A 112,753-nucleotide genomic window follows, 5' to 3' on the forward strand; every position below is an offset into this window, starting at 1 on the left:
CATCTTCAAAAAATACTCTGCACATCATTTGAACACCTTCACAAAACACCATCAAACACCTCCGAATACTCCCAAAACACTACTGATTACTACCAAATCACCACTGAATACTACCAAAACACTGTCAAAATCACCAGAATCTAAGTTTAGCATCACCAGCTAACATCCATTTTATAGAAATTCCCTCAAATCACTATAACCAAGAACTCCCTCCCCATGGGCGCAAAAAAAAAAAAGAAAAACTTGGACACAAACCTGATACGCAAACACTTAGTATATGATCACCATCAACTGAAAACATATCTTGTACACACATAAATCTAAGACAACCACCAACAACAATCACCCATGTTCATTTACCTCAAAAATCACTAATATCACAGAAAACTCTCATTTTTTATAAACATTCACACAAAAAATCATATTTGACAATATCTAAGGGCACTCACCTCACTACCACCAACACACGATGTCACACCTCACAGGACCAGCGAGGTCACCTCCAGTGACGTCACACTCCCATCTGTGTTTACTTGGTGGTTAGTAACATCACACCCAACCCACCTCGTTTCAACCTGTTGTACCCTACATTATCTAAGAACACTATAACCAAGACGATTACCAGATTTTATGACCCCACCACTAATATCACAGAAATCACTCATTTTTATAATTATTCACACAAAAATCACGATCACCAATTCCATATCATGTTTACCATCATCTATCAACACTCATCACCAAGATCACCAAAAATCTAAGATCATGCATCTCAAAACTACTATGATCACTGAAAACACTTATTTTTTAAACATTCGCACAAAAATAAGATATACACAAAAATACCACGACACTTCCACCAACATCTATAACATAACATGAGCACTATAACATATCACCATCACAAAAAAAAAAATAATAATACACAGACACCCACAACTTATACATTTCAATCGCAAATTTAAGACATGAGACATACACACCAAATCTAAGTCATTCACCTCCAACTAAGACATACACATTTTAACTCAGAGATATACAGATGAATAAGGAAGGATGTTTTAGGGATGATGTGGATGAGGAATGTGATATGCAACATAGGTGAGAAATGATAAATGCGGTATGAATATTCATATCGCAATATGTCAAGTATAGGTTTTGGTGTATGTCTTAGTTAAGATGTGTATGTCTTAGTTGGAGGTGAATGACTTAGATTTGGTGTGTATGTCTCATGTCTTAAATTTGTGATTGAAATGTATAAGTTGTGGGTGTCTGTGTATTATTTTTTTTTTTTTTGTGATGGTGATATGTTATAATGCTCATTTTATGTTGTAGATGTTGGTGGAAGTGTCGTGGTATTTTTGTGTATGTCTTATTTTTGTGCGAATGTTTAAAAAATAAGTGTTTTCAGTGATCATAGTAGTTTTGAGATACATGATCTTAGATTTTTGGTGATCTTGGTGATGAGTGTTGATAGATGATGGTAAACATGATATGGAATTGGTGATCGTGATTTTTGTGTGAATAATTATAAAAATGAGTGATTTCTGTGATATTAGTGGTGGGGTCATAAAATCTGGTAATCGTCTTGGTTATAGTGTTCTTAGATATGTAGGGTACAACAGGTTGAAACGAGGTGGGTTGGGTGTGATGTTACTAACCACCAAGTAAACACAGATGGGAGTGTGACGTCACTGGAGGTGACCTCGCCGGTCCTGTGAGGTGTGACATCGTGTGTTGGTGGTAGTGAGGTGAGTGCGCTTAGATATTGTCAAATATGATTTTTTGTGTGAATGTTTATAAAAAATGAGAGTTTTCTGTGATATTAGTGATTTTTGAGGTAAGTGAACATGGGTGATTGTTGTTGGTGGTTGTCTTAGATTTATGTGTGTGCAAGATATGTTTTCAGTTGATGGTGATCATATACTAAGTGTTTGCGTATTAGGTTTGTGATCAAGTTTTTCTTTTTTTTTTTGCGCCCATGGGGAGGGAGTTCTTGGTTATAGTGATTTGAGGGAATTTTTATAAATGGATGTTAGCTGGTGATGCTAAACTTAGATTCTGGTGATTTTGACGGTGTTTTGGTAGTATTCAGTGGCGATTTGGTAGTAATCAGTAGTGTTTTGGGAGTATTCGGAGGTGTTTGATGGTGTTTTTTGAAGGTGTTCAAATGATGTGCAGAGTATTTTTTGAAGATGATCAGTGGTGTTTTGGTGATGTTCAGAATTGGTTCAAAGTTAGTCAGTGTGTTAGTTAAGATAAGATAAGATTTCGTTCGGATTTTTAACCCCGGAGGGTTAGCCACCCAGGATAACCCAAGAAAGTCAGTGCGTCATCGAGGACTGTCTAACTTATTTCCATTGGGGTCCTCAATCTTGTCCCCCAGGATGCGACCCACACCAGTCGACTAACACCCAGGTACCTATTTGCTGCTAGGTGAACAGGACAACAGGTGTAAGGAAACGTGTCGAAATGTTTCCACCCTCCGGGAATCGAACCCGGGCCCTCCGTGTGTGAAGCGGGAGCTTTAGCCACCAGGCCACCGGGCCAGTTATGGTAATGTCTCATGTCATAAGTGTATGAGTTAGTTTTTTTTTGTGCTAATGTTGTAAAGTCTGGAGAATGAGGGAGGAGTTTGGTGGATGATATGTAATTTCGGTTAATGAAATGTGTAAGTGTGAATGAGAATGTAAATTGGTGGGTGAGTTAGAGAAGATAAAACGTTATGTGATCTTAGTAAAAGTATAGACAGTTTTAGTGATCATCGTTATGATGATGTTTTAAGAGAATGTGTACAAAAATGTGTGATCTTAGTGGAGGGGTTATAGAATTTGGTAAACGTCTTGATTGTGGTGATCTTAGATATTGGAGATATAACAGGTTGAAACAAGTAACTTCCTCTCGTTAAGTTAAATGAAGTAAAAGTGGGGTGTGACATCGCTGATCGCCAAGTAAACGCAGGATGGAGTGTGATGTCATGGGAGGTATCCCTATCTGTGCTGGTATGTGTAGGTGGTAGTGAGAGGAGTGTATTAGATATTGTATGGAGTTGGTGATTGTGATTTTTTGTGTGAATGTTTATAAAAATGAGTGGTCATTGATGATAGTTGATGAATGTCATAGTTTTTTTGTTTTTTTTTTTTTGTTTTGTGTGTGTGTGTGTGTGTACTCACCTAGTTGTACTCACCTAGTTGAGGTGTCGGGGGTCGAGTCCGAGCTCCTAGCCCCGCCTCTTCACTGATCGCTACTAGGTCACTCTCCCTGAGCCGTGAGCTTTATCATACCTCTGCTTAAAGCTATGTATGGATCCTGCCTCCACTACATCACTTCCCAAACTATTCCACTTATTGACTACTCTGTGGCTGAAGAAGTACTTCCTAACATCCCTGTAATTCATCTGTGTCTTCAGCTTCCAACTGTGTCCCCTTGTTACTGTGTCCAATCTCTGGAACATCCTGTCTTTGTCCACCTTGTCAATTCCTCTCAGTATTTTGTATGTCGTTATCATGTCCCCCCTATCTCTCCTGTCCTCCAGTGTCGTCAGGTTGATTTCCCTTAAACTCTCCTCGTAGGACATACCTCTTAGCTCTGGGACTAGTCTTGTTGCAAACCTTTGCACTTTCTCTAGTTTCTTTACGTGCTTGGCTAGGTGTGGGTTCCAAACTGGTGCCGCATACTCCAATATGGGCCTAACGTACACGGTGTACAGGGTCCTGAATGATTCCTTATTAAGATGTCGGAATGCTGTTCTGAGGTTTGCTAGGCGCCCATATGCTGCAGCAGTTATTTGGTTGATGTGCGCTTCAGGAGATGTGCCTGGTGTTATACTCACCCCAAGATCTTTTTCCTTGAGTGAGGTTTGTAGTCTCTGGCCCCCTAGACTGTACTCCGTCTGCGGTCTTCTTTGCCCTTTCCCATTCTTCATGACTTTGCACTTGGTGGGATTGAACTCCAGGAGCCAATTGCTGGACCAGGTCTGCAGCCTGTCCAGATCCCTTTGTAGTTCTGCCTGGTCTTCGATCGAGTGAATTCTTCTCATCAACTTCACGTCATCTGCAAACAGGGACACCTCAGAGTCTATTCCTTCCGTCATGTCGTTCACAAATACCAGAAACAGCACTGGTCCTAGGACTGACCCCTGTGGGACCCCGCTGGTCACAGGTGCCCACTCTGACACCTCGCCACGTACCATGACTCGCTGCTGTCTTCCTGTCAAGTATTCCCTGATCCATTGTAGTGCCTTCCCTGTTATCCCTGCTTGGTCCTCCAGTTTTTGTACCAATCTCTTGTGTGGAACTGTGTCAAACGCCTTCTTGCAGTCCAAGAAAATGCAATCCACCCACCCCTCTCTCTCTTGTCTTACTGCTGTCACCATGTCATAGAACTCCAGTAGGTTTGTGACACAGGATTTCCCGTCCCTGAAACCATGTTGGCTGCTGTTGATGAGATCGTTCCTTTCTAGGTGTTCCACCACTCTTCTCCTGATAATCTTCTCCATGATTTTGCATACTATACATGTCAGTGACACTGGTCTGTAGTTTAATGCTTCATGTCTGTCTCCTTTTTTAAAGATTGGGACTACATTTGCTGTCTTCCATGCATCAGGCAATCTCCCTGTTTCGATAGATGTATTGAATATTGTTGTTAGGGGTACACATAGTGTCTCTGCTCCCTCTCTCAATACCCATGGGGAGATGTTATCTGGCCCCATTGCCTTTGAGGTATCTAGCTCACTCAGAAGCCTCTTCACTTCTTCCTCGGTTGTGTGCACTGTGTCCAGCACATGGTGGTGTGCCCCACCTCTCCGTCTTTCTGGAGCCCCTTCTGTCTCCTCTGTGAACACTTCTTTGAATCTCTTGTTGAGTTCCTCACATACTTCACGGTCATTTCTTGTTGTCTCTCCTCCTTCCTTCCTTAGCCTGATTACCTGGTCCTTGACTGTTGTTTTCCTCCTGATGTGGCTGTACAACAGTTTCGGGTCAGATTTGGCTTTCGCTGCTACGTCATTTTCATATTGTCTTTGGGCCTCCCTTCTTATCTGTGCATATTCGTTTCTGGCTCTACGACTGCTCTCCTTATTCTCCTGAGTCCTTTGCCTTCTATATTTCTTCCATTCCCTTGCACACTTGGTTTTTGCCTCCCTGCACCTTTGGGTAAACCATGGGCTCATCCTAGCTTTTTCATTATTCCTGTTACCCTTGGGTACAAACCTCTCCTCAGCCTCCTTGCATTTTGTTGCTACATATTCCATCATCTCATTAACTGGCTTCCCTGCCAGTTCTCTGTCCCACTGAACCCCGTTCAGGAAGTTCCTCATTCCTATGTAGTCCCCTTTCTTGTAGTTTGGCTTCATTCGTCCTGGCCTTCCTGCTTCTCCCTCCACTTGTAGCTCTACTGTGTATTCGAAGCTTAAAACCACATGGTCACTGGCCCCAAGGGGTCTTTCATATGTGATGTCCTCGATATCTGCACTACTGAAGGTGAATACTAAGTCCAGCCTTGCTGGTTCATCCTCTCCTCTCTCTCTTGTAGTGTCCCTTACGTGTTGGTACATGAAGTTTTCCAGTACCACCTCCATCATCTTAGCCCTCCATGTATCTTGGCCCCCATGTGGGTCCAAGTTCTCCCAATCGATCTCCTTGTGGTTAAAGTCACCCATGATCAGGAGCTTTGCCCTGCATGCATGAGCTCTTCTAGCCACTCTAGCCAGTGTGTCAACCATCGCTCTATTGCTCTCGTCGTACTCTTGCCTTGGCCTCCTGCTGTTCTGCGGTGGGTTATACATCACTGCTATTACCACCTTGGGACCTCCAGGGTGAAGCGTTCCCGCTATGTAATCACTTTCTTCTCCACTGTCTCCTCTCTCCAGCTCATCAAAATTCCAGCGATTTTTGATCAGCAATGCCACTCCTCCACCCCCCCCCTGTTCCCTCTGTCTTTCCTCAGGATTTGGTATCCCGTTGGAAAGATGGCATCTGTTATCATACCTGTAAGCTTGGTTTCTGTGAGAGCTATGATGTCCGGTGATGCTTCTTTGACTCTTTCATGCCACTCCTCCCACTTATTTGTTATTCCATCAGCGTTTGTGTACCATACCTTCAGTTTCCTTGCCAACACTGTGGTTTGGGGGGCCTGTGAGGGTGGGAGACCTGGTGGCATACTGTGGGATTCTATAGCTCGGTGTTGGGTGGAGGCTGTGGGTATGGACTGTAGTGTGTGTTGGGATGGTGTGATAGGTTGTATGGTTCTGAGAATAGTTGTGTGTGTGCTTGCCCTTGCTGTTCTGTTCTGCTCTGACTGACCTCTGCTGGTTCCATCCTTGTCTCTTTTCCTAGCTCCTTTCGCTTTTTTGTCCTCTCCCTCAGCTGCTGTCGTTCTGATTTCGTTCTGTCTCTGTCTAGGAACACCGTCTTGTACTCTTCCGAGTATTTCAATCGTGGTTTCTCTTGGAGGATCCTGTTCCGCACTGTTTCCGTCCTGAGAATCAGCTTGATTGGTCGGTTTCTCCCCTTCGAGTACCCCCCTATTCTCTGAAAATTTACAATCTCGTCCATCTCTTCACCTATTTCCGTGATTATTTTCTCAATCTCCTTTCTTTCTACCTGCTGCCTTTCAGTGTGTGTCCTTTCCTCTCTCTCCTGAAGCCCATGGATAAACACTGATTTTGCCCTTTCCTCCTCCCATTGCCTCACCCTCTGTGACTCTGGATCCTGCCTGTATGTGGTCAGTTTCTCCCTTGATTTTTCCAGTGGCTCTTGATAGCATGGTTGTGCCTCAGCATTCGTCCTATCACCCTCTCCATTTGTGTGTGTGTGTGTGTGTGTGTGTGTACATGTTATGTTTTCAGTTGGTGGTGATCCTGTTGTAAGTGTTTTCGGTGTTGTTTGGAAATGTTCAAAGGTGGTTTTTTTTGTGAGTATTCAAATGATTTATGAGTGTTTTTTTTTGCGCTCATGTTATATAATAGTCTGAGGTGAGTGGGATCGTCTTGGTTATAGTGATTTAAGGGGATTTCTATAAAATGGGTGTTAGTTGGTGGTGATGATCTTAGTTTCTGGTGATTTTTAGTGTTGTTTGGGCAGTATTCGGTGGTGTTTCGGTAGTATTCAGTGGTGTTTTGGGAGTATTCAAAGGAGTTTGATGATGTTTTTGAATGTGTTCAAATGATGTTTTTGGAGTAATCAAACGTAATTGATGTTGTTTTTGGTGTTGTACAAAGTAAAGTGTGGTGTGTGTGGGTGTGTTTGTGTTAGTTTTGGTAAAATGTCTCATGTCATAAGTGTATGAGTTAGTTTTTGTGATAATGTTGTAAAGTCTGGAGACTGAGGGAGTAGTATGGTGGATGAGTTGTAATTTCAGTTAATGAAATGTGTAAGTGTAGATAAATTAGAGATGATAAATCTTATTTGGGAGTATTCAAAATGATATTTTGGAAGTGCTTCAGTGATGTTTGGAAATGTTCAAAGGTGTTTATGTGAGTATTCAAATGATTTATGAGAGTATTCGAAGTAATCTTGGGGTTGTTCTGTAGTGAGATGATAAAGGTTGTGGATGAGAGAATATTTCTTAAGAGATATTGAGAAAAGGTGGTCTCAAATGATGTATGAGAGTGTTTTGAAGGTGTTCAAATTAAAGTGAGGTGTGTGTGTGTGTGTGTGTGTGTGTGTGTGTGTGTGTGTGTGTGTGTGTGTGTGTGTGTGTGTGTGTGTGTGTGTGTGTGTGTGTGTGTGTGTGTGTGTGTTTGTGTGTGTGTGTGTTTGTGTGTGTGTGTGTGTGTGTGTGTGTGTGTGTGTTAGGTGGCCATAGAGTTTTGTGAATATCTTGGATACAGTGAGTTTAGTGGATTTGAGATGGGTGATGAGATGCATTTGTGGATCTGAAATGTAATTTTTGTGTGTGTTCAGAAGAGGTGTGTTGGGAGATGGGTGAGTGGATGTGAAGAAATGTGGGTGAGATGGGGAGGGGTATGGGTAGGGTTGTATTAAAAATTTAATGAAATATGGGGGGATTTTACTGAAAATAAAGGTAATGTGTGAATATTTTAAAAGAAATTATAGAATTGAAAAGTTATGATATATTGGAAAAGAATGGAGAGTGTTGAAACATGTCGCAGTAGTTGGGTAGTGAGACGATTAGATGTTGTGAGTATAATATCAATTTATGTGGATACAAGGAGATGGGTATGGAGAGGATTTTATTAGAATTTTAGTAATGTAAGGAGGAATGTGTATTACATTTAAAATTCAGTAAAAAGAAGGGGAAAAATTTGTATCGAATAAATTGTGAATAAATTGGTAAGTGATGAGGGTTGTGGGTAATGTAGTCGAACTAGAGATACCAAAAAAAAAAGTGGTTATAAGTTGTGGGTTGTTGATGTGACTTTTTCTCATGAAATTAGTTAAAACGAGAAAAAATTGTGGGTTGTGGGTGTTGTGGGTTGTGGGTGTTGTTGTCGAACTAGAGATACCGAAAAGACGTTATAAGTGTGTTGATGTTGTGGGTGATGTGGGTTGTGGGTTGTGGGTGTTGTGGGTTGTGGGTATTGTTGACGAACTAGAGATACCCAAAAAGATGTTATAAGTGGGTTGCTGTTGTGGGTGTTGTGGGTTGTGAGTGTTGTGGGTTGTGGGTGTTGTGGGTTATGAGTGATGTGGGTTGTGGGTGTTGTTGTCGAACTAGAGATGCTGAAAAAGTGGTTATAAGTTGTGGGTTGTTGTTGTGGGTGTTGTGGGGTGTGGGTGATGTGGGTTGTGGGTGTTGTGGGATGTGGGTGTTGTGGGTTGTGGGTGTTGTTGTCGAACTAGAGATACCGAAAAGATGTTATAAGTGGGTTGTTGTTGTGGGTGATGTGGGGTGTGGGTGAAGTGGGTTGTGGGTGTTGTGGGATGTGGGTGTTGTGGGTTTTATGTGTTGTCGAACTAGAGATACCGAAAAGATGTTATAAGTGGGTTGTTGTTGTGGGTGATGTGGGTTGTGGGTGTTGAGGGTTGTGGGTGTTGTGGGTTGTGGGTGTTGTGGGTTGTGGGTGTTGTGGGTTGGGTGTGTTGTTGTCGAACTAGAGTTGCTGAAAAGTGATTATAAGTTGTGGGTTGTTGTTGTGGGTGATGTGGGGTGTGGGTGATGTGGGTTGTGGGTGTTGTGGGATGTGGGTGTTGTTGGTTGTGGGCGTTGTTGTCGAACTAGAGATACCGAGAAAAGATGTTATAAGTGGGTTGTTGTTGTGGGTGATGTGGGTTGTGGGTGCTGTGGGTTGTGGGTGTTGTGGATTGTGGGTGTTGTGGGTTGTGGGTGTTGTTGTCGAACTAGAGATGCTGAAAAGTGTTTATAAGTTGTGGGTTGTTGTTGTGACTTTTTCTGATGAAATTAGTTAAAACGAGAAAAAATTGTGGGGTGTGGGTGACGTGGGTTGTGGGTGTTGTGGGATGTGGGTGTTGTGGGTTGTGGGTGTTGTTGTCGAACTAGAGATATCGAAAAAAGAGTTGATTCTGTTGTAAGTGTTCGTGTGTTTTTGGTTTGTGTTCATGTTTTTTTTGCGTTCATGTTATATCTTAGTTTGAGGAGAGTGTACTCATAGAAATTGGTAATCGTCTTGGTTATAGTGATTTGAGGGGATTTGTGTGAAAATGGGTGATAGTCTGTTATGTTGATCTTAGTTTATGGTGATTTTGGTGGTGTTTTGACTGTACTCAGTGGTGTTTTAGTAGTATTCAGTGGAGTATTTGGGAGTGCTCAAAATGATATTTTGGAAGTGTTTCAGTGTTGTTTGGAAATGTTCAAAGGTATTTTTGTGAGTATTCAAATGATTTATGAGAGTGTTTTGAAGGTGTTCAAAGTAAAGTGAGGTATGTGTGCGTATTAACTTCGTAATATGTAATATTGTGACTAGTGAATTTATCGAAAAGTGGTTATAAGTTGTAAGTGTTTTGGCGACTTTTTCTGATGAAATAGTTAAAACGAGAAAAATGTCTAGACTTGTGTTGCATTTTGTAAAGAAATTGTTGATTGATGTGGGTATTAACGAAAAAAATGTGAAATTATTTGGGTTATCCTGGGTTAAGGGTGAAAAATGTGTAGGGGGAAGTCGACAAGATTCAGCCTGTGTGTGGGGGGTCATCACGTGACGTCACTGACATAGGGGGAAGTCGACAAGATTCAGCCTGTATGTGTGAGGTCATCATGTGACGTCACTGACCGCCGAGTAAACACAGGTGGGGTGACGTCACACTTGTTTAGACCTGTAGTAAGAGAAAGTACCATGCTCCATAGGAGGGGTTTATTTGAATGCTTACCCCCAGAGGGGAGAATTCAAAAACTTGATCCAAGGAGATGGAGTCTTGGTATTGTTGATATCGAGAAAAACTTGATCCAAGGAGATGGAGTCTTTGTATTATCGAAAAAAACTTGATCCAAGGAGATGGAGACTTGGTATTATTGATTTTGAGAAAAATTTGATCAGAGGAATTGGAGCAGGGAATTTGGGATTGGGGTGGTGTGGGGGGAAAATCTTTGTATTAATGATATCGAAAAAACTTGATCCGAGGAGATGGAGTCTTGATATTGTTGATATCGAGAAAAACTTGATCCAAGGAGATGGAGTCTTTGATTTCGAGAAAAACTTGACCCGAGGAATTGGAGTCTTTGTATTATCGAGAAAACCTTGATCCAAGGAGATCATAAGAAAATGAAATTCAAAAAAAAATCGAAAAAAATTGGGATGGGGTGAAAGTGGGAGGGGGAACCTCAAAAATTTGATCCGAGGAGATGGAGAGCACAAGAAAATTAAATTAAAAAAAAATTCGAAAAAAATCGGAAAAAAATTCGGAGAGTGGAGGCGATCCGGACGATGCTGCAGAAGGCGCTGGCGGGCGCGAGGGCGGGCGCGTGGGCAGGGCGCTGGTTGGGCAGGAGTGGGTGGGGGTTGAGGGTGAGGTGGTCGAGGGTGGGGATCGTGGGTGGGGGCCATGGTTGGGGTTCATGGGTGGGGGTCATGGGTGGGGTCATGGGTGGGGGTCGTGGGTGGGGGTCGTGGGTGGGGGTCGTGGGTGGGGGTCGTGGGTGGGGGTTATGTGTGGGGGTCGTGGGTGGGGGTCGTGGGCGGTGGTCGTGGGTGGGGGTCGTGGGTGGGGGTTGTGGGTGGGGGTTGAGGGCGAGGTCAAGGTCATTAGCATATAGGTGTGAAAAGGAGTCTGCTCAGGAAAGAGAGCCACTCAGGAAAAGGAGCCACTCAGCCGCAGACCTTTTCAGGAGGAGCCACTCAGCCGCAGGAGCCACTCAGCCGCCTTCAGCACTACTGATGCAATCTGCCTTAGGTAACTAGACAAGAAAGGGGTCCCATAACTCGATCGCTAGCGCACTCAGCTTAAACACTGAGGTCCGGGGTTTGAATTTTCTCTGGTATGACTGGAAAACATTAGGGATGTGTTTCCATAAGACACCTACTATCCCTGTCCCTGTTCACTCATCAGTAAAATGGGTGCCCGGGTGTTAGTTGACTGGTGAGGGTCGCATCCTGGGACTAAACTGACCTAATTTCCTATAAATGTTCAGCATAAAAAGCGGCTTTCTATAAAGTATTATGTTATTGTGGCATGCAAAGAGTACGTCCCCTTTATTCGGTGCATGTACACACCCTCACTGAAAGGCTGTCTCCCCCAACCAGCGAACCAGGTGCTAAGGGTTGACGATGGGGCCCCATCTTTCGATCAGTACCCAGTTTCCAGCCAATGAGAAGATGGTTTTGGCAATCGCAAAGGTGCTCTGGGTACCACGGTACCACACACCTGTCTGCCCTTGTCATTCCCATTCTAGACGTGGTTGAAGCACGGTCTGCTCTCTAGTGACTTGTATTCTGCCTTGCTTACCATGGAGTGCACTAATACTTATTGTTGTACATAGTGTATATAGTGTACATAATTCTGTTCTTACTTCGTGAAGAATAATATAAGTCAAAAGTTTTTCTGCTGTGTTTATTTTGCTCCCTTTACACCCAGGATAACATTGGATTCCTGGGATGTAATAATTATTGATGTCAGCTAGGCCTGTATACCATGTAAATGTATATGTAGTAAATAAAGATATTATTATTATTATTATTATTATTATTATTATTATTATTATTATTATTATTATTATTATTATTATTATTATTATTATTATTATTAATTAGTTTAGGGAATTCACGGGAGGTTTTTGCAGCTAGCTGTGCTTGGACAACTTTCATATGCTAAGCTTAAAGTACTCATCTTCCAAACCAGAAAATAGAAATAAAAAAAACATTCAATATTTAAGAAAATAACGTTGAAAGGTCAATAACTATTATTTAATGAAGAAGAAACATTAAAACAAAATTCACTATTAGTCATCCAGAAATACATTACACAATCTGCAATCATTCCCGCAGATCTACAACACAGCTCCATTTCACTCTCACCCCAACTCGCTAACACACCCTTCCAATTCACCCTAACCTCCAGCTCACTCTTAAACCTCTCCAACTCACTCTCAAAAATCCTCCAACTCTCTTCAGCTCCCAACTCACTCCAGCCCCCAATTCACTCCCACCCTAACTCGTTCCAACTCCTTATTCAGTCACACCCCAACTCCCAAAATTCTCAAACTCAGTTACATACCTAACTCCCAGATCTCTTCCACTCCCACATCCGCCCAACGCATTCCCACAGTTCTCCAACTACTTCTCTCCAAATCACTCCCAGACTCCTTCAACTCACTCCCAAACCACTTCAGGTCTCAACGATACTCCCCTCACCCCTCCAACTCACTCCCACACTCAACTAAATCACAAAATTCCCTTTATCATCCTTATACAACTAAAACTCATTTCAACACCTGTCCAACACATCAGCAAAAGTTAGTACACACACACACACACACACGCGCGCACACACACACACACACACGCACACGCACACACACACACACACACACACACACACACACACACACACACTTATAAAAGAGGTAAAAAGGGAAGCAACTCCATCTAAGATAGCTTTCTTTAATTGTTTCTTTCGTGAGATGCGCTGGGATGAGGGTCAGAGATTAGGGTTAAATTTCTCGCGTTCGAAGCCAACCGATACATATCTTTATTATTATTATTATTATTATTATTATTAGTATTAGTATTATTATTATTATTATTATTATTATTATTATTATTATTATTATTATTATTATTATAAAAACGTATTTTTTGTGATTCAAAATAGTGTGGAGGCAGCCACCTCCTGCTCACCTCTCAACAGCACACCAGACACGGTAGGTTGGTCGGGACTTACAAGAAGTCTCTACCAGCATAATGTTCCTCGCGTCCTTCCACTCACCTTCCAGGCTGACAAGAACACACCAACAATGTTAATAATGTTTACTGCAAACATGATCATAATTTCATTAGAAAAAATCCTAAAGAAATTCTTGAAAAGTGAAATTATTGCAAAAACTATAGAATAGAAAATGAGTTGTCCATGGATACAATACACTTAGTATACGCAGTTATGGAGTAATGTAACTGAGAGGAACAAAGTTCTGACCAAAAACTTGCAAAAGTCACCCAGAATATATATATATATATATATATATATATATATATATATATATATATATATATATATATATATATATATATATATATATATATATATATATATATATATATATATATATATATGCAATAAGATCACAGTAAACAGGTGATTTCAAAATATGCAAAACAACCACTCTGAAAGAATAGAGAAATTCCAAGCGCTTTCGTGACTACTCACATTATCAAGGAACTATGAAAGTGAAGCATCCAAGGAAGCTATATAAGGGGTCCGGCCAGCACCTCACTATCAGATCCCACAACGGTTAAACACGTGACGCGCGGCGAGCCAACTTGGATAGGTCCCTTGCAAAACTCACCCCCAAACTATTCTACCCAAGAAAATTTAAAAATTATTTGTCCAGTGTATTATTAAATTCTTCCCATATTTCCTTTGGTTTATATAAATTAGATCCATTTGTAATTAATAGAATTTGGGAAGAATTTAATAATACACTGGACAAATAATTTTTAAATTTTCTTGGGTAGAATAGTTTGGGGGTGAGTTTTGCAAGGGACCTATCCAAGTTGGGTCGGCGCGCGTCAGGTGTTTAACCGTTGTGGGATCTGATAGTGAGGTGCTGGCCGGACCCCTTATATAGCTTCCTTGGATGCTTCACTTTCATAGTTCCTTGATAATGTGAGTAGTCACGAAAGCGCTTGGAATTTCTCTATTCTTTCAGAGTGGTTGTTTTGCATATATAAGAACATAAGAACATAAGAAAGGAGGAACACTGCAGCAGGCCTGTTGGCTCATACTAGGCAGGTCCTTTATAATCCTTCCCACTAACAAAATATTTGCCCAACTCAATTTTCAATGCTACTCAAGAAATAAGTTTTGATGACACATTTTACTCATTACTCAAGTCTCAATCAAATCCAACCCCTCTCACTCATGTATTTATCTCACCTAAATTTGAAATTACCCAACGTTTTAGCTTCAATAACCCTACTAGGCAGACTGTTCCACTCATCAACTACCCTATTTCCAAACCAATACTTTCCTATATCCTATCGAAATCTAAACTTATCTAATTTGAATCCAATATTGCGGGTTCTTTCTTGAAGTGATATTCTCAAAACATTATTTATATCCCCTTTGTTAATACCCATCTTCCACTTATACACTTCGATCATGTCTCCCCTCATTCTTCGTCTTACAAGTGAATGTAGTTTAAGAGTCTTCAATCATTCTTTGTACGGAAGGTTTCTAATGCTATCTATTAATTTGGTCATTCTACGCTGGATATTTTCTAGCGAATTTATATCCATTCTGTAATTTGGAGACCAGAACTGAGCTGCGTAATCTAGGTGAGGCCTTTCTAATAATCCATAAAGCTGTAAATTAACCGCTGGACTTCTGTTGCTTACACTTCTAGATAAAAATCCCAGTAATCTGTTTGCTTTGTTACGTACGCTTAGGCATTGCTGTCTTGGTTTAAGGTTGTTGCTTACCATAACCATCAAATCCTTTTCGCAATCTGTATGGCTTAGTTCTACATTATTTAACTGATAAGTACTAGGGTTATGGACACTCCCGACCTTCAGAACCTTGCATTTATCTACATTGAAATGCATCTGCCACTTTTCTGACCAAGAGTAGAGTTTGTCTAAACCCTCCTGAAGTTCCCTGACATCTAACTTTGAATCGATTATCCGACCATACTTTGTGTCATCGGCGAATTTGCTCATATCACTAGTAATTCCCTCATCAAGGTCACTGATATACATTATAAACAACAATAGGCCCAAGACTGATCCCAGTGGAATGCCACTTGTTACAGATCCCCACTCGGATTTAACCCCATTTATGGACACTCTCTGCTTCCTATTGGTGAGCCATGACTCGATCCATGACAGCACTTTTCCCCCAATACCATGAGCTGCCTCTTTCTTTAACAGTCTCTGGTGCGATACTCTATCAAAAGCCTTACTGAAATCTAAGTAAACAATATCGAATTCTTTATCATGATCAACTGCCTCAAAAGCTTTACTGAAGAAGGTTAATAAATTAGTTAGGCAGGAACATCCCTTCATGAATCCATGCTGAGTGTCATTAATAAAGCTGTGCTTATCCAGATGGCTTCTTATATTATCAGCTATATTTGATAATCAGCCATAATTTGCCTTCAATTGAGGTCAGGCTTATTGGGCGGTAATTTGACGGTAGCGACTTGTCCGCTGCTTTAAAAATATGAATTACATTAGCCATCTTCCACATATCAGACACTACACCTGTTTGAAGAGAAATATTAAAAATTTTAGTCAATGGTTCACAAAGTTCCATTTTACACTCTTTAAGAACCCTTGAAAAAAGTTCATTAGGGTCCGGGGATTTATTTTGCTTTAACCGGTCTATCTGTTTGATAATCATGTCTCTAGTGACAATGATATTGCATAATTTATCATCTTCAGGCCCACTATAAAAATTAATTACTGGGATATTGTTAGTGTCTTCCTGAAAGAAAACCGAGAGAAAATAATTATTAAGATTAGAGCACATTTCACTCTCCTTGTCAGTAAGATGCCCAGAGTTATTTTTAAGGGGACCTATCTTATCTCTAACTTTTGTTCTATAAACCTGGAAAAAACTTTCTGGGTTAGTTTTCGAATCCCTAGCAACATAGTCCTGTTCAGCTTTTTTTATCCCTTTTTTTACGTACTGATATGCTGATATACTGATTCATAAGATAACTCTCACCTCTTTTGATACGCCTATAAATTCCTTTTTTCTGCCCTAAAAGATATTTGAGCCTATTATTCATTCATCTGGGGTAATTTCTATTCGATGTAATTTCCTTATATGAGACGAATGTCCTTTGGGCAGCATGTATTGCTGTCATACTTATAGCTCTCTTCGTTACCCTAGTCCACAGAGGATAAGTGTTCTCTAAGCCCATTGTAATCTGCTAAGCAAAAATCTGGGACCATTACTGAATTATTCCTAATATCATACTTCCAATCAGTGCTAAAGGTAATTGACTTGTGATCGCTTGTGTCGAGTTCCTCTGTAATTTCTGAATTATTAACAAGGGTTTCCTTGTTTGTCAAAGCCAAGCCAAGCAGGTTATTTCCCCTTGTAGGCTCTGTCACAAACTGCCTCAAAAAACAATGCTGAACTACTTCTAAGAAGTCGTTTGATTCTAAATTCCCAGTCAAGAAATTCCAATCAAAATGACTAAAGTTAAAGTCTCCTAGAATTACTACGTTATCGTGCCTTGTGGCCTAAACAACTTCCTCCCCTAGTAGTCTCCCTTGGTCCCTATCTAAGTTTGGGGGACGGTATATCACACCTAAAATAAATTTTTCAAGCCCCTCTGTAAATTCTATCCAAACAGACTCTGTATGTGTTACTTCAGACTTAATACACGTTTTTATGCAACAGTTCAAGCGATCTCGGACATACAATGCCACCCCCACCCCCCTTCCCGATACTTCTATCTTCTTGGAACAATTTAAAACCCTGATTGTGACATTCTGCAGGCATGTCCCGACTTTTTGAATTAAACTACGTCTCAGTTATGCAAATACATCAAAGTTACCTGCACTAGCAACTAATCTCAACTGTACATTTCTAATTCCAAGCACTACAGGAATTAGCATAATGTATATTTAAAGACCCTCCTTTTTCTTTACCCTTCCTGCTCATTTCTGTTTTTCCACTAAGCCTATTACTGTCCTTGTCACCTAGTGCCACTGGCTTTCCAATATCCACCTCATTTTGCCTCTTACTAGTTCTCCTAGTACTCATATTAATACACTGGGACTTCACTGTTTTCCCGCCAAAACCCATACCACTAACTATTCCTAGTTTAAAGTCCTAACAGCTCCCTCCACTGCAGTTGCCAGTGCCCCCACCCCAGACCTAGATAAGTGAATCCCATGTCTGGCATACATGTCATTTTTCCCATAGAAGAGGTCCCAGTTGTCAATGAATGTTACCGAATTTTCCTTACAGTATTTGTCCAGCCAGCAATTGACACCAATTGCCCTGGACAACCATTCGTTTCCAACTCTTCTCCTTGGCAAAATACCACATATGACAGGGTTCCCACCCTTCCTCCTAATTATCTCTATTGCTGACCTATACCTGCTAATCAGGTCCTCACTCCTACGTCTGCCAACATCATTGCCTCCAGCACTGAGACAGATAATAGGATTGCTCCCATTACCTCTCATGATGTCATCCAGACGGCTAACAATATCCTCTATCCCAGCCCCAGGAAAGCAAACCCTCTGTCTCCTACTCCTGTCCTTCAAGCAGAATGCCCTATCCATGTACCTAACCTGACTATCCCCAACAACAACAATATTCTAACCTTCCTTACTCAAGGTGCCGTATGATGTGTACAGGTTTAGCGCTTCTCCATGATTGTGATAATTTGTTTCTCTCGTTGAGCAATGTAAGAGAGGTATCTCCAGTATCATGTAGCTCCTGCTCCCGATACCTCAATGATCCCTGAAATATCTATCACATCAGGTAACGTTATCCTGTTCGTCAGCTCATAGAAGAGATTTAGTAACTGTACCTCAAAACTCTTAAAAGCCAGAGCTGCAGAAGCTTAATTCCACGGCTTCATTTGAAAAGATTCACACAGCACGAACATTTGTTGATGGTTATTTGGTGCTGATACAAATCCACATTTCAGATATTCCACACTGTATTGCCTACTATATTGCTGTGCTGCGACCATATTTTATTCTGGAACAAAAACTATATTTTCTGCTGTCTGATCTGGCTGACGTGTGGCGCATCTGAACAAACGTTCGAACTTTTAACTCCAACTTCAGATCATAAAATAAAATAAAACTATGCTTTCGTGTATAACTCTATCTTAATTTTAGTCTTTGTAAAGTGTTACTTAAGTGTTCTTGACTTAGATTTTATCACATAAATTTTGTAAAACAAACGCTCCCTTGGTTCTGATGCCACCCTGCCACCCCCTACTGCCCCCTTCAACGCCCCCTGGATCTTTCCACCGCACACTTTGCAAATCACTGATTTAAAGCAATGTACATCTTCACTGAAAAATTTAAGTAGGCTATGATAGTAATTTATTTTTAATAATTTGTATTTTAATTAGGGTGCACCATATCAGGTTATGTGAAATTTCATTAAGATCCCGGTATTAACCTTATGATTTATTGATGAGCAGCAGAGAACAGACTTCCAGTGAACGTCCGAGTCACCGTGGTGCTCGGGCGACCGTCGAACCTCTTGTTAGTGAGGTTCAGCGGGGATGAAAACTATAGCTAACTGCTGCGCCAGTTGAACTAACTGAAATATAACAGTACGATTGCAAAAAATTTTTTCCTGGGATGCGATGGGCCGGGTCGTACAAATCACATATACACACACAGACACTCATTCGGAAGCCACTGACGGGCCATCTAATTAAAACTCATGTCAAAACTTTTTCCTGAAGAAGATATATATATAACGAGTATAAAAAACGTTTAATCCATGTATTATAAATACAGTCTTCAATTATCTGCTCTGCACTTTGCGATAATTATTTGTTGAAGATGTCCTCGAAAGTTGAAGGCCAGGAATTTCTTACTATTCAGTTAGGAATGTTAATTAAATCTTGTCTGGGAGACCTGGCTGAGATTCTGAAAGATGTAGGAGGCTAAAAATCAACTTCTAGACTTGCCTCCTGCATTATGAAATGTGGAGAGAAAGTACTTTGAGGGAGTTTGCAATTTCCAGATACCAAGAGTTTACTTTAATCTGCTTTGAGATAGAATTATTCTTGATATTATCTTCCTACACAAATAGGTCACATTTGATGGTCAAATGTGTGATGAGGGTCGCACCTTGAAACACAAGGGGAATCAAGGTAGCAACTAACGTAGCCCAAGTTTTAATAACAACAATAATCATTGCCTCAGGATAAACCGGCACTGACCAGAAGTGAAAGGTGGTTGTTACAGGTGGCGTTAAGGTTTAGATGTAAAAATGACTTTAAATATTTTGTAATTGTTGACACTGTCCAGTGCGGAGCCTACATAAAACCGAATTCAAAATTTCATGTGAGAGCCGCATCCATTTCCTAGAAGGGCCACATGTAGCCCACGGGACGCAGGTTGGGGACCCCTTGTCTAGGTGGACAGATGGCTTAATGGTCAGTTTGTAATGTTGTGTGTATATACTCCGAGAACTGCATCTTTGCTATATTCACTGACAGTTGTGCACGCTTTAGTACACAGCTAATACAATGAGAGATGTGCTAACTCAGTGCAGTCGACAGGCCCTAATCCTAACTAACTTATGATGTTTTAGACTTTTCATTTACATTTATTGTAGAGACAAGTTAAACATGATATAAATACATACAGGACTTCAATATGGAGAAAGATCGCAGTCAGTAGGATTCGAACTCACTACAGGGAGACTGGCAAGGTTTCCAAGTGACGCTCTTCACCATTCGGCCACAGCTGTCTCAAAAATTGGACAGCCTTGTTTACAAGCCATGTTTCTTCCCAGCCTGGGAAGAAACATGGCTTGTAAATCAGCATCACTTTGGGAACCCTGCCAGTCTGCCTGCGATCTTTCTCTGTACATGCCCGCCTGTTTCTGCGTGGTGCATTGCTATATCAAGACCCTAGGCATACTATCGAAGATACGGTACTATGTTCCACAGTCAGCCCTCCTGGCCCTATATCACTCACTTATTTATCCCTATCTCACCTATGGAATTTGTGCATGGGGCTCAACAACAATAAACCATCTCAGACCATTAATTACCCAACAAAAGGCTGCAGTCAGAATGATAACAAATTCCCACTACAGGCAGCACACTCCACCAATATTCAAAACTCTAAACCTACTCACCATACAAAACATCCATACTTATTACTGCACCTACTACATACATAGAACACTTAACTCTGATATAAACCCTCCCCTCAAACGTCTCCTTACCAACCTCAACAGAACACATAACCATAACACAAGGCACAGATCACTCTTTGATGTTCCTCGTGTCCATCTCGCGCTATACAAAAACTCAATGCACATAAAAGGCCCTAAAATTTGGAATTCAATACCTGTGAATATAAAAGAAACACTGTCTGTTTATAAATTCAAGTCTCTTCTCAAAAATCACTTACTCACCCACAAGTAAATAAATACTGAATAATTGTATCTCATAAATTGTATCTCATAAATGTTTCTCATTATTGTATCTCATAAATGTCTAACCTGTGACCCAATCAAACTTTATTTTTTAATTACATTACCTAACAGAATACTCCATTCTACTGAATGCTCAGCAACACAGTAAATGACCATATGACCTGCCTTTGTAATACTCATTTGTGTTAAATTGTTATCTGTTTACAATAATGTTTTTAAAACTGAATATATCATTGCTTAGTTAATCTTAAGTTAATTTTAAGCCTGCCCATAATGCTATGCATACAAGGGGCTTTGGCATGTTGCACTGTAATAGCTGTATTCCTTTGTACTTCACTGTATCATGTTCAAATTAATAAATAAATAAATAAATATATTAGGCATCATAAGAGAATGTCAATGTACGTTTGGGAGACGTTAGTGTTTTTCTCATATTACGTCAGCAGAAAATTGATAGAATGTACTCTTCATTACCGAGAGAAATTAAAAAGAAAATCTTTTTACGTGAGAATTCAATGCATATTCTAAGACATTAAATTATGGAAGAGTAATGGAATAAGTGTAGATTTTAATTAGATAGGATGCAGTGACGGATTTTAGTGAAGGCAGAAGATGGACGAAGAGCTCTGACTTTGCATTCGTGTGTTCCCCAGTGAGTACCTGAAGAAGTCAGGGAGTGTGAGGAAGGAGTCGTCCTGAGGCGATCCTGGATGAGGACACACCAGGGTCGTCCCGTTCCACATGCCGCCACTCTTGATGTAATAGTGCTCTCCTTTACTGCTGATGTAGGCTTTGGGCGCGAAGAGGGCGAGCGAGTTTGGTCTTCGTAGCCTTTTGTTGCCGTCAGAGTCTTGGGTAGGCGCTGATGTGATAATAAGCGAATAATTAGCACAAGCAAGAGTCATTAATACTCACGTCACCTGCTTCTATTCTGATTCATATATAACATACACATGTCATGTCAGGCTACATAGAGATTTATGAGAGGAATGAGAACTCGGATTAGGGGTATATGGGAAGGAGGAATGCAAAAAAAAAATAAAAAAAAAATATCGAGTAAAAGCGGGAATTAGTCAGGTATGTGTGGTATCACCATGGTTACTGAAACATTAAGCTGTGAAAGAAAAGGGAAGGGGTGTACGAGTTTAGAAGCTGATGAATCAGATATATAGTAAAAGCTGTCATAATTGCAGTTTGCTACTCTAACTCTACTTTTGAGAGTTTCGGAAGAAAAGTTGTGGAAGTTGGTGGGGAAATTTGGAAAGATGTGAAAAACAAATTATACGTGAACACAACATAGCAAAGTGATAAGTGATATTTTCGATGTATGCTCAGAGATTCACAAATGGCAGCTATTTAAGCGTTGATGCAGTTTTTATGATGCTTTTAGTGAGCGACTGAGTAAATCTTCATACAGTTAAGACCCACATGACTGATTGTCTCTGACAAACAGCTCCATGCCAATGAACACGTTGATAATCTTTCCCTCTGCTGCCTTCCTCTGCATGTCTGCATGTCTGCCCGAAATGCCTAGCCATGCTAGGTGTTCTAGTGGTACACTCTGTAATTATTATTTTACTACATGTAAACCACACAATAACCAAATTCTGTAAACTCAGCATTGTAATCCTTATAGAGAATAAAATCTGAATTGAATTGAATTGAATGTAGCACCATACTTAGAAGTTAGCTGTTTCTTTCTGGCCCCTTGCTGCCTTTGCCTGAAAGCTTCCAGGCTCTGACCCACTTTCTCTCTATGCTGCACTGTACCTGGAAATTGATTGGCTTTCTCTAGCTTCCTGCCACCTTCCCCTGACCATTACATCATGCGACACTACCTTATGAGTGCTCTCTAAAATTTTCAGTAATAAGAACCTGATGCCTTGATGCCGGTGAGGCACTCTTGATCCAAGGAACTGGGCCTGCCCTTGCATTCCTTGGATCGACCCTTGATTGCCTGCCATTACCCCTGGCGCTATATGATCCCTACGGGTTTAGCGCTTCATAACAAATCTACAATCAAAATAATTGTTGCTTCATGTGTGGTTTTAGGCAATGCTAGATGCTGAATCAGGTATCAGCAGATGAAGGTCTGGGTATTATAAAATGCTGAACCTAATACCAGTAGGCGGAGAACCAGGTACCATTAGGTGGATAATCAGGATAATCAGGTTATCCTAGGTAATTTATACATATATTACTATGTATGATAATTGTACTTATGTGGACCTGTATCAAATAAACTTTTTGACTAAGTTGGGTGTCAAATACCAGTAGGTGTTAGCCAGGTACCAATAAGTGTAGACCAGGTATCAGTGGGTGAGTGCTAGGTATCATAAGACATGGAAGGGAACACTTAACACTTCAAATAAGGTTGGGTATATTAACGCTTGCAAAGGGCTCTTGAATCAAGGAATTAAAACCCTCCTCTTCTCCCTTGAACCGAATCTAATTGTCTCTCATTCCCCGCTGGCTCTGCATGACTCTCTACAGGTTCCTTGGCGCGGTGAAGAGGCTCTTGGTCTGAGGAATTAGACTTTTTGGTCTCCTTCCTCAAGCCTAACCTAATTACCCCCAATTTCCCCTTCCCTATCCCATCCTCCCCTTCCCCCCTTTCCCTTTCCTCCACCTCTTCTCATCCCTCCCCTATCCCCTTCCTGTTTTCAGCCTTTGGGATTCTTCCCACAGGCACTCTAGTTCCTAGGTAGGGGGAAGGGTACCGTGGTCTATTCCAGTCCGTTGTGGTCCATGGTGGTAGTGTAGTTTGCCATGGAATCTGGATTGCCTGGGTATGTCCCGCTCCCTCTCTGGTCTCCTGGGGTAAGGGGTGGCTTTGGGTGTCTTTTGGGTGACGGGTGTATCTCTGGAAGCTGCCTTTCGGATTCCAGAGGGTTGTGGCCAAAGGAGGTATGCTTTGCGGTGGGTATCCGGCTGCCCTTTCTTTTGTCCACCGAGGTGGCTCGGTAGATGTGAGGGTGCTATTCTGGAACAGCCTGAGTTCCAAAACCTCCCAGTCCTCAAAGTAGACACTTATGTTCTCCCTGCCCGCAGGCAGAGACGATACCCTTGCAATGTAACTCACTTAACTTTTGACTGCTGTGAGCTTCCGTCCTTGGTTTATATTGTGGAACACCGAAAGGTGATCCCTACACAGCAACAGTGTAGAAATTGCTGGCGTTTTGGTCATCCAGTGAAATATTGCTGGTTCATTTCCGAATACTCAGTCTGTGATGCCGACTGCCATACCAATACATCTTGTAGTCTACCTCCCTCGTGCCTTAATTGTCACGAGGCTCACCCATCTTACTCTCGCCATTGCCAAGTTTACATAAATGAGCGAGAAATTCGTTGTCTCAAAGAGGCAGAAGGCTTTCCTTATGCTATGGCAGTCACTCATCTACGCCCCCAGGGGAGACTTCCCCGTATTTCTTATTATCGAGTTACTAAACGACCCCCACCTCTGGGGTCCCAACTTCTGCAGCCTCCTCTGTGGTCACCCCTTCCACAGTCACCCCTGTCTCTAATTCTTTTGCAACCCTGGACTCAGAGGTTTCTACCTAGCCTCCTCATTCTGTTCTCACCTCTTCCCTTCTGTGTCTACAAGACCTCGTACAACTCCTCCCCATTGCCCCTCTAATTCTCCAAAGTCCAAAAAATCCCCATTGTTAAAAATCTAATTTAACCACTCCTTTTTATCTTCTACCATCACATTTTTCCTTTCCAGTCTCTGTACCTGGTTTTTCTCCTCTTACTGGCTCTGTTATGAGTGTGGAGGTTCATCCTCTTCCTCGTACAGTACCTTCCTTCTTTGTCCCCTCCCAAATTTCTTCCTCTTCTGCTCCCTCCCTGGTCGCTTCCTCTCATGTCCCCTCCCAAGCTTCTTCTCCAGTTCCCACTAACCTTTCGTCATCCCTTACCTTGGTAAATTCCATCGTCGCTCCGATCTTTACTCACCCTCCTCCTTCTATCTCCAATATCGTCCCACATACAACGCCTTTGTCCTCTGAAACACTTGAAGCTCTCTCTGAATATATTGAGGAGACTAGACCATTGATGGATACCGATCCACCTCCTGCCCCTCCTCTTCACTCTTCTCCGCCTGCACAACTCCTTTCTTCACAGCGTCCCAATCCTTCGCTGCTTGAGTGTTTTCCGCTGCCTCCACATGTGGACTTTTCTAACCCTTCTAGTCCATAGATACCTCTACCTTCAGATTTCTTGTATCTTTCTCTTCTCAAATCATGGCTTATATACAGTGGAATATCCGTGGCCTCAGAGGTAACCGGGATGAGCTTCAGGTGTTGATCTCCCAGTTTTCCCCTGCTTGTGTTTGTTTACAAGAACCCAGATTACACTCCGCTGTTATCCATTCCATCTCGGGCTATGTTTTATTATATTCATCAGATCCTTTTCGCGCTGGAACCTTTAATGAAGTGCACTTCTTATAAGCACTGGTATTCTATACCATCAGCTCTTTGTTCATACTTCGCTGCATTACACTGCAGCCCGCATCCACTTGAACAAGTGATATGCAATCTGTTCTTTGTATCTCTATCCTTATTGGGCATTATCTGTCCCAGATGTTGCATTTCTGGTTTCTTCCTTACCGCCACCACTTCCGTTACTTGGCGATTTTAATGCTCACCATTTCCTCTGGGGTGGATCTAACTGTAACTCCCGTGGCATTCACGTGGAGGCTTTTCTCGCTTCTCTCCTGCTCCAAGTTTTAAATACGGGTACTCCCACCCATTTTGATTCTCGTACTCATTGTATCTCTTGCATCGATCTCTCGGTTTGCTCTTCCTCAGCTGCAATAGACTTTACTTGGTCTGTCCTCCCGGACTTGCATGACAGTGAACATTTTCCAATCATCCTTACTTCTTCGTATTCACCACCTCCCCGTAGCCCACGCTGGCAATTTCACCGAGCGAATTGGGACCTTCACTAGCGTCAAACTGCTTTTGTAGATGAATGGTTTAAAGAACCGACAAGTTGATAAATTAGACACATGTGCAACACTTGGGTATCTTTATTGAGGAAACGTTTCGCCACACAGTGGCTTCATCAGTCCATACAAAGGAGAGCACTGAAGAACAGGAGGAGTTTGAGGTAATCAGTCCCTCAGCCTTGAGCCGATGTGGTCAGTCCATCAGTCTTGAAAAGAATACAGCATATGTGCGTAGACATAGCTTATATACCGTAGGCAGGAGAGGTGCAGCAGTTGTAGATGGCATCACATTTGTCTACATTCCTGTCTGACACAGCAACATCTTGGGATCTTAATACAGGGAATTCTTCACTTGCCTAACCCTTGGGCACGACCTACTTCCACACTGGACAAATGTGACACCATCTACAACTGCTGCACCTCTCCTGCCTACGGTATATAAACTACCTCTACGCGTATATGCTGTATTCTTTTCAAGATTGATGGACCGACCACATCGACTCAAGGCTGAGGGACTGATTACCTCAAACTCCTCCTGTTCGTCAATGCTCTCCTTTGTAAGGACTGATGAAGCCACTGTATGGCGAAACGTTTCCTCAATAAAGATACCCAAGTGTTGCACATGTGTCTAATTTAACAAACTGCTTGTAGTGACGATCTTTCTTCGTCCTCCATTGATGAGGTTATGTACCTCTTCTCGACCTCAGTTTTAACTGCATCTTCACATTCTATACCATAAACCTCGGGCAGGCATTCTCACAGGTGCGTGCCTTGATGGTCTCCTGCTTGTGCTCGGGCAGTACGTTTGAAACACTGCGTGGGGAAGGTATTAATTCAATAGAACCACAGAGCGACTCCTTGATTTAAAGCAGAAGAGAGCGGTCGCCTGCCATGTCATCCGTAACGATAAACGCACTTGCTGGTGGGATTATGTTTCCACCGTCACTTCGGTATGAGTGCAGTCTGGAAAAAAGTACGGAAACTGAGTGGTGAATACTCTCCCGACCCGGCTCCCATTCTTCGGGTTGTCGGTGTCATTATAGCAAACCCTCTTGACATTGCCACCGAAATTGGTAATCATCTTGTCCGTATCTCTCGTTTCTTTCTTCCAAGTCTGCCAGAGAGTTAGAGCCCTTAAACTTTTCTTCAATCAGAGAAGAATCTTAAATTTGCGTTTTACACTTCTGGAACTGGAGGCAACACTCTCCGCATGCCGATCATCGGCAGCTGCCCCTGACGGCATTGATATTCGTATGCTACAGCATTTACATCAGTCAGCCATTTGCAGTCCTCTTACGACTCTTTAATTTTATTTGGTGGCAAGGAGTTCTTCCCCAGCTGTGGTAATCTGCCACTGTTCTTACTTTCGTGTGTGTATAAGTGTGTGTATGAGAGTGTGTATGAGTGTGTGTGTGTGTGTGTGTGTGTGTGTGTGTGTGTGTGTGTGTGTGTGTGTGTGTGTGTGTGTGTGTGTGTGTGTGTGTGTGTGTGTGTGTGTGTGTGTGTGTGTGTGTGTTTGTGTGTCTGTGTCTGTGTATTTGTATGCTTGTGTGTGTACTTGCATGTGTATTTGTGTACTCATATATGTTTGAGTGCTTGTACTCGTGTGTGTGTGTGCTTGCATGTGTATTTGTGTACTCATATATGTGTGAGTACTTGTACTCGTGTGTGTGTGTACTCACCTATTTGTGTGTGTGTGTGTCTGACCCAACAATTAATATTTGCACCAATAACTCATTACAGTTGTGACCGGGTGTGGACGTGTGAGTTGCTCAGTACTCTATAATTTGTTCATGATTGTAGCCATGTATAAACGTAAGTAACTTTACTTACAGGATTCATTACCTTGTAACTTGTGAGTTCATTACCTTTGTACCTAGTTCAGCTATCAAAACTTTGGGGTCCAGTCCCTGGACCCATTATGTACCTTTGTAATCTTTTGACTACCGCCCACAGCATGGGTATGGGGTGCATAATAAACATATTAAACTAACTTCTCACTTTCTGCAAACCGGGTACTTCGGGACATGATGCTTCTCACTATCATCCCTTTGTTCTTACCAGTGCAGTTTGCAAGGTGATGGAACGTCTGGTAAGTAGATGTCTGATGTGGTATTTAGAGACACACAATAGTCTCTCCACTAGTCAATACGGCTTTCGTAAGGGTCGTTCTACTTTTAACCCATTACTTTGCTTGGATACGTATGTTTGTAATGCATTTGCCAATAACCACTCAGTTGTCGCCACCTTTTTTGACCTTGTGAAGGCATATGACACAACTTGGAGGTATAATATCTTGGCCCAGGCCCACTCCTTAGGCCTCCCAGGCAATCTACCATTTTTCCTTAAGAACTTCTTAACTGAGAGACGTTTCCGTGTTCGTGTTAATAACACTGGTCTGCGTTTGGAATGTTTTTAATTTTTATTTTTATTCATGGTTGCGACCTTTCATATTCTTGGGCTGCTGATTGTAAATATCTAAACCATTTTGCTCTATAACGAAAGAATTTTGAATAAAATACAAATTAATGATAACAAAAAATGTGAATTTTTAATAAATGGCTAATTTATTAAAATTAAGCAATTAATCATGGAAAAGCACTTTCTGTTAGTTTTAAGAACATATGAATTCCAAATCAACATGAATCAAATTAAATGATTTTATTAAAAAAATATGATCCTAATGGTTAGCCTACATACTGAATCAAATTAAGGAGAGCTGCTTTGATTTTCGCTTGATCTGTGCATCGAGACCATTACGTTTCAATGACCAGCAGTAATCCGCCATCATGCTGACATTCCATCTGCCCTGGTATCGAGTTTCCAAGGTGCAAATATCCTGATGGAACCGCTCTCCTTGTTCCTCACTGTAATCCCCACAATTGTTAGGAAAATAGTCAATATGTGAGTGCAAAAAGTGTATCTTCACACTCATTCTAGACCCAAGTTGTTGGAAACTTGAAATCAGGTCTTGGATCATTTTTTTCATATTCGGGGGAGCTCCTGTTTCCCAGGAAGTTATGAACAATCTGCTTGAATGAAAACCAGGCATTCACCTCGACACCTGCTAATGGTTCATCAAAATGCTTGTCCTTCATCAATTCCCGAATCTGAGGGCCAACAAAGATTCTTGCCTTTAGCTTGCCTTAACTTATACGAGGAAACCTTTTTCATAAGCCCTAATTTGATGTGGAGTGGTGGCAGTAGAATTTTCTTGGGGTCAACTAGTGGCACAGTTTTCACGTTGTGATTTCCGGGTAAAAAGCTGGTTCTTGGTGTCCAGTCTTTTTGTTCATAGTGCTGGCTGTCTGCCCTGCTATCCCAAAGACAGAAAACAGGGATACTTGTTGTATCCGCCATGAAGTCCTAATAGGAGAGCAATAACTTTTAAATCACCACAAATGAGAAAATTGTGATTCTGGTACTTGATTGCAGATATTAGTGTCTTCATATTTGCGTAAGTTTCTGACATTTGGACACTATGATCAACTGGCACAGATGCAGCTGTGTTGCCACTGTAGAGAAGTAGAGCATTTTAATAAATTAGACACGTGTGCAACTCTTGGGTATCTTTATTGAGGAAACGTTTCGCTACACAGTGGCTTCATCAGTCCATACAAAGGAGAATCTTGAAGAACAGGAGGAGAATGAGGTAATCAGTCCCTCAACCTTGAGTCGATGTGGTCAGTCCATCAATCTTGAATAGAATACGGCATACGTGCTGAGAAGGAGCTTATAAACCGTTGGCAGGAGAGGTGCAGAAGTCATAGGTCGTGTAACATTTGTTCAATGTTGACATGTCGGTTCTCTGAACCATTCATCTACAAAGAGCATTTTAAATTTCTTTTAGAAGAATCAGTGAAGTCTCCATTCATTTGCTTTGTATGACATCCCCATGTGTTCAATAAGGCCAGAAATATTTGAACAGAAAACTAAAGATTCCTCTTTGTCAAAGAACTGAGTAAGTTCTGCTTCATGATGACAGCAGCAAGTGAATGTTGTTCCAGGAGCTAGAAGCCTGTGTTCCTCCAATCTAGAGCCAAGTAACTGTGCACTTTCTTTTGGAAGGTTAAGGTCTCTCACCAAGTCATTGAGCTCAACTTGGTTGAAGGGTTTGGGATCGTCATTTGTTGGTGGTTCATAGTCTACTTTCATCTCCTTAGAATCACTGTATCAGACTCTGATGAAATTTGTCATGTCTCAGGTGGCACAGGTACAGGAATATCTTCAGTGTGTGGAACAGGCCTTATTGCTGAAGGAATATTTGGGTATATTATGTGACCTTTAGTCTTCTGTTGAATCCAGCTGCTTTAGTCATACAAAAGCAGCAGTCATCATGGTGGTTCATCTGTTCCCGCCATACAATTAGTACTCCAAAGGGCATATATTTAAGTTTTCCAACTGACCACAAAGGACATACATTTAAGTTTTCCAACTGACCACATTTGGAGTTTACTGATGCAACTCTTGCAAGATTTGTGTGGTGCAAATGGTTTGTCCTGGTCTCAAGTTTGCAGCCAAAATAAGCAAATTAGCAGCGCTTCAATAAAGGAGTAATGTTGCTCCAGGAATTTGAAAGGGTGAATTGCCCGCAGAATTTATGCAGCCTCTAGACATATCAATGATCTGAAAATAAAGAAAAACATGTTAGATTTAAAATTTAAGTCAATATAAGGTAAGCATTTTAACTGGTAATATACCACTTTCTCATTTACTTATGTTATACGAAAAGAGAAAGTAACGTTTCCGTATAACCTGACAACCTGATGGGATAGAGAAGAATTAAAAAAAAGAATCACTATTTTCCATATATACACCGAAAAAGTTACCATAGAGTCAATAAAAAAAATCATGCATACCAGTGTAATATGCTTTCCCCAGACTTTGTTCAAGCTGAAGGTGTCCCCCAGGGATGTGTTCTGAGCACAACACTTTTTCTCCTTGCTATAAATGATCTGGCATCTATTCTTCCATCTAATATTTGGTCCTCACTCTATGGTGATGACTTTGCTATAGCTTGTGCTGACGTTGACTGTCACGTCATTGCAATTTCTCTCCAGCATGCGGTCAACCGTGTTTCCAATTGGGCCACCACTCATGGGTTTAAATTTTCTAGTACTAAAACTCACCAAATTATTTTCACTAGACGTTTTCTCGTCTCTAATAATCCACTGTACCTATATGGCTCTTGTATTCCAGAATGCGATACGTTCAGGTTTCTTAGCCTTATGTTTGACCGTAGGTTATCCTGGAAACCTCACATTACCTCTCTGAAGGCAGCTTGTCATAGTCGGCTGTACCTCCTTAAAACCCTCACTCATCTTTCATGGGGGGCTGATCGTAAAACTCTCCTTCGACTACATTCAGCCCTAACTTTATTGAAACTCGATTATGGCGACCAGATATATTCAGCGGCCTCTCCTGCAACTCTTACTAGCCTTGATCCCATCCATCACAAGGAATTACGTTTATGCCTCGGTGCTTCTCGCTCTTCACCGGTTGAGAGCCTCTATGCAGAAGAGAATATTCTATCCTTGACCGTTCGACGTGATGCTCATTGCCATCGCTATTATGTTTGCTCTCATGACCTCCCCAATCCTTCCATTATTAGGATAGTCACGGATGTTAGTAGACATTCTTTATTTGTTCGTCGCCCCTGATTACTCCATCCCTTTTCTCTTCGCCTACATTCGCTCTTGTCTTCTCTTCAGTTATCACCTTTCTCTGTTCATGTAGCATTTAACTTTTCCCTACCCTCTTGGGAAGTTCCAACTGTTCGTGTTTGTTCTTTCCCGCTGCCATGCGCGAAAGCCCAACTGCCAATGGTAGCTTCTCGCTCTCTTTTTCTTAACCACTTCCGATCTCATTCTCATGCCATCGCAGTGTACACCGATGGTTCCAAGTATTCTGACGGCTTCGGATTCGCAGCAGTGTTTCCGGACAGCATCGTGCAAGGGCATTTATTATCCTCGGCTATAATTTTTAAACTGAATTGTATGCTAATCTTGTAACATTTATCCGTATTGCATCTATGCCTGTGTCACCATTCGTAGTCGTTTCAGACTCCCTTAGTGCTTTATAGGTTATAGAAAAGATTGATGCGCCTCATCTCTTGGTTTTTCGTATCCAACTTTCGTATCCAACTTTGCAGAGTCACTTGTTTGCACAGAACTGCTTAATGCCTCAAATGACGTAGTGGAAGTTTTAGCAGTAAAGGTCGAGAACCAAAACCTAGTCATTGTGGTAGTCTACAAGCCTCCGGATGCAACATCCCAGCAATTCCAGGAACAGCTGTTAAAAATTGACCACTGTCTGGAAAATCTTCCAGCTCCTGCACCCAACATCTTGCTCCTGGGGGATTTCAACTTAAGGCACCTAAAATGGAGGAATATAGCAAATAATATTGTTGCAGTAATAACACCAGGAGGCAGCTCTGATGAAAACTCACACTCACACGAGCTTTTAAATCTCTGCACAAAATTCAATTTAAACCAGCAAATAATAGAGCCTACTAGACTGGAGAATACACTAGACCTCATATTCACTAACAATGATGATCTGATAAGAAATGTCACCATATCAAAAACAATATACTCAGATCACAACATAATTGAGGTTCAGACATGTATGCGAGGAGCCCCAGACCGACAAAATGAGACTAGTCACGAGGGAGCATTCACCAAATTCAACTTCAATAACAAAAACATAAAGTGGGACCAAGTAAACCAAGTCCTAACCGATATAAGCTGGGAAGATATACTAAGCAACACAGACCCAAACTTATGCCTAGAACAGATTAACTCGGTGGCACTCGATGTATGCACAAGGCTTATTCCTCTAAGAAAAAGGAGGAGTAGATGTAAAATAGAAAGAGACAGGCGCTCCCTTTACTGGCGACGGAAAAGAATAACAGAGCGGCTAAAAGAGGTCAATATATCTGAAATGCGCAGGGAGACACTGGTCAGAGAAATAGCAAGCATCGAACTTAAGCTAAAAGAATCCTTTAGGAGTCAGGAATCACGGGAAGAACTAAAAGCGATAAATGAAATCGAAAGAAACCCAAAGTATTTCTTCTCCTATGCCAAATCAAAATCGAGAACAACGTCCAGTATTGGGCCCCTACTTAAACAAGATGGGTCCTACACAGATGACAGCAAGGAAATGAGTGAGCTACTCAAGTCCCAATATGACTCAGTTTTTAGCAAGCCGCTAACCAGACTGAGAGTCGAAGATCAAAATGAATTTTTTATGAGAGAGCCACAAAATTTGATTAACACAAGCCTATCCGATGTTATCCTGACGCTAAATGACTTCGAACAGGCGATAAATGACATGCCCATGCACTCTGCCCCAGGGCCAGACTCATGGAACTCTGTGTTCATCAAGAACTGCAAGAAGCCCCTATCACGAGCCTTTTCCATCCTATGGAGAGGGAGCATGGACACGGGGGTCGTCTCTCAGTTACTAAAAACAACAGACATAGCCCCACTCCACAAAGGGGGCAGTAAAGCAACAGCAAAGAACTACAGACCAATAGCACTAACATCCCATATCATAAAATCTTTGAAAGGGTCCTAAGAAGCAAGATCACCACCCATCTAGAAACCCATCAGTTACACAACCCAGGGCAACATGGGTTTAGAACAGGTCGCTCCTGTCTGTCTCAGCTACTGGATCACTACGACAAGGTCCTAAATGCACTAGAAGACAAAAAGAATGCAGATGTAATATATACAGACTTTGCAAAAGCCTTCGACAAGTGTGACCATGGCGTAATAGCGCACAAAATGCGCGCTAAAGGAATAACAGGAAAAGTCGGTCGATGGATCTATAATTTCCTCACTAACAGAACACAGAGAGTAGTCGTCAACAAAGTAAAGTCCGAGGCAGCTACGGTGAAAAGCTCTGTTCCACAAGGCACAGTACTAGCTCCCATCTTGTTCCTCATCCTCATATCCGACATAGACAAGGATGTCAGCCACAGCACCGTGTCTTCCTTTGCAGATGACACCCGAATCTGCATGACAGTGTCTTCCATTGCAGACACTGCAAGGCTCCAGGCGGACATCAACCAAATCTTTCAGTGGGCTGCAGAAAACAATATGAAGTTCAACGATGAGAAATTTCAATTACTCAGATATGGTAAACATGAGGAAATTAAATCTGCATCAGAGTACAAAACAAATTCTGGCCACGAAATAGAGCGAAACACCAACATCAAAGACCTAGGAGTGATTATGTCGGAGGATCTCAACTTCAAGGACCATAACATTGTATCAATCGCATCTGCTAGAAAAATGACAGGATGGATAATGAGAACCTTCAAAACTAGGGAGGCCAAGCCCATGATGACACTCTTCAGGTCACTTGTTCTATCTAGGCTGGAATATTGCTGCACTCTAACAGCACCTTTCAAGGCAGGTGAAACTGCCGACCTAGAAAATGTACAGAGAACTTTCACGGCGCGCATAACGGAGATAAAACACCTCAATTACTGGGAGCGCTTGAGGTTTCTAAACCTGTATTCCCTGGAACGCAGGAGGGAGAGATACATGATTATATACACCTGGAAAATCCTAGAGGGACTAGTACCGAACTTGCACACGAAAATCACTCACTACGAAAGCAAAAGACTTGGCAGACGATGCACCATCCCCCCAATGAAAAGCAGGGGTGTCACTAGCACGTTAAGAGACCATACAATAAGTGTCAGGGGCCCGAGACTGTTCAACTGCCTCCCAGCACACATAAGGGGGATTACCAACAGACCCCTGGCAGTCTTCAAGCTGGCACTGGACAAGCACCTAAAGTCAGTTCCTGATCAGCCGGGCTGTGGCTCGTACGTTGGTTTGCGTGCAGCCAGCAGCAACAGCCTGGTTGATCAGGCGCTGATCCACCAGGAGGCCTGGTCACAGACCGGGCCGCGGGGGCGTTGACCCCCGAAACTCTCTCCAGGTAAACTCCAGGTATGCCGTATCTCTAGCAACCACAAAGATATTGTTTTTGTTGGGTCCCTGGTCATGTTGACGTAGAGGGCAATGAACAGGCAGACACTGCTGTGCGGTCAGCAGTACATGACCTCCCAGTTTCATATTGAAGAGTTCCATTCACAGACTGTTTTGCTGTACTTGCTACCCATCTTCGCAACCGTTGGCAACAACATTGGTCTGATCTGCTACATAACAAATTGCATTCTATTAAACCAAGTATAGGTTTCTGGCCGTCTTCTTGTCATCAGTGTCGGGGTTGAGAGACTATTCTCTCCCGTCTTCGCATCGGCCACATTCGTCTTACTCACGGGTATCTCTGTGAGAATTGTCAGGTTCCAGTTTCTGTTAGCCATATTCTGTTGGACTGCCCACTCTGTCAACGAGCACGCAGAATTTACCTCCAGTGTCGTCACCGCTCTATTGCCCTTATTGTATCTTCCCTTCTTGCTGATCGCAACTCCTTTAACCCAGACTCTCTTGTTGTCTTCTTGACAGCAACTGATTTACTGCATAAACTCTGATGATAATGTCTCTAGCACTCCTCACAGCCCTTTTTACCTCAATCTCTTGCTACCCTCTACCCCTGCACTATATCCTGCCTCGCTGTGCTCCATGACCTAATAATGATCCCTCTCCCTCTTGTTCCCCAATACCCCTCCCTGCCCTGCTGCACTGTATGAGTCTTGTAGGTTTAGCGCTTCTTTTTTATTATAATATGACTGCAATAACTAATGCTGGAAAAAAAGTCCCCCCCAGTACCACCAATACCACCAGTCTGATGACATTCTTTTTTGCAAATATACAGGGTCTAAAACCAGCAACGAACAATAAAATACCTTTCATCCGTGGACTGCTTGCAGAGGCAAATGCAATGTTCGCGGCTTTCACAGAGACCCACATGAAGGATCACTTGGGCAACGAAATATGGATCCCAGGTTACAACCTATACAGATGCGACAGAGTGAACAGGCAAAAGGGGGGGGGGTTTGGCCTGTATATCGCAGTCACTTGCTTGCACAGAACTGCTTAATGCCTCAAATGATGTAGTGGAAGTTTTAGCAGTAAAGATCGAGAACTAAAACCTAGTCATTGTGGTAGTCTACAAGCCTCCGGATGCAACATCCCAGCAATTCCAGGAACAGCTGTTAAAAATTGACCACTGTCTGGAAAATCTGCCAGCTCCTGCCCCCAACATCTTGCTCCTTGGGGATTTCAACTTAAGGCACCTAAAATGGAGGAATATAGCAAATAATGTTGTTGCAGTGATAACTCCAGGAGGCAGCTCTTATGAGAATTCAAACACACACTAGCTTTTAAATCTCTGCACAAAATTCACCTTAAACCAGCAAATAATAGAGCCTACTAGACTATAGAATACACTAGACCTCATCTTCACTAACAATGATGATCTGATAAGAAATGTCACCATATCAAAAACGATATACTCAGATCACAACATAATCGAGGTTCAGACATGTATGCGCGGAGCTCCAGACCGACATAATGAGATTAGTCATGAGGGAGCCTTTACCAAATTCAACTTCAATAATAAGAACAAAAAGTCGGACCATGTAAACCAAGTCCTAACCGATATAAGCTGGGAAGATAGACTAAGCAACACAGACCCCAATTTATGCCTAGAACAGATTAACTCGGTGGCACTCGATGTATGCTCAAGGCTTATTCCTTTAAGAAAAAGGAGGAGTAGATGCAAAATAGAAAGAGACAGGCGTTCCCTTGACAGGCGACGAAAAAGAATAACAGAGCGGCTAAAAGAGGCCAATATATCTGAAATGCGTAGGGAGTCACTGGTCAGAGAAATAGCAAACATCGAGCTTAAGCTAAAAGAATCTTATAGGAGTCAGGAATCGCGGGAAGAACTAAAAGCCATAAATGAAATCGAAAGAAACCCGAAGTATTTCTTTTCCTATGCCAAATCAAAGTCGAGAACAACGTCCAGTACTGGGCCCCTACTTAAACAAGATGGCTCCTACACAGATGACAGCAAGGAAATGAGTGAGCTACTCAAGTCCAAATATGACTCAGTTTTTAGTGAGCCGCTAACCAGACTGAGAGTCGAAGATCAAAATTAATTTTTTATGAGAGACCCACAGAATTTGGTTAACACAAGCCTATCCAATGTTATCCTGACGCCAAATGACTTCGAACAGGCGATAAATGACATGCCCATGCACTCTGCCCCAGGGCCAGACTCATGGAACTCCGTGTTCATCAAGAACTGCAAGAAGCCCCTATCACGGGGGTCGTCCCACAGCTACTAAAAACAACAGACATAGCTCCATTCCACAAAGGGGGCAGTAAAGCAATAGCAAAGAACTACAGACCGATAGCACTAACATCCCATATCATAAAAATCTTCGAAAGGGTCCTAAGAAGCAAGATTGCCACCCATCTAGAAATCCAGGGCAACATGGGTTTAGAACAGGTCGCTCCTGTCTGTCTCAACTATTGGATCACTACGACAAGGTCCTAGATGCACTAGAAGACAAAAAGAATGCAGATGTAATATATACAGACTTTGCAAAAGCCTTCGACAAGTGTGACCATGGCGTAATAGCGCACAAAATGCGTGCTTAAGGAATAACAGGAAAAGTTGGTAGATGGATCTACAATTTCCTCACAAACAGAACACAAAGAGTAGTAGTCAACAGAGTAAAGTCCGAGGCGGCTACGGTGAAAAGCTCTGTTCCACAAGGCACAGTATTCGCTCCCATCTTGTTTCTCATCCTCATATCCGACATAGACAAGGATGTCAGCCACAGCACCGTGGCATGCAGACGACACCCGAATCTGCATGACAGTGTCTTCCACTGCAGACACTGCAAGGCTCCAGGCAGACATCAACCAAATCTTTCAATGGGCTGCAGAAAACAATATGAAGTTCAACGATGAGAAATTTCAATTACTCCGATATGGTAGACACGAGGAAATCAAAACTTCATAAGAGTACAAAACAAATTCTGGCCACAAAATAGAGCGAAAACAAACGTCAAAGACCTGGGAGTGATCATGTCGGAGGATCTCACCTTCAAGGACCATAACATTATATCAATTGCAGCTGCTAGAAAAACGACAGGATGGATAATGAGAACCTTCAAAACTAGGGATGCCAAGCCCATGATGACACTCTTCAGGTCGCTTGTTCTATCTAGGCTGGAATATTGCTGCTCACTAACAGCACCTTTCAAGGCAGGTGAAATTGCTGACCTAGAAAATGTACAGAGAACCTTCATAGCGCTCATAACGGATAAAACATCTCAATTACTGGGAGCGCTTAAAGTTCCTGAACCTGTATTCCCTGCAATGCAGGCGGGAAAGATACATGATTATATACACCTGGAAAATCCTAGAGGGTCTAGTACCGAACTTGCACACGAAAATCACTCACAACGAAAGCAAAAGACTTGGCAGACGATGCAATATCCCCCCAATGAAAAGCAGGGGTGTCACTAGCACGTTAAGAGGCAATACAATAAGTGTCAGGGGCCCAAGAGACTGTTCAACTGCCTCCCAGCATACATAAGGGGGATTACCAATAGACCCCTGGCAGTCTTCAAGCTGGCACTGGACAAGCACCTAAAGTCGGTACCTGACTAGCCGGGCTGTGGCTCGTTCGTTGGATTGCGTGCAGCCAGCAGTAACAGCCTGGTTGATCAGGCTCTGATCTACCAGGAGGCCTGGTCACAGACCGGGCCGCGGGGGCGTTGACCCCCGGAACTCTCTCCAGGTAAACTCCAGGTAACAACAATCACTTACCTTCAGGATCTGAGTTACGGAGGAACAACACTAGCAGGATGCCAGCGCTGACCCAACACATCCGTGCCAAACTCTTCATTCTTCCTCGGCTCCTCTAGTCTAAATATCTACCAACCTGGACATTGGCACAAATTCTTCGTTTCAGTTTTCAAGCTACATATATTATTTTGATTTGCAATATGAAATTTGGGCTTCTTAAATTGTCTAATTCTTGTGATACGTATTAAATGTAGATAGAGAGGAAGAAAATTCTTCTAGCACCAAGATTTCCTGGTCAAGACAGAACCTTCCTATACACTAAACTGCCGCATGCGCCTGCCGCAGAGAACCTGACAGGCTGAGCTCTTCCTGTAGACTAAACTGCCGCATGCGCCTGCCGCAGAATGCAAAGCGGTACCGCTGCTTCCCCACGCAACCATTATTCTAGGATCTCACTTTGCAATGCATGAGCAGTATTTTCACGCACTTACCGCAAAAATTGTCTTCATACACCAACTATCGGAACATTTACAAAGATATGAACTCTGCAAGAGTGACTAGACTTGCATGCCGTTAGTAATATATCCTGTCAGCGTGCCTGCATGTGCTGTATTATCGTGCTGGTATATAAGTACTCAGGTGTTAGTATACAAGTACTCACGTGTTGGTATACAATACTCAGGTGCTGGTATACAAGTACTCAGATGCTCATATATAAGTACTCAGGTGCTGGCATATTAAGTACTCAGGTGCTGGCATATTAAGTACTCAGGTGCTGGTATACAGGTACTCATGTGCTGGTATATAAGTACTCAGGTGCTGGTATATAAGTACTCAGGTGCTGGTATATAAGTACTCAGGTGCTGGTATACAAGTACTCAGGTGCTCGTATATAAGTACTCAGGTGTTGGTATACAATACTCAGGTTCTGGTATATAAGTACTCAGGTGCTGGTATATAAGTACTCAGCTGCTGGTATACAAGTACTCAGGTGCTCGTATATAAGTACTCAGGTGTTGGTATACAATACTCAGGTTCTGGTATATAAGTACTCAGGTGCTGGTATATAAGTACTCAGGTGCTGGTGTATAAGTACTCAGGTGCTCGTATATAAGTACTCAGGTGTTGGTATACAGTACTCAGGTGCTGGTATACAGATACTCAGGTGCTGGTATATAAGTACTCAGGTGCTGGTATATAAGTACTCAAGCACTGGTATATAAGTACTCAGGTACTGGTATATAAGTTAATATATAAAACTGGCTAAACAGAGTACAGGTAATAAGGAGAAGGTTGAGGAGGTATGAGGTAGATTCAAGCATTCAGTGTTAGAGTGTCCAGAAGAAGTTTATAGGTATAAGAGGTTGAGTGAAGGTGGGAAGAGGAGCGAGTGATGGAATGAAAAGTTAACGGGGGCAGTAAAGGAAAAAAATAGCATACGCGAGGTTTTTACAACGTAGAAGTGAAATGTGGAGAGCAGAGAATATGGAGAGAGAGAAAAAATAGTTAAAAGAGTGATGAGGAAGTACAAAAGAAGAGCCAATGCGTGGTGAGGATTTATCAGCAAATTTGGCTGAGAATAAGAAAGAAAATGGGAGGAGATTAATAAGTTAAGAAGAACTAGGAAACAAATAATTTAACAGTTAAAAATAAAAGAGGAAAAATGTTAGATGGGCAGGTGAAAGTACCGGGAAGATAGAGGGAATATTTTTAAGTTGCTAAATGATGAAGAAATAAGAGGCACTGATTTCATGCATTGGGTAGGGAGGTATAATATCTCGTAGGAGTGAGGGAGAGTTAGATGTGAGCATAGGAGTAGTGTGTGAGGAAGTGTGTAGAATTATAAAGGGGTAAAGCACCTGGAATAAGTGGGATTAAGGCAGAAATGTGAAAAGCAGGTGGAGTGGCTATGTGTTTGTTCATTATATGTATGAAAGAAAGTAAGGTTCCTGAAGACTGTCAAAGATTATGTATAATTCCTTTGTATAAGGAATAAGGGAGTAAGAATGAGAGTAATAATTATAGGAAAAAACCGTTATGTATACTGGGTAAGTTGTATGGCAGAATCGTTATTGAAAAAAAAGGAGTAAGACAGAGGGTAGGAGTGCAGAGGAACAAATTTGATTCAGGATGGGTGGGAGATGTGTAGACCAACTGTTTACACTGAAGTATGTAAAGGAACAGTACTTAGATAAAGGTAATGAAATTTTTCTTGTTTTTATGGATTTAGAAAAGGCATGTGACAGTGTGGATGAGAGAGTAATGTGGCAGATGTTGCAAGTGTATGGAATAGGTGGTAGCTTACTGAACGTAAGGGTTTTTATGCGGATAGAGAGGCTCGGGTTAGAGTATGTATGAAGACCATAATTTTCCAGTAAATTTAGGCCTCAGACAGGAATGTCTTATGTCATCATTCGTTGCTTAACGTATGTATATAGATGGGCTATAAAAGAAGTGAATAATAATGTTTTGGACCAGGCAAGGGATTAACATATAGAGAATTAGATGGCTCCTGGGTGTCGGACACTACGCCGACGGACATTTCACCAACGGACATTTCAATGAATGGACATACTGCCGAACTTTCATTCATCTTAACCTAACCTAACCTAATTATCCGTTCGGCTAAATAGCTGTCCGTTCAGCCAATTCCTTCCGTCAAATGTCTGTCGGCTAAGTGTCCGTCAGTCATCTGTCCGGCCATGGAATTAGATGCTAAGCGGCAATTGTTATGGTTGCTCTTTGCAGATAACTCAGTTCTTTTTGGAAAATGCAAAGAGAAATTGCAAAAGTTGGTGGAGGAATGTGGGAGGGTATGTAAAAGAAGGAAATTAAAAGTGACTATTGGTAAGATAATCATGCAGTTTTCTTTTCATTTAGTGAAAGATAGTCATGCAGTTTTCTTTTCATTTAGTGTAAGGTAATCATGCAGTTTTCTTGGCATTTAGAGTAAAATAATTATTGCAGTTCTCTTTTCGCATGTTTTTCTTGTATTATGTCAAAATACATTTATTAGGTTCAAAATATACCACTTTTAAAATTAACGTTTAATAAACATTATACATAATTTGATACATAAATTTATATGAACATAATTCTCCTCATGACTATACGGTATAATGATTTTATTACGTAAATGGTCTATCGTTATATTAAAAGGTAAAATGCATTGAAATTAAAGAGGCTTTGCATGAGGGAGTTAAAAATCATACATAGAATGATAAACACAGAGAAACAGGATGACAGAAAAAGGGAGAATGAAGGTGACACAACAATGATAGAAGCAAGGACACATACAGAAAGAAACGAAAAAAGTGACAAAGAAAAATAATGGCGGAGTAAAATGAAAAAGATAAGGATCATACAAATATTGACGTTAAGAAAACAAATAGAGTGGAAATGCATTTGTGTGAGATCAGATATATATCTGTACACGTGTACCACCAACTGCATCACCAACACGACACTTGTCTATCATGTTTACCACCAAGTGCACCACTTGATAGTTGGTGTGCATTCGCTGCCAGTCTTGTCGCTGGTGTGTGTGTGTGTATGTGTGTGTGCTCGTTGCCAGACTGATAATAATTGGTGTGCACTCACTGCCAGTCTTGTCGCTGGTGTGTGTGTGTGTGTGTGCTCGTTGCCAGACTGATAATAACTGGTGTGCACTCACTGGCAGTCTGGTCGCTGGTGTGTGTGTGTGTGTGTGTGTGTGCTTGTTGCCAGACTGATAATAATTGATGTGCACTCACTGCCAGTCTTGTCGCTGGTGTGTGTGTGTGTGTGTGCTCGTTGCCAGACTGATAATAACTGGTGTGCACTCACTGGCAGTCTGGTCGCTGGTGTGTGTGTGTGTGTGTGTGTTTGTGCTTGTTGCCATACTGATAATAATTGGTGTGCACTCACTACCAGTCTGGTCGCTGGTGTGTCCTCACTGCCAGCTTAGTTTGTGACTCCTTTAGAGGTCTCTTTGTGCATCGAACTTGACGAGAACGTAGGCGGAGTCCTTGTTAGTGTTCCCGAAGACCCTCTTGATTACCATGTTCCTTTCCAGGAAGTATCCCCCGATGTCGCTGCCAATGTTAACTTCGTGGGAATAAACTACGACCATCTGAAGAATTAACAAAGTCTGCTAGATATTATCCAGTTAATGAATTTTAACACCGAAGATTTTCACAAAGTTCATAAAAGAAAAAGTTGGTTTACGTCTAACTTTAACGTCTGAGTAACACTAGGCCTATGCTGAGAGACAGAACTTTAAAATATATCGATTGGGCACAATGGGCACATTGCCGAGGGCGCACCCCAGCCCCCCTTCCCTGGTGGACCCCTACCCCAACGGCCAATGGGGATGCCAGATTTACAATTTTACGAGAATGCTACCAATTTTTTTCGAATTTTGAGCTACCCCTTAAAATTTCTCTCAAAAATAAGTACTGCCATCCCTGTGCAATCTCCTTGGATCATGTTTTTTTTCGAATTTGGATTACCCCTAGAAATTTTCGACCTTTGCTGATATTTTTTTTGAGTCACTCTTTACTTAATCAGATCAGAGATTTTCGAATTTGCTCACTCCTCCCTATGGGGCAAGAGGTATAGTAAAGGACCCCCCAATGGGGACCCCTTAAAATTTCTCTCAAGAATAAATACTTACATCCCTGTTCAATCTCCTTGGATCATGTTTTTCGAATTTTGAGTTACCTCTTAAAATTTTTTAACTTTACTGAGAATTTTTTGAGTCACCCTTCACTTCTTCGGATAAAAGATTTACTTCGAATTTTCGTTTTTTTTTTTTTTTTGAGTTTACTCTCCATTTCCTCAGATCGAAGATTTTCAAATTTCTTCTCTCCGCCTCCCTATGGGGCAAGAAGTATGGTAAAGGACCCCCATGTGGGGGCCCTTTAAATTTTCTCTCAAGAAGTAGTCACAATTGGTAGTGTCCCCCCCCCCTATGGGGGTAAGAGATATGATAAAGATTCCCCCTATGGGGCAAGTGGTAAACATACAATTGGTAGACACTAAAATGGGATAATAACCTAGGATAACTCAATTATTTTTTGCTGGTAAACACCTACTCGTGTCAAATGGTAACATACAATTGGTAGATGAACTCAGGATTAACATTTGTTAGAGAAGGTAATACAAATGGTGACATTCTTCTATACCTTTATTTTCAGTAAAACTTCAATTAATTGCAATAAAATTCTATTAAAATCTTCTCCATACCCCATTTCCTTGAATCCTCATAGAAATTATTATTATTATTGTTATTATTATTATAATCATGGGGGAACGCTATACTCATAATCCACAGTTTTTCTCAATATCTGTTAACCTCCAACAATATACCCCAACAACACACTACAAGTCATAATTTTCACAATGATTTCTCGTTTCACAGCACCAGGTTGTACAAGTCCCTCAACATCTCACAACACCCCAACAAGTCACAATTTTCACTTGTCTCATCCATTCACTTACGTTTGTTTTCCTCTCATAACCCACAAAGACAATTTTTTCACGTTTTCGGGTAATAGAACAAAAAACATAATACTCATAACAGAGTTATCTGTTAAGAACCTCCAAGGTATTTGGGGGTTCGTCCACCATGTGCTTTAACACCCAAGGTACATTTCCAACCTGAGAATCGAAACGACGCCAAGTTAAGAACACCTGGGACGGTGACAGGACAGACAGCGCCAAGCAAGGTGTGAGGTCACTCTGTGACCTTGCCTAACCTAACCAAACACACTCACATATATACAAGTATCTCAACCCACAATTTTTCACGTTTTCACTGATAATACAAATTTTTCTGAAGAATATAATGACATTAATACACAATTTTTGTTTCACTCATAACCCACATATCTCTGCACCCCACATCTCCCCTACACCTCACCTCTTCACATCCAAACACCCATCTCCCAGCACCTCACTCATAACCCACAACCATCACTTATCATTTTCATCACACTATCCATACTTAATTCCACTTTTCTCAAATAATACCCACAACATCGATAATTCAAAAAGTTATAAGAAATGCACACTTTGAAGGTTGCCTGTGGTACATTCCCGACCTCAGATAAAGATGTCAGGTCATCCCAGTGAAGCGCCTGAGGCCATGACGTGCTCTCTCTATTACCTCACCACTACTATTCTACAAACGCTACCGCATCCTCATCTCAATTCAGCCATAGCACTGGCATGGAGAGAATTAATGTCTTGATATAAATATGTATACTCAAGCTATTCTTTAAAATATTCACACTCGATCTTTATTTTCATTAAAATTCACACAAAACCCTTCATTATTTTACTGAGCAAATTTGAGATAAATTCTTGAGACTTAATAACCATACCTCATCCCAGGGGGAGCCCTGAGACCGGTAACTGCCATCACATTTCCTCAGAACCCAAAATCATCTTCACCAACCCCATATTGCCTGGTGGCTAAAGCGAGGGCCTGGGTTCGATTCCCCGCCAGGGTAGAAACATTGGGCGTTTCTTTACACCTGTTGTCTATGTTCCCCATCAGTAAAATGGGTTCTTGGATGTCAGTGGACTGGTGTGGGTCGCACCCTGGGACACTGACCTAATTTACCCAAAATGCTCAGCATAATAAAGGCTTTCTATATAGTAGTATGTCATTGACGTTAGCTAGGCCTCTATACCTTGTACATGTACTTGTGGTAAATAATGATATTAATATTAAAATTAATTAATTATTAATACCATGCTTACCAACATCTAAGAGCACTTAGGACAGATCACTAAGATCATTATAACTTTAATCACCCTCAAAACACTTTATCCAAGATCACCACATTACCAAACTTAATAAAAATCTAAGATTATTATTAATAATATTATATTTTCACAAAAATCACGTTCACCAACTCCACATCAATGATTACCATTTATCTATGAACACCTAGGACAATACACTAAGAAAAATATTAATAAGATCACAGAACACACTCATTTTTATAAACATTCACAGAAAATCACATTCACCAACTTCATATCAATGATTACCATTATTTAAGAACACTTAGGACAGGACACTAAGATCACTAAAAACACACACACACACACACACACACACACACACACACACACACACACACACACACACACACACACACACACACACACACACACACACACAAATCAAAGACAATCGCCAACTAAGACAAAAAGCTAAGACATACACTTATGACATGAGCACAAAAAAATTTAAGACATGAGACATGATCACCACCAACTAAAGCATATTTTGTACATACAACAAATCTAAGACAACCACCAACTAAGACATAACACGAACACCAAAATCTAAGACATGGTTACTTTGATCACCCCAAAAACTAAGACATTCACTTATAACATGAGAACAAAAGCATGAACACAAACCTATCACACAAACACTTAGAACATGATCGCCACCAACTGAAACATATCATGTACACAAAAAAATCTAAGACAACTGAGACATAACATGACTAAGACACAGACACCTCCAACTAAGACATGACATGATCACCGAAAATCTAAGACATGTAGACCAAAAACTAAAACAAACACTTGGACATGACGATCACCAACTAAGACATAACATGAACACAAACCTAACACACAGTCACTTGGACATGACGATCACCAACTAAGACATAACATGAACACAAAACTAACACATGATCACAAAAAATTAATCATCACTTAAAACATATGAAGATATAAACCTATACACACAAAAAAAACATGATGTGTAAAAACCTGACAAGAACACTAAACACTCGATCACAATAAATTTAAAACATGAGACATACCCATCAAAACTAAGACACATACACCTCCAACTAAGACATAACTTGATCACCGAAAATCTAAGACATGAACACTTAAGATATGAACACAAAAAAATAAGACATAATCCATGACATGTACACTAAAACATGACAACCATTACATGACATGAACACAAAAATTTAAGACATGAGACATACACACCAAAGCTAAGACACATACACCTTCAACTAAGACATGACATTATAACCAAAAAATCTAAGACATAACCAAAAATCTAAGACATGAACACAAATAAGACATAACACAAAATTCCATGATATGAACGCTATAACGTCACCACTAACTAATACTTGACATGATCACAACAAATTTAGGACATGTTCTAAGTGTTTGTGTGATGGGTTTGTGTTCATGTTTTTGTGCTCACGTTATAAGTGTTTGTCATAATTTTGGGGGTGATCAAAGTAATCATATCTTAGTTTTTGATGTTCATGTTATGTCTTAGTTGGTGGTTGTCTTAGATTTTTTGTGTGTGCATTATATGCTTTAGTTGATGATGATCAATGTCTCAAGTTTTATTTTTTTGTGTTCATGTCATATGTGCATGTCTTAGTTTTTGGTGTATATAATGTCTTAGTTGGCGGTTGTCTTAGCTTTTTTTTTTTTGTTTGTGTGTAAATACATGATATGTATTAGTTGGTGGCGATCGTATGCTCATGTCATAAGTTAGTTAGTTTAATATGTTTATTATGCACCCCATACCCATCCTGTGGGCGGTAGTCAAAAGATTACAGAGGTACATAATTGGTCCAGGGACTGGACTCCAAAGTTTTGATAGCTGAGCAAGTTACAGAGGCAATGAACTCACAATTTACATGTCATAAGTGTATTTAGTGTTTTGTGTTTATGTTGTAAAGTCTGGAGAATGTGTTAGTAAACTTTATTAAGTATGTGTGTTTAGTTTCGTGGATGAGATGTAATTTTCAGTTAATAAAATGTATGAATGAGAATGTAATTTGGTGGATGAGTTAGAGATGTCAAATGTTATTTGTGAGTAATCAAATGTTATTTTGGAGGTGAACAAAGTAATCTGGAAGTAATCCATTGTTATTTGAAGGTGCTCAAAGTAATCTGGAGGTATTCAAATATTATTTGGGGGTGTTCCAATGTTGTTTGGAAGTGTTCCAATGTAATTTGAAAGTGTTCCAATATTGTTTTGGAAGTGTTCCAATATTGTTTTGGAAGTGTTCCAATATTGTTTTGGAAGTAGTCCAATATTGTTTGCAAGTGTTCCAATGTAATTTGGAAGTGATTTAATGTTGTTTGGAAGTGTTCCAATATTGTTTTGGAAGTGTTTCAATGTTGTATGGAAATGTTCCAATATAATTTGGAAGAGTTCAAATGTTATCCCAAAACCTACTTTAAAAGAAGGTGTTGTGAGTTCGTGCAAGTAAGGTAATGAGATTGAAGATTTATCAGCAAAAAAAATTATAGAGAGTGATGATTCTGAAATGTTTATAAAAATGAGATCTTGGTTATAGTGATTTGAGGTAATGTGTATAAAAATGTGTGATGTTTTAATGATCTCAGTGTCTTGTCCTAAGTGTTCTTAAATAATGGTAATCATTGAGATGAAGTTGGTGAATGTGATTTTGTGTGAATGTTTATAAAAATGAGTGTGCTATGTTATCTTATTAATATTTTTCTTTGTGTATTGTCCTAAGTGTTCATAGATTAATGGTAATCATTGATATGGAGTTGGTGAACGTGATTTTTGTGAAAATGTAATCTTATTAATAATGATCTTAGATTTTTATTGAGTTTTGTAATGTGGTGATCTTGGATAAAGTGTGCTGAGGGTTTTTGTATATAAATGTGTGTTGTTTTAGTGATCTTAGTGCCTTGTTATAAGTGTTCTTAGATAATGGTAAACATGATAAGGAGTTGGTCATGATTTTAAGTGTCTTAGATTATGGTTGTCATGATATAAGTGATCATGATTTAGTAGTCTTGTCCTACGTGATTAAAGTTATAATGATCTTAGTCATCTGTCTTAAGTATTCTTAGGTGTTGGTAAGCACGAAATGGAGTTGGTGAACATGATTTTGGGTTCTGAGGAGATGTGATGGCAGTTACCGGCCTCAGGGCTCCCCCTGAGATGAGGTATGGTTATTAAGTCTCGAGAATGTATCTCAAATTTGCTCAGCAAAATAATGAAGGGTTTTGTGTGAATTTTAATGAAAATAGTGTAATACTCGAGTGTAAATATTTTAAAGAATGGCTTGAGTATACATATTTATATCAAGACATTAATTCTCTCTTTGCCAGTGCTATGGCTGAATTGAGATGAGGATGCGGTAGCGTTGGTAGAATAGTAGTGGTGAGGTAATAGAGAGAGCACGTCATGGCCTCAGGCGCTTCACTGGGATGACCTGACATCTTTATCTGAGGTCGGGAATGTACCACAGGCAACCCTCAAAGTGTGCATTTCTTATATCTTTTTGAATTATCGATGTTGTGGGTATTATTTGAGAAATGTGGAACTGAGTATGGATAGTGTGATGGAAATGATAAGTGATGGTTGTGGGTTATGAGTGAGGTGCTGGGAGATGGGTGTTTGGATGTGAAGAGGTGAGGTGTAGGGGAGATGTGGGGTGAGGTGCAGAGATATGTGGGTTATGAGTGAAACAAAAATTGTGTATTAGTGTTATTATATACTTCAGAAAAATTTGTATTATCAGTGAAAACGTGAAAAATTGTGGGTTGAGATACTTGTATATATGTGAGTGTGTTTGGTTAGGTTAGGCAAGGTCACAGAGTGACCTCACACCTTGCTTGGCGCTGTCTGTCCTGTCACCGTCCCAGGTGTTCTTAACTTGGCGTCGTTTCGATTCTCAGGTTGGAAATGTACCTTGGGTGTTAAAGCACATGGTGGACGAACCCCCAAATACCTTGGAGGTTCTTAACAGATAACTCTGTTATGAGTATTATGTTTTTTGTTCTATTACCCGAAAACGTGAAAAAATTGTCTTTGTGGGTTATGAGAGGAAAACAAACGTAAGTGAATGGATGAGACAAGTGAAAATTGTGACTTGTTGGGGTGTTGTGAGATGTTGAGGGACTTGTACAACCTGGTGCTGTGAAACGAGAAATCATTGTGAAAATTATGACTTGTAGTGTGTTGTTGGGGTATATTGTTGGAGGTTAACAGATATTGAGAAAAACTGTGGATTATGAGTATAGCGTTCCCCCAGGATTATAATAATAATAACAATAATAATAATAATTTCTATGAGGATTCAAGGAAATGGGGTATGGAGAAGATTTTAATAGAATTTTATTGCAATTAATTGGAGTTTTACTGAAAATAAAGGTATAGAAGAATGTCACCATTTGTATTACCTTCTCTAAAAAATGTTAATCCTGAGTTCATCTACCAATTGTATGTTACCATTTGACACTAGTAGGTGTTTACCAGCAAAAAATAATTGAGTTATCCTAGGTTATTATCCCATTTGAGTGTCTACCAATTGTATGTTTACCACTTGCCCCATAGGGGGAATCTTTATCATATCTCTTACCCCCATAGGGGGGACATTACCAGTTGTGACTACTTCTTGAGAGAAAATTTAAAGGGCCCCGACATGGGGGTCCTTTACCATACTTCTTGCCCCATAGGGAGGGGGAGTGAACAAATTTGAAAATATTCGATCTGAGGAAATGGAGAGTAAACTCAAAAAAAATCGAAAATTCGAAGTAAATCTTTTATCCGAAGAAGTGAAGGGTGACTCAAAAAATTCTCAGTAAAGTTCAAAATTTTTAAGGGGTAACTCAAAATTCGAAAAACATGATCCAAGGAAATTAAGCAGGGATGGAAGTACTTATTCTTGAGAGAAATTTTAAGGGGTCCCCATAGGGGGGTTCTTTACTATACCTCTTGCCCCATAGGGAGGAGGAGTGAACAAATTCGAAAATCTCTGATCTGATTAAGTAAAGGGTGACTCACAAAAATATCAACAAAGTTCGAAAATTTCTAGGGATAATCTAAATTCGAAAAACAACATGATCCAAGGAGATTGCACAGGGATGGCAGTACTTATTCGCGAGAGAAATTTTAAGGGGTAGCTCAAATTTCGAAAAAAAAAAAAAAAAATTGGTAGCATTCTTGTAAAAGGGTAAATCTGGCAGCCCCATTGGCCCTTAAAGGTAGGAGTCGACCAGGGGCTGCAACAAACAACAAAATACCTTTCATCCATGGACTGCTTGCAGAGGCAAAGACAATGTTCGCGGCTTTCACTGAGACCCACATAAAGGATCACTTGGACAACGAAATATGGATCCTAGGTTACAACCTATACAGATGTGACAGAGTGAACAGGCAAAAGGAGGGGGTTGGCCTGTACATTGCAGAGTCACTTGTTTGCACAGAACTGCTAAATGCCTCAAATGATGTAGTGGAAGTTTTAGCAGTAAAGGTCGAGAACCAAAACCTGCAACATCCCAGCAATTCCAGGAACAGCTGTTAAAAATTGACCACTGTCTGGAAAATCTTCCAGCTCCTGCACCCAACATCTTGCTCCAGGGGGATTTCAACTTAAGGCACCTAAAATGGAGGAATATAGCAAATAATATTGTTGCAGTAATAACACCAGGAGGCAGCTCTGATGAAAACTCACACTCACACGAGCTTTTAAATCTCTGCACAAAATTCAATTTAAACCAGCAAATAATAGAGCCTACTAGACTGGAGAATACACTAGACCTCACCTTCACTAACAATGATGATCTGATAAGAAATGTCACAATATCAAAAACAATATACTCAGATCACAACATAATTGAGGTTCAGACATGTATGCGTGGAGCCCCAGACCGACATAATGAGACTAGTCACGAGGGAGCATTCACCAAATTCAACTTCAATAACAAAAACATAAAGTGGGACCAAGTAAACCAAGTCCTAACCGATATAAGCTGGGAAGATTTACTAAGCAACACAGACCCCAACTTATGCCTAGAACAGATTAACTTGGTGGCACTCGATGTATGCACAAGGCTTATTCCTCTAAGAAAAAGGAGGAGTAGATGTAAAATAGAAAGAGACAGGCGCTCCCTTTACTGGCGACGGAAAAGAATAACAGAGCGGCTAAAAGAGGTCAATATATCTGAAATGCGTAGGGAGACACTGGTCAGAAAAATAGCAAGCATTGAACTCAAGCTAAAGGAATCGTATAGGAGTCAGGAATCGCGGGAAGAACTAAAAGCCATAAATGAAATCGAAAGAAACCCAAAGTATTTCTTTTCCTATGCCAAATCAAAGTCGAGAACAACGTCCAGTATTGGGCCTCTACTTCAACACGATGGGTCCTACACAGATGACAGCAAGGAAGTGAGTGAGCTACTCAAGTCCAAATATGACTCAGTTTTTAGCAAGCCGCTAACCAGACTGAGAGTCAAAGATCAAAATGAATTTTTTATGAGACAGCCACAAAATTTGGTTAACACAAGCCTATTCGATGTTATCCTGACGCCAAATGACTTCGAACAGGCGATAAATGACATGCCCATGCACTCTGCCCCAGGGCCAGACTCATGGAACTCCGTGTTCATCAAGAACTGCAAGAAGCCCCTATCACGAGCGTTTTCCATCCTGTGGAGAGGGAGCATGGACACGGGGGTCGTCCCACAGTTACTAAAAACAACAGACATAGCCCCACTCCACAAAGGGGGCAGTAAAGCAACAGCAAAGAACTACAGACCGATAGCACTAACATCCCATATCATAAAAATCTTTGAAAGCGTCCTAAGAAGCAAGATCACCACCCATCTAGAAACCCATCAGTTACACATCCCAGGGCAACATGGGTTTAGAACAGGTCGCTCCTGTCTGTCTCAACTATTGGATCACTACGACAAGGTCCTAAATGCACTAGAAGATAAAAAGAATGCAGATGTAATATATACAGACTTTGCAAAAGCCTTCGACAAGTGTGACAATGGCGTAATAGCGCACAAAATGCGTGCTCAAGGTATAACAGGAAAAGTCGGTCGATGGATCTATAATTTCCTCACTAACAGAACACAGAGAGTAGTCGTCAACAGAGTAAAGTCCGAGGCAGCTACGGTAAAAAGCTCTGTTCCACAAGGCACAGTACTCGCTCCCATCTTGTTCCTCATCCTCATATCCGACATAGACAAGGATGTCAGCCACAGCACCGTGTCTTCCTTTGCAGATGACACCCGAATCTGCATGACAGTGTCTTCCATTGCAGACACTGCAAGGCTCCAGGCGGACATCAACCGAATCTTTCAGTGGGCTGCAGAAAACAATATGAAGTTCTACGATGAGAAATTTCAATTACTCAGATATGGTAAACACGAGGAAATTAAATCTTCATCAGAGTACAAAACAAATTCTGGCCACAAAATAGAGCGAAACACCGTCAAAGACCTGGGAGTGATCATGTCGGAGGATCTCACCTTCAAGGACCATAACATTGTATCAATCGCATCTGCTAGAAAAATGACAGGATGGATAATGAGAACCTTCAAAACTAGGGATGCCAAGCCCATGATGACACTCTTCAGGTCACTTGTTCTATCTAGGCTGGAATATTGCTGCACACTAACAGCACCTTTCAAGGCAGGTGAAATTGCTGACCTAGAAAATGTACAGAGAACCTTCATGGCGCGCATAACGGAGATAAAACACCTCAATTACTGGGAGCGCTTGAGGTTCCTAAAACTGTATTCCCTGGAACGCAGGCGGGAGAGATACATGATTATATACACCTGGAAAATCCTAGAGGGACTAGTACCGAACTTGCACACGAAAATCACTCACTACGAAAGCAAAAGTCTTGGCAGACGATGCAAAATCCCCCCAATGAAAAGCAGGGGTGTCACTAGCACGTTAAGAGACCATACAATAAGTGTCAGGGGCCCGAGACTGTTCAACTGCCTCCCAGCATACATAAGGGGGATTACCAACAGACCCCTGGCAGTCTTCAAGCTGACACTGGACAAGCACCTAAAGTCGGTTCCTGACCAGCCGGGCTGTGGCTCGTACGTTGGTTTGCGTGCAGCCAGCAGTAACAGCCTGGTTGATCAGGCTCTGATCCACCAGGAGGCCTGGTCACAGACCGTGCCGCGGGGGCGTTGACCCCCGGAACTCTCTCCAGGTAAACTCCAGGTAAACTCCAGGTGGGGCCTGGCAGGGCGGAGTGGGGGGGGGGCGGCGTGGGGCGGTGCGGGGTGGGGTAGATCATGTTGGGGACGGAAGCGGCATTCGCACTGAGGTGTGAAATTTCACACCCAGGTGTGAAAGGGGGGGATGGGGGTATCGCCGCTATTTTGCATCGCTATGCCGCATTGACTACTACTAATTTTTTCTTGTGAGTGGTAATCTAGAGTCCTACGGCTTGCTAGAGGTAGTTCAGAATTTTTTTTAAAGAAGTCTGTGACAAAAACGCCCAGAAGGAAGCTCTACTTGACATGTTTTGGCAAATAGGGAAACCCACTTTCCAGTTGTCTATATGAGTCTGGAATAATAAAACCCCCTAAAGATATCTATGTTTCAGGCACATAGCACTAATCTTTATTCACTCAAGTTACTGCAGTACCAGACTAACCAGCAGCAGCAACGGGGTACCACAGCAGCTGCTGTTACTACCTACTATTAATACTACTACTAATGCTACTACAAATGACACCTACCTTTACTATTATGACCTGTATTACGACCACTGCTATGCCTACGACTACTAATTATAAAAATAAGAACGACAACTATATGCAGTTCCAATAAAAATTTAACTGATGAAGGTAAAATAAAATTTAAAAACAAGGTCTCCAATTAATGTAAAAAAAATAGTATGATGACCCAGCTGGTGAAACTGAACTCAGACTCCGAGGATGCCTCTGAGTTAATTTCATTCTACTCCCTGTTTGGTGTACTAGCCTCCATAAGCAGTATTTTATATTATTGTAACCACAAACCAGTGGTATTTAATCAAGAACACTGCTACGAGCCGGGAGATCGAACCCATGTTGTTTTAGCCTGCCTCATGGTGAGCAAAAATTCACGATGCTCTAACCCGCTGATCCATACAATCCTACAAAGATCATGCACCCAGCAGAGCTAGGTGTTGTACCATGATCCGAGGACATAAGATGGTGTGGTTGCCTGAAAACTAATGTCATTCTACTCCCCGTTTGGTGTACTAGCCTCCACAAGCAGTATATATAGTATCGTAACCACAAGAGAGTGGTATTTAATCAATTACAACACTGCAACTAACAGAGGGATTGAACCCATGTTGTTTTAGCCCTCCTCAAGGTGAGCGAAAATTCACAGTGCTCTAACCCACTGGACCATACAATCCTACAAAGATCACACACCTAGCAGAGCTAGGTGTGTGATCTTTGTAGATCTTTGTAGATCACACACCTAGCAGAGCTAGGTGTTGTACCGTGATCCAAGGACATATCAATACTGATATAATAATATCTCTATTTACTACAAGTACATGTACTAAGTATACAGGCCTAGCTGACATCAATGACATACTACTATATAAAAAGTCTCTTGTTATTACCTGGAGTTTACCTGGAGAGAGTTCCGGGGGTCAACGCCCCCGCGGCCCGGTCTGTGACCAGGCCTCCTGGTGTATCAGAGCCTGATCAACCAGGCTGTTACTGCTGGCTGCACGCAAACCAACGTACGAGCCACAGCCCGGCTGGTCAGGTACCGACTTTAGGTGCTTGTCCAGTTCCAGCTTGAAGACTGCCAGGGGTCTATTGGTAATCCCCCTCATGTATGCTGGGAGGCAGTTGAACAGTCTCGGGCCCCTGATACTTATTGTATGGTCTCTTAACGTGCTAGTGACACCCCTGCTATTCATTGGGGGAATGTTGCATCGTCTGCCAAGTCTTTTGCTTTCGTAGTGAGTGATTTTCGTGTGCAAGTTCGGTACTAGTCCCTCTAGGATTTTCCAGGTGTATATAATCATGTATCTCTCCCGCCTGTGTTCCAGGGAATACAGGTTTAGGAACCTCAAGTGCTCCCAGTAAATGAGGTGTTTTATGCATGCCGTGAAGGCTCTCTGTACATTTTCTAGGTCAGCAATTTCACCTGCCTTGAAAGGAGCTGTTAGTGTGCAGCAATATTCCAGCCAAGATAGAACAAGTGACCTGAAGAGTATCATCATGGGCTTGGCATCCCTAGTTTTGAAGGTTCTCATTATCCATCCTGTCATTTTTCTAGCAGCTGTGATTGATACAATGTTATGGTCCTTGAAGGTGAGATCCTCCAGCATGATTACTCCCAGGTCTTTGACGTTGGTGTTTCACTCTATTTTGTGGCCAGAATTTGTTTTGTACTCTGATGAAGATTTAATTTCCTCGTGTTTACCATATCTGAGTAACTGAAATTTCTCATCGTTGAACTTCATATTGTTTTCTGCAGCCCACTGAAAAATTTGGTTGATGTCCGCCTGGAGCCTTGCAGTGTCTGCAATGGAAGACACTGTCATGCTGTGGCTGACATCCTTGTCTATGTCAGATATGAGGATGAGGAACAAGATGGGAGCGAGTACTGTGCCTTGTGGAACAGAGCTTTTCACCGTAGCTGCCTCGGACTTTACTCTGTTGACTACTACTCTTTGTGTTCTGTTTGTGGGGAAATTATAGATCCATCGACCAACTTTTCCTGTTATTCCTTTAGCACGCATTTTGTGTGCTATTATGCCATGGTCACACTTGTCGAAGGCTTTTGCAAAGTCTGTATATATTACATCTGCATTCTTTTTGTCTTCTAGTGCATCTAGGACCTTGTCGTAGTGATCCAGAGATGATCCAGTGCTGCAGAGCATTTTGGGCAAATTGGGTCAGTTTTGTCCCAGGATGCGACCCACAACAGTCGACTAACTCCCAGATACCCATTTTAAGCTGATGGGTGACCATGGACAGCAGGTGTCTTATAGAAACATGTCCCAAATGGTTTCCAGATATACCAGAGAAGATTCGAACCCTGGACCTCAGTGTGTGAGCTGAGTGCACTAGCAATCAGACCTATGGGACACCTAAATTATAAAATAATGTGGATTGTTTATGATTAGGCTTGCTAGGTACACAGAATATAACAATTGTACATAAATTATAATGGTGTTATTAATTTAATTACTGGCTCACAATTATTATTTTTTTGGAAACACACCCTAATGCTACCACAACAGCTAGAATTTACAATGGCCAATGCAAACTACTGTACATTATGGGTTAAGCATCACTAGCTAAGGTGTGCTCCTGGGAAGAATCTGTGTCCTCTATTTTTCCGTTCTTGTTGCCGAATTGTATGGGTTTACCACACTATTTATCCCAATTCTTCAGTGGGAATATGTCATCAGTTTCTAAAATACGGATTGAGGCCGATATACTCTCATTGAACTTCGATGACGCCCGATTACATTTTTCTTGAAGATAGGAATAACTCTGGCCTCCTTGAACCCCTCCGGTACGGTATTTGTGATGGAAAATTTATTATGTACTCACCTAACTGTGGTTGCAGGGGTCGAGCAATAGGGGTAAGTAAGTAAGTAAGTAAGTTTATTCAGGTATACACAAATACAGTTACATAGATTATCATACATAGCCTTGATAACAAATATTTTGGGATTTGTGTGAGACTAAGGGCAAGATATTTTCCAACATGTCAAAAGCCTAGATACTATATTTTTTGTAGAATAAAGAAAAGATATTAGGAGGTTCTGGAACTGCAGGAATATCGCATTAGGGTGAGCAATAGGGATTGACAATTCAGAAGCACCATCTTTTAGGAACTTAGACGGGATGTTATCAAGGCCAGTGCTTTTAGTTGGGTTTGACCTGCTTAGTTCTTTTTGAATAAAGTCATGAGATACACTTACTAGTTGACAACTGTTTGGGGAAACCCCTTTATTGGTACAGTATGTTTGAAACTCATCAGAGTCTGTGTTAAAGGTATTTGATGCAGGTCACTTTCAATATAACGCTAATATCAACTCTATGGCTTATTTATCTATCAGAATTGATCTAATAGGACATAATAAACACTATAAATGACATAGAAACATGGTATATACTCTAGAATGAATGAAATAGGCCATAATATCGCGAGTGTCTACCAGCCATATCGCATATAAAATCATTTCCCCTCCTTCCTATATCGTATTCTTTGGCTTTTGATAAGAAAAAACGGAGCTTAAGTGAGGCTAACTGCAGGAAACCACTAGTTTCACAAGGAAAAAAACGCTAGTTTATCGGAAAAAAGACTTTCCCAGCGAATCAATCAGCTGGCTGGCGTTTTCGGTGAATATCTCGGAAGTAAGTTATTGACTTATTTGATGTAAGTACGCCTTTATTTTTGAAGTAATTTAAATTATTGTAACATGGATCATAAATCAATGACTGTTCTACATTTTCCCTTATGCATCACGGAAATATTCCAAATATTTTGGGATTTGTTTGAGACTAAGGGCAAGATATTTTCCAACATGTCAAAAGCCTAGATACTATATTTTTTTTGTAGAATAAATATAAGATATTAGCAGGTTCTACAATTGCAGGAATGTCGCATCAGGATGGGTTTTTCAGTACCAAGTCCCAAAAACCACTTTTCGTATTGCCTTTAGAAGCATTTAACTTCATTTAATGTCAGTAATTTTTTTTTCAGTTGTTTTTTGGGCTATCTTACTGAAACTTACACACAATAGGAAGAAGGAACACTACTGTGAAAATTTGTGTGGACTGTCTCCAAGTGAGTCGCCTACCCTGGCAAACTCTGTTGACACCGAGTTCTGAGTTGGGTACCTCAGCCTCACAAGTGGCTTATAGGACAGATTTTCACAAATGATTGATGTTGCAAGAAACTCGCCTGCATGCACGTATAAAGGACTAACTTACTTGGTGTTGCAGCATATATCCTGATCTTCAACTTCCCTAAGCTTAGCCTTAGCCCCTTTGGACTTCCCCTCAGAAACCACGTGCAACCAGGAGCCTTAATTAGTGACCTGCCTGCACCTCAGAAATTCCTATATCCAAGAGGGTATGTATCCCCTAGTATAACTATGCAGACATGGACACTAGCTTCCAGACTGCCAAGAGACACTGGTACTTACTGTGCATGCACTGCCTGCTGCATACCGGGCCCACAGATCAAACTCACTCACAATTCTCCCCAGGCACTGGCCAGAAATCTACGAGATAAAGTGGAGGTCTCGTCTTACTGTATGAGCCTGACGGAAGTCATCTACGGTACATCGAGGTGCCTCTACCAGATTTCCCCAGGTCTCAAATGTGAAGACACATGGGGGGCGACGTCTGCTGATCACGGCACGTCTTGTCCAGTTGGTGTCTGTCTTAAGAAGAACGAGCTGGTCTCTCTTCCAGACCCTCGTCTCTTTGTTCAAACTAGGGCTGCCAGTTCTCCCTAGCTAACTTATCCTAGTGTTTGCCTACATTATCGGCTTATTACTACCTATGTTAAGGTCTTAGGTCTACATTATTATTATTATCTACAGTTGCCTTAGTAAACCTAATATTAATATACTAACAGTAAAACTACCTACTCCTTCCCTGAAGGGTAAATCTATAAATAAATAAGTGCCTACCATCCACGCCACCCCCCGGGGAGAGAAATGTGTTTATGTTTGGGGAGAACACTTTTTGTTTGGGTGAGTTTAAGGGCCACCCAGCTCAGCCATTCCATTACAGACATGCCGGATCTGTCCTGTGGAACTTTAGGGACCAAATAAATTTCCACAACTACTGTGGAAAATTGTATTTATCTGAATGTAACTAATTATGTACATAACAGTAAATGATAACAAAGATAATTATTATTTATCAATGTTACATAGACAAGTAGGAATTTGGGACACCTAGGTCGCAAAAAATGTCCCCCTTCGATACCTACCACTGTCATAACCACAAGTTGCTCTGGACCTATTAATTAAATGAAATATACATACACCAGGAATACTGGTATATATATAAATTTGTGGACTGTATATTAAAAAAATATTATATATAAATTCACATATACATAACAGAAGGAAAATATATCTTAATATCACTCACCAATTTGACTGGATATTAAGTTGTATCATACTCAGAAAAACCTCACTAGCTAAATTTATGAAAACACTGGCCAGAATTGTAAACAAATCTAGAGAGCTTATCTGAGGTTCATGGAGCTGTCTTGTCCAGTCGTCTGATATCTCAAGTTATGCAGGAATACACATCCAACAATTTTGCCTCCTATTTGAGAGGTGTCAATCCAATTTTAACCTCTAGAGCACGAAAAATTCTTCCCATTATATTAACGTTGTATCCAATTCAAAACCAAGATGGCGAGTCTCGTCTGCACAGGCGCAGGCTTTCCGTTTTCTATGACATAAATATTATTAAATACAGTATGGCCATCTATTTACATATAAATACTGAATTTCTGGAAAATATATACAGTATTTTCCACAACTACTTCACGTACACCAAAAATGAAAGAAATCTGATGAGAGAAAAAATCATAGGTCGAAATTGGTAATGCCTCCCCTTCTTGAAATCCCCCAGGAGCAAGATGTTGGGTGCAGGAGTTGGAAGATTTTCCAGACAGTGATCAGTTTTCAAAAGCAGTTCCTGGAATTGTTGGGAAGTTGCATCCGGAGGCTTGTATACAATCACTATGACCAGGTTTTGGTTCTCGATCTTTACTGCCAAAACTTCAACTACATCATTTGAGGCATTTAGTAGTTCCGAGCATATAAGTGACTCTTTGATGTACAGGCCAACTGCCCTCCTTTTGCCTGTTCACTCTATAGATTGTAACCCGGGATACATATATCATCGTCAAAGTGACCCTTTATGTTGGTCTCTGTGAAAACTGCGAACATTGTGTTTGAAACTGTAAGCAGTCCATGGAAGTAAGGATTTTGTTGTTCGTTGCTGGCTTTAGACCCTGTATATTTGCAAAGACGAATGTCATCGGATTGGTGATGTTGGTGGTGTGGGAGGTCTTTTTTTCGTGTCATTTCCTGCCAACTTTTTTCCTTACTGGCACTAAAAAACCTCTCTCTCTCTGGAGTGGTTGTGGCTACCTAGGTTTTTCCATGGTCTGGATTTCTGTATCTTCTTGTCCTCTTTAGGTGGTGTGCCTGGCAATATAAGTTATAACATTGTATTTCCTGAACTGAAATGTGACACATTTCATGGTGGAAAAGCTTACAGGATGGAAGGTTGCACTCTTCTGTTGTCATATGGGTATGACATTTCCTGGGAGTGAAAGCTACACATCCCATCTGTTTTTCCAGATATTCCATGTGTGTAGATACCTAATGCATGGAATTTGTATAGGCCTAGTTTCTGTTTGCCTTTTTTTGTGACTGTATTCCTTACTGGTGGGTGTTTTCCTGTCTCATTACTATCTTCAGCAATAATACTAACAATTGTGCCTTCAACAGATATTTCAGGTGTTTTATCTTCACTATTTCTAGGGGCATCCCCTTATTTACTATCTCCTGTGGTATTGCTAGTTTGTAACATTGGTTTTTGCATATCCTTGTCTACACCTGTATCCCCACTAGTACTCCTGTCTCCCTTCGGGCCACTAACTTTCATTTCTCCATTCTTACAGTTACTGTCTACCAGGACACCATCTGCATCAGGGGCAATAGCACCATCTTGCCCAGCATACATAAGAGGGATTGCAAATAGACTGCTGGCTGTCTTCAAGCAGTCACTGGACAGGCGCCTAATGTCAGTACCTGACCAACCAGGCTATGGTTCATACATCGGGTTGTGTGTGGCCAACAGTAACAGCCTGGTTGATCCGGCCCTGATCCATCATGAGCCCTGGTCACAGACCAGGCCGTGGGAGCAGTGACCCCTGAAACTCTCTCCAGGTATACTCCAGGTTTCCAGTCCTTTTATTTTCCCATCTGTTATAGAATGCTGTTAGGTTCTCTATGAAGGCCGTTTTGATGTTTTTATCTTTTAATACCAACGTGATTTTATTCCACAGCTGGATCTCCTTTGGACATACCCAAAAACATTTCCCTTGTTTAATATCTCTTGTAGATGATTCCTGAATATTTGCACAAGGTGCATCGGCCCAATTCCCACGGAAGTTGCACATAATCCATGCTGTGGCCTGTTTCGTTGAAGGCTACTTTGGATTTCATAATGTGTTTTTTTTGGTTGTTGCACTGTATATTCTACTAATAGCCTCCTTAAAGTGTAGATTTGTCTATTTGTGTGTCTGTATTTGTACATGTATGTGTTTGAGACAATCTTACTGCTGCTAGCAGTAACTGTTCTTGTTTATAAGGTGCCTAAAAAAAACCTCGTCAGCTTATGAATCCAGTCAGAGGATACCTTATTTTTCAATGAATCTGTTTGGGTGTTAAAGCATCTAGAATCCAATCATTGGTTCACTTATTTCTTAGGTGAATTCAGACGAATCCGGTCAGTGAATCACTTATTTTGAACAAATCCGGTCAGTGATTTTTGACTATCTTGTGAAAGGACTCCTGGAATATTATTTAACAGAGTAATAAACATTCAGTTTGATACAACAAGTATAACTTGTATGCTGGAGAAACTGGTGACTTCTGGCAGCTCCTACTATGACGACCGACCTGTGACCTCTGGTACCCTTTTTTCAGCCAGAAATTTTGGGTACCTATAAATCACTGTATTTACTGTATTTAGCTTTTCTTGATTTTTTCACCTCGGCCACATCAAATGCTATTTTATCACTATTGTTGACTGGTGAAGATTACTGGAAAAATATTTGCTTCTCGTTGTGTATATTGCGACAGCTGCTAACTAAAGTTTTACGTATTTCCACAAGTATCGGTACATCTTGTATTTCAAAAGGAAGAAATTTCAGATGTTCATTACTCCACCACACTAAATACCATTTTGCTACTGTTATCAGTTATGGCAACACCAGTGAAAAGGTTTCTGGATGATAGATGATCTTACGTTGTCATGTAGCTGCGTTCACTGACAACTCTACACTGGTTATCGTATTTCTACAAAACTGTTCACTTTTTGAACTTCCTCAACACTGTGCACCTTTTGTATTTCAATAGGAAGTTTTTACATAGTTTTATATTATTTATTATTCTATCACACATAGTCCAATAGTTATGCATTTCATACAGATGATCATATTGTAGACAAAGAAGAGAATAGGCTATAATCATAACCATAATTTTTAAAGGGGTGGACCAGAATGCCAGTGGAAGGCCTTGAACAGATAATCCAAATCTCCAGCTGTTGGTCATCATATGACTAAGATCAGCGTCAGGAAACTTCCTTTTTCCTGACAAATGTTATACACATCCAGATGATCAAAGGATATATGGATATTGTAGAAAATACTGTATATTTTCCAAAAATACAGTGTACTTTGTATGTAAATTGATGGCATATATTGTAGGTAATAAAAATTAATTTGTAAATAAATAAAGAACCAGCGATGAGTGAGCGTCACTGGGGAAGAGACATCGTCACTGGGGAAGAGACGCCATTGTTTTGAACGGAGCAGAAGGCATGCAAGTGAAATGTGCATAAATTTTGTTGCTTTGAAAAATTGTGGTTGAAACTTCCCAAATAGGAGCCGAAATTGTTGAATTTGTAGTCCTGTATAATGTGATCATTAAACAGATGGACAGGACAGCTTTGGAACCCCAGCTAAGTTGTCTATTTATGTTGTAATTCTGGCCAGTATTTTCTTCATAATTTAGGCAGGGGGGTTTTGAGTATGACACACTGTAATCTCCAGACTAATTGGTGAGTCTTATTATAAATTCTCCTTCAATGTTTATGTATTCACATTTTAAATTTAATATACAGTCCACATATTTATATTAATGTTTTTACCAGAATTCCTGGTGATGTATATTTCATTTGAAATTAATATAGGTCCAGAGTGACTTGTAGAGAGATAGATTATCGTAGGTATCAAAGGAGGACATTTTTTGCGACCTAAGTGTCCTAAAATTCTTACTTGTCTCTGTAACCTTGATAAAGAATAATTATCTTTGTCACCATTTACTGGTATGTATCTTATGAGTTACAATATGAGTTACAATAGTTGCCCGTTGGTCCTTGATCGAACTGGATGTAATTAGTGAGGTCATTAATTAGTGAATTAATTACTTAATAATTATATGTGAAATGACAGAAGGAGGTGGATGTTAGGTCCACAAATTTACTTAATGTGTAGTGGATTATAATTATTACAATACTAAATTTGCTAAGCCAAAGTCTGGCTAGGATTTATATTAGTGTATTTGTATAACATAAATTTTGCTAAGCCAAGTCTGGCTAAGATTTATATTAATGTGTATATTTAAAGTATATTATAATTTCCTTACATGTAATTGCTAAGCTCAAGTAGCTAGGATTTAATCAAGGGAAGTTGTAATATTTACCTTTATAAAGTGCATAATTAAGTACATAATCAGTGTTATTAATTAAGTTGAATTTAATACATTACATCATGGGTGAAAATGAGGAAATTAATGTAGAGGACAAATACATGGAATTTAGAGCAAAAAAAATAAACATCATTGCAGGCTAGAAAGGATCATGTAACAAATGTTTGGAATTAATGAATCAAGAAACTGTGAATTTAAAATTGTATTTAGATGCTTTAGGGAATAGATATGATTCATGCAAATTATATTATAAAAAAATATGAAGGAAATTTGTTAGTAAAGTGTGGAGATGAGACAGAAATGGATCTTATGATTAACCAGTATTATGAATTATAAGAAAAAAATCTTTCTTGCAAAAGTCAGGCTTTGAAGAAATTAAAGGGCGTAAACCAGGCAGTTAATCAATCTATTCGAACAAATATGTCTTTGCCAAAACTCCCAGAATTATGTTTACCTGTATTTAATCCTGGAGAAAATTGGGAGCAGTTTTGGTCAATTTTTTAAACAGCTGTGCATGATAGGAGTGACCTAGCATGTGTAACTAAATTATTTTACCTCAAAGAACAGATAAGAGGAGATGCTCACATACTCACACAAGCCTTTCCCAATGTAGAAGGCTCTTACAAGGAAGCAGTTGACTTGTTGAAGGTCACTTATGGTAATATGGAACAAAGTAGGTTGGATCTAGTGAATATCATTGTTAATTTAAAAACTCCAGATCACACTTACAAAGGTTTACAGCAGTTTAGAGTTAAACTGGAGAGCACTCTGAAAACTTTAAATAATAAATATAATCTGAAGAAGTCAGACTGGTTATTGAGTGCCATTGTACAGAATAAATTAAGCTGTAAAACACAGGAATGACTCTTGAACAAGTATCATAAAGGTTATTTTGGTCTGGAGGAAATAAGACTAGGTCTGCAAGAATTAATTGCTCAGTTGGAGACCAGCCAACCAACTCATTTTAAAGATACAACACATAATAATTCTGAGGTATCTGTCAAGTTTCACAAAGGGAAAAATTATCCCAATGTTAATAATCAGAATTCATCTACTAACAAGAGCTGCATAGGTACATATCAAGTAGCAGGAATCAGAAATAATGATTCTCCACAAGGTAAGAAGAATAAGTGCCGTCATAAGAGTAGCCCAGTTAATAAGAAACCAGTCAAAGAAAAGAGAAATTGTCTTTTCTGCAAAGGTACTCATTTTTCTAAGAATTGCAATGCATACAGTTCATGGAATGATAAAGTTGAAAGATTGGAAGAACTTGACAGATGTATCAGATGTCTACGTAATCACAATGTATAGGATTGTTATGCCAAATTAAACAACTGTTATCAATGTCACAAAGGAAGACACCATATAGTCATGTGTAAGGGTCTACATGATAATGTTGATAATAATGATAATGTTGACAATCCTGACACAACAGTGGCTAATGTAAAAATTGCTGCTAATGTTAATAATGATGGGTTTGTTGAAGTAGCCTTACCTGTGTTACAGGTAAAAATTGATGATAAAATGCATAAATCAAAAATTGTAACTGCATTATTAGACCAGGGATCACAGCGTACTTTCATAAAACGCAAATGTCTTAATGGGATGAAAGTACAGATGGGAGATCCTTCAACTCTAAAATTATCTGGTTTTCTCTCAGATAAAAGGGCTCAATTGTATGACACTGTTTATGTAACTGTCAGTTTGAGTAATGAGAAAAAACGTGTTAATACAGTAATTGTAGATAGACTAACAGAGAAAATATCTACAGTAGGGCTTAGTAAAGCTACAGAAAGACTTTCACATAATGTAAATTTAGCACCTTCTGGAGTAAATGATGATTCCGTAGGCCCAATAAATATTTTGATAGGTAGTGACTATTATGCCTCCTTTGTAAAGGTGGCCCGGTGGTCTGGTGGCTAAAGCTCCCGCTTCACACACGGAGGGCCCGGGTTCGATTCCCGGCGGGTGGAAATTCCGACACGTTTCCTTACACCTATTGTCCTGTTCACCTAGCAGCAAATAGGTACCTGGGTGTTAGTCGACTGGTGTGGGTCGCATCCTGGGGGACAAGATTAAGGACCCCAATGGAAATAAGTTAGACAGTCCTCGATGACGCACTGACTTTCTTGGGTTATCCTGGGTGGCTAACCCTCCGGGGTTAAAAATCCGAACGAAATCTTATCTTATTGTAAAGAAATGTGGTGTCACCCTTTTAAAGACTGCAGGAGGCCATGTAATGTATGGTAGGATTCCTCGTAATAATGATGCATGACTAGAGGAAACTATAAATACTATCACTGTGTGTCTTACTCATGAAATCGTGCCCCAATATAATTTTTCCATAGAGGATGGTGTTGAGCCAGTGCATAAATGGTGGGAATTAAACAGCCTTGGAATAAATGTAAATGAAGAAAGTCCAGACGATTCTTTTATTCAGGAACAGTACCTGAGAGATGTAAAATTTGAATCTGGACAATACTGGGTACGACTTCCGTGGAGACTGAACCATCCAGAATTACCCACTAATTACAGAATGGCATATGGACAATTAAAGGCTCAGCTCCGCGAACTGAGTAAGACACCAGAATTGTTTACTGCCTATAATGATATAATTGCTGAACAATTAATTAATAATTTTATAGAAGAGATACCTCCTGAGCAAGCCAAAATTTATAGTCAATATTTGCCACATCACGGAGTGAAGAAAGATTCTAAGACCACTCGTCTGAGGATTGTGTTTAATTGTAGTGCCAGGAGTAACAAAATGTACCTAGTTTAAATGACTGTTTGATGACAGGTACGTCGTTGATGGAAAAATCAGGAGATATCTTATTAAATTTCAGGGTAAAGAATTATGCCTTTACGGCTGACATAAGTAAAGCTTTCCTAAGAGTGGGTTTACAAGAGGCTGACCAGAATTTTACCCGCTTCTTATGGCCTGAGAATCCTAGTGACTCACTTAGCCCTCTGAAAGCCTTTTGCTTTAGGAGCGAATTATTTGGTGCTACATCCAGTCCGTTCCTACTTCAAGCGACGATAAATGCACACATTAAACGTATGGGAAGTCCATTGAGTAAAAAAATTAGCACACAATTTTATGTGGACAATTTCCTGGGTGTGACGTCAACTGAAGAGGAACAGTTAATGACTTAAGGAGATGATAATAAAATAATGCAAAGTGCAAATATGCCTCTGAGGGAATGGAATAGTAATTTGTCCAAATTAAAGGACAAAATAAGTGAAGATTACCCTGGAGATGAAGTCCCAAAATGTAGTAATGTATTGGGATTAACTTGGGATACTGAGAGAGATTTGTTAATGTTAAAACCTAATAATTACAGTATGCCCAATAAATTAACTAAGAGAGTTTTGCTTGCTGAAGTTTCCAAATGTTTTGATCCACTAGGCTTAGTGTCACCCCTTACTATAAGAGGGAAATTATTAATACAAGAAGCATGGAAACTTAAATGTGCTTGGGATGAAACTGTACCTGAGAAATTCATTAACAGGTGGGATGAATTAATTGGTGATTATGAAAAAATTCCAATGTTGGAGTTCCTATGCCAGGTGGCCAATCCAGATGGGAAAAATGTACTCTACATTTTTTGTGATGCTTCATAATTTGCGTATGGAGCAGTTGCTTACCTTCACTGTAATAATGTTATTTCTCTTGTTATGTCTAAGGCTAAAGTGTCTCCTATTAAATCATGTACCTTACCTCAGTTGGAAGTAACAGCCATTTATGTAGGTGTCAAATTAGCTAATTATATAAGAAATAAGTTGCAGGAGATAAATATTAGTGACACTGTAATTTGGTCTGATAATGAGGTATCCTTACAATGGATTCATAATGGTAACATTAAAATTGTGTACATACAAAACAGAGTTGCTGAAATTAATCAGATGCAAGAGAAGTATAATAGTTTGGGTCAGCATATGTTAACATTCAGTCATATTCCTGGTGAGGAGAATCCAGCTGATTTCTTGTCTCAAGGTTTACCTTATGCTAAATTTGTAAATGCTGTATCATGGTTTGAAGGACCGAGCTGGTTAGTAAATAAAGCTAATTGGCCTGTACATAAGGTGTATATTGCTCCTGTTGAAATTACTGTGACCACTGCTCCAATAGTTTGTCCTTACTTATCCACTGATAAAAATAGGTATTCTTCTTTATCCAAACTAATCAATGTAACTAAGTTGGTGTTTAAATTTCTAAACAAGATGAATATCTCATATAAGTTTTCACATGCTCTTCAATATCGGATACAGAGGGTACAATGAAATGAGATGAAATTGATGATGGAAAGAAAAATTGTGAAAGGTTCCATAATAGAAAAATTGGGGCTGTATTTAGAGAACAATGTAATTAGGTGCAGAGGTAGGTTGCAAAATGCTGAATTGGGTGATTATGCTAAACACCCTATCTTATTGCCCTAAACTCATCATCTAACAAATTTAATTGTTTTAAATGCCCATAAAAATGTAATGCATGGTGGGGTACAAGATACCTTAAATTGTATTAGGGAAACTCTCTGGATTCCACAAGGACGGCAAAGTGTGAAAAGGGTGATTAAATCTTGTGTAATATGTCATTGTGTGGATGCCAGATTCTATATGTACCCAGGTCCTCCACCATTGCCAAGGGAGTGTGTACAATTAGTGAAACCATTTGATGTAACAGGTGTAGACTATAGTGGTCCAATCATTTTAACAGGTACTTCAGGTGGAAGCGGAGAATCGGATAAATAATTGGCCTCTGTCGTACATGAGTGATAGACCTGATACAGATGTATTAACACCTTCTCACCTAATATGTGGATGGAAATTGGAAGCTGCCCCTGTCTATAGAGATAATCCTGAAGAAAGTGATGAAGATTACAATGATGCGGTAGTGTTGTGTGATAAATCTAAAATGTTAAATAAAGTAATTGATCATTGGTCTAATGTGTGGCATAATGAATATCTTCCTACACTACTTGAACTCTTTTATGGTGGGACAGAGGCAGTAAATCGACAGAACATTCAACCAGGTGACATTGTGTTAATTGATACTGAACAACATCGAACACTGTGGCCTCGGGCAAAGTATTGACATTGTACCCAGATGCACAAGGTGTTGTCCAGAATGTCAAAGTGTTGTGTCGTGGAGAGGAAAGTTTATGCACAATTAATAAATTGATTCCCTTGGAATTAAATGGTATTCAATCAAATGTAAATAAAAATCTAAGGGAAAGTGACATGAGTGATATTAAAGGTAATGCTGACCAAGTGATGCAGGAAAATGAAATTGTAGTAAGACCTACTAGGAGAACAGCCACTAAAGCCAGAACTGGCTGGAATCATCTCCTAAAGGAAGGAGTAATTTGAGTCGTTTAGGAACGAACTCTGCCTATTCGCAGTGTAGAAAATACTGTATATTTTCCAAAAATACAGTGTATTTTGTATGTAAATTGATGGCATATAATGCAGGTAATGAAAATTAATTTGTATATAAAGAACCAGCGATGGGTGAGCGTTGATGGGGAAGAGACGCCATTGTTTTGAACAGGGCAGAAGGCACGCAAGTGAAATATGCATAAATTTCGTCGCTCTGGACGTTATATTGTGGTTGAAACTTCCCAAATAGGAGCCAAAATTGTTGGATTTGCAGTCCTGCATAACGTGAGCATTAAGCAGATGGACAGGACAGCTTTGGAACCCCAGCTAAGTTGTCTATTTATGTTGAAATTCTGGCCAGTATTTTCTTCATAATTTAGGCAGGGGGGTTTTGAGTATGAAACACCGTAATCTCCAGACTAATTGGTGAGTCTTATTATTATAAATTCTCCTTCAATGCATATGTATTCACATTTTAAATTTAATATACAGTCCACATATTTATATTAATGTTTTTACCAGAATTCCTGGTGATGTATATTTCATTTGAAATTAATATAGGTCCAGAGTGACTTGTAGAGAGATAGATTATCGTAGGTATGGAAGGAGGACATTTTTTGCGACCTAAGTGTCCTAAAATTCTTACTTGTCTCTGTAACCTTCATAAAGAATAATTATCTTTGTTACCATTTACTGGTATATATCTTATGAGTTACATCCAGGTAAATTTAATTTTCCACAGGTATATACACAGAAAGGTGATACATGGATATACGGATATATGAATATATACACACAGAGGTGTAGATCAATAACAACACTGCGACTAGCCAAGGACTCGAACCCGTGCTGCTTTGGCCTGCCTCATGGTGGGTGAAAACTCATGACACCTTAATCCGCTGGACCACATAGTCCTTAATAGTGCACCCAGCGGAACTGAGTGTTGTACTCACTACCCAAGGACATTACACCCCTGTTTGGTGTAATGAGTTTTCGCCCACCATGAGGCAGGCCAAAGCAGCATGGGTTCGAGTCCTTGGCTAGTTGCAGTGTTGTTATTGATCAATACCACTCGTTCGTGGGCAGAATAATATAAAATACTTCTCGTTGTACTAGTACACCAAACAGGGACTAGAATGAAATTAGCCTAGAGTCATCCACACCAACGTATGTCCTTGGGTAGCGAGTACAGCATTCAGTTCCGCTGGGTGCACTACTCTTAAGGATTGTGTGGTCCAGTGGATTAAGGCATCATGAGTTTTCGCCCACCATGAGGCAGGCCAAAGCAGCATGGGCTCGAGTCCTTGGCTAGCCGCATTGTTGTTATTTATCAATACCACTTGTTCGTGGGCACAATAATACAGAGATGTGTATTTCTCTCGGCGTACATATGCTGAGACTTTAATTTTCATTTTAGGGATTAAAGTAAAGAGGTCATTAAGGCTGGATGTAAAAACATTACGTTCAGCCTTAATGACCCTAGAGTACTAATAGGTTTTAATGTTTTAGGACAGTCCGTTGCAAGCTGGGTATAGGCTGGTGCAGGCCCAATATAAGTTATTATAAGCTTGGTACAGGATGGTACAGGCTACATAGAGGCTGGTGAAAATTTGTTCAGACTCAGTAGACAGGTACATGCTGGTGCAGGTTCAGTACGGCTGAAGTAAACTCAGTACAGACTGGAGTGTGCAGTAGCGACGGCTCTGGTGACTGGACAGAAGGTTTTGGCTGCGACATCGTAGATGCTCCCTGAATCCTTGAAGATTGGCTGGAGGTGACTCATCTTATTCCACATGTGAATTACGTAAGAATCTGGGAAAACCTGTAAGAAAATGCGATCATAACACTGTATATGAACTAGCCACAGAAAGACTAAATATACAAGTATGTCATTCACACCAGAGGAGAATGTGGGATAGTCAATATTAACCAACATAATGGGTATTCGTTATTCACTTACTAATGTGGCCATCAGAAATTAATCAAACTATGGGTAATTCATTAAAAATAATATTCATTACTTATTAACCAAAATAATTTTCATTCTTTCGCCAAAGTTTGCCAGTTCAATTAATTTTCTTTATAAATTTATGAATAGTTGATATCCACTACGACATCTGTCATAGAGGATATCAATTATTTACTAAACAGTTTCTTATGAACCTGGACGTCACTACTTCTTCAAACTGTCCATTGTTCATTCATTAAACTGGCCATTAACCTAGGCGACTAAAGCCTAGAAACCCCTAAGATTATCATTTATAAGTCATTAACAATCGTCTGTATTTATGAGGCAAAACTAAGAGTAAAACTTTAAATGTTACATAAAGTTTAGCTGTATAACTTTACTATGCACCTCATGTCCATCCTGTGGGAGGTAGTCGAAAGGCGAGATATATATGTAACAATTAAGCATCTTTATTCCGTAATGTTTCCTACATACAGTAGATTTCTTAAGTCAGAGACAGAGGTGATAAATTTATTAGCCTGAAGAAGCCTACTATGTAGGCGAAACGTTTCTGACTAAAGATACTTAACTGTTTTAAATGTTTCTTATGTGTTTGTCAGTATTGCATGTCATTATTACAGTGGTAGATTAGAGGCGCAGAATGGGTCCAGGACTGGGCCACACCGTATAATTAGGTTCATTATTTTCATCGGAAACTTTTGGGGATTTGAAAGACATATGCGTTTTTTGGAAAGGTCATGACATAAGATATTTAGAAACCAGTGTTTACATTTCTATGTATCTTGGTCATTAAAATTCAGTTTTTGTATCTGCAGATTTATAATATCAATCTTAACTTCTTTTCCAGGTAGTAATGTTACGGCTGTGACTGTCACTCTTGTACGGCAGCTACGGCAATGTGTTATTTACAGGAACTGTGACTAATGTTCTTGTGGCTGCTTACTTAATGATGGTGCTTTCTGTACTGGTTACCATCTGTGGTTATTTCTTTTCAGGAAATCTAGAACTTTCTACCATGAGCACTGAACTGAATTCCAGCAAAAAAAGGGAATGAAAAAGGAGAATTCCCTGTCCAGAGGACAGCACAAGCAAAGGTACTCCTGTGCTTAATACAAGGCCAGAATCATATCAAACGCTGATGGATGCTGAGAAAGATAGAGAGCCAGCCTACAAGATGGAGAATACATTGACATTCAAAAGCGCTTCAAGGAATGCGCAAACGAAAACATGATTAAAAGAAAACTATGCGTCATCGAACTTGTTATTCAGAAGCCATAAGTGAAAAACACAGAGAACGAGCCAGAGAGAGAGAGAGAGAGAGAGAGAGAGAGAGAGAGAGAGAGAGAGAGAGAGAGAGAGAGAGAGATAGAGAGAGAGAGAGAGAGAGAGAGAGAATGCAATATGCAGTTTAACAGGCAGGCACACTGAAAAAGCGTGGACATTATGGAAGCAGCCATTTTGAAATTTCAACATGGCGGCCTTGTATGTATCTGCGTCAGTGTAAACATTGGTTTCCCGAATCCTTACATCATAACGTTTCCAAAAATCTATAAGCTTGCTAATTACCAATATTTTCCAAAATATTCAATAAAGAGAAAGGGTTGTATAATTAAACTACACAACTATTTATTCAACAAATTGCTCATTATCTCAACCATTCACACACTAAACAAAAATCAATTCACTATACTTGACACTACATGGTTAAGAAAGGGATCTAACACTCACCTCTGTAAAATTGATTGTTCCCTTTCTGGGAAGGAATGGAAATCGCCACTTCTCGTACGGCACTGGGTAAAAGGCTTTCCAGGAGAGGAGATGCACACCATGACACTGATCTCCTGGGGCCAGCTTTGGCCTTTCACACGCCTCTTTCAGTGTTCGCGTTAACAGCACAGGGCCGTTATTACCCCAGTCATTGGCCTGGTTCAGTTGAGGCAATAAATAAACATCAGACAATGTAGAATGCTTCAGAAATGGACGAAACGAAGTGTAAGATCGTCCAGGAAAACGAAATGTTAAAGTTTACAGAGCGCTTTGACAAGAAGTCATTCAGAGCTCTTTCTCACATGTTGTGGTGACCTCAAACACACACGCTAAAACTATCTAAAAGATGAAGATTGAGACACTTATGCAGCATATGGGAATCTTTATTCAGGAAACGTTTCGCCACACAGTGGCTTCATCAGTCCAATACAAAGAGGAAGGCGTAAGGAGAGGAGGAGTATGAGGTAATCAGTCCCTCAGCCTGGAGTCGATGTGTTCAGTCCATCAATCTTGTAGAATGTACAGCATAGGGCCGTAGACGTGGCTTATATACTGTAGTCAGGTGAGGTGAAGCAGGCGGAGGCGGGGTCATAGTGGTACCATCCACTAGTCGAAGTAGGTCTTCGTCCAAAGGTTGAACAAGTGTTGAAGAATTCTTTGTAACAAGATCCCATGATGCTGCAGTGTCTGACAGTTGTGATGAATGGTTTGAAAAACCGACAAGTTGAAGATTGAGACACTTATGCAGCATATGGGAATCTTTATTCAGGAAACGTTTCGCCACACAGTGGCTTCATCAGTCCAATACAAAGACTAAGGCGTAAAGAGAGGAGGAGTATGAGGTAATCAGTCCCTCAGCCTTCCTCTTTGTATTGGACTGATGAAGCCACTGTGTGGCGAAACGTTTCCTGAATAAAGATTCCCATATGCTGTATAAGTGTCTCAATCTTCAACTTGTCGGTTTTTCAAACCATTCATCACAACTGTCAGACACTGCAGCATCATGGGATCTTGTTACAAAGAATTCTTCAACACTTGTTCAACCTTTGGACGAAGACCTACTTCGACTAGTGGATGGTACCACTATGACCCCGCCTCCGCCTGCTTCACCTCACCTCACTACAGTATATAAGCCACGTCTACGGCCCTATGCTGTACATTCTACAAGATTGATGAACTGAACACATCGACTCCAGGCTGAGGGACTGATTACCTCATACTCCTCCTCTCCTTACGCCTTCCTCTTTGTATTGGACTGATGAAGCCACTGTGTGGCGAAACGTTTCCTGAATAAAGATTCCCATATGCTGCATAAGTATCTCAATCTTCAACTTGTCGGTTTTTCAAACCATTCATCACATATCTAAAAGATAGAAATAATAAAGGAACAATTTCACGATAAAACTATAAACACTCACAATAGGTTAAATATCTGGCATTAACTATATAAGCATATCAAATGGTTAACATTAAAAAAAGAGATCTAAAATTTCTCCGAAGTCCCGACAGGTACATGTCACTGTTAAAAGTCCAAAATAAAACAAAACGGCCGAGGCTGCTGGCAGATCAAAAACGCCACACGAAAAGGTTCTCCATTAGAGCAGAGATGTGAATGATAACAGGAAGGCCATAATAAGGCTGTGAAAATATTAGCCCATTACTGCAGGCATCTTTGGATTATGTTGTCATAAAAAACAGTTGCACATTGCACGCAATCAGGGAATTTGAAGCCATTATGTAAGCAGTAGCGTGTGAGTCAGGTACAGCATGACCGTTAGGTGCTTGGCACTTCCTCTGAGTATAATAACAGTAAATGAGTGTGACTGAAAACACTCATGGAAACTAGATTCCATACACAGAGAAAGGAATATAGATAATGATATTTATTATTGTCCTCTTTGCTTCCGGGCTGAGTGGACCTACTGCGCAGATGCTCCTCAGTTGCCTGGCTGCAGTGGTGTTGGGTGGTGCTGTCGCGCCTCTGCTGTCAAACCAGGAGAACTACTATTAGTCAACATGGCATTCAGTCATAGACACAGGATCAACACTGTTGGCATTGAGCTTACCCAAGGGGCAATAACGCCAGTTTCAGCGCAAGTATTACTACCTAAGATCATCAGAGAGATGTATGGAATTCAGGATGGAGAGTTATACGGGGTAGCCTTAAACAGAGCACATAGAATTTTTGTGAAAGTGGTCACAGCAACGGTCTATGAATCGTTGGTCACCCGTTTTCAGGACGTAAGTCTTGATGCAACACCAGCTGTTCATGTGAGGATGATCGACGTATCCAGGCATTACACATGGATTAAAATATGTAATGTCCCCTTTGAGGCTGAATCTGTCTCATGTCCCACCATTACTGTACAAGCGAGCGGCCCATGTCCTTTCGCATGCTATTTCATTACTTTTTAACAAGTCACTAGAAACTAGCACCTTCCCGAAACTACTCAAGATGGCAAGGGTTACACCAATACATAAAGGTGGTGACCCTACAGACTTTAACAACTATAGGCCAATATCAAATTTACCATTGCTATCCAAAATCTTTGAGAAACTCGTGCACAGGAGACTATATTCATTTATAACGGCACAAAACATACTCAACCCCTGCCAATTTAGATTCAGGAAAAATAAAAGCACTAATGATGCAATCATAAAAATGCTAGATCTGCTTTACACAGCATTGGAAAATAAGGAATATCCACTAGGAATTTTTATTGACCTAAGAAAAGCTTTTGACACAGTAGACCACGACGTCCTCCTCCACAAACTTGACCATTACGGTATAAGAGTCCATGCGCTTGCTTATTTCAAATCTTACCTTACTAATAGGTATCAGTATGTCACCATTAAAGACACAGCATCAACAACACGGCCACTTGATACTGGAGTTCTGCAGGGAAGTGTCCTTGGTCCCCTGCTCTTCCTCATATACATCAATGACCTTCCAAACGTATCCCAACACCTGAAACCCATTCTCTTTGCTGACGACACGACTTATGTCATCTCTCACCCTAATCTTGCCACCCTCAACACCATTGTTAACGAGGAGCTGATCAAAATATCGATTTGGATGACAACCAATAAACTTACGCTTAACACTGACAAAACCTACTATATTATGTTTGGTAGCAGAGCAGGAAATGCACAAATTAACATTAAGATCGACAACACTAATTACCAGACATAATGAGGGCAAATTCCTAGGCCTATACCTTGACAACAACCTGAATTTCAGCACCCATATCCAACACATAACCAAAAAAGTATCCAAAACGGTTGGGATCCTCTCCAAGATACGATACTATGTGCCGCAAAATGCCCTTCTCACACTATACCACTCACTTATTTATCCATACCTCACCTATGCTATTTGTGCTTCGGGATCAACTGCAGCAACACACCTAAAGCCAATAATAACCCAAAAAGCTGCAGTAAGAATAATCACTAAATCCCATCCCTGGCAACACACCCCCCCCACTCTTCATAGATCTAAACTTACTCCCTGTTCAGTACATCCACACTTACTACTGTGCAATCTACATCTACGGGACCTTAAACTCCAATATCAACCTTGACCTAAAATGCTTTCTTGATAGTTGTGACAGAACCCACAGGCATAACACCAAACACAAACATCACTACGACATTCCCCGTGTCCGACTAAACCTTTACAAAAATTCAATGTATGTCAAAGGCCCTAAAATCTGGAACACCCTACCTGAGAACTCTAGAACTGCAGACACATTCATCACCTTTAAAACTACCATTAGAAAACATCTTATCTCCCTGATACACCCCATCAACTAACTACACGAATACCACCTGGTGGTTCATACTTACACTCACTCACCCATTTGACCATAAACAGAAATATTAATCTCAATCTTAAAATAATGAATCCTATGATACTCCAATACTGAAACTATGTACTGTGCCAAAACAAAAGCATTCACATTGCTAAACTCACAAACTAGTATTTAGTCACTTAGCCATAATACCAACTTACCTCATAATTTGTAATATTTTAAAATAAAGAATTAAACTAAGTCTGCCCGAAATGCCTAGCCATGCTAGGTGTTTTAGTGGTACACTCTGTAATCATTATTTAACTACATGTAAACCACACAATAACCAAATTCTGTAAATTCAGCATTGTAATCCTTACAGAGAATAAACTTTGAATTGAATTGAATTGAATATCAGAAGAGTTTTTGAGAAATATGGTACTGTTCATTTGGCCCAGCATGGTACATGGGTGACGGATGCCTATGCAGGTCTGCCGGAAGGCTCTTTTAATCTAAAAATGACATTACGACATCTCATACCGTCCTACGTGTACCTTCAGGAATTCATGACACAAGTCATGGCTTCGTACGCCAGGCAAAGACGTACATGCAGGCTATGTGGGGAATATGATCACATAGCAGCAGCGTGTAGGAAGTGGCAACGAGCTCCTGGCCCAGAGGCAGAGGCTTCTGCTGCTACAACAGAGGAAGCAGGAGGGGATCAGCTATGTGAAGGAGGGCGTGGTCGTCTATGGAGCGAGATAATGGATGAGGCGCATAAGGCTGGGGGGAGGGTGAGGGCCCTCGACCAGTTAACTGGCCCAGAGACGCTTCCAGAGGCTAGTGACGAGTGGAAAGTACAGGAGGAAGTGTTGGAAATTGAGAAGGAATTAGATGAGGTGCTGAAATCTTTGTCACTGCCTGAGGAGGCGGCCACACCTGGGAAGGTGGTAGATGACGAGTTGACAGCTGAGGTGTGTCAACCACTGGTGAACTATCCGAGTGATGGTAGTGACAGTGTGGCAGAGGTGTCACCCGAATCATTTAAACAGTGTACAGTGGAGGTTGAGGTACATTGTGAGGCATCCCCAGACCGAGCTATGGAGGATGCGATTGTCACAAGGAAGAGGGCCGCTGCGTCAGATTCGGATGATGTCCTAACGCCAGCGCAGCAGCCTGGGAAGCAAACATGGGCAGAAGGTGAAGGTAGTGGTGGCCACGACAGGAGGCACCGAAAGAAGGGGGAGGGGAGAGAGGGAAGTGTGAAGGTGACAAGTGGATCCATAAGTTCTGGTGACCATGGGAAGAGTGAAGAGAGGAGGCAGGGGTGGAAACTTTAATAGATAGGCCTCCCGTGTATGACTGTAAACGTTAATGGTTTGTGTAATAGTGTGAAGAGAGAATGGTTTAGAATGTTTCTGAGTAAATCTGCCCGTTTGAAAGGAGGGGTGGGTATACTAATTAAGGAGGTGAGCCCGTTTGTTTTGCAGAGAAGTGAGGGGGGAGGGGGAAAGGTATTGCATGTGGATGGTTGGTGGTTAGGCAAACGTGTGTCCTTAGTAAGCATGCATGCGCCTGCAGAGAATAACGTACAGGTGAAGCAGGAATTTGTGTGAGGACCTTGTGTTTTTCTTCCAGGCATTACCGGAGGTGGCAATAGTAGGGGGTGACTGGAATTGCGTTATTAGGAGGGCCGACGTGGAACCGAAAGGGGCAGGCTATGTGTCTGTGATCCCAAGAGATTTAATGAGGGACATTCGGTTATCGGATGCATTTGAGGGGGGGGCGTGGGAGACAGAGCATACGTTTGTTAAGAGAGGGTATGCAGTGAGGTTAGATAGAGTGTATCTTTCTCTTGGGGTTGAAGTGCAATCTTTCAAAACTGTTGAAGTAGCATTGTCGAATCATAGAGCAGTGTTAGTGGAGGTAGGGTGGGAGGCGCTTGTGGAAATATACAGCAGTTACTGGAAATTAAATATAAGTGTATTGAGTGATGAGGAGGGGTTAGAGGGATTGTCTGTCCTATGGAAGGAGCTTAGCGAGGACGCAGGGGGGTGGAAGTTGCCGTGAAATGGTGGGATTGTGTAACCAAGGAAAGGATTAGGAAATATTATGTGAGGGAGGGTAAATGTATAAATAATTTAAAATATGGACTTTCAAATTATTTAGAGGACAGGTTAAAGGGTTGTTATGGGCAGGGGGCTGTGGGGGGCAACTATCCTATGGATGAAATTGTCGAGGTCAAGGGGAGACTGAGGGAGTTGCAAAACGAGAGGTTTCAGGTGGTGAGGGTGCAGGCAGTGGTAGAGGAGGTGCTTTGGGGAGACAAGCCATTGGCGTGTGTGTTGCGTCGTCAAAAGCAAAGGCAGCAGGTTATGGCCATTCCAAGGTTAGAGGTACATGAGATGGCAAGAGGTTATAGGGTAGGTCAGGAGAAATGGGCTACGAAAGGAATGTGTGAGTATGCAGATAAATGGTATGAAAGGTATTGGACAAGTGGGGGGTGGGGGATGTGGCTTTAGAGAAGGTGAGTGAGTATGTGACATGTAATTTAAGGAATAGTGATAGGAAGGCTTTAGGAGGGGTAATAATGGAAGAGGAAATAGAATTGGCTTTAAAGGGAATGAGTAAGGGAAAAGCACCGGGAATAGACGGTCTCCCGGCTGAATTTTATCTACAACATTGGGAAGTAATAAGGGGTTTCATGGTTAGGTTATTAAATCAGATGAAGGAGAAGGGTGTGATGGGGGACAAGCAAGCAACAGCAGTTGTAGTGTTGGTCCCGAAGGGTAAGGGCTAGCACACTCTCAAGGAGTACCATGCCATATTGCTGTTATGTGCAGACTATAAGTTGTTTGCTAAAGTCTTGGGTAATCGGTTTAAACGTGTGGTAGGGAGAGTGGTTTCGAAAACGCAGTATGAATTGCCTGGAAGGTCGTTGATTGAAGGTCATGGGATACTGAGAAGTTTTGTGGAGTCAAAAGGGAGGGGTGGGGACGGCGTTGTTGGCTTTAGACGGGCAGGAGGCCTATGACAGAGTGGAAAGGGGAGCATTGGGAGCTATACTTAGGAGACAGGGTTATGGGGAAGAAATAGTTAATTGGGTAACCATGTTGTACACAGGAGCTAAGATGAGGGTACAGAAGAGATGGCATTGGGATTTTTGGATGATATTGTGCAATTGTTTGGAAGTGCAACAGGTAAATAGTGAGAAGTCAATGGTCATGGGGTTGGGTGATTGGGTAGAGGGGGGGAGATGTAGCGTTGTGAAGAAACAGTGTCTTTAAAAATTTGTGGTATCATCTATAGGATGACTTGGATGCTGCTCGAGAGGAAAACTCAAATAGGTTGTTAGAAAGGATCCTGGGGCTTCTGGGTGCATTGAGACCTCAGCATCTGACCCTCATGCAAAGAGCGATTGTAATAAATGTACTATTGTATAGTAAGGTTTGGCATGTAGCAGCCGTGTTCCCAATAACAGGGACGGTGATTGTGGGGATTCAGAGACGGGTGTTTAAATTTTTGTTGGGTTCGAGTTGTGATTGGCTGAGGTGGGAGGTTGTAATGTTACCTGTGCACCAGGGTGGGTTGGGGTTGATGGATCTGAGGTTTAAATGTGTGTTTATTAAATGGGAGGTTTTGCACGAGGGAGTGAGGGGGGGAGCTGAAAAAAGTACATGATAGGTTGGGTAAGTTGTATGGTGGTATGGAATTGAGGGAATGTGAAAATGTTTTGAGGGCTTTGATGTTGGTTAGAGAACCGAGAAAAATTCGAATAGGTGTTTTGTGTAGGTTGCTTGCAGGGAGGATTGTTGTACCAGTTGAGGGATTGTTCCCCATGTACGCATGGAGGAGTATTTGGTATAGGTTTAGCAAGCTGAACTTAAATCCTAGGGTGCGTGAGATAACGCATCGTTTTCTGCATGGCATACTACCCTCGGGAGAGGTACTAAGAACCAGAAGGGTAATTGTGGGTGGGAGGTGCGGAATCTGTGGGGAATTTGAGACAGCGTTCCATGCAGTATACTTTTGTGAGGAGATGGAGGGTGTTAGGTATTGGTTAAGTAGGGTGGTACAGAGGGTGGGGGGCCGAGGGGTGTCGGTTCTGCGTGCACTAAGCATAGATGTGGGAAGGTTTGACGAGAGTGTCACAAGAGCATTGGATTATATAATGGTGGATTATATATATATATCGTGGGTGATGAGGGGGAGGGGGGTTTGTGAGGTGCGGAGGCGGGTACTTGCGGTTACGTTTTATCATACGATGTGTCGTAACAGGGAACTGTATGGGAGGAGGTGGACGCAGGATTTCTCGGAAGGTTATAGAATGTTAATGATAGGGTTTCTCATGAATCTGCAACTTGGGCTGAGTGAGTAAGGGATGGGGGTTTGGGGATTACATATAAGAGGAAAGTCAGGGGGTCCCGGCGGGGTCGCCTCCTGGGGAAGGGTGAGAGTGAGGTGTATGTGGGTATAGAAGGTGTAGATGTGTGGCATAAGTGTATGTAGCATGCATGTGGGCACAGACAGCAAAGGTGATGAAGTCAAGTAATTATGTAGTAACGTATGGAGAATTCTGTGATTGATGTGTCAGGGTCGTCATGACCTTCTTAATATATTAAGTGTGAATGGTGTTAAGATTATAGGTGTAAGACCTTGCAGGAGCTTTTTGGGTCTATGTAGAATGTACATATACAGCCTTTATTGTGCATGTTTCATGTGCGATATTGGTATCGCAATTAGAGGTTAATTTTTTTTGTTGTGTATTTATGTATTGTGTGATGGAGTTGCATGCTATGATATTCTCCTTTAAAGTCTGTTTGGTATACTGTGTCCTTTCTTTCCCGCCTGGAGTTGATTAAGGGAGTTTGTAGTGAGTGTACTGACTTTATTTTAGTATTATATAATGTGCTTATTCTGTAGATGAAGGCGGAAGGCTAATGACTTCCATAAATTTTGTAATGACTCATTAAAGTTTTGTAGTGGGAAACGTATGTATGTTTCAGAGAATTTTTCCTGTATCGGGGGTTAGTTGGGAGAGAGTATGTACTTGTGTTAACGGATTTATGATGTAGATCACTCGTTTATATGACTAATGTGAAGGTTGTGCTTAATGGATGTATTTTATAGTGAACATTCTTTCTATTGAACTGAACCTTTGTTATAGTAATATTATGTAAACTACACCTGTAAGGCTGGGTTCCAATGGATGTTTATATACTTTTTTTGACCCTGGTACTGAGTGTTATCTGTACGTTATGTCATTGTTAGGTTTATTGTGAAATAGGGTCAAGTTTACCCATTCTTTTTAAATGTTATTTTGTTTTGAGATGCGTTTTGAGGTGTTAATTTGTTGTTATTTATGAAATGTGTTATGGTTGTTTATGTTAGGATATACACCTTTTTTGTTTTGTTTGGTACATTGTGCTTGTCCTTCACGCATTACCCTGACAAATGGTGTTTGTCTCTTTTTACTTTATATAATGTGCTCACCCTGTGGAAGAGGGTGTTTAATATTTATTAAGTATAAGTGAATGCTTAAGATTTTGTTTTAATAAGAGTATGATGTAGGTCATTCCTTTTATTGTCAGTTAAATTGTCTTGTTATAATTTTGTCAGTGTATGTTCTGTAGGACTGACGATCATACTGTACTCTTTTTAAATTTTTATTTTATGTTAAGCTGTAATGTTTTTTATATAAAAAAATTATATTTATGTAGCGTTGCTAACAGTGGCAAACCTGACAGTTTTGGTACCTAAGGCGAGATTATGCAAAGGTCTTTCACCTCTCCGTCTATGGCACATCCTCTCTTCCCTCTCCCGGTGAGGGTATTGTGCTGTTGACGGAGGTAAAACACCTTGTAAAACAAAATAAACACGATTCATAAATACATACACCAATAAATATATTTAAAAACTGCATTCATTGTAGTTTAACGAAGATATAAGATGACAGAGGCATGACTCAAGAATACGTAATGACACGATTGCAAACAAACCATACCACGGGTTGGGTTAGAACCCGCAATCAGAGTCACAAAACTCCAGACCGTCGAGTTAGCCGCTGGGCCAGCTAACTACAATAAGATTCATCTAAGTATATTTCTACACCATAGGAAGGTTAGCATAGGCACCAACCACTGACCACAAATGCAAGTTTTGACAGACGAATCTCCCGCCAGCGTGGCCGTGACGAACTCAAAACACAAATTAACATTACGATCGACAACACTCTAATTACCAGACATAATGAGGGCAAATTCCTAGGCCTATACTTTGACAACAACCTGAATTTCAGCACCCATATCCAACACATAACCAAAAAAGTATCCAAAACGGTTGGGATCCTCTCCAAGATACGATACTACGTGCCGCAAAATGCCCTTCTCACACTATACCACTCACTTATTTATCCATACCTCACCTATGCTATTTGTGCTTCGGGATCAACTGCAGCAACACACCTAAAGCCAATAATAACCCAACAAAAAGCTGCAGTAAGAATAATCACTAAATCCCATCCCTGGCAACACACCCCCCCACTCTTCATAGACCTAAACTTACTCCCTGTTCAGTACATCCACACTTACTACTGTGCAATCTACATCTACAGGACCTTAAACTCCAATATCAACCTTGACCTAAAACGCTTTCTTGATAGTTGTGACAGAACCCATAAGCATAACACCAGACACAAACATCTCTACGACATTCCCCGTGTCCGACTAAACCTTTACAAAAATTCAATGTATGTCAAAGGCCCTAAAATCTGGAACACCCTACCTGAGAACTCTAGAACTGCAGACACATTCATCACCTTTAAAACTACCATTAGAAAACATCTTATCTCCCTGATACACCCCATCAACTAACTACACGAATACCACCTAGTGGTTCACACACTCACTCACCCATTTGACCATAAACAGAAATATTAATCTCGATCTTAAAATAATGAATCCTATGATACTCCAATACTGAAACTATGTACTGTGCCAAAACAAAAGCATTCACATTGCTAAACTCACAAAATAGTATTTAGTCACTTAGCCATAATACCAACTTACCTCATAATTTGTAATATTTTAAAATAAAGAATTAAACTAAGTCTGCCCGAAATGCCTAGCCATGCTAGGCGTTCTAGTGGTACACTCTGTAATCATTATTTAACTACATGTAAACCACACAATAACCAAATTCTGTAAATTCAACATTGTAATCCTTATAGAGAATAAACTTTGAATTTGAATTTGAATTTGAATTTGAAAGCAATCGTGTCATTACGATTTCGTGAGTCATGTTGACGGTGGACTGGGATAGGGACTTGAGCTAGAGTTCGTCACGGCCATGCTAGCGGGAGATTCGTCTGTAAAAACTTGCATTTGTAGTCACAGTGGTGCCTATGCTAACCTTCCTATGGTGTAGAAATATACCTGATTGGATGGTTTGGAGTTTTGTGACTCTGATCGCGGGTTTTAACCCCACCCGTGGTATGGTTTACGCCAGAGGCAAATCTATATTTTAAATCTGGTTTGCAAGTTTTTAGATCTAGTAGTTTTTCTATTAAAACCTTATCCTCTTGGTCTTTCTCGATGCAATCACTTATGATATCATCGAAACTACATGGTTAATGCTGATGACAGCAAGACCAATGAGACGACCATTTGTCGTGGTGGACTCCTTGATGAGGGCTACCATGAGGCTGAGATAAGAACATAAGAAAGAAGGAACACTTCAACAGGCCTTCTGACCCATGTGGAGCAGGTCCATGTCCCCCCCGGATTAGACCAATGACCCCCCGGATTAGCCCAATGACCCACCCAGTCTGATCATCTCCACTCAAGGATGGAGCACTGCACCAGACACAGCAGCACAAGCTAGTCAGGTCCAACTCACACCCACACCCACTCATGTATTTATCTAACCTATTTTTAAAACTACACAACGTTTTAGCCTGAATAACTGTACTCGGGAGTTTGTTCCACTCATCCACAACTCTATTACCAAACCAGTGCTTTCCCATATCCTTTCTGAATCTGAATTTTTCCAACTTGAAACCATTGCTGCGAGTTCTGTCTTGGCTGGAAATTTTCAGCACGCTATTTACATCCCCTTTATTTATTCCTGTTTTCCATTTATACACCTCGATCATATCCTCCCTAATTCTACGCCTCTCAAGAGAGTGCAGATTCAGGGCCCTCAGTCTATCCTCATAGGGAAGATTTCTGATACATGGGATCATCTTTGTCATCCTCCTCTGTACGTTTTCCAGAGCATTTATATTCATTCTGTAATACGGTGACCAGAACTGAGCAGCATAGTCTAAATGAGGCCTAACCAAGGATATATAGAGTTGAAGAACAACCTGAGGGCTTCTATTATTTATGCTTCTAGATATGAAGCCAAGAATTCTGTTAGCTTTATTGCGAACACTTATGCACTGTTGTCTTGGTTTTAAATTACTGCTAACCAGAACTCCTAAATCCTTTTCGCAATCAGTAGTATTAAGATCTACATTATTTAGTTTATATGTTGCATGGTTATTTACCTGTCCAACATTTAGAACTTTGCATTTGTCAATATTAAACTGCATCTGCCACTTCTCCGACCATTGCATCAGTCTATTCAAATCATCCTGGAGTGCTCTAGTGTCCTCATTAGAATGAATTGGACGGCCTATTTTGGTGTCATCAGCAAATTTGCTTATGTCGCTATTTATTCTCTCATCTATGTCGTTTATGTAAATTGTGAACAACAACGGGCCCAACACTGACCCCTGAGGAACACCGCTTGTGACGTGCCCTCATTCTGATTTCTTCCCATTTATGCAAACTCTCTGCTGTCTATTTGTCAGCCATGCCTCTACCCAGGGAAAAAATTTCTCCTCCTATTCCGTGTGCCTTAAGTTTCCTCAATAGCCTCCGGTGTGGAACTCTATCGAAAGCCTTACTGGAAGTCCATATACACAATATCATATTCATTACCATGATCTACCTCCTCAAACACCTTAGTGAAAAAAGTTAGTAAATTCGTAAGGCAGGAACGCTTTTCATAGATGAACGTCAGCAGCTCATAGATGGGAGCTCAAGCAAATTCCCTAACCACTGTTCCAGTTCCTTACCATCTATCCGAATGTCCTTCACAGTTTGAGCTGTTGCTGGGATCTTGTCAGCTCCTCATTTTGTAAGTCTGAAAGTTCTCCAAACTTGTCTCACTTCTCCCGCGGTTTGCACTGCTTCCTGAGGTGATTAGATTGCAGTATCTAACACTACATAGAACAAGGCCACTTTCAAAATGTTCCGTGCATCACTGATGAGCTTATCGACGGACTCATAGGAAAAACTGCGCTTTGGGGTCCTCAGTTTCTTTTGCTAGAAAACGCCTCCACATTAATGTCTTTGCAGATGTTCTACAAGTTCTACAAGCTACAAAGCCTTTTGCTCCGCAAGTGCTGAAAGCGTTTTCAATCTTCCTAAGGCGATTGAAGGTCACATTTAACTGCACTGAGAGAGAGATTGGCTCAGTTTGTTAACTTGCTGGATGTGGCTCTGGATGTCTTGCCACAGCACTGCACACACTGAGAACCAGTAAACCCTCCCTTCTTTGTGAAAGTTAAGGCACATGTGTAACATCTGGATATCTTTACTGTAGACGTTTCGCCATCCAGTGGCTTTATCACTACAGATTCTAGGACATAATTAGAAGATAGTAGAACTTGCATAACCTCCCTTCTTTGCTAAAGTCTGGGTCTATATATTTACCATAGGGTCCGTGGTTTTACATCTAATAAGAACATAAGAACTTCTATGGCCGAAATGACATGTATGCCAGGGATGGGGTTCACTTATCCAGGGCAGGTGTGGGTTTCCTCGCTAGCTCAGTTGAGGATGTTGTTAGGGCTTTAAACTAGGGTTAGTTAGAGGTATGGGTTTAGGAATGGAAAATAATGAGTGTCGTAATATTGATTTAGGCTTTGATATCATAAATCTTAATAATAACAAGGAGAGTAATAGGTATAGTGGAAAAACAGAAATGAGCAGGAAGGGTAAAGAGAAAGGAGGGTCTTTGAACATATATTAGACTAATAGCCGTAGTGCTAGAAATAAGATGGACGAGTTGAGATTAGTTACTAGTGCAGGTAACATTAATGTATTTGTCATAACTGAGACGTGGTTTAATTCGAATAATAGGGACACGCCTGCTGAAGGGTTTTAAACTGTTCCAAGTAGAGAGAGAAGTATCGGGAAGGGGGTTGGGGTGGCACTATATGTCAGAGATAGCATGAACTGTTGCATAAAAATGGGTATAAAGTCTGAAATAACACATACAAAGTCTGTCTGGATAGAATTTTCAGAGGGGCAAGAAAAATTAATTTTAGGTGTGATATACCGTCCCCCAAACTTAGATATGGACCAAGGGAGACTACTATGGGAGGAAATTGTTAAGGCTTCAAGACTCGATAATATAATAATTCTAAGAGACTTTAACTTTAGCCACATTAATTGGAATTTCTTGACTGGGAATTCTTCATGCCCACTATAAAAGTTAATTACTGGGATATTGTTAGTGTCCTCCTGTGTAAAAACAGAGAGAAAATATTATTAAAAATTGAGCACATTTCATTCTCCTTGTCAGTATGATGCCCAGAGTTATTTTTAAGGGGACCTATCTTATCTCTAACTTTTGTTTTATAAATCTGGAAAAAACCTTTTTGGTTAGTTTTCGAATCCATAGCAACTTTAATTTCGTGGTCCCGTTTAGTTTTTCTTGTTCCCTTTTTAACGTCCCTCTTAATGTCAATATATTGATTCATAAGATGACCCTCACATCTTTTGATGCTCCTTTAAATTCCTTTTTTATGCCCTAAAAGATATTTGAGCCTATTGCTCATGCATTTTGGGTCATTTCTTTTCGATCTAATTTCTTTATATGGGATAAACATTCTTTGGGCAGCATGTATAGTATTTAGAAAGGTATCATGTTGATAGCTCTCTTCGTTACCCCAGTCAACAGATGGTAAGTGTTAAGGCCATTGTAATCTGTTTAGCGAAAATCTGGGAATGTTACTGAGTTGTTCCTACTATCATACTTCCATTCAATGATAAAGGTAATCGATTTGTAGTTGCTTGCTCCGAGTTCCTCTGTAATTTCTAAATTATTAATAACGGTTTCCTTGTTTGCCAGAAACAAGTCAAGCAGGTTACTTCCCCTTGTAGGTTCTGTCACAAACTGCTTCAAAAAACAATTCTGAACTACTTCTAAAAAGTCGTTAGATTCTAAATTCCCAGTCAAAAAATTGCAATCAATCTGACTAAAGTTGAAGTCCCCTAGAATTAGTACGTTTTCGTGTCTTGTGGCCCTAACAATTTCCTCCCAAAGTAGTCTCCTTTGGTCCCTATCTAAGTTTGGGAGACGGTATATCACGCCTAAAATCAATTTCTATTACCTCTCTGAAAATTCTATCCAGACTCTGTATGTGTTATTTCAGGCTTTATACCTGTTTTTATGCAACAATTTAAACGATCTCGGACATAGAGTGCTACCCCACCCCCCTTACCGATACTTCTATCTACTTGTAACAATTTAAAACCCTGAATGTGACATTCAGCAGGCATGTCCCGATTTTTCATATTAAACCAAGTCTCAGTTATGGCAAAAACATCAATGTTACCCGCACTTGCAACTAATCTCAATTCGTCCATCTTATTTCTCGCACTACGTGCATTAGTATAAAATATTTTTTAAAAACCTCCCTTCTCTTTTCTCTTCCTGCTGATTTCTGTTGCTCCACTCTACCTGTTAATGTCCTTGTCACCTAGTGTCACTGGGTTTCCAATATTCTCCAATAACTCTGCCTATTACTGGTTTCTCTAAAACTCACACTATCACTACACTGAGATTTCATTGATTTTCCATATAAACCCATACCACCGTCTATTTCTAGTTTAAAGACTAACAGCTCCCTCCACTGCGTTGGCCAGTGCTCCCACCCCAATCCTAGATAAGTGAACCCCATCCCTGGCATTTCTACCATAGAAGAGGTCCCAGCTGTCTATGAATGTTTGTCCAGCCAGAAATTGACACCAGTTGCCCTGGACAACCATTCATTTCCAACTCCTCTCCTGGGCAAAATGCCACATATCACAAGGTTCCCACCCTTCCTCCTAATTATCTCTATTGCTGTCCTATGTCTGCTAATCAGGTCTTCACTCCTACGTTTGTCAACATTGTTGTCTCCCACACTGAGGCAGATAATAGGATTGCTCCCAATACCTTTCATAATATCGACTAAACTGCTAACATACCCTGTGCCTCCTCTTCCTGTCCTTAAGACAAAAACCCCTATCCATAAATTTAACCTGACTGTCCCCAACTAAAACAATGTTCTTACCTTCATTGACGAAGTTCGTCGTGACGTTCTCGATGACCTTCGTTGGGGTTTCAAGGGATGTCGACTCACTCTCGTCCGTCAATGCTTCCTTGGTGCTCGTTGTGATGTTCCCAGTAGACAACCCACATTCATCAGATAGCACCGAAAATGGGTTGGAAGTTTCCACAGTAGTCTTCTGGTTCCAATACACATCGTAAAACAACGCCACAACTCCAATAACCACCAAACCTTTATGAACTGACCAATCAACGATGAGCTCCTCCCTTGTCGCCTGCAGCCACCTATCACCATCAAGTCACAGTTATCTTCCATCCAGCAAGATGCAGTCAGCACCTGCAGAGTTCCTGTTGCCTTCTACATCGTCTTCGTCAGTGTTTCTCCAGGCTTAGCAGTTGGGTCTAGTCCTGACTCTTCTCTCTTCGACTCTAGACATTCCTCTCACCGTCTATTCTTCGCCCTGTCCCCAGTTGCCCCTCGCCCTTCGTGGGTCCTTACCTGTGAGTCCGTGTTGTTGTTGTTGTAGCACAAGCTAGTCAGGTCCAACAGACACCAACTCATGTATTTATCTAACCTATTTTTAAAACTACACAACGTCTTAGCTTCTATGACGGTACAAGGGAGTTTGTTCCACTCATCCACAACTCTATTACCAAACCAGTGCTTTCCTATATCTTTCCTGAATCTGAATTTTTCCAACTTGAAGCCATTGCTGCGAGTCCTGTCTAGGTTAGATATTTTTATCACGCTATTTACATACCCTTTATTAATTCCTCTTTTCTATTTATACACCACAATCATATCTCCCCTAATTCTGCACCTTTCTAGAGAGTGAAGATTCAGGGTCCTCAGTCTCTCCTAACAGGGAAGATTTCTGATACATGAGATCAACTTTGTCATCCTCCTTTGTACGTTTTCCAGAGTATTTATATCCATTCCGTAATACGATGGCCAGAACTGTGCAGCATAATCTAAATGAGGCCTAAACAAAGATGTATCTCAGTGTGCCTCACATTGATGCTACTTGGTACCTTATTGCTGAATGCTCTTTCCCACGCTCTTCCACCTGAACTCTGGCAATGATTTTCAAATCAGGTTAACAGCTCTTCAACCTTCAAGATAATTCAGCTTTTTATAGAAGCCGAGACGAGAGTGTTGAGCTTCTGCAACACGCTAAATTAGCCGATGGTATCTGTGGAGCTTTTAGCAGCATTATTATCACCAAATTTAATGTATAAGCTTCAGATGGCACAAATAAAGCCCTGATTTGGAGTTCCTTACTCTTTTACATGATGTTGGCGCCATTATCACACGACTGTTCTCTACAGTCGTTAAAAAGAATATTTAGGTCCACTATTTTTTTTGTTTTTTTTTCAAATTTGACCAGTCAACGCCTATGTCTCCAGGAAATGTTCATTTTCTTGGGGTTTATCTTCAGGTGAAACAATCTTCAAATGGAGTATTTCAAGTGAAAACACTTGAGACTCTTTCAGCGAGAAATCAATGAGCGTGTTATGTCGCACATCAGGACAAGTCAGCACTCAATATCGCTTACGCTCAACTACACTCCCAGGTGTGACTGAAAATGCTTTTGTAAATATCGATTTCAGTTCCTTGTATTCACTTAGTCTCAAGATATCGAATGAGAGGTAAACATCTTAAGGTGTTTACGTGAGCCAGATGCAAGCGCTCTGTGAGACGATAACAGGTATTTTTGGCATCCAGATCAACTATTTAGTCATTCATGAACATCAGCCCATTCTCACACTTCCCGTGAAAGGCGTAGCGGTTTTAACATAGAACGTTTTCGGCAAGACGCCCCGCTGCTAAACACGTAATGCCCTTTTACTGAAAATGCTTATTTCAGGTTTAACTGATATATTTTCAACTGTAAGTAATCTACCATATCCGAAGTTAACTTAACCCAAAATAAACTAAAATTGAAAAAAAAAATGTAAATAGACAAAGTTCAAAAACTTACACTAGGTAAATATTTACAAATACGTACTTACATTAAAATTTTGGCTTAAGCGAGTCATAACATGCAGCAGGAGATTATGGTGGCGATCAAAGTGGAAAATACCGCCATTGACCTCGTTGTTGGACTGAAAACCCACCACGTTCCTGAGGGCGGCCAGGGAGGAAATGCACACAACGTCGGTGTCGCTGTAGAAGCCCCCAACTCTCCACACCAACGCCAGCCTCACCATGTCGCTTAGGTTGATCGCAGGCCATGCTAACACAAAAATCATAAATTAACCATCACTGTGGAAAATTACATTTATCTGAATGTATCATTATGTACATAACAGTAAATGAACAAAGATAATTATTATTTATCAGTTAGACAAGTAGGAATTTGGGACACCTAGGTCGCAAAAAATGTCCCCCTTCGATACCTAACACTGTCGTATCCACAAGTTGCTCTGGACCTATTAATTACAAATGAAATGTGTATCACCAGGAATGCTGGTAAATATATAAATTTGTGGACTGTATATTAAAAATAATAAATGATTATATATACACACACATACCTGGAGTTTACCTGGAGAGAGTTCCGGGGGTCAACGCCCCCGCGGCCCAGTCTGTGACCAGGCCTCCTGGTGGATCAGAGCCTGATCAACCAGGCTGTTACTGCTGGCTGCACGCAAGCCAACGTATGAGCCACAGCCCGGCTGGTAAGGAACCGACTTTAGGTGCTTGTCCAGTGCCAGCTTGAAGACTGCCAGGGATCTGTTGGTAATCCCCCTTATGTATGCTGGGAGGCAGTTGAACAGTCTCGGGCTGCTGACACTTATTGTATGGTCTCTTATCCCTGCTTTTCATTGGGGGGATGTTGCATCGTCTGCCAAGTCTTTTGCTTTCGTAGTGAGTGATTTTCGTGTGCAAGTTCGGTATTAGTCCCTCTAGGATTTTCCAGGTGTATATAATCATGTATCTCTCCCGCCTGCATCCCAGGGAATACAGGTTTAGGAACCTCAAGCCCTCCCAGTAATTGAGGTGTTTTATCTCCGTTATGAGCGCCGTGAAGGTTCTCTGTACATTTTCTTGGTCAGCAATTTCACCTGCCTTGAAAGGTGCTGTTAGTGTGCAGCAATATTCCAGCCTAGATAGAACAAGTGACCTGAAGAGTGTTATCATGGGCTTGGCATCCCTAGTTTTGAAGGTTCTCATTATCCATCCTGTCATTTTTCTAGCAGATGCGATTGATACAATGTTATGGTCCTTGAAGGCGAGATCCTCCGACATGATCACTCCCAGGTCTTTGACGTTGGTGTTTCGCTCTATTTTGTGGCCAGAATTTGTTTTGTACTCTGATGAAGATTTAATTTCCTCGTGTTTGCCATATCTGAGTAATTGAAATTTCTCATCGTTGAACTTCATATTGTTTTCTGCAGCCCACTGAAAGATTTGGTTGATGTCCGCGTGGAGCATTGCAGTGTCTGCAATGGAAGACACTGTCATGCAGATTCGGGTGTCATCTGCAAAGGAAGACACGGTGCTGTGGCTGACATCCTTGTCTATGTCAGATATGAGGATGAGGAACAAGATGGGAGCGAGTACTGTGCCTTGTGGAACAGAGCTTTTCACCGTAGCTGCCTCGGACTTTACTCTGTTGACGAATACTCTCTGTGTTCTGTTAGTGAGGAAATTATAGATCCATCGACCGACTTTTCCTGTTATTCCTTTAGCATGCATTTTGTGCACTATTACGCCATGGTCACACTTGTCGAAGGCTTTTGCAAAGTCTGTATATATTACATCTGCATTCTTTTTGTCTTCTAGTGCATCTAGGACCTTGTCGTAGTGATCCAATAGTTGAGACAGACAGGAGCGACCTATTCTAAACCCATGTTGCCCTGGGTTATGTAACTGATGGGTTTCTAGATGGGTGGTGATCTCGCTTCTTAGGACCCTTTCAAAGATTTTTATGATATGGGATGTTAGTGCTATCGGTCTTTAGTTCTTTGCTGTTGCTTTACTGCCCCCTTTGTGGAGTGGGGCTATGTCTTTTGTTTTTAGTAACTGTGGGACGACCCCCGTGTCCATGCTCCCTCTCCATAGGATGGTAAAGGCTCGTGATAGGGGCTTCTTGCAGTTGTTTATGAACACGGAGTTCCATGAGTCTGGCCCTGGGGCAGAGTGCATGGGCATGTCATTTATCGCCTGTTCGAAGTCATTTGGCGTCAGGATAACATCGGATAGGCTTGTGTTAACCGAATTCTGTGGCTCTCCCATAAAAAATTCATTTTGATCTTCGACTCTCAGTCTGGTTAGCGGCTTGCTAAAAACCGAGTCATATTGGGACTTGAGTAGCTCACTCATTTCCTTGCTGTCATCTGTGTAGGCCCCATCTTGTTTAAGTAGGGGCCCAATACTGGATGTTGTTCTCGACTTTGATTTGGCATAGGAGAAGAAATACTTTGGGTTTCTTTCGATTTCATAACAGAAGGAGAATATCTTAAAATCACTCACCAATTCGACTGGAGATTAAGGTGTATCATACTCAGAAAACCTCACTGTCTAAATTTATGAAAATACTGGCCAGAATTAAACATAAACAGACTTATCTGAGGTTCCTGGAGCTGTCTTGTCCAGTCGCCTGATATCTCAAGGTATGCAGGACTGCACATCCAACAATTTCGTCTCCTATTTGATAGCTCTCAGCCCAATTTTAACCTCTAGAGCACGAAAAATTCTTCCTATTACTAACATCTGTTACTCTCAATTAAAAAACAATGGCGAGTACGTCTGCACAGGCGCAGGTACAGGCTTCCCATTTTTTATAACAATTTTTATTAATACAGTATGGCCATCTATTTACATATAACTACTGTATTTCTGGAAAATATATACAGTATTTTGCACACTGCAGCCGGCCAGAGTTTGTTGCTAAACGACTCAGATTACTCCTTCCTTTAGTAGACGATTCCAGCCGATTCTGGCTTGAGTGGCTGTTCTCCTAGTAGGTCTTACTACGATTTCATCTTCCGGCATCACTTGGTCCGCGTTATCTTCCATATCACTCATGCCACTTTCCCTCAGATTTTCATTTACATTTGTTTCAACACCAGTTAATTCCAAGGGAATCAATTTATTAATTGTGCATAAACTTTCCTGGCCATGACACAACACTTTGACATTCCTGACAACACCTTGTGCATCTGGGTACAATGTCAATACTTTGCCCAGAGACCACAATGTTCGATGTTGTTCAGCGTCAATTAACACAATATTACCTGGTTGAATGGTCTGTCGATTTACTGCCTCTGTCGCACCATAAAAGTGTTCACATAGTGTAAGAAGATATTCCTTACGCCACACACTAGATCAATGATCAATTACTTTATTTAACACTTTAAATTTATTACACAACACTGCTGCATCATTGTAATCTTCATCACTTTCTTCTGGATTATCTCTATAGACAGGGGCCGCTTCCAATTTCCTTCCACATATTAGGTGAGAAGGTGTTAATACATCTGCATCAGGTGTATCACTCATGTACGAGAGAGGCCTATTATTTATACAATTCTCCACCTCCACTAACACTGCACGGAATTCTTCCAAATTAGTTTTCTTCCGGTGTAGTACTTTGCGGAGACACCGCTTCACTGTGCCTATAAGTCTTTCGTACAGCCCCCCCTGCCAAGGGGCTCTAGGAGTAATAAATTTCCAGGTACACCCTCGCTGGGTTAACAGAGATTAAACATCATTACTATTATTTAACTCTACCAAATGTTGAGCACCTGCTACAAAATTTGTGGCATTATCCGAAATCATCAATCTCGGACAGGATCTCCTAGCTGCAAATTTTCGAAACAGCTGTATAAACTGTTCTGCAGACAAGTCCTGTGCCACTTCTAAATGAACTGCCCTAGTAGCAGTACAGGTGAACAAACAAACATACACTTTCAGTGGAACACCATCTGAAGTACCTGTTAAAATTATTGGACCACTATAGTCTACACCTGTTACATCAAATGGTTTCACTAATTGTACACGCTCCTTAGGCAATGGTGTAGGACCTGGGTACATATAGGATCTGGCATCCACACGGCGACATATTACACAAGATTTAATCACCCTTTTTACACTTTGCCGTCCTTGTGGAATCCAGAAAGTTTCCCTAATACAATTTAAGGTATCTTGTACCCCACCATGTATTACATTTTTATGGGCATTTAAAACAATTAAATTTGTTAGATGATGAGTTTTGGGCAGTAAGATAGGGTGTTTAGCATAATCACCCAATTCAGCATTTTGTAACCTACCTCTGCACCTAATTACATTGTTCTCTAAATACAGCCCCAATTTCTCTATTATGGAACCTTTCACAATTTTTCTTTCCATCATCAATTTAATCTCATTTCCATAAATTTCCTCCTGTACCCTCTTTATCCAATATTCAAGAGGATGTGAAAACTTAAATGAAATATTCATCTTGTTTAGAAATTTAAACGCCAACTTAGTTACATTGATTAGTTTGGGTAAAGAGGAATACCTGTTTATGTCAATGGCTAAGGAAGGACAAACTATTGGAGTGGTGGTCACAGTAATTTCAACAGGAGCAATATACGCCTTTTGTATAGGCCAATTAGCTTTATTTACCAACCAGCTCAGTCCTTCAAACCATGATACAGCATTTACAAATTTAGCATAAGATAAACCTCGAGACAAGAAATCAGCTGGATTCTCCTCACCAGGTATATGATTAAATGTTAACATATGCTGACCCAAACTATTATACTTCTCTTGCATCTGATTAATTTCAGCAACTCTGTTTTGTACATACACAATTTTACTGTTTCCATTAAGAATCCACTGTAAGGATACCTCATTATCAGACCAAATCACAGTGTCGCTAATATTTATCTCCTGCAACTTATTTCTTATATAATTAGCTAATTTGACACCTACATAAATGGCTGTTAATTCCAACTGAGGCAAGGTATGTGATTTAATTGGAGACACTTTAGCCTTAGACATAACAAGAGAAATAACACTACTACATTGAAGGTAAGCAACTGCTCCATATGCCAATTTTGAAGCATCACAAAAAATGTGGAGAACATTTTTCCCATTTGGATTGGCCACCTGGCATGGGAACTCCAACATTGGAATTTTCTCATAATCACCAATTAATTCATCCCACCTGTTAATGAATTTCTCAGGTAGAGTTTCATCCCAAGCACATTCAAGTTTCCATGCTTCCTGTATTAATAATTTCCCTCTTAGAGTAAGGGGTGACACTAAACCTAGTGGATCAAAACATTTGGAAACTTCAGCAAGCAAGACTCTCTTAGTTAATTTATTGAGCATATTGTAATTATTAGGTTTTAACATAAACAAATCTCTCTCAGTGTCCCAAGTTAATCCTAATACATTACTATATTTTGGGACTTCATCTCCAGGGTAATCTTTACTTATTTTGTCCTTTAATTTGGACGAATTATTATTCCATTCCCTCAGAGGCATATTTGCACTTTGCATTATTTTATTAGCCTCTCCTTAAGTCATTAACAGTTCCTCTTCAGTTGACGTCACACCCAGGAAATTGTTCACATAAAATTGTTTGCTCATTACTTTACTCAATGGACTTCCCATACGTTTAAGGTGTGCATTTATCGTCGCTTGAAGTAGGAACGGACTGGATGTAGCACCAAATAATATGGTCCTAAAGCGAAAGGTTTTCAGAGGGCTAAGTGGGTCACTAGGATTCTCAGGCCATAAGAAGCAGGTACAATCCCGGTCAGCTTCTTGTAAACCCACTCTTAGGAAAGCTTTACTTATGTCAGCCGTAAAGGCATAATGCTTCATCCTGAAATTTAATAAGATATCTCCTAATTTTTCCGTCAACGACGTACCTGTCATCAAATAGTCATTTAAACTAGGTACATTTTTGTTACTCCTGGCACTACAATTAAACACAATCCTCAGAGGAGCGGTCTTAGAATCCTTCTTCACTCCGTGATGTGGCAAACAGTGACCATAAATTTTGGCTTGCTCAGGAGGTACCTCTTCTATAAATTTATTAATTAACTGCTTAGCAATTATATCATTATAGGCAGTTAACAGTTCTGGTGTCTTACTCAGTTCGCGGAGCTGAGCCTTTAACTGTCCATATGCCATTCTGTAATTAGTGGGCAATTCTGGATGGTTCAGTCTCCACGGAAGTCGTACCCAGTATTGTCCAGATTCAAATTTTACATCTCTAAGGTATTGTTCTTGAGTAAAAGAATCGTCTGGACTTTCTTCATATACATTTATTCCAATGCTGTCTAATTCCCACAATTTATACACTGGTTCAACACCATCCTCTATGGAAGAATTATACTGGGGCACGATTTCATGAGTAAGAGACACAGTTATGGTATTTGTAGTTTCCTCTAGTCATGAATTATTATTACGAGGAATCCTACCATACATTACATGGCCTCCTGCAGTCTTCAAAAGGGTGACACCACATTTCTTTACCATACCCTTTACAAAGGAGGCATAATAGTCACTACCTATCAAAATATTTATTGGGCCTACAGAATCATCACTTACACCAGAAGGTGCTAAATTTACATTATGTGAAAGTCTTTCTGTAGCTTTACTAAGTCCTACTGTAGATATTTTCTCTGAAAGTCTATCTACAATTACTGCATTAACACGTTTTTTCTCATTGCCCAACCTGACAGTTACATAAACAGTGTCATACAATTGAGCTCTTTTATCTGAGAGAAAACCAGATAATTTTAGAGTGGTAGGATCGCCCATTTGTACTTTCATACAATCAAGACATTTACGTTTTATGAAAGTACGCTGTGATCCCTGGTCCAATAATGCATTTGCATTTTTTGATTTATGCCTTTTATCATCAATTTTACCTGTAACACAAGTAAGGCTACTTCAGCAAAACCATCATTATTAACATTAGCAGCAATTTTTACATTAGCTACTGTTGTGCCAGGATTGTTAACATTATCATAATTATCAGCATTATCATATAGACTCTTACACATGACTATATGGTGTCTTCCTTTGTGACATTGATAACAGTAGTTTAATTTGGCATGACAATCCTTTACATTGTGAGTACCTAAACACCTGATATCTCTGTCAAGTTCCTCCAATCTTTCAACTTTATCATTCCATGAATTGTATGCATTGCAATTCTTAGAAAAATGAGTACCCTTGCAGAAAAGACAATCTCTCTTTTTTTTTTGGACTGGTTTCTTATTAACTGGGCTACCCTTAGGAGGGCACTTATTCTTCTTACCTTGTGGAGAATCATTATTTCTGATTCCTGCTACTTAACATGCACCTATGCAACTCTTTTTAGGAAATGAATTTTGATTATTAACATTGGGATAAGTTTTCCCTTTGTGAAACTTGACAGATACCTCAGAGTTATTATGTGTTGCATCTTTAAAATGAGCTGGTTGCCTGGTCTGCAACTGAACAATTAATTCTTGTAGACCTAGTCTTATTTCCTCCAGACCAAAATAACCCTTGTGATATTTGTTCGAGAGCCATTCAAGTGTTTTACAGCTTAATTTATTCTGTACCATGGCACTCAATAACCAGTCTGATTCCTTCAGATTATATTTATTAGTTAAAGTTTTGAGAGTGCTCTCCAGTTTAACTCTAAACTGCTGTAAACCTTTGTAAGTGTGATCTGGAGATTTTAAATTAAGAAAGATATTCACTAGATCCAACCTACTTTGTTCTATATTACCATAAGTGACTTTCAATAAGTCAACTGCTTCCTTGTAAGAGTCATCTACATTAGGAAAGGCTTGTATGAGTATGTGAGCATCTCCTCTTACCTGTCCTTTGAGGTAAAATAATTTAGTTACACAGGATAGGTCACTCCTATCATGCACAGCTGCTTTAAAAAATTACCAAAACTCCTCCCAATTTTCTCCAGGATTAAATACAGGTAAACACAATTCTGGGAGTTTTGGCAAAGACATCTTATTTGTTGGAGCAGACTGATTAACTGCCTGGTTTACACATTTTAATTTATTCAAGGCCTGACTTTTACAAGAAAGAATCTTTTCTTCTAATTCATAAGACTGATTAATCATGAGATCTACTTCAGTCTCATCTACATGGTTTACTAACAAATCTCCTTCATATTTGTTGTAATATAATTTGTATGAATCATAGCTATTACCTAAAACATCTAAATACAATTTTAAATCATCAGTATTCACAGTTTCTTGATTCATTAATTCCAAACATTTGTTGTATGCTTTTGTTACATGCCTTTTTCTAGCTTGCAGTGATATTTTTTTTTTTGCTCTGTATTCCATATGTTTGTCTTCTACATTAATTTCCTCATTTTCAGCCATGATGCAATGTATTAAATTCAACTTTATTAATAACACTGATTACAACTTACAACACTGATACAACTTACCTTTGAATAAATCCTAGCTACTTGAGCTTAGCAATTACATGTAAGAAAATAATATAAACTTCAAATGTACATTAATACAAACCTTTAGCCAGACTCGGCTTATCAAAATTATTATTATACAAATTAACATAAATCCTTGCCAGAATTTGGCATAGCAAAATTAATATTATATACAATATAATTAGCTACACTTGTCTTATCAATTACACATACACTGATGTAAATCTTGGCCAGAATTGTCTATCAAATTAATATTGTAATAATTATAATCCACTACACATTAAGTAAATTTGTGAACTTAACATCCACCTCCTTCTGTCATTTCACATATAATTATTTAGTAATTAACTAATTAATGACTTCACTAATTACCTCCGGTTCAAGAAGGACCAACGGGCAAAATTAAATGTGGAAAATTACATTTATCTGAATGTATCATTATGTACATAGCAGTAAATGAACAAAGATAATTATTATTTATCAGTTAGACAAGTAGGAATTTGGGACACCTAGGTCGCAAAAAATGTCCCCCTTCGATACCTAACACTGTCATATCCACAAGTTGCTCTGTACCTATTAATTACAAATGAAATGTGTATCACCAGGAATGCTGGTAAATATATAAATTTGTGGACTGTATATTAAAATTAAAAAAGGATTATATATACACACATATACATAACAGAAGGAGAATATCTTAAAATCACTCACCAATTTGAGTGGGGATTAAGGTGTATCATACTCAGAAATCCTCACTGTCTAAATTTATGAAAATACTGGCCAGAATTAAACATAAACAGACTTATCTGTGGTTCCTGGAGCTGTCTTGTCCAGTCGCCTCATATCTCAAGATATGCAGGACTGCACATCCAACAATTTCGTCTCCTATTTGAGAGGTGTCAGCCCAATTTTAACCTCTAGAGCACGAAAAATTCTTCCCATTACTAACGTCTGTTACTCTCAATTCAAAAACAAACAATGGCGAGTACGTCTGCGCAGGCGCAGGTACAGGCTTCCCATTTTTTATAACAATTTTTATTACATAAAGTATGGCCATCTATTTACGTATGACTACTGTATTTCTGGAAAATGTATACAGTATTTTCCACAGTCACCATCCACACAGAGGCAGCATTTTTCTTTGTGCCACTTGGGGCTAATTTATTGCGCACCCGCAGTTCATCCTGTGTGTGGTAGAACAAGTAGTCTTTGTTACACCCTACAGGCCGGGCCGCTGTGTTCTTGTCTCATTTGATAGGTCATGGGGTTAAGTTCCTTATGGAGGATCGAGCCTTTGCGTTTCCAAAGTAAAATGTTATATGGATAATCAGTTATTCAGTGGTATATGTGGACACTAACAAAACAAAATTTAGATTTACCACTACAAACATTGGTCATTTACCAAGTTAGAATCTTACCACATAATAAATGATTCATCTAGCTAGTGGAAATTGTGGATATAATCTCAAGATTTCAGAAATCTTATAATTAACAATAAAGTGATTTGCCATTTTATGATTTTATTTCAATTGTCTCTTAAATGGTTGGATGTTGGAGAATCTATGATATAGTGTGACCCCTGGTTGTCCACACACTTCACATGATTAACATCATGCAGACCAATGTGATACAGATATTTATAGCCTAGCCTTAGTCTGGTGACACCATTTTGTAGTCTACCGAGCTTGTTATTTCCACCATAGATATGTTTTACTTGGAACATTTAATTATGACGGTCAGTGAATATTATCTGCAATGCATCTATTTTCTACCACTTTGTCTGGTAGTTCTTTTCTATTTTTCTCGACTTCTATTTGAGAAGTCGAAATTACAATCAACATTTTTTTTATTTAATGCAGGATTAGCCAAAGCATCGACTTCATGTTCCCTGCGTCTTGTGTGAGAGGTAATAATCCCTTTGTCAATAATTTGTTCATTCATCTATCTTGCTTTAGATACATACAGTGTTACATTCAGTGTTACAGTGTTACATTCACATCTCAGGAAGTCAAAACCAGTTAAGCTTTCTGTACTTATATATTATATATTTAAAAACCTTAAAAATTGTTCTTAGACTGCCTAGCAGCTTGACTTTCATATTTCTTTTTGGCACCACTGCCATATATATAGTGATTTTTTCTCAAATGAGATTGAAAATGTATATCCAAAATTAAATAGCATGTGGAAAGGCCGTCATAGTACGTTCTACTCAATTTTGGAAACACTTCTACAATCCTGTTAATGAAAAATGCACCTTATATGGAAGCTTTATAAGACAGCTTACTGTATCACCCACAATGTATGTACACTGTTACTACTAATACTAAGTGTTGGTAAAAGTTATTAGTGTGTACCATCTGTGGATTTTTTTTTAATTTTCCTAAATTCAGCATGTAATTTTGAATGATATAATAATTGTGTATTAAAATGTGACGCTGATTTGACCCTTCAAGAAATTTTGTGTGAAGGAGGGTGTGCAGCGGCCACGGAGTGATACAGGGGAGACACCATAATGGTTTATGCTAATGGTGAAATTTAATCCAGCGTCATTAACACCATAAGTGAGTGAATTGGCCTGAATTTGTGGTCAGAGCCTTTATTGGTGTCCCCTGCTGAAGAATAGGGACAGAAAATTTACGAAACCATCATAATAGGGAGGTGAAACTGGAAAATGAATAATCCAGCATCATCGCAGCTCACCCCTAGGAAGTACGCCATTTACTAAACAGTTAGATACTGACTGGCCAGTTAGATTCTATTTGTTAGGTAGGCGTTTAGGGTGTGTTCCACCAACAATAAGTGTCTTCCAGTGATGTTCAGGTTAAATTTTCCTTTCTATCTATTGGTATAAAATGCATGTATCAGTAGCTAGATGCTGTAAATCCAATCAACCTCCCTTCGAGTCACCAATCCAATATACAGTCCACTTTATAATAATAATTTCCCAGAGTTCCTGGTATTAAATGTTTTTATATGTTCAAATAATTTTAGGCCCGACTTTGTTTGTGGGAGGGTGTGTGGGTCACCGAAGGCGGCGTATGGTGCAGCCTAGTACCTTAAAATCCCATCTAGCTCTGAGGTACAATTAATCTTGGTGAGTTTAATATATTGTTGCTTAGTTGTGTCCCCCGTAAATTATGTGGATGAAATAATTCAGGAATGTACCTGTGAATCTCATCCCCATAATTTCCCACACCATCGGTGTGATCACAACCTACTGGTGTTGCTGTTCCAGGTCCTGGAAGTGTAAAGAGGCATGAGAGGGGTGTTGGAGAAGACCTTCCCCAGGTCAGTGGTGACCACCCGCAGGTTGGTGTACTGTTGTAGCAGACGAGGAGGCAGGCCATCCTTCACTTCCACCGCTGGTGCAGTCATTACGTACCACACCCTCGCTTCTGGATTCTGCTGAGCCATGCTGAAAGTCGGGTTTCTGTTATAAGTAAGCAATGTTTTGGTCCTGTCAGGATAGCATGGCAGTTACCTTCCTACATCACAGCAGTAACTGAGTCGTCTGTATTGCTGATTTTCTTTATAAATCAGAATGCACACTAGGGAGGCAAGAGTGCCCTTCTTATCTGTTGATTTTTTGTAGTTCATATTAAACACAGGAAAGGCAGCAGCCGCCTGCTTACCTCTCAACAGCACACCAGGCTCGGTAGGCTGGTCGGGAGTTACAAGACGTCTCTGCCAGCACAATGTTCCTCGCGTCCTCCCACTCACTCTCCAGGCTGACAAGAACACACCTAAATATGTTAATGTTTACTGCAAACGAAACGTGTGACAACATTACGAATAAAAGAAGGGAAAGATGTTGCAGAGTTCTTACTTAATATATATTATTAAAAAAATTATTGGTAAAGGCAGCAACACATTACTGTAATGTGTTTAATTTGAATAGTACTGTGGAATTTTTTTACATAATTTCCTAAATCTAGAGCATATAAATGAATAATATAATTGTGTATTAAAATGTGATGCTATTTGGGGGGGGGGCCTAGAAGAACTGCTGAGTTATGCCGGGGAGGGAGACGCCATATTGAATTTAATGTGTGAACACTGGACTCAGGTATGCAATGTGATCGAGAGTTCTCGAAGGTCATTTGAGTTTTTCGGCCTGAATTTGTAATTAGGAACCCGTGTTAATGTCCCCTGCTGAAGAATTGGGACAGGAAATTTGCCGGACTTCAAGAATTACATGTGGATGGTGGAAGATAAATGCAAACATCACTCACAGGGAAGTACATCTTTAGTCTTTGCATTTGGATCTCTAGCTGGCCAGTGTAGGGTCTAGGTGTTAGACAGGTGTTGTGGTGTGATCCATCTACAGTAATTAAATGGTAAATATTAATACCAATTATATTTTGTGTACCCAGCAAACCTAATTATATACAGTCCACAACTTTGATTATCAGAGTAGCTGGTTTTAATATTATAATTATTAATTTAATGTCAGGTCTAGCTTTTTATGAAAGTGGTAGGGAGTGGGCAACGTGGGAGTTATAGTTCAGTGACCTGCTGTGACTAAAGTCCCACTTACGTCACCCAAATTACTTGAAGGTAATAATTCAGGTAATGCCCTATAGGCCTCCTGCAGGTGTTTTGCTCACATAATAATAATAATTTTAACAAATACTATACGTTATTTTTTAGATATTTTTTTGGAAAAAATTATCTGTTTCTTTGAAGGCAACAAAAAATAAGAAAATATTGTCTCGTTATATAATATTAAACAGATGACAGAGGTTTGAGAGAGATGTGCAAAAATTGAACGAAAAGCTAATTACACTAATTGAAGCTGAGTTTTAATTTACATAGTAATTAATATAAGGCATCATTGGACGAGCTAAACAGAGAGCTAAATATCCATCACAATACACTGTAATTAACTCCATTTGACAGTGTACAAAATCCTTAAAATCAACATAAATATATTTATCATTACTTTATAGCCCTGATGCAGCTCGTAAGCAAAAATATTGAATATGGCATTGCATTATGTTCTATACATGAGTAATCGATTTAACACTTAAATCAGGATTAAAGAAAAACTTAATATATTAAGATATACACACCTCGACGTGCATACTCTGCTGGTTCCAGTACACATACTTCGAGATACACCCTGCAGAATATATTTAATGGATTGTTGAGTTTAAAGGCCTATTGACTAGTCGAGGGCTATGTTTCACTTGGACACGGCCAGTGTATATACACTGAGAGTTTACCTAGTTAACTCTTACTAAATTTTATACTCTTCTATTATTCAAAACATGATATGTAAGAGTTATCTTGGTAAACTCTCAGTGTATATTCACTGGTGATGTCCATGTGAAACGCAGCTTCGATGACCCTCGACCAGTCAATAGGCAAAAATTTCTGTTACTCAGAACATGTTATGTTCTGAGTAACAGAAGTATTTTTTGCGTATATTTGGAAGACGTTACTCACGTTTTCATATCAAGCTGGAAGAAACCAGTATCGATTCAGTAGTGTATTGCTAGTGGTAATAAAAAAAGACACAGGCAAAGATCAAGCGGCAGCGGCAGCGGCAACAGGAACCTTGTCCTCTATTTTTACTTCTACCTGAGGTTCCCAGCAGCCCAGTGATGACCTAATCAAGACCCACATAACACTAACATGTGTGGATACCCAGAATGATATAAATCAACTACAGAAATCACCCAAAAGTTCACAAATTACCAACTAATAGGACTCGTACTATCACCTCCTACCCCGCTGCCACTGAAGTGACACTCCACAACATTCACTCATCACCCATCGCCTACTATTCACCCGAAGCCACAGCCAATGGACAAGGGTCAGAGCAATAAAAGAAGATCCAGTAACCAGCTAAGGACTCCTAACATCAAAGGTGAGAGCAGAAATAACACGAGGAAAACTTGTGGTACTGCCAGCCAGGACACAACCCTCATCACCCACCGGCATCACCACAACACACGACAGACAACAACAAACATGGCTGCCGCCACAGTCCAAGATAACTCCTTCCCAGTATTTGATGTCAAGAAGATTACCGACCCAGAAATAGCTAAACTCCTTACGATTCAGAACCAAACGTTCACCAAACTAACTCAAGAAATGCAGGAACTAAAAGCTAGCAATGCAGATTACCTCAACAAGATCACTGCTCTTGAACATAAACTAGACACTCTGGAACAACAAAGCAACACCCACACCCAGTTCCTAGACACCATCAACACTCTAAAAGACCAAGTCACCCTACTTACTACCAACATTATAGAGGAAAGATCAAGAGTGGACCAACAACTTGCCAATGTCATAACCAACTTCCAAGACCATAATGACCAGCAGCAGCTATCTGACGCTGTTGTAGTTAACAGCAAACATCTCCCACCCACAGTCACCCAAGAGACCTGCATGGAGACCACTCTACAGCTTATCAAGGACCACCTTCACCTTAACATACGTAGTGATGACCTAAAAGATTGCAAACTGATGGGCTACCAAGCGGGTAAAAAAATAGTGCTGTTAAAATTCCAAACTGGCCTACAAAGAAACAACCTACTAAAAACATCTATTTCTATGAAATCTGATGTTTACGTCAATGAGTGCCTTACCAAAACGAGACAAAACCTTCTTTATCGGCTAAGAAAATTACGCTATGCCCAAAAAATCCACCAGTGCTTTGTGAGGGATGGAAAAATCGCAGTTAGGAAACAGCCCACTGGGAAGAGATACTTCATCTCTACAGAACATCACCTTAAAACATTCCTAAGTGAGGCTGGACTAACAGAATCAGAGTAAAGTGCAGATACCCACAGTCCACCGTTAGTGTTATATTGTCATAAATTTGTGCCCCCCTAAATTTCTAATACCCCAACTACTTTTGATTGTCATTGTTGTATTCAACGACCATTCTACCTCATAGTCTTAATTGTGTTTAATATCTACAGAATCTATCTCCTTTTTTACAACTTACCACATCACTGTTCTATCTTATTTTATTATAAACTAACCATAACTTGTCCTCAATAATTCTACCTCACTTTAAGAAATACTCAATTACCCAATTTTATTCTAAAATCCCTATTATTGCCCAATTTTGCTCTAAACTATATTGACCAAACTTATTGTCAACTTCTTTTATTGACCATTTTTATTCTATACTTTTTTAAACTAGTATTTTCAACTACAACTTTTATATTATCCTGTCTACCATCTTACTAGCATATTATAACCAAGTTATTGCCATTTTTATTTTTATCATTTTTTTTTATTATTCTTTTGCTACCTTAACTTGTGTATTTTATCCTGTCAATTTAAATCTAGTTATACTCTAATTCTTGTAATCAACTTATATAACACCTTAGTGCAATTATAATTGAGAGTCTTGTGCCTTTTTTATATTATTAGATTAAACTCAGTTGTACTATAGCTCATTCTAACTCAATACATAGTCAATACCAAATTCACTATATTAGACCACAGTGCAATTACTAGTGAGAGACTGGTGCTATTTTTAATTTGTATTTTTATATTATTAGATTAAACCTAGTTGTACTATAGCTCATTCTAGCTCAAAACATAGACTCCACAAAAGTCATTATATTAGACCTTAGTCCAATTACAAATGAGAGTCTTGTTCTATTTTTAATTTGTATTTTTATATTACTAGTTTATACCTAGTAGTACTTTAGTTCATTCCAGCACAACACATAGACGACATCAATTTCATTATGTGTATTAGTGACTATACTCTATATGACCAAAATACTCTAGCTATATACTTGTCCAAACTTCCCACCACTACAGATATCAGTACTAGAACTCAACACACAACTCAGGATATAAATAACCATAATATAAACCTAGAAGATGATTGATTACGTTGACCCTGATCTAAACCTCCATAATCGGACACCCAATCAAAACCTATTGGAAAGTAACTGCCTTTATTACACAGCATCACAAGCCAGCACTATCCTAAACAATGCTAAAAGTCTATCAGTACTTAACTACAACATCAGGTCCTTAAGGAAACACTATGATGACCTCCTGGCACTCCTTGAATCACTAAAGACACCCTTCTCCTGCATTATTCTTACTGAGACCTGGCTTAAGCAGGACACAATAGATATCTACCCTCTACCAGGATACACAGCAATTCACAACTGCAGACCAAACCAAGTTGGGGGTGGTATTGAAATCTATTACTCTAACCAATTATCTTGTATTAGCACCACTTGCTTTAGTGATGAATATGGGGAATACATTTTTGCTAATTTTACTGTAAAAAACCTTAAGACACCTATAACAATCGGTGCCATTTACCGGATACCTCACACAAACATCCCAAATTTCAGTGAGAAATTAAAGTCACTAATAACAAACAGACAAATGAATAAGCACCACCTTCTCTTAGCTGGAGACTTCAACATCAACCTTGGCATACTAGATGATCAGCCTGTAACTGATTTCATCAACAATATGAACAACACACTTCTCATACCAACAATAACTAAACCAACCAGGCTCACTGAGACAAGTGCAACCATAATAGACCACATATGGACCAATATACTAGCCCCCCTTAAATCAGGGATAATCACAGATAGCACTACAGACCACTACCCTACCTTCCTCCTGACAAACATTAGTAAACCACCACTTGAATACAACAAAGTCTCATTTAGACTCCATGACGAGGCCTCAGTAAGGAAGTTCACAGCTGACCTAGAGACTGTTGATTGGCCTACAGAATTCTCCAAGGCCAATGGTATTGATGACTGGACAGACATTTTTCTTAACAAATTACTTAGACTATACAACAAACATTGTCCTATAAAAACGAAACAGATCACAAACAAACGGCTTGGTTGCCCATGGCTAACTAGCACCATTCTGAAATCCATTGACAAGAAACACCAACATGAAAAGCAATATAGACAGGGCTTAATACAAAACGATATTCTTAAACACTATTCATCAGACACTGCAAGGCTCCAGGCGGACATCAACCGAATCTTTCAGTGGGGTGCAGAAAACAATATGAAGTTCAATGATGAGAAATTTCAATTACTCAGCTATGGTAAACACGAGGAAATTAAATCTTCATCAGAGTACAAAACAAATTCTGGCCACAAAATAGAGCGAAACACCAACGTCAAAGACCTGGGAGTGATCATGTCGGAGGATCTCACCTTCAAGGACCATAACATTGTATCAATCGCATCTGCTAGAAAAATGACAGAATGGATAATGAGAACCTTCAAAACTAGGGATGCCAAGCCCGTGATGACACTCTTCAGGTCACTTGTTCTATCAAGGCTGGAATATTGCTGCACACTAACAGCACCTTTCAAGGCAGGTGAAATTGCTGACCTAGAAAATGTACAGAGAACCTTCACGGCGCGCATAACGGAGATAAAACACCTCAACTACTGGGAGCGCTTGAGGTTCCTGAACCTGTATTCCCTGGAATGCAGGCGGGAGAGATACATGATTATATACACCTGGAAAATCCTAGAGGGACTAGTACGGAACTTGCACACGAAAATCACTCACTACGAAAGCAAAAGACTTGGCAGAAGATGCAACATCCCCCCAATGAAGAGCAGGGGTGTCACTAGCACGTTAAGAGACAATACAATAAGTGTCAGGGGCCCGAGACTGTTCAACTGCCTCCCAGCATACATAAGGGGGATTACCAACAGACCCCTGGCAGTCTTCAAGCTGGCACTGGACAAGCACCTAAAGTCGGTTCCTGACCAGCCGGGCTGTGGCTCGTACGTTGGTTTGCGTGCAGCCAGCAGCAACAGCCTGGTTGATCAGGCTCTGATCCACCAGGAGGCCTGGTCACAGACCGGGCCGCGGGGGCGTTGACCCCCGGGACTCTCTCCAAGTAAACTCCAGGTAATCAGTTCTCACCAAAGTAATAAAGAAAGCCAAACAACTATACTACTGCAGTAGATTCACAGACACTAGAGGAGATATAAAAAAGACCTGGAAAACACTCTCAGATTCTAGGGACCCACAAACTGAAAAAAAACAAGAATTTTGTCCTAACTAAACCTAATGAAACACCACTACATCCCACTGACACAGCTAACAAGATAAACGACTTCTTCTCAACCATAGGATCTAATCTCGCCAATAAAATCCCACATACCAATGTCCATGCCGGGGACTACCTAGATAGGAATTTCCCAAATTCCTTCTATCTTGCACCAACTGAACCCACGGAAGTCACCGAGATTATAAAGTCACTTAAAAATAACTCAAGGAATCTGTCTCATGTCCCACCATTACTGTACATGCGAGCGGCCCATGTTCTTTCGCATGCTATTTCATTAATTTTTAACAAGTCACTAGAAACTAGCACCTTCCCGAAACTACTCAAGATGGCAAGGGTTACACCAATACATAAAGGTGGTGACCCTACAGACTTAAACAACTATAGGCCAATATCAAACTTACCATTGCTATCCAAAATCTTTGAGAAACTCGTGCACAGGAGACTATATTCATTTATAACGGCACAAAACATACTCAATTTGGATTCAGGAAAAATAAAAGCACTAATGATGCAATCATAAAAATGCTAGATCTGCTTTACACAGCATTGGAAAATAAGGAATATCCACTAGGAATTTTTATTGACCTAAGAAAAGTTTTTGACATAATAGACCACGGCATCCTACTCCACAAACTTGACCATTACGGTATAAGAGGCCATGCGCTTGCTTATTTCAAATCTTACCTTACTAATAGGTATCAGTATGTCACCATTAAAGACACAGCATCAACAACACGGCCACTTGATACTGGAGTTCTGCAGGGAAGTGTCCTTGGTCCCCTGCTCTTCCTCATATACATCAATGATCTTCCAAATGTATCCCAACACCTGAAACCCATTCTCCTTGCTGACGACACGACTTACGTCATCTCTCACCCTAATCTTGCCACCCTCAACACCATTGTTAACGAGGAGCTGATCAAAATATCGACTTGGATGACAGCCAATAAACTTATGCTTAACACTGACAAAACCTACTATATTATGTTTGGTAGCAGAGCAGGAGATGCACAAATTAACATTAAGATCGACAACACTCTAATTACCAGACATAATGAGGGCAAATTCCTAGGCTTATACCTTGACAACAACCTGAATTTCAGCACCCATATCTAACACATAACCAAAAAAGTATCCAAAACGGTTGGGATCCTCTCCAAGATACGATACTATGTGCCGAAAAATGCCCTTCTCACACTATACCACTCACTTATTTATCCATACCTCACCTATGCTATTTGTGATTGGGGATCAACTGCAACAACACACCTAAAGCCAATAATAACCCAACAAAAAGCCGCAGTAAGAATAATCACTAAATCCCATCCCTGGCAACACCCCCCCCCCACTCTTCATAGATCTAAACTTACTCCCAGTTCAGTACATCCACACTTACTACTGTGCAATCTACATCTACAGGACCTTAAACTCCAATATCAACCTTGACCTAAAATGCTTTCTTGATAGTTGTGACAGAACCCACAGGCATAACACCACACACAAACATCTCTACGACATTCCCCGTGTCCGACTAAACCTTTACAAAAATTCAATGTATGTCAAAGGCCCTAAAATCTGGAACACCCTACCTGAGAACTCTAGAACTGCAGACACATTCATCACCTTTAAAACTACCATTAGAAAACATCTTATCTCCCTGATACACCCTGTCAACTAACTGCACGAATACAACCTGGTGGTTCACACTTACACTCACTCACCCATTTGACCATAAACAGAAATATTAATCTCAATCTTAAAATAATGAATCCTGTGATACTCCAATACTGAAACTATGTACTGTGCCAAAACAAAAGCATTCACATTGCTAAATTCACAAACTAGTATTTAGTCACTTAGCCATAATACCAACTTACCTCATAATTTGTAATATTTTAAAATTAAGAATTAAACTAAGTCTGCCCGAAATGCCTAGCCATGCTAGGCGTTCTAGTGGTACACTCTGTAATCATTATTTAACTACATGTAAACCACACAATAACCAAATTCTGTAAACTCAGCATTGTAATCCTTATAGAGAATAAACTTTGAATTGAATAGAATTGAATTTATTACTAGGTTTTGTTTTCGTTAAAGTTCTTCATATAGCGAAGTTTTCATAATAAAAGTTTTCTCTGCATCTGTGCCTTTTCTTTAAGAAAATATATGCTGAATGTACTTGTACTCTAAAATATTTTGAAAAATAATATTTTGTTCATTGCATTTTCATAGCATGAAACAGTAACGGCATAAGTATAGTTTGTGATGAGTTTTGTAAAGGCAGAAAACGAGGATGAAGAAGCTCTGATTTTATGTCTGCGTGTTTCCTGGTGAATACCTGAAGAAGTCAGGAAGTGTGAGGAAAGAGTCGTCGTCCTGAGGCGACTCTGGATGAGGACACACCATGGTCGCCCCGTCCCACATGCCGCCCCTCTTGATATAGTAGTTTTCGCCTCCCCTATTGTTGATGTAGGTTTTGGGTGCGAGGAGGGTGAGCGAGCTTGGTCTTCGTAGCCTCCTTCTGCTGCCGCCAGAGTCTCTGGTAGGTGCTGATAAAAAGCAAGCATCAGCACCAGCAAGAGTCTCTCATACTCACCTTTGCCTCAGCTTCTCAGTGGCGTAGCGTGGTTGCTGTCTTAACGCAAACAAAATATCAACATAACTTCTAATAAATAATACAAAGCATAGGGCAGGATGTGTTTTCTCTTAATTAAAGAGGTGGGTTAGGATTGGCAGCATAGATACTAAATTCAGTAAAAAACCACTGTGGCAGAATGGAAACATTTAATTGAGAAAACATTCATTCGGGGAAATGAGCTTTATTTTAGGATTGTCATAGACTATTATTGATTTGAATAAGCTTGATTTCCCAGCGAAACTTTATCTGAATAAGGGTTTCCGTTCTGCCATAGTCTTCTTATCCGCGTGTTAATTTTACAGTCATTGCCCCAAACACTAAACTCACTAAATAATTAATATTTAAAATGTTTTACCGACTGTTTGCACCGAAATTCAGCTTTTTATTTCTTGCTTCGGTAGCACTGCTCATACGAATAAAATTAATAACTTTAATAAAGAGAAAACACTGGAAATATTTACACGTGACTGGTGTGTTGTGATCACCACTGTCACTAGGCTTAACTAAATATAATGTGATTTCAAATACTGTTCAGTATGCCTAAATTTTACACCAAAAAATTATTTATTTTTGCTACATTTTCGCAGCACAAATAAAGCTATTGTTATAACACTTCACTA

The 112,753-nt window shown here is 40.3% G+C and overlaps 1 protein-coding gene across 1 annotated transcript; it reads right to left on the bottom strand.

The window, feature by feature from the left end:
• Positions 1-70,775: 70,775 nt before the first annotated feature.
• On the bottom strand, positions 70,776-108,855 carry LOC128686575 (lactosylceramide 4-alpha-galactosyltransferase-like; the record flags this gene model as incomplete). Its single annotated transcript, XM_070084365.1, has 6 exons — positions 70,776-70,928; positions 72,804-72,998; positions 91,034-91,257; positions 102,657-102,853; positions 103,071-103,139; positions 108,815-108,855. Coding segments are annotated over 6 exons (879 nt in total), but the record flags the coding sequence as incomplete, so codon positions are not given.
• Positions 108,856-112,753: the final 3,898 nt, after the last annotated feature.

Source organism: Cherax quadricarinatus, chromosome 12, assembly GCF_038502225.1.
Source record: "Cherax quadricarinatus isolate ZL_2023a chromosome 12, ASM3850222v1, whole genome shotgun sequence".
In the NCBI taxonomy this organism is placed as follows: Eukaryota; Metazoa; Arthropoda; class Malacostraca; order Decapoda; family Parastacidae; genus Cherax; species Cherax quadricarinatus.